Source organism: Rhinoderma darwinii, chromosome 7 (assembly GCF_050947455.1).
Source record: "Rhinoderma darwinii isolate aRhiDar2 chromosome 7, aRhiDar2.hap1, whole genome shotgun sequence".
Lineage (NCBI taxonomy): Eukaryota > Metazoa > Chordata > Amphibia > Anura > Rhinodermatidae > Rhinoderma > Rhinoderma darwinii.
Window position 1 is genome coordinate 106,863,000 of NC_134693.1, and position 144,179 is coordinate 107,007,178.

Sequence of the window (144,179 nt, forward strand, 5' to 3'; positions counted from 1 at the left end):
GAAGAGGGCTGTACACTGGAGATGCCCTCGCAATATGACAGATTTGGAGCATGGGAGAGTGGGCAACAATTGCCAAGTCAAGATGTGCCATGCTGATAGACTTCTACCCAAAAAGACTGAACGCTGTCATAAAGTCTAAGGGTAATTCAAGAAAGTATTAGTTAAAAGGGTGTACATATTTATGTAACCACATTATTTTTGTTCTTTATTTTAATTTTTCCACCCTAACAGATTTCAGCTTATTTTTCAATGACATTGTACAGATTATGGGCCACATTTAAGTTGGAAAAGGTGCTGAAATGATTAATCTTGTACTGACTTTGTAACATGACAAAAAGCTGACATTTTAACAGGGGTGGGTAGACTTTTTATATCCACTGTATATATATATATATATATATATATATATATATATATATATATATATATATATATAAATTTATATATATATATATATTTATATATGTATATATACATATAGATATTTATCTATATATATATCTCAATATAGATATATATATATATATATATATATATATATATATATATATATATATATATATATATAGATAGATATAGATAGATAGATAGATAGATAGATAGATAGAACTCCCTTAAAGCGGTTGTCCGGGATTAGAAAAAAGGGTCAGTTTGTTTCTAGAAACAGCACCCCTCTTGCTTAAGGGCTGTGTCTGGAATTGCAGCTTATCACCATTCACTTGACAACTTCTTCAAAATGTCGTCAATGGTGCGATGTTCAGGTTTTTTGCACTTATTTACTTTCCAAAAGTATTGAAAAGAGGAATTGCCACTTGTAGGTGTATTACGGTTTAGGCAAATAGATGAAAATTTATACAATTTTCGAATATACTTGATCAATTTCTCATGATTTTCAAGATCTCTGCCTTATTTCAAGGGGATACAAATCTGTCCTAGTCTTGTGACGGACACACAGATGTACGGCTCATTGCAAGACACAGCTCTGATAACTGTACTGACCTGTAATCTGTCCTGCACCAGTGTGTCCAACACATGGAAGTGAACAATGAATGTTCCTATTGAATGACAACAATCAGAGATCTTGAAAACTGTGAGGAATTGAAATAGAAAGTATATTGGAAAATGGTATTACTTTTCATTATACAATGTGTAACCTTTATTTGCTGAAACCATTTTGCTGTCCTGCCCACTAGTACTAATTTAGCAGTACATCCCAAAAGAGTTTTGTGACTTGAGCTTTTCATGACATGTCAGTCAGACAAGTACTGAAAATACAGAAGTGAAGGCAAGAAATGGAAACTTACAAGTGAGAGCACTCAAAGGTTTCAGTAACTTCCATCAACTTTAATAAAGAATGACTTAATGGGTGGCCCCCTCTGTAAAAGGGGCCCCTATCTACCATGTGCCATTTATAATACTGGTATCTTCTTATGTGGCAGAGTAGCGCCTGGCCCTCTCTAGAACCTCGGCACCCCCTATAGTTACCACCCTGCTTGAATGTGTAACTCTCCTTTACAAGTTAGGCTCTGTTCATATCTCGTCCTGGTTTCTCTTTAAAATGATAACCTGCACGTACTGCCAGATTCGTCGCACGACGGATACCACCAATACCTGACGAACCTCATTGACATACAACAGGGTCTGCTAGGTTGCGTCGTGGTGTTCATGATTTTAATGGGCTTAATAGCACTGTATGCATTGCTATTTGCCCTGCCAAATATAATGGAGGCTTCAAGCTTTTGACACAGATGTGAACAGGGCCTTGCGTGGGAGTCATATCTGGTGACAGGTGATCACTGATGTTTCACATAGGTCACAGGGGTGGGCTCTACATCATCTCTTTAACTCCTTAATGACAGGGACAATTTTGGGCATGAGGACAGAAATTATTTTCTTTTCCTCTTTGCATCCCGGCGCTCATAACTTTTTTATTTTTTCTTCAACGTAGCTGTATGAGAGGAGTTGTACTTTATGTAGGTCCTATTTGTTGGTATATTTACATTATCATTTCATTTATATCAATTTTCATTTGGGCAAAAATGCAGAAAAAAATCAGTTTTGCTACAGTTTTGGTTTATCTATTTTTACTGCATACACCAATATATTTTGTAAAGTTTTTTAATTGTAAAATATATGCATTTGGGTGTGGTTTTTTTTCTTCTAATTTTATTTCTTATTTATAGGATATATAGTCGGACAGCTCTGGAGTCCTTCAATGGTACCTGGGCTGTCTGGCCATATAAGGTATGTCTCAGCTTTGATCGCGGCATTCAAGGGGTTAACGGCGGAGATAAGAGGTTTCTATTATCGCCGCAGTTAGAGCGGGGCTGCGTCGGAGTATTACAGCTGTTGCCACACTCCTGATCAGCATGACATCTATGCTCGTCATGATATGGCAACATCCAGCCGCTCGTGACGACCATAGACGTCATGTGTCGGCAACAGGTTATAGTCTCAAGTTCAATTGTTCAAAACAGTTATCAAAGGATATGTGTAGACACAGTAAACAATTCTGTATATTAAGTGTGAATCCACATATATATATATTTAAAAAAAATGCACAATTCTCAATCACTTTCATTGGTCAGAAGCATCTGGTACCAGTTGAGCTATTTCGAATGTGTCGTCTTCATGAGTGCAGCTTTAGGGGGTGCAGAGGTAACAGTCGCACCCAGGCTCTAGGAACCTCTTGGAGATCAAAGGCCTCTCTGCCACATAAGAAGATGCCAGTATTGTAAATGACACATGGTAGGTGGCGGGACCCTGTTACAGATTTTGCATTGGGGCCAAGGAGCTTCAGGTTACGTCTCTGGTCATCTTTATATTATCAGACATCATGTACAAAATGTCTTATACTTTATATCATTTTAAAATTTATTTCAAAAAGAGATATTGAAGTTAAAGATTCACAATGCTACATACCACTAGTAGTTTGTGCCAATGTAAAGTTTGAGCCTGACAATATTTATTTGTGTTTATCTGCGAGAAAGTCCTAATTGTTATTTATAATTGATTTACACACTCATTTATAAATGGACAGTTTATTCCATTAGAAACATGAAGTCTTGACATTTCAGGATATTCAGATCACCAATGTTTTATTATTAATTCTTAATTCTTCTGGTGTAGCTGCTTAAATGAGTAATGAATGGATGTCATAAGAACGGATGGGGCTAACAGGCATCTAATTAGAGCCAGCATATACATTCATTACTCTCTTGCCTCGAGTTTCCTCTTATACCGATTTTAGACAGGAAAGGTCAGTGGTAAGCTATCACATTGCTGCCCTGCTTGCTGGACAGATGTAACCTTAAGGCTGTGCCTAAGGTTATGGTTGTCCAATTAGTAATATACATGTTTCTTATTTATAACAGGCAATTCCATAGCATGTCTTCTATTTAACAATGAGTTTGACCCTGTTCTGTAACAGTTAATTTATTCATCTATAAAATGCTGATCATATATATATATATATATATATATATATATATATATATATAGAATCCAAAAATCAGGCAGCACTCCAAGGTATAAGCAAGGTAGAAAAAGGTGCTTTATTGGTCCATATACACACGACGTTTCAGCTCAACACAGGAGCCTTTCTCAAGTGAGAAAGGCTTCTGTGTTGAGCTGAAACGTCGTGTGTATATGGACCAATAAAGCACCTTTTTCTACCTTGCTTATACCTTGGAGTGCTGCCTGATTTTTGGATTCTACCACAGCAGGTCTGTTAGCCCTGACCTGGGCAGGTCGGCACCCACCTACGATTTACAAGGCTGTGCGGCTGACATTGTATTTGGACTTTATATATATATATATATATATATATATATATATATATATATATATATATATGTATTTCTATATATATATATATATATATATATATATATATATATATATATATATATATATAAAAACATAGAATGTAGTAACGGCACCAGGACTTCAGGGTAGATGAAAGCAAGGTGGATTTATTCACCTCAACACAGCAACGTTTCGGTTCAACAGGAACCTTTCTCAAGCCATGAAGTCCTGGTGCCGTTACTGTGTTCTATGTTTTTCTCTATTCTGAATTGGGGAATTGATTCATCCCTTGGTGATGAGCACATGGCCTGATTTTTTGGAAGTACTGGAGTGCTGTGTTCATCTATCTTTGTACTGTATATATATATATATATATATATATATATATATATATATATATATATATTGATAGGTAGATTGGTTTTTAGTAATTGCTGATTTGTTATAATATCTCATTATAGATAATGTCAGTAGAAACGAAAAAATCATGTGAATTGGCTTGACATCCCAATAACATGATAATGAATCAAGAAATTTATTTTTATATCAAGAACTTTTCATGGTTCATCCTTACTCTACACTGTAAAATGGAAGACATGATTACTTTTTGCATTTAGGAAAACACAAAAAGTTTCACTTGGTCATATCTCGGCACTTTGCCATATATCCAGTGCCCAGGGCAGGATCGGAGAAATTTTTATGGGATCAGGAAAGCAATTACTTTTTGAATCTTTACAAGATTTAACAGGACGAGATTCAAACCCATCCAAAGCATAAGTCTAATCAACGGACACAAATTTATTAATTTAACCTTTATTTTTGGATGTTCTCCAGTGATTTGATGATCTGGAGTTCTTTTGTCAGAATATTGTTGAGAATTGGACAATGCATGACAAGGAGTGGTAATTTATTCTAAGCGCCACTAGAAATTGAGAACTATGCCTCGTCATAAGTAGTGGATCAGAAGTTATCGCAGCCACCTCAGAGCATATAGAAGAATTAAGACCTTTGTCTAGAAGTACTGGCACCTTTCTGTAAAATTAAGATATTCCTCTAAATTGTTTTACTAAAGGTAAACCTGTTGTGGTTAACAAAATACAGGTTTATGTATCTAGCAACAATCTTAAAGGAAAATCCCTCGTGAGGCAAGCTTTTAAGAAACAGATTTTCATTATTTTTGCTTCTACTATTTATATCGTAGTTTCTAATGGAATAAAACCAAAAATGTTATCCAAAAAAATACTCACATAGCGTCCCAGGTTTAAGCGAAGTAGCAAAATGTGTTGTATATGACTAGTCTCGGCCCTATCACTTCTGCTACTGCTACTGACAGTGTTTTCGTGGTGGCCAATACACAGAATAAAAAGACCATAGCAGCACGCGTCAGGTGAGTGTTCCATATATTTAGCGGATGTGACCTTCATTCAGCCTGCAAATCATCAAACATGGGTCAAAGAAAGTAAATCATGGAGTTTGTGAATGACATTGGGAGATTTATCATATCATGTGGTGGTGTCGGCTGGTAAAATAATCTTTTGTGATCAGTTCTGGGCCAGTGTCAGATGTAAAAATTAATCTCAAAGAACGTTTGTACCAAACCTTGGTGGAATCCAATATCCGACCACATCAAACTTACCTGATAGAATAGATGAAATTGAATTAGGCTACGGACATCGCCACAGTTTCCAGCAATTGAGATGGCCCCAGATCGCTCTTGACGTATTGGTCATAATGTGATATGCATGTTCTTATCCACCTCTACTATGCATGTGTTCGTGATTATTTTCAAAGAGCCATTTTAGCTAGATGCCTTGTAGTATTTTATTTCCTTTTCAGTTACCATTCATTTCACTTACTTGTCAAACTACATATTGGAAAAGCAAGAAGATGAAGGACCAAGAATCTGCTAAACAGACCTATGTTTCTTGTTGTATCATGTTACAAAACCCATTGTCTTGAAACTCAAGGTACTGTTCTTACCAGAGTTGACAAGATAAGGCATCAAGCCCATGGCAAACCTATCGGGACCTGTTTTCTGTTTCACTCCACAAATCATGACCATTACTATGCCGAATGCTGTACTTTTAGAAGCCAGGTTGACAATGGGAAGACAATAAACTAATGAGAATATGACTGAATACTATAGGAAGATTTGTTAGTGTGTATTTACTTAGTAAATTGAGTAAGTTTGGAGTCCATATTATATTGTTATTTTTTTCTCATTAGATAATGCAATATATGGAAATTTAAAGACACTGTGAGGTGGATTGTAAATTATTTAATTAGTTCCTTCTAGGGCCCATTAGATACCAGTCAATCCTCGCAGGCAGGATATCTCCATCTGTCACTGCTGGATTTTTTTTAAAAGTGAAATGTGCCGAGTGCTTTTATTTTTCTTTTCTTCTTCATCTTATGAGTTTTTTGTTCTTTTTTTTCTTTTTTTTTTTTACACTAATGCATGCAAAAAATACAGTTCCCATCTCTTCTCTTGAAAATCATTGGCCAAAAGTCTTGTGTACATTCCCCTCCATCCCTTTTTCCAAACCCTCCCATACCCCCAATTCCAACAAAAAAATTGCAACAGAAAACAAAAAGCCAAAACAGCTTATGTCTCTGAAACCACAAAAGTAAACCTAAAATAATACCTGCAGCTTACTCACAATACGGGACACCCATTTTGAAGGCCGAAATAATTAATTAGAATATCAGTTGTCAGAAACGAATGCTATCACTGAGAAACCATATATTTTATCCAGGTGAATTAATACTTTAAATTAGCCACAAAATGGCTGCCTCCAATGTATGTGAGCATTTTGTGTTCTTTAACATAAAAATTAACCTAAAAACGCCATCACGGCAGTTAGCTAGTCAAGAAACACAGGGAAATGTAGAAGTGACAAAGTTAAAACCATGCACTGATAAACTAGAGAAAGAGATGTTGCAAGCTGACATCATAAAAAAAAAACATAGATAGAGTAACGGGACAATATGGTGCAAAATATAGCTCGAATTTTAATTCATGTAATCTTTGATTTTGAAGATGCATTTGAACAAAAACCATTGAAGACTAGATAGTCCTTAGATTACAACAAGACTTTAAGTTAGGAAGGACTAAAGCTTCTATATTCTCCTGGGTTTCTTATTTAACTCATATGGACTATCCATACATATGACATAGCATTTTTTTATAATCTATTCTCTGTTCTTCTATATTAGTATTATATTTCATTAATAAATACTTTGGAAACTTTGATGAATAATAATATCTATGTTGATTTAAAGGAACACTAAACCTAGAAATTAATTTAAAAAAAGTAAACACAAGAAAAACACGCCCATGGCGTTTCTCAGTCTGCAGGATTTTCTCCTGAAACAAACAATCTTGTAGAAACCTTGCAGAGATCAAGGATTTGCTTCTGTTAATTTTTTTTTTTTTGGCTAGTACATTATCTGGGTGGGGCTTATCTAAGGGGTGTGGTTTTGAGTTTATGGTCTCCTTTTGCAGACAAAAAACAGTAAGGGGGGCGGTTCTTCTGTAGTCGGCAGTAGCATTACAGCTAGACACCGAGTTGTGAGAAGAGACTGGCAAATCCCTTGGTACACATTTAGAAGAATACTTTATATATTTCTCATGGTTTTGAGTGCAATATGAGACAAAGTATGATTATAGGGGAGAGGGGTATTAAGGGAGGAATTTCGGAGATTTGTTTTTATCTCTAGTCTATATTTATTTATTTTCTGTATTTAGTGTTCCATTAAAATGTAAAAATTCTCATTTTAACTTAGCAAACAGATTTTAACTTAGTAAACAGAAGCATACACATACATTAGCAAGTATTGATAGAGTGCCGTAGGTACCTTGTAAGGCTAAATGTGCTTTACGGCCTACTAGAGACAATGCTTACGCATATTCAGTAGATTTTATGTTATTATGCAACTACAGGTTGAGAATGATTTGAATTTACAATAATTTGACATATATTTACTATAACTGTCTTTAAGAGTGCAAGATAAGTCAAAGACATTTAGCGCCTTCCCTTTGGCTAGCTAAGAAGATTGAGAACTATGGTATTTCAGAAGAAGAGGTAATGTTATAAGTTAGTCTTCAAACATTAATAAGTGATGAAATGAGGTCACTATGAAATTCCAAATAAAACTAAATGAACTAATTAATTAGTTTTGGATAGAAGCAAGGTTTTTGAGTCCATATTAAATTCAGGTCTAATGGAATTTATTATGCTGACTCAAACTTCTTTAGTATTCATGGTCAACATACCTGTACATCACAAAGCATTTAAATAAACTTTGGAGAAGCTATTTTTAGCTTACGATGGCAAATTCCATTTAAGGTCACTATTTCATTAGTGTAAGCAGGACAGACTTTTCTCCAGAGGTCTGATGGAAAATTCACCATATCGTTAGATTGCTGCTTTATTGCCAGCTTTGTGTCACAACTCATTGCTATCAATTTAGACAAGTACTGAAGAAACTGGAGAAGAAGATTATCATTTAAAATTATTAAGGAAATGGTGTTCTCTGGGCTAGGTAGTGCATGAGATCAGCTTGCAACATTTAGAGCAATATATATACTTTTTTTTAACAAAATGCTAAAAATGAATGAAAATATTCAGCAACAAAAATATGTAAATGGGAAAAAGAGTCACCAATACAGCATGTGGAGACGTGGAGGGGGAGTGTTAAAAAGGGGAGGAGGTCTGTGCCAGAAAATTCCCTGTGCAGAACTCACAAATCTCTTTGTCTCCCCTCTGTGAGGATACATCCCCACCTCTAATGTAAACTTTAATTGCAAACTGTAGTGCTTCAGCACCACAATTCTCAGCAGAGACATGTCCACAGCCCTAGCCGGCCCTTAGCACCTTGATAGGTGTAATTTACAGTTTCTGTTGAGCAGATACTCCCTTCCAGTAATCCAAGATATCGTGCAAGTCCTCCCCTTTGGCAAACTGGACCTTTTTGCGCAAAGCATGTCCAGCTGCTATGTAGACCTCCTCCCGGGTGTGTTTTTTATAAGGACGGAAGCGCTCCCAAATCTTGTGGGTGTTTTCAGTGGAGTACTCTGGACTGGAGGAGTATCCAGAGAAATGGTGTCTCGGTGACAGTTGGGAGTAGCTAGAGTCCCTCTTGGAGCGGGAAAGTGGCTTCAGAAAGCTGACTCTCTGGCTTAATGTATCGGCACTTTCCTCATAATACAGAGCAGGAAAGGAGTGACGGTGTTCACTACAATGATAGGAAGGCTTGACATCTAAATGGTGGACTCCAGAAGAAGATACTAGTGGAAGGCGATCCATATGGCTATTCAGAGGGCTGCTCTTCTCAATATACTTGGAGTCACACTTTAGAGGCTGATCAGGTACATCCAAGCTAAATACTCTGGCACTTTTAATGGAGCCACTAGACGAAATGCTGCAACGTTTCTTCGCAACTGTGGCAGCGTCTGCACTCAGCTGCCGCTGAAGAGGGTGAACACCGTCTTTGTATGGAGGAGAGAGGAAGCTCAACCGTTCCAGGTGACCCGAAGAACTGGCTGGGATTGACTGGCAATCGTAGCCCAGCTCCGGGTCCCCCCCGCCTAAAAAAGAAGCCGTGTCTAGTTTTAGGGCATCAATGCAATTATTGATAATTTGGTTCACTTTATCTACCTCCTTAGCAATTGTTGATATTTCAGATGCTGAGCCCTCACCATTGTCTAGTTCACGAAAATCTTCTTCATCTTCATCCCCTCCTGAAATCCCTCTTTGACCTCTTTCTAATCCTTCGCCACTTCGTACTTCCATGTAGTTTGTTCCCTTTGGACCTTTGGGTGTTCCCATTTGAGAATTCATAGTTTTGGAACAAATGCCTTTATCTCCACTTCCAAGGCCAGAAACTGAAGTAGGCAGTGAAGAAATGCGAGATATAGGGATAGGATGTTCTGACATCTTCTGTGATGAATGAGGCCCAAGACATGGGTCAACATCTGAACCATAACGCATTTCAAGAATAGTCTTTTTAACATTGAGGGATTTTTTCTTTTCTTCTTGCATTCTCTTCTTTCTTAAGCAGTAATATACAACTCCCAGTATGATAACCATGCCAAAGAGGCAGCCCAATATGGTCATGATATAGTGTGTAGTGGTAGAAGTGTTGGGAGAAAATTCTTCCTTATCCTTAGAACGAGTGAATACAAAGAGGCAGGTATGGTTGTAGCGTTTAGAGTTGCGAATGGAAGCCACACAGAAAGTGTAATTGACATGAGCTTTCAACTTGTCCAAGGTGATATATTCCTTCTTGTGCTTCAAAGTTGTTACATCATATACAAAACTATTATTATACTGCACCAAAATATACATCTTTTTATAAGGATATGGAATAGTGACAATCAAAGTGGCTGAACTTCCAGTTACATGATGAATTTCAATGGTGGGCAAAATGGAAGAGTCAGTAGTAGATGGAGGCGTTGACTCAGGGTAAAGAATGTCGCCAGGATTATAGCCAGAATTTTCATCTGGATCATGTAAGGAATCTGGTATAAGTGGAGTTGGCCTTTCGCGTGCAACAGAAAAGATTCCACCATTTTTGCATCGAGCTTGAAGAACCGTTATAGCATTTCGGCTGTGGTGAGGCCTGGGGCTTAAGAGTGGGAAACCCGCAAACTCTCGAGGACTTTCACACTGTAAGCGATCATAATTTCGAGTGAAATTGTTAAACATGACAAGCCAATCAAGAAAGCTATAGAGTTCACAACCACAATGAAAAGGATTCCCAGCCAGTTCACATGCCATAAGTGCTTGAAGACCAACAAAGGTAGAACTATCCAGCCTTTGGAGTCGATTAGAGGATAAGTCAATGCTTATAAGGCTCAAACATTCAGAGAAAGCTCCTGGGGTCACCACCTCTATCAGGTTATGCTGAACAAAGAGGAACTGTAACCTGGGCATACCCCTAAGCATTCCCTCAGACAAATTGGTTAACTTGTTATAACCAAGCTGAAGAATCTGTAAATTGGATTGTCCAAGGAAGGCTCCATCTTCAATGTAGGAAATCTCATTCTTGGTAAGGTTCAAATCTGTTAGGTTTCCAAAGCGAGATAGAGAAGCATAGCCAATTATCTTTAACTTATTTTCATTAAGCCTGAGATCATGAACTGTACTGTTGATATGCTGAGGAATGGTCTCATAAGGTGGTTGATTCTGACTACATATAGCCAACCAAACATAACCCTTGTCCCCCTCAATTAGCCAGCAATCACTATGTGCTCCTGGTGGGAGGTATGAGAAAAAAAAAGTTATTGTCACAAAGACCCACCAGCATAACATGATGCCCATATCAAGAATGAAGGGCCAAGGCAAGAGATGATGTCCAACTCCGGAGATTTGTGCCTAAGTTAAAAAATTCTTTGTTCCACAGTCCTTCTGAAGATTCTGTGCATCATGTTCTACAGGACAGGATATGAGAGCAGGTCTCCTTTAAATAAAACAATCTAATCGACTGGGTTGCTCCACGTTAGCGACAGTTACTCATTTGTATCTTCACATCTTCTATCGAGCCTTGGTAACTTAGGATGGACCGAAAGAATAATTGGAGACAGAGGACAGAGAATGTGTATGTGTGTGCCAGCCGCCTCAGTGCCCTTGAATGTAGATTTTAAGAGATGAATCCGTCTCTGTGTCTGTCCATCTCCAGCTGCCACCAGAATCTGAAAAAACGAGAAACAAGACTACATCAGCAGAGGAGGAAATAGGAGGGAGAGAGGAAAAAAGGCAGATGCTTTTAGGTGGAGAAGAGATGGATATAGAGAGGAAGGGAAATCATGGTTCATAGATGGGACTAAAAGTAATAGAAGAAATTCTTGATAATGAATAAAGGAAAAGATACCATCCAAGAGAGAGGGGAAAAAAATGAGACTTAGGCAAGTGGAAGTAGGTGATAAATATGTAAATGATCCTCACGCTACACAGAAGGGGGAGTCAGAGGGAGATCAGAAGATATAGCAGCTATCAAAGCCAGTGGGTTGAAAGATAAAGATAGAAAGAGTGAAAGAATGAGGATTGAAGAAGTTGATGTCAATTAAAGCAGACAAGAACCAGCACAAAATCAACTCAACTTCTACCATCATGGGGCACTTTCTGGGCATTAATAAACTCTACATAAAGATGCTGTTTGTCAGATATTCTCTCTTTCCTTAGTGTTTATAGTAGAAAATATTCCCAAATGAATTAAAGACACATTGTTTCTACATCTGACATAGTCATAGAGAAGATAAATATAGGTCATCGCTTCACACAGAAACTACATTCCCTTTCATATTGATGTATGAGACGATTATTTGCTGTGTAAGAGAAACTATTATTCCCTAATTGCCGTATACTTAAAACAAACAACAGCAATTTAGTGGCTGCATAGTTGGCTGCTTGGGTTGGCATCACTTGGATCTGCCTTAAATAAGAGGAGAAAATCTTCCCAGATGTTTGCTTGTACGGCAGTATCAGCATAAATAAGCTGTTTGGCGGCAAAGAGAGGCGGGGGCAGGGCTAGCTTGGTGGAAAGCTTCCTATCCTCTTCACATGATACAAAGCTCATATTCCCTATTGACATTATGGACTATGGTACTATCAAACTGAGAACCAGGGACAGCTTGTGCTCATGTTTTTTAAAGAGGCTCTGTCACCAGATTTTGCAACCCCTATCTGCTATTGCAGCAGATAGGCGCTGCAATGTAGATTACAGTAACGCTTTTATTTTTAAAAAAACGAGCATTTTTGGCCAAGTTATGACCATTTTTGTATTTATGCAAATGAGGCTTGCAAAAGTCCAAGTGGGCGTGTTTAAAGTAAAAGTCCAACTGGGCATGTATTATGTGCGTACATCGGGGCGTTTTTACTACTTTTACTAGCTGGGCGTTATGACGAGAAGTATCATCCACTTCTCTTCAGAACGCCCAGCTTCTGGCAGTGCAGATCTGTGACGTTACTCACTTCCTGCCCCAGGTCCTGCATCGTGTCGGCCACATCGGCACCAGTTGATTCTGCAGCAGCATCAGCGTTTGCAGGTAAGTAGCTACATCGACTTACCTGCAAACGCTGATGCTGCTGCAGAATCAACTGTAGCCTCTGGTGCCGATGTGTCCTCGCTCGTCTGACACGATGCAGGACCTGTGAGTGACGTCACAGCGTGATCTCTCGAGAACACGCTGTGTGTCTGCACTGCCAGAAGCTGGGCGTTCTGAAGAGAAGTGGATGATACTTCTCGTCAGAATGCCCAGCTAGTAAAAGTAGTAAAAACGCCCCGATGTACGCACATAATACACGCCCAGTTGGACTTTTACTTTAAACACGCCCACTTGGACTTTTGCAAGCCTCATTTGCATAAATACAAAAATGGTCATAACTTGGCCAAAAATGCTTGTTTTTTAAAAATAAAAACGTTACTGTAATCTACATTGCAGCGCCTATCTGCTGCAATAGCAGATAGGGGTTGCAAAATCTGGTGACAGAGCCTCTTTAATATCTCGATATGGGAGGAGTCCGTCTATGGTAGCGTAGTGTAATTGTGATTAATTGCATTGAAGTGTGACCTCCTCATTGTATGTCTTCGATACAGACTTAGAGAGTGATGATCTTTATATAATGTTATAACTTGACGGCAGATTTTCAGGACAGCATCAGAGGGTGCATAGGTTCTATAAAAGTAGATTAAAAGGAGAGCAAATAATAGTTTAACGTTTAATATCTACTTATTGATAAATCTTTAATCAAACAATATATAAAGTCAAATATTGAATGCCATTGCTGGACATAAACTGGAGAAGGTCATGTAATTCTGCATTTTATAAGGGATAGTGATTTCTAGAATAAAGCAGGTTTAAAACCCAAAAATAAAAACCACATACAAATATTTTCAGGTAATGAATACAGTTGTAAATTGGTTATAACACACTCCATAAAGTGTAAATGGAGTCATAGCTAGGGCTCATGTACAAGGCCATATTACGTACGGCATCTATAGAAGTACATGGGGTCTCTACTAGTTCTCCTGATGAATCCAACAGAAAAAAAATTGAGTCTTTCAGACTCTTCAGATATTCTCCCGTAAACGCATTGATTATGGGGGAGAATATCTCCATACACACTGAGCTCAACGAAGCCTGTACAGTAGTTCAAGAGGGCCATGCAGAACCACACTAATAATATAATATTCCCAGGAATTATAAAGAGGAATAGAAGGGATTTGCTCCACTTTATATATGTATTTTCAGTGTGGTTATTTGCTGACATTGTCAATAATATTTACTAGTAGAAGTTGGTGTGATTTCTGCATCATCCATGCTACTTCATATAACATTGTGTCCTTGTATTACGACATGATCCCTACTTATTACTGTCTATGGAGATTTGGTCAGCCAGGACCCACGCCAAGTGGCAACATCAGCTCCATGCAGTCGCATCCTGACTCCAGATTACTCAGATTATGTTTCTATGTCACATAAATGACTCTGTACAACTCTACATAATACATATACAGGTAAGCCACAACATCGACATTGTGCCGTTTAGTATTTTGAAATGACTTTAAAGAGGACCTGTCAGTTCTTCGGATATTTCTATTTTAGTAAATATTGCATTCCCATAAAATAATAATCCTGGAGCATCTTTTCTTAGAACTTTAGACTGTATCATTCCTCTGTTATTCCTCCTACAAATTTATGAGTGGATGTTAGCAGTTGGGAGTGTGTCCCTACACAGACTGACATTGTCCAATCAGTGCTGACAGTTTCAGACACTGTAAGAACACACCCCTTTGAGAAGGGTAATGGTAACACGCAGTTGTCAATTTATTCATAAATATCTAGGATGGATAACAGAGGAACGGCACAATGCAGAGTTCTAAGAAAAGATGCACCAGAATTGTGGTTTTATGGGAAATACAAGTTTTCACTAGAAAATACATGTAAGGAGAGCTGACAGGTCCTCTTTTAGAAGATACTGCTCTGCTTTCCTAAATATTACAACTCCAGTTATTCTACAATATAGAATATACGGCAATAGAATATAATAAGCGCATTGTAAAACTTGGATTCATACTATACTACAACGTACATAGCATATGCCAAGTGTCCATGCAAAATGTTGTGTAAATGTTGACATCCATGTCACTTGGATGCAGAGCCAGATTATGGTTAAATGGAGCTCTTGGCAGGGTAACACTTTTTGGCTCCCGCCCTTTGTCTGTTATAACTATGTTAGCTGTCGATCATCCAGAATATTAGTCACAGATCCACTTAATGAAGTGTTCCTCTACATGACGTAGGAGCTTATGCTCCTATCACTGGCGTAGCTATAGCGGTCGCAGCGGTCGCAATTGCGACCGGGCCCCGAAGCCAGGGGGGCCCACAGCCCCCCGCACCACTATAGTAACAGACTTTACTTACCTTCCTGGCTCCGGATCGCAGCGGAGGTCCTGACGTCAAGCGCTGTGCGCAGCGCATGATGTCCCAGCGCTATGCGCCGCGCACAGCATCGAGACGACAGAACTACCGCCGTGGCTGAAGAGGAAGGTAAGATTAGCCCTGACTGGCGGGGTCCGACTCCCGGGTCCCGCCAGTCAGCTGTTTTGAAGGGGCTGCAGCACTCGTACGAGAGCTGCCTCCCCTTCATTCCGGTCACTTCATTCCGGTCACACTGTGAATCGGTGTCGGCGATTCACAGTGTGAGCGAGTAGTGAAATGAAGGGAAGCAGCTCTCGTACGGGTGCTGCGGCCCCTTCAAAACAGCTGATTTGCGGGTCCCGGGAGACACATCAGCTATTGATGGCCTATCCTGTGGATAGGCCATCAATGTTTAGGGACTGCACAACCCCTAAGCCTACGATGTAACAGGCTTAGGGGGCCCATGAGACAGGATCACAGATTGTGTGATGCTGTCTGCTGGGCCCTGTATCTAAGCCAATCACATGGTAGGCTTAGATACATGGCCCATGCATGATCCTGTCTGCTGGGCCCTGTATCTAAGCCAATCACATGGTAGGCTTAGATACATGGCCCATGTGTGATCCTGTCTGATGGGCCCTGTATCTAAGCCAATCACATGGTAGGCTTAGATACATGGCCCATGTGTGATCCTCTCTGATGGGCCCTGTATATAAGCCTACTACACTATAGGTTTAGATACAGGGCCCCAGCACACAGTAATCTTATACTGTATAAGATTACTGTCTGCTGGACCCTGTATCTAAGCCTACGTTGTGGTAGGCTTAGATACAGGGTCCCACAGACAGTATCACACATGGGCCCTGTAACTAAGCCTAACACATGTGTTACTAATCGTTTTTCTTGTGTGTTTTCTTACAGGTTCGGTCGTTGGACTACGTCGGATTCCAGGACTACTTCGATGACGGCTTTTTTTTATTATCAATAAAATGGTTAATGAGGGTTGTGTGTTTTTTTTTTTATTTCAATAAAATATTTTTTCTATGTCTTTGTGTTTTTTTTTAAACTATATTACTACCGCCTTAATAATGGCCGCCAGCTGATTGACAGTATCCATTGCTAAGGCGGGGCTTAGTGTTAGCTGGTGCAGAGGCCAACACTAACCCCCTTTATTACCCCGGTACCCACCGCCACCAGGGGTGCTGGGAAGAGCCGGGTACCATCCAGTACTTGACCATCTGTAGTGATGGTCGGCCACTGGGGTGGCCGCAGGCTGGTATTATCAGGAGTGGAAAGGCCAGATACAGTGGCCCTTCCCACCCTGGTAATGCTAGGCTGCTGCTGCTTTATTGTATCTGGCTGGTTATGAAAAATGGGGGGACCCCACGTCATTTAAAAAAATAAAAATATAATAATAATTGGAAAGAACGATGTCGGGTTCCCCCCCAATTTTCATAACCAGCTGGATACAACACAGCAGCAGCAGGCAGCATTACCAGGGTGGGAAGGGCCACGGTTTTTGGCCTTCCCCAGCCTAATACTACCAGCCTGCGGCCACCCCAGTGCCTGCTCGTCACTACAGATGGTCGGGTACTGGTTCGTACCCGGCTCTTCCCAGTACTCCTGGTGGCGGTGGGTACCGGGGTAATAATGGGGGTTAGTGTTAGCCTCTGCACCGGCTAACATTAAGCCCCGCCTTAGTAATGGAGGTTGTCAATCAGCCGGCGGCCATTACTAAGGCGGTGATAATAAAGTTTAAAAAGATACAAGCACATAGAAAAAATATTTTATTGAAATAAAAAAACACAACCCTCATTAACCATTTTATTGAGAATAAAAAAAACGCCGTCATTGAAGTCCTCGAATCCGAAGTCCAACAACCGAACCTGTAAAAAAACACAAACACACAAAAATAATCAGTAACACATAAAGAAGCAAAACAATTATTATTCTTACCTTTCCTGGGTCCAGCGCTGGAGCCGCAAAGTCAGCGAGCTGAGCCCTGTATCTAATCCAATCATGTGTGATACTGTCTGCTGGGTCCTGTATCTAATCCTATCATGTGTTATACTGTCTGCTGAGCCACTGTATCTAATCCTATCATGTGTGATACTGTCTGCTAGGCCCTATATCTAATCCAATCATGTGTGATACTGTCTGCTGAGCCACTGTATCTAATCGTATCATGTGTGATACTGTCTGCTGGGCCACTGTATCTAATCTTATCATGTGTGATACTGTCTGCTAGGCCCTATATCTAATCCAATCATGTGTGATACTGTCTGCTGAGCCACTGTATCTAATCCTATCATGTGTGATACTGTCTGCTGGGCCCTATATCTAATCCAATCATGTGTGATACTGTCTGCTGGGCCGTATCTCTAATCCTATCATGTGTGATACTGTCTGCTGAGCCGCTGTATCTAATCCTATCATGTTTGATACTGTCTGCTGGGCCCTATATCTAATCCTATCATGTGTGATACTGTCTGCTGAGCCACTGTATCTAATCCTATCATGTGTGATACTGTCTGCTGGGCCCTATCTCTAATCCTATCATATGTAATACTGTCTGCTCAGCCACTGTATCTAATCCTATCATGTGTGATACTGTCTGCTGAGCCAATGTATCTAATCATATCCATAGTTTATAGGGTCGTAGTGCTATAGATATGCTATGCTGTGTCCTATACACAATTTTTTTTGGGGCGGACACATATGTATTGGGGCTATTTCCCCTGACATTTTAAGCCCTGAGTGTATGGTCACACGGCAGCGTCCGTTACGGCTGAAATTAAGTGGATGTAAATGTGCTGTACTCACTTATATCGTCTGCAGAGCTCCTGTGTATAAGTGGCATCTACCACTATATGGTCGCTATATGGTGGTAATATTGGTCTTTGTATAGTGGTTTTTATTCAGTAACTGTATGGAGGTATTATTCAGTCACTATGTGGTTATGGTTTGGCAGTATTATCCAGTAACAGTAGGGGGGTATTATTCAGTCACTACAGATGTAACCATCTTTAACTTGACTCTGATAACCTGCTGCTGCGTGATATCACACAACAAAAGCCATTATAAAGTCATTGAAAAAGTCAACATAAGAGATCTAGCCATTGTTTATTTAATGCGTTAAAAGTCAAGATAAAGACGACTATATCTGTATGTGGTTATGATGTGGCAGTATTATAATGTGTTATTATTGGCAATATTGGTCTTTCTATTGTGTTTTTTATTCAGTAACAGTATGGGAGTATTATTTAGTCACTATCTGGTTATGGTGTGGCAGTATTATTCAGTAACAGTATAGGGGTATTATTCAGTTACTATGTGGTTATGGTGTGGCGGTATTATTTGGACCTTATATTGTGTTATTATTGGTAATATTGGTCTTATAATAGTGAGTTGTCTTCAGTAACATTATGCATGTAATATTTCTTCTGGTATAGTTGTATGATATAATAACTGTATATGTATATAGATAATTTTTTGTGTGAGAGGGGGGACATATGCTTTGGGGCTTGGAACACTCCTCGAGGTAATAGAAATCAGTGATGCAATTCTCTGCAAACCGCCTTCTGAATTGACTGCATTGACTGGGGCCGAAGCAGAGAAGGAGTGCAGAGTGGTGAGTGGAAACCAACCATCGCTCGCTCCCCAGACCTTTAAGGCATTATTTATACTTTGTGGGGACACTTGGGGGACATTATACTGTGTGTTGGCACTAAAGGGGACATTATACGGTGGAGGAGGGCAATAAGGGGCATTATACTGTGTGAGGGCATTAAAGGGGGCATAATACTGCATGGTGGGCACTAAAGAGGGCAATATACTGTGTGGGGGGCTCTAAAGGGGGCATTATAATGTGTGTGGGGCATAACTGGGTATTATATTGGGTGGGAGCAGTAAAGGTGGCGTTATACTGTGTGTGGGGCAGTAAAGGGGGTATTATACTGAGGGGGCAGCTATGGGGGCATTATACTGTATGGGTCAGCTATGGGGGCATTATACTGTGTGAAGGCACTAAAGATGGCATTATACTGTGTGTGGGCATAACGAGCCATTATACTGTGTGGAGCAGTAAAGTTGGCATTATGCTGTGTGTGGGGCACTACGGGGCATTATACTCTGAGGGGCAGCTATGGGGCATTATACTGTATGGAGAAGCTATGGTGCAATATACTGTATGGGGGCACTAAAGGGGCATTATACTGTGGGGGAGGGCACTAAAGGGGCAATATACTGTGTGAGGGCACTAAAAAGGGCAGTATACTTTGTGGGGCATTAGACTCTTATGGGGCATTTTTTTTATGATGAGGTGGGGCGCTAAATGAAAATTTCGCACAGGGCGCCATCTATCCTAAGGCCAACCCTGCCTGCACTCATGATCTTGTACTTAATGTGTTAAGGCTCTAGAAATAAGTATGGACTTGACTAATTTTAAAAAACACATCAGTAGATAATGAACCGATTAGATAATAAAATAAACTGAATTTGAATATTTAAGTGCCCAATACTGTCATGTATAAGAATATTACAGATCGCTGAGGAGTGCCATGACATATACCTTTTATACAGGTCACAGAATTTATTTCCAACTTCTAATATTCCTAATAATATATATTACATAGTTACATAGTTACATAGTTAGTACGGCTGAAAAAAGACACATGTCCATCAAGTTCAACCAAGGGAAGGGAAAAGGGAAGGAAAAATTTCTACACATAGGAGCTAATATTTTTTTGTTCTAGGAAATGATCTAACCCTTTTTTAAAGCCATCTACTGTCCCTGCTGTGACCAGCTCCTGCGGTAGGCTATTCCATAAATTCACAGTTCTCACTGTAAAGAAGCCTTGTCGCCTCTGCAGCTTGAACCTTTTTTTCTCCAGACGGAGGGAGTGCCCCCTTGTTTTTTGAGGGGGTTTTACAAGGAACAGGATTTCACCATATTTTTTGTATGTGCCATTAATATATTTATATAAGTTAATCATGTCCCCCCTTAGTCGTCTTTTTTCAAGGCTAAATAGGTTTAATTCTTTCAATCTTTCCTCATAACTTAAATTCTCCATGCCCCTTATTAGCTTCGTTGCTCCTCTTTGTATTTTTTCCAACTCCAGGGCATCCTTTCTATGAACTGGAGCCCAGAACTGAACTGCATATTCTAGATGAGGCCTCACTAATGCTTTGTAAAGTGGCATTATTACATCCCTGTCCCGCGAGTCCATGCCTCTTTTAATACACGACAATATCCTGCTGGCCTTTGAAGCAGCTGATTGACACTGCATGCTGTTATTGAGTTTATGATTTACAAGTACACCCAGATCCTTCTCAACAAGTGAATCCGCCAGTGTAGCGCCGCCTAGGACATATGATGCATGCAGGTTGTTGGTACCAAGATGCATAACTTTACATTTATCTACATTAAACTTCATTTGCCAAGTGGACGCCCAAACACTTAGTTTGTTTAAATCTGCCTGTAATTCATGAACATCTTCCATAGTCTGAACTATATTACATAGCTTGGTGTCATCTGCAAAAATAGAAATAGTGCTATTAATCCCTTCCTCTATATCATTAATAAATAAGTTGAATAATAGTGGTCCCAGCACTGAACCCTGGGGTACACCACTTATAACCGGGGACCATTCAGAGAAGGAATCATTGACCACAACCCTCTGGATACGGTCCTTGAGCCAATTCTCAATCCAATTACAAACTATATTTTATAAACCTATAGTCCTTAATTTACCCATTAGGCGTCTATGGGGGACAGTGTCAAATGCCTTTGCAAAGTCCAAAAACACTAAATCCACAGCGGCCCCTCTGTCTAGACTTCTGCTCACCTCTTCATAAAAACAGATTAGGTTAGTTTGACAACTTCTGTCCTTAGTAAAACCGTGCTGGCTGTCACTTATAATGCTATTTATTGTCACATAATCCTGTATATAGTCCCTCAATATTAGGTATCAATATCTGTTATTATACACCTCAGCTGCTGCAGAACCAGTTTTTGAGGAGGAAATGTGTGTCAATCACAGATTGAACAAATAGGGGGTCTGAAGTCTAAGGTGTATATTACAGTGTGACCCCCTATAGTGTGACTCCAGAAGGGGCTGGACGGAGCCTGCAGGGCTGAAGGGAAGCCTCCATGACCTCCCTGGTAGGGAAAGTGTTAACTTGTGAGGGAGAGTTGGAGGGAGTTGGAGGGGGTCAGGGAGGAGTCAGGGGGCCGTTGCTGCTCTTCCCGCTGTTTTCGGCATTGAGCCGGAAGCAGCGGAGGGAGTAACACAGTAAGGACAAGCTCCCTGTTGCCCGCGCTCGTACAGCATGTCAGAGGCATTTTTGTTAGAGCAGCTGCGAGCTGCTGCTGTGCACCACGGTCCCGGATGGCTGGAGGAGACCGTGGCTGCATTAGCGAGGATCCCGGACGCCGTGTTGCCATGTCAGGCCCGGCGTTCGGGGTCTGTTGCAGGGGACAGGCTCCCCTCCCCCGGCCCCCTTCCTAGCATGGCGGCGGGGGGGGAGTCGGCAACAACTGCTCCTGTCCGGAGCAGGCAGAGAGCGTTGCCGGGGGTGACGGCGACGCAGGCCAGGTCGACCCGTCCCTCCCGGCGGTCTCGACCTCCAGAGCGCCTTAGTCCTCAGACAGTCCCGCGGACACGGCGTCGCAGAGGGAGCCCGATCTCGGACGCTGCAGGCCAGGCAGCTGGGGGGACCGCCCCTTCCCAGGCCCTGCGTCCTGGCAGGAATCCCAAGCCGCGACGGGGTCCGGCGGTGAGCAGGGAGTCGCAGGCCGGGCTCCCTGTCACCCCTCCACCATCGGATGGAAGATCTGGAAGACGAGGTACGGCCGCCCCGCCTGGTGATGTTCCGGCCAGGGGGCAGGCCTCTTCAGGATCAGCGAGACGGACGCCTAGATCTGCAGTGACGTTGAGGCAACAGGTCCAGTCGGAAGTCTGGGTTCCATCGGTCGGGCGGCAGGTTGCCGGCCCATCAGTCAGCGCTTCATCATCTCCGATCCGAAGATGTCGGTGGGATGGCCAGTCGTCTGCGAGAGAGGAGCTGGAGGAAGGTGAACTGGACGTGTATCGTCGAGGTCAGGATGGTCCGGCTGACGGGAACACAGCGCCTGTGCGGCCCGGTGAGTGTGTAACTCCATCATTGTCGTATCCAGCGATTTTTATGTCGGGTGTCAGCGGGGGGGCTGCTAGCGTCGCATCGGTGGCCGGTAGTGGCGCGGGCGGGCGCGATGGCGCGGGTCTGGCAGATTTAGTGGGTTGCTTGAGGGAGCTGGTCGGGCGCCTGGATAGGGCGGCGGCGCCGGTAGTTTCGGAAGTGTCCCCGGCGGTAGTGTGGGAGGGCCCCAGGGACGTGGGATTGGTACAGGCGCGGCCCGTGCTGGCAGTTAGGGAGGCGGTCGCGGTGTCGGTACAGACCGAGGCACAAAAGGATGGCGATCGGGTGCATATTGATGACCGTGCTCGGGGGGAGGTGTACGTTTGTTTCGAGGGTCCGTTGGGGGCGCATTTAAAGCAGGAGGTGCGCGAGCGGATCTGGAAGGACGAATATGTGGAGATTTTTTCTCTCTTGCCGCTCGCTAAATTTAATTTGGATAAGAGCAAGCGGGACGAGAGTAAAAAGGACGAGGAAGAACGGCGGCGGTATAGGCTTATCCCGCAAACGTTCGTTAATTGGTCGCAGGCGTTCGCCATATTGGCTAGTGTGATAGGGGAAAAGGCGCCGGAAAATTGTTCGGCGTTGTTTTGTTATTTTGATGCCATTGGGGAGGCTCATAGGGCGTATGGGGGTCAGGCGTGGCTGCGGTACGATGAGCAATTCCGTCAGCGAAAAGCGGTTCGGCCGGCGATTCGGTGGGACCAGAAGGATATTGCTCTCTGGTTACGGGTTACGGCTCCGGTTAGGCAGTCCTTTCCCGGGAGCGCCGGCCAGGGAGGCCAGTCTAGTCAGGTTGGACAAAGCGGCGGGGGAAAGGCGGGTTTTTGCTGGCAATTTAATGAAGGCCAGTGTAAGTTCGGGGCCACGTGCAAGTTCAAGCACGTGTGTTCCGAGTGTAATGGGGCTTCACACGGGGCGGCAAAATGTATGCGGAAAAAGAGGTCAGGAAACCAGCCCTCCGCGGCTGGTCAAGGGGGTGTCGCCGGTGAGGGTGGAAAAGATGGCCCCTTATCTAAATGAGTATCCGGATAGGGCGGCGGCTAAGTTGCTTTACGAAGGGTTTCGGGTTGGTTTTGTTATTCCTCCGCCTCCTTATGAGGTTCCGGTTACGCGGAGGAATTTAAAATCGGCTTACTTGCATGCAAAAGTCGTGTCGGAAAAGTTGTTAAAAGAAGTTTCGTTGGGCCGCATGTCGGGGCCGTTTGTTGAGTCGCCGGTAAAAGATTTAGTTGTGTCCCCGTTGGGTATTGTCCCTAAACGCGAGCCCGGAAAATTTCGTTTGATTCAACATTTATCGTATCCCAAGGGTTCGTCGGTAAATGACGGGATTGATCACGAGTTGTGCTCCGTAGTTGATACCTCATTCGATAAGGCGGTGGGGTTAGTGCGGGCTGCGGGTCCAGGTGCGCTGCTAGCAAAAACCGACATCGAGGCGGCGTTCAGGTTGTTGCCGGTTCATCCAGAAAGCCAACGGCTGTTGGGTTGTTTTTGGAATGGGGCTTTTTACGTGGATCGGTGCCTTCCGATGGGGTGTTCCCTTTCTTGTGCATACTTCGAGGCGTTTAGTAGCTTCGTGGAGTGGGTAACGAGGGGAGTATCCGGGGTCGACTCGTTGATCCATTACTTAGATGATTTTTTGTGCGTTGGCCCGGGCGGTTCGCCGGTTTGCGGTAATTTGCTTCATGCACTGCAGAAGGTGGCGAGGGATTTTGGGATTCCTTTGGCGCCAGAAAAAACGGAGGGCCCGGTAGCGACGATTTGTTTTTTGGGAATCGAAATAGACTCGGTGGCAATGGAGTGTCGTCTCCCTGCGGATAAGTTGGGTGCTTTGAGGCTGGAGGTTCGGCGGGCTTGTAGAATGAAGAAAATGACGCTGCGGGAGCTTCAGTCGCTGCTGGGGAAGTTGAATTTCGCCTGCCGGATTATGCCGATGGGGAGGGTGTTTGGTAGGAGGTTGGCGGCGGCAACGGCGGGAGTGCGTGCGCCGCATCATTTTGTGCGGCTCAAGGAGGAGCACCGAGCTGATCTTCAGGTTTGGGATGACTTCTTGGGCCAGTACAATGGTCGCTCGCTATGGATGGCCCCAGCGCAGGATACGAGTGATTTGAATATTTTTACGGATGCGGCTGGGGCGGGCGGTTTTGGAGCTTACGGGGGAGGTCCGTGGTGCGCAGGTCAATGGCCGGCTAGCTGGGTGTCCAGTGGACTCACGCGGAATCTGGCCCTGCTCGAGCTGTTTCCCATCGTGGTGGCGGCTACCATTTGGGGGGACAGGCTCAGGGATAAGAAGGTCCGTTTTTACTGCGACAACATGGGGGTGGTGCTTGCCATTAATAACATCACGGCGTCCTCTCCTCCGGTAGTTCAATTGTTGCGACATTTAGTGTTGGTGTGTTTGTCGTTGAACGCGTGGGTGGTGGCGGTGCATGTCCCGGGTGTACGGAATTGTATCGCTGATGCTCTTTCTCGCTCGCAGTGGGACCGGTTTCGGCAATTGGCACCGGGAGCGGAACGTTTTGGTTTGGCTTGTCCGGAGCATCTTTGGGATCTGGTATCGGTCCCGTAGAACAACTGTTACAAAGGTCTTTGGCGCGCACGACGTGGAGTGCTTATGCTGCTTGTTGGAGGCAGTGGGAGGAGTGGGTAAGAGAGTTGGGTGACGTCAATACGGATAGAGACAGGTTGGTGGCACTTTTGTACTGGTTAGGGGACGCCTGGGAGGCGGGGTTTTCAGTGGCGAAGGTGAACCGGTTCATATCTGCGGTGGCGTTTGGGTTTAAGTTGCGGGGCTTTCAGGATGTATCGAAGGAATTTCTGGTATCGCAGGCTTTGAAGGGGTTGCGCCGAGGTAGGGTGGAGGCGGATAGTAGAAGGCCTGTGTCGTTTGCTTTGCTTAGCTCGTTGGGCGGTTCATTAGCATCGGTCTGTCGTTCTTCAGACGAAATGGATTTGTTTCGGTTGGCTTTTTCGTTAGCGTTCTTTGGGGCATTTGGAATAGGTGAGTTGGTGTCGCCAAGTACCAAACAGGCAGGGGGGCTGAGATCTGGGGAGGTGAGCCTATTCGCAGATCGGCTGGAGGTATGGTTGCGTCGGTCAAAAACTGACCAAGTAGGGAAGGGAAAACTGATAGTTTTGTTCGCCCTCCCGGGGTCGGTTATGTGCCCAGTAGAGTGCATGCGGGGTTTTACGCCAAACAGGGGGTCTCCAGATTTGCCTTTGTTACGTCATGTGGACGGGTCGTTTTTGTCCAGGTTTCAGTTTGGAGCTGTATTTAAAAAATGTTTGACGGCGGTTGGTGTCGCGGCAGGCTCATATTCATCTCATTCCTTCAGGATTGGCGCAGCAACAGAAGCGGGGCGCTGGGGGTTGGATGATGAGGGGGTGAGGCGTATTGGTCGTTGGGAGTCCAACAGGTTTAAGTCCTATGTCCGCCCCCATATGTTATGAATTTTGTTGTTAACGCTTTAAAAATGTTATATGGTGGTGCCTAATTGTTTTTCCGTTTCAGATTCGCCTCCGTGTTTGGTGTGGTTGATGGGTCATTCTTACGTGCACTGGGGGGCTTTGAGGGCGGACGTCCGCCCGGATGGTCGCCAGTTGCGCATTCCGCGACAGGATGCGGTTGTGCATTGGCTGGGTTTTAGAGGTATGTCGTGGAGCAGGGTGTTGGCGGAATTCCAGACATATGCTCGGCTTGATAGGGTTCCGGAGGTCTTAGTGTTGCACGTGGGTGGGAATGACTTAGGAGTCCGCCCCTTTCGTGAGTTGGTGCGGGATATCAAACATGATATGTTGTGTTTGTGGGTATCTTATCCCAAGTTGGTGATAGTGTGGTCGGACATAGTCCCAAGAAAGCACTGGCGGTTAGCTAGATCTGTGGAGAGAGTCAATAAGGCTCGCATTAAAGTTAATCGGGCGGTGTCCCGTTTTGTGGCAAAAAACGGGGGCATTTGCCTGAGGCATAGGGATTTGGAGTCAGGAGTGGGGAATTTCTGGAGGAGTGACGGGGTTCATCTGACCGAGGTTGGCATTGATCTTTGGAGCTTGGCGATAGCAGAAGGCATAGAAAGGGCGGTGGTGGTGTGGAGGAACTCACAGGCTTAAGGTGGTCAAGGCCTGTTTCGCTGTGGCGGGGGGAGTCCTTGAGGCCAGTCAGTACAAAATGGTGGGGGGGTCGCATCGGGGGTATGCGTCCCCCAAAAAAGGTACATGGTTGAAGACTTCATCGGGTGTTATCCCTTTGAAGTGGTCTTCTGGTAGAAGGTATATCACTTGAAGGCTTCATCGGGTGTTATCCCTTTGAAGTGGACTTCTAGTGGTCGGTATATCACTTGAGGGCTTCATCGGGTGTTATCCCCTTGAAGTGGACTTCTAGTGGTTGGAGCCATCTGCAGAGGTGAACGGTGCTTCCGAGCTGGTTTACGGCTGGAGGTAATTAGTGGTTTGCAGATGGCTAACTCGGTGTGTTCTTAAAAAAGGAATATCTGAAAGGGCTTCAAGGACTTCCTCTGCTCGGGTTAATGTTAACGTTAAATTGTTATTTACGTTTCTGACCCATGTTGGGTCATGTGAATTATTAGGAGGAATTCTCTGGTGGATTCCTAACTAGTTATCCGAAGGTTTCGGATTTAAATTGTTTTTATAAAACTGTAAAATTAATAAACGGCTGCTGTGGCCATTTCACATCCAACCTCGGTGTCACGTGTCTTTCCTAAAGGTGGGGGTGGGGGGATAGGATGGGTTAAAGGAAGGTTCGTTAACACACGACTCTACTTAGGCAGGTCAAGAAGGGGCTGGACGGAGCCTGCAGGGCTGAAGGGAAGCCTCCATGACCTCCCTGGTAGGGAAAGGGTTAACTTGTGAGGGAGAGTTGGAGGGAGTTGGAGGGGGTCAGGGAGGAGTCAGGGGGCCGTTGCTGCTCTTCCCGCTGTTTTCGGCATTGAGCCGGAAGCAGCGGAGGGAGTAACACAGTAAGGACAAGCTCCCACCCTCCCGCCCTTGGTTTGTTACGTGGTGGGTCTTTGCGTACGTCCATATAGGAGTGTTGTTTTTTATTTGTGTGCTTATCTAACATGTTTTTCCTTTTTTCCTGAGTAGGTTCTGGTGTCATGGCAGCTGGCGGGGGGAGTCCTTGAGGCCAGTCAGTACAAAATGGTGGGGGGGTCGCATCGGGGGTATGCGTCCCCCAAAAAAGGTACATGGTTGAAGACTTCATCGGGTGTTATCCCTTTGAAGTGGTCTTCTGGTAGAAGGTATATCACTTGAAGGCTTCATCGGGTGTTATCCCTTTGAAGTGGACTTCTAGTGGTCGGTATATCACTTGAGGGCTTCATCGGGTGTTATCCCCTTGAAGTGGACTTCTAGTGGTTGGAGCCATCTGCAGAGGTGAACGGTGCTTCCGAGCTGGTTTACGGCTGGAGGTAATTAGTGGTTTGCAGATGGCTAACTCGGTGTGTTCTTAAAAAAGGAATATCTGAAAGGGCTTCAAGGACTTCCTCTGCTCGGGTTAATGTTAACGTTAAATTGTTATTTACGTTTCTGACCCATGTTGGGTCATGTGAATTATTAGGAGGAATTCTCTGGTGGATTCCTAACTAGTTATCCGAAGGTTTCGGATTTAAATTGTTTTTATAAAACTGTAAAATTAATAAACGGCTGCTGTGGCCATTTCACATCCAACCTCGGTGTCACGTGTCTTTCCTAAAGGTGGGGGTGGGGGGATAGGATGGGTTAAAGGAAGGTTCGTTAACACACGACTCTACTTAGGCAGGTCAAGAAGGGGCTGGACGGAGCCTGCAGGGCTGAAGGGAAGCCTCCATGACCTCCCTGGTAGGGAAAGGGTTAACTTGTGAGGGAGAGTTGGAGGGAGTTGGAGGGGGTCAGGGAGGAGTCAGGGGGCCGTTGCTGCTCTTCCCGCTGTTTTCGGCATTGAGCCGGAAGCAGCGGAGGGAGTAACACAGTAAGGACAAGCTCCCACCCTCCCGCCCTTGGTTTGTTACGTGGTGGGTCTTTGCGTACGTCCATATAGGAGTGTTGTTTTTTATTTGTGTGCTTATCTAACATGTTTTTCCTTTTTTCCTGAGTAGGTTCTGGTGTCATGGCAGCTGGCGGGGGGAGTCCTTGAGGCCAGTCAGTACAAAATGGTGGGGGGGTCGCATCGGGGGTATGCGTCCCCCAAAAAAGGTACATGGTTGAAGACTTCATCGGGTGTTATCCCTTTGAAGTGGTCTTCTGGTAGAAGGTATATCACTTGAAGGCTTCATCGGGTGTTATCCCTTTGAAGTGGACTTCTAGTGGTCGGTATATCACTTGAGGGCTTCATCGGGTGTTATCCCCTTGAAGTGGACTTCTAGTGGTTGGAGCCATCTGCAGAGGTGAACGGTGCTTCCGAGCTGGTTTACGGCTGGAGGTAATTAGTGGTTTGCAGATGGCTAACTCGGTGTGTTCTTAAAAAAGGAATATCTGAAAGGGCTTCAAGGACTTCCTCTGCTCGGGTTAATGTTAACGTTAAATTGTTATTTACGTTTCTGACCCATGTTGGGTCATGTGAATTATTAGGAGGAATTCTCTGGTGGATTCCTAACTAGTTATCCGAAGGTTTCGGATTTAAATTGTTTTTATAAAACTGTAAAATTAATAAACGGCTGCTGTGGCCATTTCACATCCAACCTCGGTGTCACGTGTCTTTCCTAAAGGTGGGGGTGGGGGGATAGGATGGGTTAAAGGAAGGTTCGTTAACACACGACTCTACTTAGGCAGGTCATGTATATTTTGAGCCTCAGCGTGTACCCAGGTGTCAGCCACAATGGTCCTCTAGTGTAAAGGCCCTTTTACACCAGCAAATTATCTGGCAAATGAGCGTTTACAAAACGCTCGTTCCTGATAATTGGCCTATGTAAACATGTAAACAGGGCAACGATCAGCCGATGAACGAGCAAACGCTTGTTCATCGGCTGATTGTATAGTTTACGCAGCCTAAAAAAATATCGTTGTCGGCAGCACATCTCCCTGCGCTGCCGACATGATAGAAATGTATTCGGATGAGCAACCGGAGTAACAAGCGCTCATCCCCATACATTACTGATAATAGCTTCTTGTAAAAGAAGCAAACGAGCGCCGATCAACGAGCTGTCTGCGATCGTCACCCGTTTACATAGCCCTCGTCGGGTCGTGTAATAGGACCTTTAGTCACAGCCACCGCCACCACTGCAAGCCAGAATGTCCCCCCTAGTTCAATCCACAGTCAGTTTTTCTTGGCATTGCTCTGCTCTCTTTTTTTTTGTATGAGAAGCACGTCTGACCAGAGGTCAGAACAAGAGGAAGAGATCACTTCAGCTGAGGGAGAAGCAAGCAGTGCCTATGTGGTGATAATCATCCCTACATAATTGGTGTGTGCTGACATCACAACATGGCGATTATGAAACTATTATATGCAGACTCGTCAATGGAAATTTTCCACTGATGTGTATTATAGTCTAATTATTAGAATTGCCTGGCAGAGGGAAGCAGAGTTTGGCTCTGGGGGCTGGGGATTTGCGACTCCCCAGTGCTGTCCTAAGTAGGTTGTAGACCACTTTTTCCAGCCATCTGTGGCTTGAAAATGGGGCACAAGCTACAGATTGGTACATAAGCTATATTATGTCATCGAATAACATATAGCCTGCTAACATCCTCATAGAATTCAATGCCCTTTAATCTGCTTGCTGCATTAACTCAATATTAGCAAGATTCTGGTAAAACAAATAATAAGTCTTACATTTTATCAATCAATGTGTGTTCAGTAAATAATATCTTTTGTGATTCGCACTACACACACTAATGAAACTAAAAGTTATTGATTTTATAATGTAATAATGGCCGAGGAAGGGAATCATGTTTAGAGTGTCGACTGTAGAGGCTTATGAGAGTCCTGATTTAGTCTGTCGTACTGGCCTCATTTATAAAGACACACATCTGTCAGAGGACTTAATTATTGTAGTGCATATTATAAGGAAAATCCCAGGCATGTCTGCCCTCACAGATTCCTTCCAGTGGATCGTGTAGGACAAGAGGATTAGATGGTACTAGATGTGCATTTAGTGCATACTTCTGCCTGCAGATTATGACACTAACGCCTCATGCACACGAACGTGTGTGCCGTCCGAATCCTGTCAGTGATCCGAGTAAAGATATGACATCTTCTATCTTTCCTCGGAATTGGAGACTCGGACCATTTTTCACTGACCCGATTCACCCGCTAAAGGTAATGGGTCCATGAAGACTATCGTCGGGTGCCACTCGGATCTCGGATGCTGTCAAAAATGGCTCGAGTGGCACAACTGTCGTGTGCAAGAGACCTAATAGTGGGTTCCCATGTAGCGCAATCACAAAGGAATTATGTGCGGAAAATCCACAGCATTTACTCTAGCAGCGTGTGGATGAGCTTTGAACAAATTTCATCCACACGCTGCGGGAAAAATACGCTGAGAAAACGTGTATAAATTGACCTGCGGTGCATTTTTTTAATCCATAGAATGTCAATTTATGCTGCGAAATCGTTGCACTTTTGTCGCGGGTTTACCCAATATAATTTAAAAGGGAGGTAAACGCCAACAAATAGCAAATGTAAACTTACCCCCCTGATGTTGTCATAGCGACGGTTCCTTTTCTCCCCGGCTGTTCCCCGTGCACCTCGGCCTCTGCCGCCAATCATAGGCTGTTGTGGTCACGTGGGCTGCAGCGTCATAACAGAAAGCCGGACTGCACGGAGACCAGAGGGTCAGCTCTGTTTCCACATTGGCGATTCCGGTCGGAAATCTGCACCACAATTTGGTGCAGTTGTTCAACTGGAATTCCCTGCGGGTTCTAGGTCGGGTGCGCTGCATACTTTTATGCAGCGCATATGACCTGTAGGAACATACCTTAAATGATATGGTGTGGCAAGACACCATTGGTGAATACTAATTATCTTTATAGATTTGCATTAGAAATTAATCAAGTAAAACCATCTCAGTATCTTTTACTGACACCATTGATTGGAAAGACATTGCTTGATTCTCAGATCTCTTGACATGTTAGTGGTTTCGAGGAACAATGGGTTTTTAATATGAGAAAAGGGAAAAATAACACAACTGCAAAAACATCTAAACATGTTGGAAACCAATATGTGATATTGGGCGCTTATAATCAATCGCGATTGATAGCTCATGACCCAAATCTAATATGGCGCCATGTTTGAAATTTATTGTCATAACCAACAAGTTGATGAGCCGTCTCTCTGATCTTAGACCTTCTACTTTGCAACATCAGAGAATTTGATCATATAGAGATCAAAATCGAGATACAAAATTGTATTGATGTTTTCTAACATAGCGAGGGCTCACACCAGCCAATTTTCCTTTATTAACTTATTGAAATATTACTTGTAAAATTGCAAAAATTGTAATAATGTAAAAAGCATTTATGTGCGTGTGTGAATGTCATGGTATATTTGTGTGCAGTCTTATCCACTACTTTATTATTTCCAGTTAATTGTTTCAGCCTCAGGCTATTGGACAGTGTTCCTGGAATTCTGCAATGTGATTTACAGAGGTTTCCAAGCTGCCGATAATAAAACGCAAGAACCCAAGATCCGGCAAGACTTCACATTGTGATGTCACTGGCAGCCCAAGAGCATCAGGCCAATAACATTATGGTATTTGTAAAAGCTGCAGAGCTTATCCTACTCAGCGATCTTCTCAATCTAGCACCATAACTGGACTGCAGAACATTACACCACGCTTTCTCTCCTAGATCACATCTGACATGAGATAGAAAACGAGAGGCTGCTGTGCGTAAGTCCCAGCTGAGAAGCAGTAGAGCATGATATTACTGTGCTAAGTGGACTCTGTTAGAAATTTATGTTTTAACCCCCACCATCCTAGGAGAGATGTCCTGAGACTAATGGGTTTGATATTTGTACTGACAGGTGAGAGCTTTTTCATAACCCTTTACCTACAAAAGGCAGTTTTGGATCTGTACATTCACACAGATAAAATAAGTGTATATTAAGTTTAAGATTAAAATTAAGATCATGTAGCAGCACGGTGGTTTTGCAACACTGGGCTCCTAGGTTCGAATCCAACCAAGGACAACATGTGTATGGAGTTTGTATGTTTGCCTGGGTTTCCTCCAATTGGCTTTCTAGGAAATTGCTTCTAGCGTGTGTCTGAGATGTGTCTACGGGTCACTCCACCCCCGTTTCGCCAGGTCCGGCAGTTGCTGTACACAGATTCCAGGCGGGAACTAGTTGATTGAGGGACCCGCATGCGTGCGTCTCTCCCGATTCTGTTCAACTTCCGTAACTCCCATAGAGTAGAATAAAAGTTTATAGCATTTCCATAGCATATCTATTATCAGAATTATTTTTGTGTCCATGAATTTTGTTAACCTGCAGCTTTCTGTATTGGTCTCATTCCTACGGTACTCAGTGAAAGAACCAACTAAGTCGGCAACGCAAGTCAGGCAGATACAGATGCGGTTTACGTAGTTGGGTAAGCCAAGTGTCATGTGTCAGTAGTCAAGCAGAACTGGGTATACTGTAACACAACGGTTATTTCAGTACGGTAGTTAGACGAGCCAAGGATTCAGGTACAGTATTCAAGCAGAGCTGGGTATGCATTACAGTTGGGAGCAAGGCAGAAGAGGAGTAAAAAAAGCTGGGTCAAATCAGGAGTCAAAACATAATAGCAGGAGATAGCAAAATAACACATGGCTCGCAGGGAAATCTACACCTACTGTATAACTGGCACTAAGGCCAGTGCATTGTCGTTTTACTTCTGAATTCCGGCGGCTGGAAGGACGAGACGGCACTGGTTCATGGTGGGGTAAGTATGTTACACTTCCCTTTTAATTTTCATAAATATGATGTCGCTGCCAGCATCATGTATTTGCCAATATTTGCTAATGTTGCCAATGGAGATGAGCAATTCTATGAAAATTCTTCTTGACAACGTATTGCCGGCAGGCAAATTTTCTATTACAGAGCGATATTTGCTGCATAAGACAAAGGAGGCAGCAATACAGATTCACGGGCCAGCATTTCAACCTACATTGACTTATATGCGGCACATATTGCTCCGTAATGGGAAATTCACCCATTGCAGAGAAGGCTAGTTGTCAAAAATCAACCATGTGAAGCCAGCAGCAATGTTTTTCACATTATATGGGAACAATGAACTGTACTATGCTGGGGTTTTGGGCTTTGTAGAAGTGCTGCCATAGGGAAGGCGTAGTTTAGAGGAGGTGAAGCGCTATCAGAGAGAATGGGATATGCTGTCACATGGAATAAGTAGAAATGAGATGCACTGTATTATGTGGGCACTGTACGACATTGTAGTGGTATAGTTTGAACATTGCACATTATATATTTATTTGGGATTTTTCCATCAACCATTAAATTATCCCCTCGTGTATATTTTCAATTCAATATACAGACAGAATTGTTGGAGAGTGTCTCCTGCTTTAATGGATATATCAATGTATATTAAAGATAACCGTCACCTGCCCACAAAACTGCAGCTGACATCTCAGATTGCAAGCACCTTACAGATTCTGGCGCTTTTTTTTTTTTTAACTTCTAGACCCCGCCATTCCTGAGTTATGGGTGCCGCTAGTTTTGGTGCCCTATATGCAAATGTAGCCTTTGACTGTCAAGTGGGCGGTTACCCCTTGGCAAGAAAACGGTGTTAACTCCCCACTATTCCATCAAAGAACTTATCGGGAATCAAAACAAATGGCACCGATATCTCAGGAATGGTGGGGCCTAAATAATAATTTTAAAAAAAATCGCCAGAATCTGTGAGGCGTCTGTAATCTGAGGTGTCAGCTGCAGTTTTTTGGGCAGGTATAAGGTCCTCTTTAAATATGTGACCACAAGTACTTTGCCAATCCAGGCAAGTTTTGTTTTGCTTTTATCTCTATCTTTTATCTCTATCTTTAGCTCCTCATATAGCTCCTCAAATACATGCACAGTATATATATATATATATATATATATATATATATATATATATATATATATATATTTATATATATATATATATTTATTTTGTATCACAGGATGTTTCACAAATACAAGTTAGTATGTACAAACAGCAATATAACAAAGTAGATGTGGACGGTTATTTGCTGCTAGATTACCTAAAAGTTTGGCAAGTTTTACTGTTGTCTTCTGGCCAGTTAGAGTAGCACTGAACTAAGAAGTAGAATGTGTTCATCTCCAGTGTGTACATGTAGAATAGGATGACTTCGTTTAATATGGTTGAAGTGGACACGATCAATGAAATGTGTCATTGACATCTTTTTGCTAGTGAGGGCTGATTAAAACATGCAATAGTTATGTTTTTAATTTACGTGACTGATCTACATACGATTCTCATGTGAAGTACTACTTGTGATATCAGGGGTTTAGACAGAAAGGAGTGGACTTAAAGGAGTCGAGGAGCCGTCTTGGCATTTGTGACTGACAAAGAGGGCTGTAAGAGCAACACAAACCATTTACATATAGAAAACATTCGATTTTAGTTCCCCAATTGACACTTGCTAGCTACCCACATGTGAACATAGCCTAAAGAGGTTCTATTATGGGGGAACAATCGTATCTGCTGAAGCTCTTATATGACTCTGGTGTACAAACTGACACCTGTGCAAGCTGCACTCTAGTACAAAAAAATGTGTAGACTTTTTGAAGGAGTAATACAAAAAAACTCTCTGACCACTGTATGGAACGGTTACTGTAACCTCGGTACGCTAAGATTCATTATTCATTGTTTTTCCCTAATTAAAGTGGTTCTCTACTGAAATGTATTTTTAGAAAAATCATATGATGAATACAGGCTTACAAAGGGAATGACATGGCCTGCTTTTCACCTTTTCTACTGTCAGCATGAGGCCAATCCAGCTGTGGGCTGAAGATCTGAGTCATTTGAGATAGACTGGTTAGTATTGACATGCTATCTAAGGCTCAGTTCACATCAGGGTTGAGCACTACGTTTATTTTGCAAATGCTAGTGGTGTGTACATCCAAAGTGCCAATAGACTTCTATTTGCCAGACATATGCCAAAAAATGTCCCTTTGTTATATATTTGGCTGGTATATTTGGCTTATCTTTTTTTTTTTTCAAGTGTATAAATGCATACAAATGGTTTCCACAAAAAAACAAACCATACAATAAATATACTAAATAGTATATTTAAAAAAAAGAAAGAGGAAACAATGTAAGTCGTATGCAACTTTATACGTATACAGCCTCCATTTGGCAGCACTCTACAAATGTTGTGCCCAAATGAACTTAGTGCCTTGCAGCCTGAGGCCTTTAAATAGTGTTGTCTGGTGGTTCAACCCTAGGAGCCAGTCTTTGATTACTAAAGTCTTCAGGTCAGGGTTGAATTGGCAATACCTGAAATATTAATTATGTTTTTGTAGATATAAATTTAGATGAAGGCCCTTAACAAGTTTCCACCAAAGCTGTCAAAATTTGACTAAAATTGTGAGTTAAGAATTTTTAAAATGCAAGAAAACTGAAATACACTAAATTCAACTGTTTCTATTTGATATATTCTTCTAAAATATGAGATTATTTTTTTCTTGTCCTGTTTTTGTTTTCACCTAATAAAGTACAGGTAACTGATGACATTGGGCTCATGTGTGTTCTAGGTGACATCCTTCTAAATATCCTTGAATATTCTTACAAATCAATGGAAACATTAAAGGGGTTTTCCAGTATTAAAAAAAACCATGATTGCTTTCTTACAGAAACAGCGCCACATCTGTCAATAGGTTGTGTCTGGTATTACAGTTAAGTTCTATTGAAGTGAGGTTAGGCAGTGTTGTTGAAAGAAAGCATCCATGTTTCTTTAATTAGTGTACAACCCTTTTATTATCCAACTTTCGATGCAATTGGTCCTCCAACCATTTACCAACAACTCTCTCTACCTAGGGATCCCTCAATTTCCAAAATCAGCAGAGGAACAGTGGTTAACAAAGACATTGCATACTGTGTAGGATTGAGGTTAGGGTAACGCTACTCAACCACAACACCTACATATTATATATAATGTATGTCAATCAAACCGATTATGGAGAGATAGTGCAAAAAGGGAGGATCCTATAAGGCGCTGCCACGCAGCAGCGCCTTATAGGATCCTCCCTTTTCCCACTATCTCTCCATATTCTAACAAGCGGTGACCTTTTGGTTTACCGGTTTGGATCCCGGCAGCAGCATTTGTGGATTTTCTTATCACCTTATCCAAGCACTACCTGGGTGAGCATAACAGTCTATGATCAACATCTCACCCTAACTCAATTGACCTGTACTATGTGGCGCCGTGCTTTTTGCTTTTCTGTTTAATCAAACCGATTGTATTGCAATACTTTGTCAGTAGAGTTGTTCTATAGCGTTTTTCATAAAATAGAAATAATGAGATGGAAAATTAATCCCAACCAGGCCTTCTGCATCCATGTTCCATGGTATTATACTTTCTTGTTATTTGTTCTTATATCTGAGGTGTAATAATAGGAGCCTAACACTCTAATATTATGACATTTCCTTGTAAATGCTTCTTCTTCATCCATTTATGATTCATTTTTAATCTTATTCTGCATCAAGCAAGGGACCAACTTTATTTATCTATTTCCTTCCAGTATTATGCCCCTGCAGACTGTTATCTTGGAACCCAAATAGTAAAGTAAGACAAACTAATTAAAAGTATGCTCAACCATATTGTACATTTTTGGTGCTCTTTTTGCAATACCTTTTCATGGGATTAGGGCATGACCACACATGGCGGAATTCCTCCGCAACTGTCCGCATCAATGCCGCACAGAATCTGCGTTGCAGATTCTGCAGCGGATCTGCACAAAATGTGCAGAAAATTGATGCGGACTGGCCGCTGCGGACTGCAGGAAAAGTGCTTCTCTTCTCCCTATTCAGTGCAGGATAGAGAGAAGGGACAGCACTTTCCCTAGTGAAAGTCAAAGAAATTCATACTTACCGCCCGTTGTCTTGGTGACGCGTCCCTCTTTCGGCATCCGGCCCGACCTCCCTGGATGACGCTCCAGTCCATGTGACCGCTGCAGCCTGTGCTTGGCCTGTGATTGGCTGCAGCCGTCACTTACACTGAAACGTCATCCTGGGAGGCCGGACTGGAGACAGACGCAGGGAGTTCTCGGTAAGTATGAACTTATATGTTTTTTTACAGATACATGTATATTGAGATCGGTAGTCACTGTCCCGGGTGCAGAAACAGTTACTGCCGATCGCGTAACTCTTTCAGCACCCTGGACAGTGACTATTTACAGACGTCTCCTAGCAACGCTCCCGTCATTACGGGAGCCCCATTGACTTCCTCAGTCTGGCTGTAGACCTAGAAATACATAGGTCCAGCCAGAATGAAGAAATGTCATGGTAGTAAAAACAATACGCTCCGCAGCACACATAAGATCTGCGGACTTCATTGCGGAATTTTGACTCTCCATTGAAGTCAATGGAGAAATTCCGCCATGAGTCCGCAACCAGTCCGCCACTGCTCCGCAACAGACAGAGCATGCTGCGGACACCAAATTCCGCTCCGCAGCCTATGCTCCGCAGCGGAATTGTACGCATCGTGTAAACGAACACTGCTAAATTAAAGTGAAAGTCAATGGAGAAACGGCTCCGCTGCGGATTAACGCTGCGGAGTGTCCGCAGCGGAATTTAAGTGAAATTCCGCTATGTGTGAACCCGCCCTTACTGTTCCGATTAATCAAAATATATCAGCATTGGTATACTATTGTGACTTAAAGCATCTACCACTACAGTTGCAGATCATCAAAACCCAATAAAGATTTACGCATACAAATCCCTGTACTGATCTAATAGCCATTCTCATACCCTCTGCTCAAGTTACTGAACGGGAAACATGCCTTATCTGATTCTAAAATAATGGATCCTAATAAATCTTCTTATATCTTTCCCCATAAGGAGCCCCTATCAAGTCTTCGTTAAGTGGTCATGATAACTTTTCAATTACCCTGTCTTTCATGCGCCACAGTGGTTCATTCTATAACGGTGTCCATAATTTCTCGCTATAACTTTTCATTTCCACTGTAATAAATCCTTTCTTATATAAACCATAATTCTGTTTTCTTTGAACTTACAAAAAAAGCTTTCTCCCATTATATTTGCTCTTAAATGTTTCCACTAACGTGTTCTGTCATCTTCAGAACTGTAACAAAACCGCTCCTTGCAGAGTCTGATCTCTTGATAATTCCTTATCCCATTAGTTGCAGTTTCTACAAAAACGGTTCAGAGTGCAAACTCTGGAGCAAGCCTAGAAGAAGAAGTGTCGTGGTGCTTCCATTGTCAGGTTGCCAATTCGTTTTAGATGGGGGCAGCGTTGGACTGTGGTCCCTTGGACCCACCAGAGGAGATGATTCTGAGGGCCCACCCTCCATCTATATAGTACATGTCCACTTTTAATTTCATCATAGTCCTTGTTGTTATCATTGTACACACAGGACATATCTTCAATAAGGTCTAACAGGTAATTTATGAATTATCTCATAAGAAATGTCTTCTGCTGGACCTTTAAGGCCCATTATTGTGTCAGAACCTGGGCCCACCGGAGGATCCTCTGGGTCTCTGATGAGCCAGTATGACCCTGAGTGCGGGTCACAGTGGATGGTCCCTGTTTTAGACTAGTGATAGGCTATCAATGACTGTCCTGAGACCACCCCTTCAAGGAATTTCATAACTGACAATTCCTTAGTATAGTCTTATCAGAATTACTCCCTTTCCAAAAGAAATTCCCGTGTAGAATACATCCTAAGGTTACCCAGTTTGTTGCTTCCATAATTAATAATATAAAATCCCTTCAAAAGACAACTTTGAATTTCCATCTTTTACAGGTTGACCACATTATCACAATGCATCTATAGCTGTAAAGTGGAAATGGGTTTTGGTCACCCTTTGACAGTCCACTAAATATAAAGTTAAAAATAATACAAGTGAAAGGTGTTATTTTATTTCTTGAAACACTTTTGCAATGATGTCACCTATTTAATTCACAGCATGATGTTTTATAGAAGTTTTACAAGCTTGCAAAGACATTTATGCATATTATAAAGTAAATAATACACGTGGTTCCATATGGTCAAAAATATTTCTTATCACACATATGTCATCCTGTTTCTTTGTCACAACCCTGTGTATTTTTACAATTCTATGCTTATATGGTATATGAACATACAATAACTAAACAAAAAGAAAGGCATGAACTTATAAAGAGGGAACTACAAAAAGGTGCTTCTTCCCTTATCACATCACATTTTTGCCCAACGTTAAGTGTGTAAGACAGGAAAGCTAAATGTTAGCCCAAACGGAAGCCAAAAGAGTGTCTCCTCCGTCTGGCTGCTATACGACGGTTTGACTTTTTTTTTAATGTATGGAATAACGTAGTAGACCAAGCTATTCCATACAATGGGATCCCGAAACAAACATATGTTTTTCAACATGGCAGCATTTGAGGGACATATGCCCCTCTATGGCATATGTCACAAGCATCTGCTAAATGTATACTTCATGAGCTTTTCATTAGCTTTTAATGGCATATATGTTAAAAGGGTCCCATAAAAGTCAATGGGTGACAGATGCCACAGTTAGGCATCTAACTGTCACAGTCTACGTTTAGCATATACGTAGGCAATTTGCAGCGTAGACATTAAACATAGGCCAAAAAACATGATGTGAACAGGGCTTTAAGATGAAAACTGAAAGGAGTTGTGTGGCTCACAAAACCTATTTTTAAATACCCTTTTAAAAAATTCTGAGCGAATACAGGTTGCTCCTAATACTTTGGAGGACCTGGCATGTTTATGTGTTGATTTCAATAAGAACTGTACAATGCTTTTCCCTGTAGTGGTGCTGCAGGCAGTGGCGAATCCCCATAGGTCCATTGTGGGCGGCCGCCCGGGGCACGAAGCTCCCGGGGGGCCCATGGCCGAGCAAAAACCACATCTTAGTTTTGTCACTTCGTTTTGTCAAGTTTTTGCTGCGAATCGCGGCAAAAAACGCAACAATACTGAAGGCCCCTAGAATCAATTGTATCCGCATTCAAAGGATGCAGATAAAATTCACATCACTGGCAAGTCAAGGGAACTTTCCCTTCCCCGCCATTCGGCTGTGTGTGGCACTATCTACAGCGGGTTGTACAAGGGGGGGGCCGCTGTGTAGCTCTATATACAAGGGGGTGCTGTGTAGCACTATATATAAGGGGGGGGGGGGCGCTGTTTAGCACTATATACAAGGGGGCGCTGTGTAGCACTATATACAAGGGGGAGTGCTATGTAGCACTATATACAAGGCGGGAGTGCTGTGTAGCACTGTATACAAGCGTGGGCTCTGTATATACAAGGGAGGGGGCTGTGTAGCACTATATACAAGGTAGGGGAACTGTGTGGAACTTTATACAAGGGGGGCTGTGTGGCACTATATATACAAGGGAGTAGCACTATATAGAAGGGAGGGGGCTGTGTGGCACTATATACAAGAGGGACTGTGTGGCACTATCTACTAAGAGGGGGTTGTGTGGCACTATCTACTAAGGGGGGTGGTGTGGAACTATGTATAAGTGGGAGGACTGTGTTGCTCTCTACAGGGGGTTGTGTGTGGCGCTATCCACAGGGGGTGCGTGTGGCGCTATCTATAGGAGGTGTGTGTGGCTCTATGTACATGGGCTGTGTTTGCAGCTATCTACAGGGGATGTGTGTGGCACTATCTACAGGGGCCTGTGTGTGGCATTATCTACAGGGGCCTGTGTGTGGCGCTATCTACAGGGGGCTGTGTGTGGTGCTAATTATAGGGGGGTGTGGCACTATCTACAGGGGGCTGTGTGTGGAGCTATCTACAGGGGGCTATGTGTGGAGCTATCTACTGTGTGTGGTGCTTTACTTTACAGTGTTTGACACAATTATATTCAGGGGCACAGTGTTTGGTACTATTTTATTCAGGGGCACAGTGTATGGTGCTATTATATTTAGGGGCACAGTGTGTAGTATCATGAGAATTTTATCGTCGTTTATAGGTGTAGATATGTTGGAAAAGTGAGGAGCCGAAGACATCTGAGTGGCAAATTCTGTAGAAATGGGTCATGACCGGGAGAAGTCGTTATGAAGTCTGGACCGTCACCTAATTATTATGTGGGTCGTGCTCCCATATAAAGTATGGGAGCACGGTCCGTAAAAAGAAAAAACAGGACATGTCCTATCTTTTGAGGAGCCTTTCTACGGCACGGACACTTTCCTGTAAATATACAGGAAGGTGTCCATGGGCAATAGAAGTGAATGGGTTCGTAATTACGGACAAATCCTACGGTCGTTTGCATGGGGCCTTACAACACATAATTGGGTATTTAAATAGTGAGTTTTTACTCTATCTATACCGTAAGTCAACCTCCCGAGCAACGCCGAGTATAAAAGCTAGTACTCAATAATGTCCTACCAAATCTCATATGGCCACAGGGCCGGCATTAGGGGGGGCAAACTGGGCAATTGCCCAGTGCCCCCATCCTCTTAGGTCCCCCTGCCCACGGCTGCTACGAAGCCCGCGCCGCCCTGCCCATAAAATTTTTATGGGCAGGGCGCCTCTGCAGAGGCTGGCGTAATGATGTAACTGCATCAACGCTAGTCTACTCGTGTGTCCCGCCCGGAGGATGTGCAGTGCTCTGTGCGTTGCGGGAACGGGGCAAAGTGAGTACAATTTTTTTTTCGGTGGCTGTCTGACAATATAGGGGGGAGGGGCGGCTATGTGGCAATATATGGGGGCGGCGGCGCTGTGTAGCACTCTATACAAAGGGGGGGTGGCGCTGTGTAGCACTATATAAAAGTGAGGGCAGTGCTGTGTAGCACTATATACAAGTGGGGCGGTGCGGTGTAGCACTATATATAAGTGGCCGCTGTGTAACACTATATATAAGGGGGGCGCTGTGTAGCACTATATACAAGGGTGGCACTGTGTAGCACTATATACAATGGGAAGAGCACTATGTAGCACTATATTCAAGGGGGCGGCGCTGTGTAGCACTATATACAAGGGGGTGGTAGCGCTGTGTAGCACTATATATAAGGGGGTGCTGTGTAGCACTATATACAAGGGGGCTGCTGTGTAGCACTATATACAAGGGTGGGAGGCGCTGTGTAGCACTATATACAAGGGAGTGACGGCGCTGTGTAGCACTAACGGGGCAAGGTAAGTACAATTTTTTTATTTTTTTTGGTGGCTGTCTGGCAATATACGGAGGTTGGGGCGGCTATGTGTCAATATACGGGGGGGGCGGCACTGTTTAACACTCTATACAAAAGGGGGCGGTGCTGTATAGCACTATATACAAGGGGGGCCAGCGCAGTGTAGCACTATATAAGGGGGGCAATGTGTAGCACTATATACAAGTGGGGTGGTGTGGTGTAGCACTATATATAAGCGGCTGCTGTGTAACACTATATATAAGGGGGGTGCTGTGTAGCACTATATACAAGGGGGGGCGCTGTGTAGCACTATATACAACGGGAAGAGCACTGTGTAGCACTATATACAAGGGGGCGGCGCTGTGTAGCACTATATACAAGGGGGTGGTAGCGCAATGTAGCACTATATATAAGGGGGTGCTGTGTAGCACTATATACAAGGGTGGGAGGCACTGTGTAGCACTATATATAAGGGGTGCGCTGTGTAGAACTATATACAAGGAGAGGGTGCTGTGTAGCACTATGTACAAGTGGGGCGCTGCGTAGCACTATACACAAGGGGGCGCTGTGTAGCACTATATACAAGGGAGTGGCGGTGCTGTGTAGCACTAACGGGGCAAGGTAAGTACAATTTTTTTATTTTTTTTGGGTGGCTGTCTGGCAATATACGGAGGTTGGGGCGGCTATGTGGCAATATACGGGGGGCGGCGCTGTTTAACACTCTATACAAAGGGGGGCGGTGCTGTATAGCACTATATATGAGGGGGGGCGCAGTGTAGCACTATATAAGGGGGGCACTGTGTAGCACTATATACAATGGGAGGCGCTGTTTAGCACTATATCAAAGGAGGGAGCGCTGTGTAGTACTATTTACAAGGGGGTGGCTGTGCTGTGTAGCACTATATATAAGGGGGGCGCTGAGTAGCACTATTTACAAGGAGGAGACTCTGTGTAGCACTGTATACCATGGGACGCTGGGTAGCACTATATACAAGGGGGGTGGCGCTGTGTAGCACTATATATAAGGGGGCGCTGTGTAGAACTATAAACAAGGGGGGCTGTGTAGCACTATATGCAAGGGGGGCACTGTGTAGCACTATATACAAGGGGGTGCTGTGTAGCACTATATAAAAGGGGGATCGCTGTATAACTCTATTTACAAGGGGGGGCTGTGTAGCACTATATACAAAGGGGGGCACTGAGTATTACTATTTACAAGGGGGGATGCTCTGTAGCACTGTATACAAGGGGACGCTGGGTAGCACTATATACAAGGGGGGCGGCGCTGTGTAGCACTATATATAAGGGGGTGCTGTGTAGAACTATATACAAGGGGGCTGTGTAGCACTATATGCAACGGGGGCACTTTGTAGCACTATATACAAGGGGGCGCGCTGTGTAGCACTATATACAAGGGGGTGCTGTGTAGCACTATATAAAAGGGGGATCGCTGTATAGCTCTATAAACATTGGGGGACGCTGTGTAGCACTATATATAAGGGGGCGCTGTGTAAAACTATATACAAGGGGGGCTGTGTAGCACTATATACAAGGGGGGTGCTGTGTAGCACTATATACAAGGGGGGTGTTGTGTAGCACTATATACAAGGGGGTGCTGTGTAGCACTATATACAAGTGGGAGCGCTGTGTAGCACTTTATAAAAGGGGGAGTGCTGTGTAGCACTATATACAAGCGTGGGTGCTGTGTAGCACTATATAGAAGGGGGTGCTGTGTGGGACTATATACAAGGGAAGGGGCTGTGTAGCACTATATACAAGGAGGGTTCTGTGTGGCACTATCTACAACGCGGGGGCGCTCTGTGGCACTATATGCAAGGAGGGGGCTGTGTGGCACTATATACAAGGGGGCTGTGTGGAACTATATACAAGGGGAGCTGTGTGGCACTATATATACAAGGGAGTGGCACTATCTACTAAGGGGGGTGGTGTGGCACTATCTACTAAGGTGGTGGTGTGGCATTATCTACAGGGGGCTGTGTGTGACACTATCTATAGGGGGCTGTGTGACGCTATCTACAGGGGGCACAAAGGGGGCTTTACTGCTGTGGGGGCACAAAGGGGACATGCTTACTGATGGGGCACTTTTGTTGTGTCGAGCACTGAGGGATCATTATTATCATCTGGGGCACTGTAGATTATGAGTTTGTTTAGAGGATGGGGTATAGGTGTGGTGGTGCTTGAAAATCGAGAAACCAACATGTCTGTGTGTCAAATCCTGGAGAAACGAGTCGTGGCTGGAATAAGTCGTCACAGTGGTCTGGCCCGATTGGAAAAAAAAGGGAAAGTAAACGACTCCCTTTTATCGTCTGCAGAGCTCCTGTGTATAACTGGCATCTACCACTATATGGTCACTACATGGTGGTAATATTGGTCTAAGTATAGTGGTTTTTATTCAGTAACAGTATGGGGGTATTATACAGTCACTATGTGGTTATGTTGTGGAGGTATTATTCAGTAAAATTATGCAGATAATATTTCATCTGGTATAGTGGTATGATATAATAACTGTATATGTATATAGATATTTTTTTTTGTGTGAGAGGGGTGACATATGCTTTGTGGCTTACAATACTCCTGGAGGCACTAGAAATCAGCAATGCAGTCCTCTGCACATCGCCTTCTCAATTCTTGATTGCATTACTGTATTGATACAGTAAGGGGGTGTTCACATCTGCATCAGGGTTCTGTTAATGGCTTTTGTCAGACCTTTCCATCAGGGGAACCCATGAACGCCCACCAAACGTAAACCATAGCCTCTGTTTGCATTACAATTGATTTCAATGGTAATGCTTCCGTTGAAAACGGTTTCCGTTTGTCTCTGTTCCGTAAGGTTTCCATTTTTTTATGAAATCAATAGCACAGTCGACTGCTTCTGCCAAAAAAAAAACAGAAACCTTACGGAACGGACACAAAAGGAAAACATTTTCAATGGAAGCATTACCATTGCGTTCATGGGTTCCTCTGATGGAAAGGTCTGACAGAAGCCATCAATGGAACCCCAACGAAGATGTGAACAGGCACTATTTCAGCATTTGGGGCCCCACATTAAACCTTGCCCAGGGCCACACTTTGTCTAAATCCAGCCCTGTATGGCCCCAATAGGACCATCAAGACTCACAACATGCAGAAATTATTATCACTTATGTATCTTCCATTTGCTTTACAAGACTTACAACTAGAACAACCAGATGACAAGTAACTGACAGAGCTTCCCTGCAAGTGATGTTGCCATCTGCTCAGTGAGAGGAAACACCTTGGTGTACCATGAACATGGTGGAGTTACGATACTGACTGTGGCTGTGGATGAATATGGGGCTGTCGTTGCCATTTTATAGTGTCTGTGGCTAAGTATGGGGGCTGTAGCTGTCACCATATAGGAGCTATTGCTGTCACTAGATGGGGATTAGTCTTGACACTATATGAAGGATATAAGATCTGAAAGTACACAATGACATACAGTAGCACAGTATTTGATAGATAGATATGCAGGGCAGTTTAGTTCAGCAGGAGCATCATCAAGGCAGAAAGTGTCGGACTAATTGACAGCACTTTGTACTGCTATAAGAAATTATTAGAGTTTTAGACTTTTTGTACACAATTGTTCATTTCAGTCAACCATACAGTGTACATAATTGAAGCATACTGTACATCGCATTGGTGGCTGCATCAACTAATTAACTGAGATTTTGGGGACAATACCTGTACTGAAAATAATAACTCTATGCTGGGGGTACCCAACTGGTGGAGCACGGACGTCAGATGTTTGAACCCCTGCTTTCCAGCCCATGAGTGGAGCAATGTTCAATTTCAGCTGCATGGCCGCAGATCTTCCAAATTCTCCCCGCCCAGGCGACAGCACAGCGCAGCCACAGACTGAGGGTGAATTTACACGAACGTGTAATATGTCCGTGAAACGTGCATGTTTTTCACGCGCGTCGGACGGACCTATGCTAGTCTATAGGGGCAGTGCAGACTGTCAGTGATTTTTGTGCATCATGAGTCCGCTGCGTAAAACTCACGACAGGTCCTATATTTCGGCGTTTTTCGTGCATCACGCAACCATTGAAGTCAATGGGTGCGTGAAAATCACGCGCACCACACGGAAGCACTTCCGTGGGACGCGCGTAATTCGCGCAACAGCAGTCAAAAGTATGTTTGCAAACAGAAAAGCACCACGTGCTTTTCTGTTTACAAACATCCAAACGGAGTGCCATAATGATGGCGGCTGCGCGAAAATCACGCAGCCGCACATCCTATGTGATGCCACACGGAGCTGATAAGTGCCTTTTGCGCACGCAAAACGCCACATTTTTTGCGTGCGCAAAACGCACATGCTTGTGTAAATCCCCCCTGACAGTGAAGGAGGAACGTAAGCATGCTTTGAGTTCCAAAGCACGCTTAGTTATTGCTGCAGCAGATGAAGGACATTTCTCCTCGAGTGAGTGAGTGAGTGAGTGAGTGCGTGAGTGAGTGAGTGAGTGAGTGAGTTAGTGACCACATAATCAATTGAATAAAAGTTCAGGTAGGGATCCAGGATGGAGACAGAAAGGGAGGGGGAAGTGGAGGTATTAAAACAGTTGTCCTGAGGCACAAAAAATATGACCATTGCTCTTGTATATGTATAGTACATGACTGTTATTTTATTGTCATGGCGGTTTTTACAAAAATGGCGTGGTTTTGCCGCAATTATGAAAATTCTATCAAAAACCACAAAAAAATTACTAATGTACATATTTAATATAATGAAAAAATAAGGAAATCTGGGCGCTGCTGGATGAAGGACGTAGACTGGAATCAGTTTAAAAGAGGTTTCTTTATTTCATAGGGCTACGCATTTCAACACTATGCAGGTGTCTTCCTCAAACAAGTGCCATGACAGTTGCCTGAGGCAGACACCTGTTCGGTGTTGAAACGCATAGCCCAATGAAGTAAAGAAACTCCATTAATCCAGAAGCGCCCAGATATCCTTGTTTTTTTCACTTTATTTATGATACTTATTGCGGATGCTTTTATGCACAACCGGCAAGGAGGAGCTGCAGCTGGCACTTATCTGCTCATAACTTCTGTACAGAGTTGTGTTTATTAGCACATCTCGCCCAGGTGAGCAGTTATATCTTCCTCTGTCTATTGTCAATATACCAAAAGGTTTCTTCACTATGGAGAGCCATGTTTTTATTTCTTAAACAGGTTTGCTAATCTAAATATATAGCACTTACAAACTGGTTTCCACTTACTAGTTAGTTTCCATTAACAAAGATGCCCTGATCGTCCGAGCGGAGGAGCGGTGGCGTGATCTCGGAAGTTTAGCAGTTTTTCAGGAAGCTGTCTCCCCCTCCCATATGTGCGTCATTGGTCCCGGTATCCTCCTCTATCTCCTCCAGTTCTGTTTTACCAGCCCTCCTACTGACTCTGATAAGCTGTCCAGCCTCTTTTACCCACATGACCATCGATGTGCCGAAACACCAAGCCCCTTACTCCCGCTTGACCAGCGAGAGGCGGAGGCAAATCTCTTTGACAACACATAAATTTTCTGAAAAAACACTAACCTTCCGGGATCACGAGACCGCTCCTCCGGTTGGGCGATCAGGGCATCTTTGATAATGGAAACTAATTAGTAAGTAGTTTTATATTATAAGATCAATGGTCATGGTTTTTGTGACCCTGGATAACCCCTTTAACAGACAAAGAGGAGCACAGGCACAGTGGGAACGACAAGGAAAGGACAGCATATCATAGTGCCAGTGGCGCGTTCCCGCCTTGTATGTGCCCCTCTCTCTGCTGTGCATTATACTGGCTGTGTGGCTGCTGTCCTATAGCTCTGCCTATATGTTCTGCCTCAACAGCCAACAAGGAACAAGGAATTTTAAGGTAACATTATTAAATGAAATAGTAAAGTACTAACGTTAGGAACATTATTTGCGGTCCGTTTTACCCATTCTAGTGTATGGGTCCGCAAAAAAAATGGACTGCACATAAAAGCCACTAGGATCCGTGTTTTGTGGTCTGCAAAGCAGGAACGGTCGTGTGCATGATGCCTTATTGTGAAACACATATGGTTATGAGTGAGGGTGCCCGTACAAGATGCGGCCGAGTAAGTAATTGCAGTAATTGCCACGCGATTTCAAGGCAACCATGTGCTTCACCAATACTTGCCACAAGACTGCGGAAATTTGCATTAAACCTCATGCAGTTACCGCGGCTCAGCCGCATCATTTACTGGCACCCTTATGATATCTTTACTGTTGGTGTTCAATACGGACCTTCACCTGCCAGCAGACCCATGGGCCTTTACTAAAAGAAGTTGAGTACCCCTGCTCTACACAGTGTTCATATAAATTAAGGTTTGACGGTTTAAAATTGACAACTAATAAAGCAGAGACCATAATGCTTGAATTTTTTTCTCAAGCTTGTTAGACAAGCGATAAAACCCAAGGCATGCAATTACTGAGATTAGAACCCTCGTTTTACTTTCCCACATGGACACTTATCTCCTATTTGTCTGTTTACCCCAATTATACGTATCCCTAATTATAAGCATGAAGAAGCAAGTCAGGATCACATCATCATACACTATAATGTAGAAGATAATGAGAAAGTCAAAATTTGACTAGCTATATTTTGTTTCTAATCTACAAGAAAGGTATAAATTACATTGTAGAAAAAAAAGCATTAATACCGTAAAAAAAAAAAAGGTTTAGAAACGTCCAAAATTTCAAAATATCGGGCACTTATTTTGGCATTCATTAATATGCGAAAGCAATGCACACTCTTTTACTGGTTTGTTAAATGAAGCGTTATTCCCCTCCTCCACTCTTTCATATTTGGACGCAATGAGGGTTAATTACAAACTATATTCAAACTAAGCATTGGATTCATTGTTTTCATTGTTCTCAACTTGCAGTGGAACTATTTAAATGTGACAGCTGATTAGTTGCTATGGTTTTAAAGTTTTTTATTTAACAGATCAGTACACAACACTTGACTCCTGTTATCGCACATGAAATTGCTTCTGTTTCTAACGGTATCTTTAAATTGCCCGATACTGCCTGGGACAAACAGCACTGATCAATGAGCAAGGATCATTAACGTATAGGGACGAACGATCAGTAATACAATCATTCCTTCCCGTGCATTTGCATTATATCGGCAGCACATACCCCTGTTTACACAGGAAGATGTGCTGCCGACTAGCGACCCCTTTTTTAGCCACATAAAAGAGCTGATGATCGAGAGTTTACTTGTTCATCGGCTGATCGCTACCCTGTTTAGATAGCACAATTATCATAAACGAGCGTTCATATAATCGTATTTTTGCCCGATCATTGGCCCACGTAAAAGGGCCTTTAGTTTCAGGCATTATCACTACCTGATAGCATATCTAGCCCTGATAGCATATAGCGACAGTTAGGCACCAAACCACACATCTTCCTAGTGCAAATGTCAGATATTGAAATTGGCCCTTCGTCGCACCCTATCTATTGCAGAGTTTGTGCAAAATTTTTAACCAAGATAGGAGGACACTTTTTGCCACAATTAGTTGTTTGCAACAGGGAAGACAATGTTAAAGGAGTTGTCCAGTTAGGGTCAGTTCACACGGTGGATTTTGCTTGGCGGGTCCACCACGGAATTATTCCTGCTGTCGGCAGGAAGATTCCTCCTCCCATTGACTTCAATGGGCGGTTCGGGCTGAACCCACCTAAAGATCGGGCAGGACGAAGTGTCTGACTTCCATTGAAATTAATTTCAAGGCAGAATTTTGAGGCGGGTTCCGCCACAAAATTCCGCCGTGTGAACAGGACCTTATAGAGAACCTGTCAAATAAATTATTTGTTTCACAGCTTCTAATTGGCTAAGTGGGATCATGTGACACATGAGACACTTTTCAATCCCTCTGATTTGTCACTTTGAAACATGAAGTTATTTAGAAAGTCGCTCAACTATTTATTTTACAAAGAAAAGGCTTTATTTACATAAGTCTGGATGACCCTCTGTAAAGATAGCCCCCAAGCGATGAAATGATTGCTATAATTCTTGGTCTTGGAACCCTTAGTAATACATGGACAGGCCAGTTCTGCCAAAGCAGAAGCTACTCTCACTAAGCGAATCCTTGCTCCGGATCTTAGAGAGGGTTCCTAATAGGGCATATGAACTTGGTTTGTCAAGATGAGACAACCCATTTAATTATTTGTTTTGAGCCCATTGCCAGCTCGTAAGATTGAGTGTTTCCTAAAGAACTACACCTGCTAGCATTACTGCACTAAGGGACTACTTTTCTCTTCCCTTCGATGATGGCTCTGGTTGTTGTTATTACCTATAAGATGGAGAAAAAAAATATGTGAGGATCTTTTTCTATAATGTAAATATGTCCTAATAGGGTACAAGAAAAAATACTTGGTTGTTTAAAAGGGATATTCTGATTATATCTTTTATTGACATGTCAATCAGGGTCTTGTGGGTTTCCGTTCATCCCGGAGCTAGGAACTATACTGATGCCTTTGGGTCTCAGACCTGATTTTCACAGTGAGGACATCTCATGCATGGCCATGTCTGCACTGAAATCAGTTGGAACTAGAGAAGTGCCCTGTATCATTAGCTTATTCATATAGAAATAAGATTTATTTGAATCGTCTTTTGAAATCAGAGCAGTTCGCAGAGTCAAAGCCCTAAGCTATAATGGCTCAATTTTGATTCTACATATTCTAAAGAGTTTACACAGTTTTACCTAATTTGATACAATAACTACAAATATTTAGTCTAAAAACCACATTTACAATACTTGTATTCTCAACCAATGTGCTGCCATGTTACCTATAATAGATTATGAATGTGCTCTCTAAGGGCATGCCCACACGTGGTGGATTTCCTCCGCAACTGTCCGCATCAATGCCGCACAGAATCTGCGTTGCAATGGGCATGAACAATATTCCTAAAATAGGTTCTATTAAGGTGTTATAGGGTCCTAGCCATAATAGCAATTTGTCCCTCAGGCCGCCTCACTATGTTTTTGGGGATCAAGGCTGGTTGACACAATGTTCCATGAATAGTCGGTTTTATCCAGAAGAATCCAGATTCTGGAATGAGAGATTTCAAGTATTCAGTCACCTATGGTAATCTCCTTTTTAGGCCCATGTGAATACCCCATAAGGTAAGATTCCTAGAATATTAACACTCCTGACTTCTTTCATCTTACTTTCAGCTTGTTTCGCTATGGCTAAATCCAATAATTTATCCAATACTAATATCCAACTAGCTAAGGATGAACTTACTCAGATCATGATAAACAACAAAATGTATGGTATTTTAGAAGACAAGGAACACTTCTTGGACACGTTGGATGGCCTACCTTAAACCTCCCCTTTCTCCTGATACATTTCTTTCTTTTTCTCTTTCCTTTTTTTTTCTATAGCCATTACACTTTATGAAACTGGGATATTTGCAGTGGCGTACACAGAAGAGAAGAGCGCCCCATAGCAAAGATTAATCCGAGCCCCTCATCATGGTGCCGCAGCCGGGTTTTGCCACCACAAAAAGGGACTGCTGTTTATTTCCCCTTCCACCCCATTTTCAAGACCCTCATGTAAATTTCTCACTCCCTTTTTTTCTAACAATGCAGTCCCTCTGAAGAAATGTCTTCCATAGATTGTCACCACCTAATTGCAAAGTGGATAAGATCAACCAGGACCCTATCTCCTTGTTTCATATACATTTGCAGTGTTGAGTCTTTGCCTTTTTATTCTTTTGAGCTGTCTAGTATTACATATGCACAAAACAACATACAAACAACAACAATAACAACAACAACAACAACAATAACAAAATAAAGCATGGATAGCTGGAGGTGGATAATTGTTAACAATGTGGATAGGCAATTTTGTATATATGGGTTTTAAAAGATTGCGTAAACAGTTTCAAAGTAGGACAGATATTACCGGGCAAGAAAGAGAAGAAGGGGCAGCTCGAGAGAAGTCCTACAATTAAGCATGAGGGATTAGGCAAAAGGCAGACAATAGTTGATCAGAAGAGGAGTAGTGAAGTCAGTAAAATTGGTTTATTTGTGTTATGTTTAATAATTATAGCATTCCATCTCATTGTTTTGGTGTTTTTATGCATATGGTTTTTAGGCATCCCGAAATAAAACTGGAAACTATTTTTAGCATAACATCCTGTAAAATATTATTGTTGCAAAAATTGCTCAGCTGGTAACATTCAGGAAAATACAGCACTGACTACCAATTCACCATTTCACCTGTGAACTGAATATTAAACTGCAACCTCTCGAGAAGAATAACAGAAGTATTCACCTCTTCAGTGGCCGTCAGACATGTACTTAGACATTTAAGTATATGAATGTTTAAGGGGAAACAGGAATGAGCAGTTGGCATAAATGGGGCTAAGTAGTCCGTGTGGCATGGTGTGGCACAGAATGGCATTTCTTCACGCTTCCTTTCTCTCCTCAAGTTTGCTCACACAATGCCGATTTAATTAGTCTGTTATCTCACAGTGCCAGCTGCTGCCTCTAACATTGTACATCCACCAGAGAGAAGGTACAAGGTGCCCAGCAGTAAGAATGAGGCAGAGAAATAATGAATGAGTTTGGAAAACATAGGGAAAATTATGGAGAAGAAAGGAGGGAGGGAAAGACAAATAGCTGAAGAAAGTGGGACAGAGTTACACATAAAAAAAGACATGGAAGAGTGACATGTCCATATTGTTTACTTTGATTCAAAGGAATGTTTTTTTTGGGCTAAAATCACAACCATGTATTGACATAAATAAGGAAATAAACTAATTCAGCTCTGCTACATCTGAATGCATCAAATATGAAACCTTCAAAAATGTCTATTTCACTTTCTATAACAGATTAGCTTATAGGAGAAAACATATTTTCGAAATAGTTTGTGGTATTATGACTCATATTCCTGGAGGCTTCAGTTCTATTGAATTGCTGCAAGTCAACACCTGCAACTATAATAAATCTCCATAGCAAAGCTAGATAATAAACAGCGAGAAAATAGCTCATAATTAAATTATTTCGAAATCACAGCTCACTATTTATTCCAATTCTTATGAAGTTTCCATTTTTTTCCACCAGGTATATTCTTTGATTTTAAAGGGGTTCTCCCAGTCCTAAGAAATTGATGGACTATCTTCAGGAGCGCTGCTACCCTCTTATTTCTACTGCTCACACTGTGAATCGCCGACACACTTATAGCGGCGGTTCACAGTTTTACAGCCTTCTCCCATTGAAGTGATAAGGAGAAGGCTGTAATACTGAAAACCACCGCTACAAGTGTGTCGGCGATTCACTGCATGATAGTGGAAATGAAAGGGAAGCATCGCTCGTATGAGCGCTGTGGCCCCTTTAAAACAGCTGATCGGCAGGGGTGCCGGGAGTCGGACCCCGACCGATTACATATTGATGGCCTATCCTGAGAATAGGCCATCAATTTTATGGGACTGAAAAAACCCATTTAACCCCTTAACGCATTATCACATAACTGTAAATGTAAGGGTTTAGGGGAAGTATGGAACGCGCTCACAGGCTGAGTGCGCTCCATACTCGGCAGGTGACAGCTGTGTTACACAGCCGACAACCTCACTGCAACGGGCGGAATTAAAGTTCACTTTGATTCTGCTCGTTTGACACCATAAATGCTGCGGTCAATCGCGACCGCGGCATTTAAATTGTTAGAATCACGGGTGCGCCCCTCAAACGCATCAGAATCACGATGTACTGCAATACATTAGTATTGCAGTATATGATGCAAGCGATCCAATGATCGCTGCTTCAAGTCCCTTAGGACTAATAAAAAAAGTAAAAAAGTTAAATAAAGGTTTTTTTATGTTCCAAAAAAAAGTATTAAAAGTTCAAAAAAACACTCTTTTAAATGTTTTTCCCTAAATCAATGTTAAAAAAGATAAAAGTTAACATAACTGGTATCGCTGCATCCGTAAAAGTCAGAACTATCACAATACAGCGTTGTTTAACTGGCTCGGCGAATGGCGTAAAAAAAATATTTATAAAACACGTAAATTGCTGTCTTTTCGTCACCTTACCGCTCTAATAAAATGGAATAAAAAGTCATCAAAAAGTCGCACGTACCCCAAAATGGTATTGGTGAAAACTACCACTCGTCCTGCAAAATTTAAACCCTAACACTGCTAAATTGATGGAAAAATTAAAAACTTATAGCTATTAGAATATAGCCACACAAAAGATTTACTTTATTTAGCAAATAGTTATATTTTTTTTAAAGTAGTAAAACATAAAACAAAACCTAAATTTGGTATCACCGTAATCTTTTCAACTTGTAGATTAAGGTGAATATGTAGTTTTGGATGGATGCCATAAAAACAAAACCCCCCAAAACATGGCGTAATCACAGTTTTTTGCCCATTTCACCCCATAAATAATTTGTTTTCAGCTTCCCAATACATTATGAGGTACAATAAATGGCGCCATGCAAAACTACATCTTGTCCCGCAAAAAACAAGCCCTCATATGGCTATATAGACGGAAAAAGAAAAAATTATAGCTTTAGGAACGTGGGGAGGAAAAAACAAAAGTGAAAGGAGGGAAGGGGTTAATGTAATATTTCCATCTTCTTGTAGTGTAACATCACAATGACCAGAGCAGTTTATTCCTCAGATGCTATCTTCTTAATGAGATATTTAGGGTCTAGGGGCATGTGCTGATTTTGGGTGGCACTGCAAAGAGCCAGCTGAAAACCACATGGCAAAAAACTTATTGAAAGGGCATTCTGTTTTTCCAAAAAAGAGATCAATTTTACCGCTCAGATGATTCTTAGGGTATGTGCACACGAGAACTGTCGTTTACGTCTGAAAAGACAGACTGTTTTCAGGAGAAAACAGCTGCGTCGTTTCAGATGTAAAAGCTCCTCCTCGCATTATGCGAGGCGTCTTTGACGCCCGTAATCTTGAGCTGCTCTTCATTGAATGCAATGAAGAACGGCTCAAATTACGTTGCAAAGAAGTGTCCTGCACTTCTTTGCCGAGGCAGTCAATTTACGGGTCGTCGTTTGACAGCTGTCAAACGACGACGCGTAAATGACAGGTCGTCGGCACAGTACGTCGGCAAACCCATTCAAATGAATGGGCAGATGTTTGCCGACGTATTGTAGCCCTATTTTCAGACGTAAAGCGAGGCATAATACGCCTCGTTTACGTCTGAAAATAGGTCGTGTGAACCCAGCCTTAGCATCAGTCTAAATGACTTTTCAGAGGGTGAACACTTCCCCAACCCATATACAGTAGACAATCAATGATCCCACACGAGTACACTCAGCTCTCCTCGATCCTGTAGTTCCACAGAAGGAATATCGGATTCCCGACACGAATTCTCCGCACAGAATAGAAGCATATATCTTAAAGATGTAAAAAAGATATGATGCAACACCTTTGGGATAAGTTTCAGTCCACGTTACTTTATTATTGCATACTACTACATACCACTGGCCGCCCGGGATAGCGAGACACTGCCCCGAATCCAGGACTGTCCCACTGAATCCGGGACGGTTAGGAGCAATGGCGGATTATAATATGGGCGTTTCGGGCGGTCGTCCGGGGCCCGAGGCTGCCAGGGGGCCCATCGGGGCCCGAGGCTGCCAGGAGGCCCATCGCGGCCCAAACCGCCCATCGCGGCCCGAACCGCCCATCGCGGCCCGAACCGCGCTGCCCGCTTCCAACTGAATCTGCATCCGCAGGACGCAGATTCAGTTGGGTTGAATGCTGGAGCCTCGCCCCAGCATTCACTCTGTCGTGAGCGGCTCGGTGCAGGCAGGCGCGATGTAGTGACGTCATCGCGCCTGTCTGCACGGAGTCACTCACAGCACAGTGCAGAGGAGGAGAAGCATCGCATCCCCCACCGTCGTGGGAACCGGGATAGGTAAGTAATTATGTTTTCTTTTTTATTAGGTACGCACATATGGGGCATTATGCTGTGTCAGCTATGGGGCATTATGCTGTGTCAGATATGGGGCATTATACTGTGTCACCTCTATGGGGCATTATACTGTGTCAGCTATGGGGCATTATGCTGTGTCTTCTATGGGGCATTATACTGTGTCAGCTATGGGGCATTATACTGTGTCAGCTATGGGGCATTATACTGTGTCAGCTATGGTGCATTATACTGTGTCACCTCTATGGGGCATTATACTGTGTCAGCTATGGGGCATTATACTGTGTCACCTCTATGGGGCATTATACTGTGTCAGCTATGGGGCATTATGCTGTGTCAGCTATGGGGCATTATACTGTGTCAGCTATGGGGCATTATACTGTGTCGCAGCTATAGGGGCATTATACTGTGTCACAGCTATAGGGGCATTATACTGTGTCACAGCTATAGGGGCATTATACTGTGTCGCAGCTATGGGGGCATTATACTGTGTCGCAGCTATGGAGGCATTATACTGTGTCGCAGCTATGGGGCATTATACTGTGTCGCAGCTATGGAGGCATTATACTGTGTCGCAGCTATGGGGGAATTATACTGTGTCGCAGCTATGGAGGCATTATACTGTGTCGCAGCTATGGGGCATTATACTGTGTCGCAGCTATAGGGGCATTATACTGTGTCAGCTATGGGGCATTATACTGTGTTGCAGCTATGGAGGCATTATACTGTGTCGCAGCTATGGGGCATTATACTGTGTCGCAGCTATGGAGGCATTATACTGTGTCACAGCTATGGGGCATTATACTGTGTCGCAGCTATGGGGCATTATACTGTGTCACAGCTATGGAGGCATTATACTGTGTCATAGCTATGGAGGCATTATACTGTGTCGCAGCTATGGGGGCATTATACTGTGTCGCAGCTATGGGGGCATTATACTGTGTCACATCTATGGGGCATTATACTGTGTAGAGGCAGCTATGAAGGGCATTATACTGTGGGGGCAGCTATGGGTGGCAATATACTGTGGGGGCAGCTACGGGGGACATTATACTGAGCAATTACAAGAGCTGCAGGTCCAAGGGGGGAGACGCTGTGTAGCACAATATACAAGGAGGGATTGTTGTATAGCACTATATAGAAGGGAGCGCTGTGTATCACTATATCTAAGGGGGATTGCTGTGTAGCACTATATACAAGAGGGGGAGGGCTATGTGACGCTATTTACAGAGGGGGAGGACTGTGTAGCACTATTTACAGGGGGCTGTGTGTGGTGCTATCTACAGTGTTTGACACAATTATATTCAGGGGCGCAGTCTATGGTGCTATAATATTTAGGGGCACAGTGTTTGTACTATTTTATTCAGGGGCGCAGTGTTTGGTGCTATTATATTTAGGGGCACAGTGTGTGGCACCATGATAATATTATCTTTGTTTATAGGTGTGGAAATGTTGGAAAAGTGAGGAGCCAAAGATATCTGAGTGGCAAATGAAATGGGTCATGGCCGGGAAAAGTCGTCATGAAGTCTGGACTGGATGGAGAAGAGGAAAAAAACTACGTCGTCACCTGTGAGTCACTAGATTTATAGAGAATCTGTCATCTCTCCTGACATGTTTATTATAGGAAATCCTTGTATTTCACAAAAAGTCTTTCTGCAGTCCAGGACTGATAGACAATTCCCCTTGTCAGGAGGATGTGTCCCTGCACAGTGTGATACTGTCAGTATGTGGGGACACAGCCCTGTGACAAGGGGAATCGTAACACTGTTAATGCTTGCCCAAAAAAGTAGTGTTAAAAATAGTTACGGTGCGGCAGGGCGGCTGTGAGGAAGGGGGGCCCAAGTTTGGGTAACAGCCCAGGGCCCATGGTCTACTTAATCCGCCACTGGTTAGGAGGTATGGGTATACATCCAACAGAAGTAAAAAAACGTGATGTGAACCAGGCCTAAGGCTTCCCCTGACAAAATCAGCTGTTTGCCGCAGCGGCTACAACATGAAAAGGGTTTTCTCCGATGAAACAACCCCTTTAATAAATTGATAAGCAGGTTTTTGGATGCCTCTTGGCCACACAACACAAAACCTGCACCTGGGTATAAACTTATATTCAAGTGGACTCTTGTGTCCTGAGAAGCACACAGGTTTGATCAATTTCATGATTTACATGTACACAACACAAATATCTATCAACCTTATATGTCATTCTATTTTTCCTAGGACAATGCCAAAAGCTCTAACCTTCTATAAGCCACTAGCAGATGTTGTTTCTATCTAGTCCAGTTGATAATCAGTTTTTGCCTTTTTTTATTATGTTATGATTTAGTATACTGCATGGTCTAGATTTGTTGTGACCAATTTAATATAAATATGGCTTGCACTGTTTTGGCAAATACATGCTATAACACTAAGGTTGTGTTCACACGTCGCAGTCTTATTGCGTGATTTATCATTGGAACACCACGACAAAACTATGATGTGAACACAGTCTAACAACACATTCTGTTATCATCCAGGGCCGCACAACCTCCGTAAGTCTGTCACTCCTGCTATAGAAGACTCCACTGACGACATTTACAGAAGATACTGTATAGGTAGACGCTCTGTGAGTGTGTGACGTCCTTTCTTGTACCACTGGACAAAGCAATATTTTCTTGACTTTTGTCACCAGACCTGCTTGTTCGACCCAGTCTAGTCCTGTTAGAATAGATGTGGCTCTTTATATTTCTCAAGTTGACAACTAACATTTAACCTTCTGCCAAGAGGCTGGAGGGCTATTTGGAGTCACGACACTGCAGGTTTCACATCAGGGTAATATAAGGATCTGATTTATACACTGTATGCCAGTTATTAGACAAGATAAAATATTACTGGTCTTGTTACCATGTGTACGGCGCACGTCTCCAAGGGGGAATGTATTAAAAGCTTTACGCCAGCAATCTGGCATTAAAAAGTCACAGATCTTGCCGCACGCCATATTTGGGCTAAAATTTGCAACATTTTACTTCTCTCTCCACCTTTCATAACTGTCCAGAAAACTATATGGGGTTTAGCGAAAGGGTGAGGGAACTCCCACCGAATTACAGATTTATCAGAAACTGGCGTAAATTTTGGCGCAAATCTGCACCTGCTCATAGCAGGCATCGATTTGCATTCTTGTAGCACAGACAGCCAAAGATATGCTAAAATGATCTAGAGGTGTGTTTGTTAATAAATTTGGCGCATTTCCCGCAGACGTAGATTAGTTTATGATTGATACACTAGTCTTAATATATTCCTTCCAAAGTTTCCAACTATTTTAGCAGATGTGGAGGCAAAAATGATACAAATGATATGTAGTTAGCAATATAGTATATCGAGAAAATTTCCACATAAAACTTCCACAGACATATTTGGGCAGATTTAGTAATAGAATTTAGATTTAGACAGCGTAAACTTAGAAAAGTTAGCCAGAAAATGCCCCAAATTTATCACAGTGGTGCATGCTGTATGATCAATTTGGCTCCTTATACAAGTTCCGGCACAAAAAGTGTCTAAAACAGTTAATAAATGTGGCGCACAAGTATACACATCAGAATTCTGGCTCAATTTAAGTCAAAATTCTGGCGCATTTTGAATATGAAATTTTCCCCGGCGTATAACATTTACTGAATTTAGTTATTTTTAAATGTGTTTGATAAGTGAGATGTAAAACAAGGATAATTTCGAGGTGCGTGAACAGAGTTTTCTCTATTGTTATTAAACTTTACATTTGACATTAAAGAATTGTTCATCCTTGATTCATTGGAATGATAATCTATCCATCATCTATTATTAATCTTTACTGTCATGCAATGTGTAGGCACAACAAAGGTGTGTAGAGTGCGATGCTGATCCACCTGCAGCAGAGGATCAATGTCCTGGCAGCTGAGCATCTGAGATATGTTTGTGAAAAACCAGGCATGGTCTGCGGGCACTACCATAGTTTGCATTTGTTTCTGGCTTCTCTTCAGGAGATTCAGCTCCTGGCCTCCATTCTTCTCTTGTGGTCAAGTGAGCATAGCAGCAAGCTTAGCCCCAGAGAGAAGGATTCAGCAGGTACATTGTTGGGCTCGGATCCACACCAAAGATGGAGGTGGAGGCCTCTAGATAAGAAATTTGATGAGGGGTCCTCTTCTAATGTAATATAATGTGTGACTAGCTTAAAGAACACCCGGCACCTTTCCTGACATGTCTATTTTAGTAAATACTTAAAATAATATTTCTTGAACATATTTTTCTAAAACTCTGCATTGTGCTATTCCTCTGTTATAACTCCCAGAAATGTAAGAATAAATTGCCAACTGGGTGCTACCATTCCCATTGTTATAGAGGTGTGTCCCTACACAGTCTTCCTGTGAGCACTGATTGGCCAGTGTTCGTCTGTCAGTCTTCCTGTGAGCACTGATTGGACAGTGTTAGTCTGTCAGTCTTCCTGTGAGCACTGATTGGACAGTGTAAGTCTGTCAGTTTCCTGTGAGCACTGATTGGGTAGTGTTATTCTGTCAGTCTTCCTGTGAGCACTGATTGGACAGTGTTAGTCTGTCAGTCTTCCTGTGAGCACTGATTGGACAGTGTTAGTCTGTCAGTCTTCCTGTGAGCACTGATTGGGTAGTGTTAGTCTGTCAGTCTTCCTGTGAGCACTGATTGGACAGTTTTAGTCTGTCAGTCTTCCTGTGAGCACTGATTGGACAGTGTTAGTCTGTCAGTCTTCCTGTGAGCACTGATTGGGTAGTGTTAGTCTGTCAGTCTTCCTGTGAGCACTGATTGGACAGTTTTAGTCTGTCAGTCTTCCTGTGAGCACTGATTGGACAGTGTTAGTCTGTCAGTCTTCCTGTGAGCACTGATTGGACAGTGTTAGTCTGTCAGTCTTCCTGTGAGCACTGATTGGACAGTGTTAGTCTCTCAGTCTTCCCGTGAGCACTGATTGGACAGTGTAAGTCTGTAAGTCTTCCTGTGAGCACTGATTGGGCAGTGTTAGTCTGTGTAGGGACACCCACTACTGGTAAAACCCAGTTGTAAATGTATTCATAAACTTCTAAGACGAATAACAGAGGAACGGCACAAACTAGAGTTCCTTGGAAATCCGAGCAGTTGGTTTACGAGCTCATATACATTCTATCAAGTCAGTACACCACTTGCTCGGCATTCCGAGAAAAGGCAATCAGAAACAAAGAAACACAGCGCTCACCCCAGCGCTTCTGCCACTTAATTTTAGCGATCGGTTGGGGTCTCCGTGCTCGGACCCTCACCGACTTAAACTTATGACATGTCAAAAGAATTGGAAAGAATAGTTAGCCTTTAACATTTTCCTATTTATTTGCCTAACACATACCACCATGCCTCACAACCGTCCCGGATCCAGCGGGACAGTCCTGAATTTAGAGTGGTGTCCCGCTGTAACAGGCAGCCGGCGGCATGTCCAGGTTTCAACTATGTCGACCTGCTCAGGATGCAGATACTGTCTAACCCAATGGTAAAGCAGGGAGCCATTAGCTCCTTTCTTCACCATTGACACTGTGACACCTGTCGTGGACGACTTGGCGCAGACAGGCACAATGCAGTGATGTAATTACGCCTTTCTGTGCCAAGCCACACACAGCACAGACCAGAGGGATCTCATCCATTATATGCAGGAAAAGCCACTAGTTGAGTACTTATTTTATAATTTTTAGGATGCACTATGGGGGCATTATACAGTGTGGGGGTACTATAGGGGCATTATACTGTGTGTGGGGGCACTGGGCATTTTACTGTGTGTGGGGTGGCACCATGTGGGCATTATACTTTACGGGGAGGCACTAAGGGACATTATACGGTGTGATGTGGCACTTTGAGGGCATAATTATATGTGGAGAGGCGCTATGGGGGCATTGTACTGTGTGTGAGGCACTATAGAGGCATTATACTGTTTTGGGATGTACTATGAGGCATTATACTTTGTGTGGGAAGACACCATGGGGGCATTTGTGTGGGGCAGCACTGTGGGGCGTTATACTGTGTGCGGAGGAACTATGAGGCATTTTACTATGTGGGAAAGCACTATGGGGGCATGATAATGTGTGAGGGGCACTAGAGTAGCATGATATTATGTGGGACACTATGAAGGCAGGATTCCGTATTGGTGCACTATGGGGCATGATACTGTGTGGGGGCACAAAGGGAACTGGGTGTGTATGGACAGTGATTTTGTGAGGATTGGGCAGGGTTCGAGGCATGGTTTAACGTTAAAAAATGTTCCGCTTCACTTGTCCCTCTTTACAAGACTTGAAAGTTGTGAGGTATGCTTACCACTATATTCCCCAGCTTCTGTACCCCTCTTAATCATCTCCTCTGCCACATAACGCAAAGTTTACATTGTTGACGGTACACTTTTACACCTGCCATATTCTGTCTAGGAATCTCTGGAGGGAACTAGAAACTCCAAGGTGGAAAAGGCCCATTTGGCCCTTACTGTAATATGACCCTGATTTGACTAGAGATAACAGAAGGTCTGAGACCCTCACACGCAGGGTGTACGTAATGACCCCCAGCTCCAATATACCTTGCTTGTTTCTCTGTAAACATATGACAGACTTTTATATAGAAAGCTTATTTCTACTTCACATCGATTTCCAGTTCTCTGAATGCAGCTTGCAATTTAAACAAAGGTTGTTTTCCTTCTGGTAAGATCTTTTATGGGAATAAAGGGGGGACACACAACATTTTCTACGCTTTACAAATGCTATGCCGTTTATATGTATTTTAGTATACTGTAGTACTATAGACAAGAGGAGAAATGCAAATACATGCAAACACACAATATATACATGTTCCAGGACGTAACCATGACAGCCGGAATGTCAGTATTGTTTAGGTTGCTGGCTACATTCAGAGAACTTAAAAATGATGCACTATAGAAATAAACTTTATATCATATATGTATAGATGATCTGTATAACATTTTTTTTTTAACATAATGCAAATCACTCTGTAAATATTAAACCAATTAATAAAAAAAGACAACTGTATTTCCATAATTTTGCCACCTTACTACCTGCCTTTGTGTACAAGTATACAAGATGATGTAGCAGAGCTGAGTCACTGTAATATAACAAGGTGTTATCTGTAATTTTTCATAGCCGCAAGGCTGAGTTTACCTAAAGGCATAGTACAAGCTTGGGGGAAGGGCACCTACTAGAGGGAAAATTTACATATGAATAAATATCTAAGAATTATATATTCATATGTTAATTTCTCTGATACACATCACAATGGGGACAGTCTGAGACTTTAATATACTTGATGTGAAGTTCAAGATAGGAGCATAAATCTAAAAATAAGAACAGCAGCAGCCACAGAAGCCCCTGGCTTTTTATTGGTGTCAGAAATAAAGGAATGGCCTATTGAAGGTTTTCCTGATGTAGATCAGAAGCTGTACCATCTTCTTCAATAGACATGTGATGTCTTGACGATTGTAACAGTGACCTATTTTGGTGAATAGGTGTATATAGCTATATACATTTGAGAGGGATATTTGGTACAAGAGTGTCGCTGTTGTATATAGTGTGTAGTAGATCATAGATCAGGTAAGTATATAGAAGACTATGGAATCTCATTAAAAAAATACCATTTTGTTTTTAGGTCAAAAAATTTGTTCTGATATATCTTTATAGCGGACAGAGCACATCCTGATACAGAGCACCAAATCCCCTGCTAAGATAAAGATTTAAAACATAATGTCTTCGTTGCCTGCTGCTACCACTAGAGGGAGATTAGGATCTTACTGCATACTGTCTTGCCATTGACTTCCATATATAAACTGTACATGGAAGCTACAGCCAGACAGTTATGTTTTCGAATCTATGTCTATGTAGGGGATTTGGAGCTTGGTTTCAAAAAAATTCAGACTAATTCAGAACAACATTTTAACCTGTTTAGATACAAAACAAGATGGTGTTCAAGGGTGTGCATTAACTTTAAGGTGGGACCTACTTGATGGTTGGGGGCCAAGACACCGGGAATGAAAATTAAACACTGTATAGGACTCGAGGGAAACATTTGCAGCAAATGTGTAATTTTCCGATCTAATTTCTATTCCTAAATTCCATTATATGTGCGCTTTTATGTTTGCAGATATATGTACCTTTTGTAATAAAATGTAGCATTTCCTCCATGAGCCAATAAACCATAGAGTGTGGCACACTTGATGAAGAAGAGAATAAAAGGAATGAGAGAAAAGAGAGGTTGGAGGAGGAGGAGGAGAGTGCGAAAGGAACAAAAAGAGGCAGATGTGTGTGTGTGGGAGGTAAGGAGAAGCTCAGAGACATGGGGAGAAGGTGTAGAGGGAGTGGTATTCTGTGATAGGAATACAAGATGTTAAAACATGAAGTGAACATGGAGTAGAAAGAGGCAGAAGAATGAGTGTGCTGGAAAATAAAAGGGAATGGTGACAGCAGCGGAGGTGTGTGGTGGCGAGAGGGAGAAGGTGTTAAGAACGGCAGAAGCAGAGAATCAGCAGTATGTTGATATAAATAGGGAAAGAATAAGAGCCATAGGGACAAAACCTGGAGGGAGACACATGTGCCAGGCGTGCGGAGGAGAGAAAATTCTCTACTGTATTGAGCCATTTAAAAAGGGATTTGCAAACACATTAATGGTATCACAATGGGCGAGCTGAAGAAACGACCTTTGAAGATATGACATCATAATGTCTGTTATTCTGCCTGTTTCTTAAAACATGTATGTGTTACCAAAAAAAATGAATAGCGGGTCACTATGGCAGCAAAAAAGTTAAGGGTCTCCCCGAAACACATGGCCGCCCCCTCCTCAGACAAGCATACTCCCTCCCTCGCACCCACACAGACTAAAACAAACAGTGCATGGTATTTTCATATGGTAATGCTTCTCCATCTCCTAACGAGGCTGTTAATTAGAGCTGTGTGCAGCACCGCAGGAGGAGGGGTTGTGAGGATGGGATTAGAACGTGTTGCTGTGGGTTTATTCCAATTCCAATGCAGAGGCACATGCAGAGCATTGCACCACACCGAAAAGTGGATTATACTGGTAGAAGGGAGGTGGGAGTCCATGTCTATGAATGCGATGGAGGGAGTGGGAAAAGATGTGTCATTTTTATACGTGACAGCTTCCCGCTATTCTACTGCCTTATACCAGTAGGTAAAAAAGAGCAGAGAGGGGGTGCCTAATGAGGAAAAGAAAGAGAGAGAGCGAAAGGAATATGGCTAGGAAAGTGAAAGGCCAAGGAGAGGCAAAAAACATCAATTAAAAGACATGGGAGACGGAATATGACAGATTCACACAAATCTGTGCTAATAAATGAAATAATACAGAACATAAATATGATAACATATATCAGAATTCTACAAAATAGGAATTATTTATTATTATTTCCACATAATACAGGGAGTAGAACTCTGATTAAATGTTATACAGGAGATGTGTAATCTAATTCGGATATGTTCATGTAACCAGTGTAATGGACTAAATCCAGAAATGGAGGGATTACAAGCGTAGAGGCTAAATAGAAAAGACCGGGATAGTGGAGCAAATCCAGAGACGATGCACATGACTGCAGCGGGAGGTCAACATTAAAAATGTCTTAGGCAGCTAAATAAGAGATCTAAATAATACAAGAAATAAGCAATGAAGTAGACGATCCCTCCTGATATACGAACATTTAATTAGAAGAACAGAGATACAAACACTTTTATAGCACAATGCCAAAATACACAAGTTCTGCATAATCACAAGAATATTCCAAAAATTACACTGACGATGTCGGTAAATACCAGAGTAATAGACTACGTTGCATAAATTGCGTAAAAATGATGTTCTAAGGCAACAGCGTACATAGAGCAAAGGAGTATGCTTAGCAAAACCCAAAATAGGGCCCCCTGTTGGTGCTGCTTTGTGCTATCCCACCCCACTCCTGGGACAGCTGGTTACCCCTCAACCCCTTTTAAAGCTGGCCATACATATTAGTTAACACCCCATGCACTTGACCGTACTTTTCATCCATCCGTAAATACTGTCCGTAAATACGGATCCGTAGTCCTTTAGTCATCCGTAAATCATCCGCATATACGGAACGGTGTCCGTAAATACGGTCCATATTGCATCCGTAATGCATCCGTATTTACGGATCCACAAAAAAACAGGGAGGAATCTTGGCTAATCTCCTGGCGTCGCATAAGCACACTTTCATACTTACGGACGGCTACGGATGCACATTTGTAGCCGTCCGTAATTACGGAAGCGACCATAGACTTCTATGGGGAGTCCGTGCCGTAATTCCGAAAGTGTTTCTATCATTTCTATGACACGGACACCCATCTGTAAAAATATAGAAATGAATGGGTCCGTAATTGCGGTTTATAATTATGGATGAAAAATACGGTCGTGTGCATGGGGCCTAACTACCGCATGGGGGAACATACAGTAACTGCCCCTGTTATCTGCAATGGAGGCAGACAAGGATTGGGTATATTGGATTTTGACATGACCCATCCTTTATTCCCCGTTTCTGGCAGCTTCTTATCCCCTCTTCTCATGGCAATAACCATACATACTTGACTGATCCAAGCATGTATGTTTAAGGTGGAGTCATAGAAAATAGTTGTGGCCTAATGAGTCCTCAGCCGAGTCCGACAGCTATTAGTTGTATGGCCAGCTTGAAAGAGAAGGGCAGCCTGAACCTCGAGCTGTTTCCATCTTACTTGTTTGCTAACATTACTGGGAATGTTTCGATTTGCCTGAGCTGGGCCCTCAGTTCACAGGGGCCCCATAGCTCTTACATGGGCTCTTTCTATTGCCCTGTCCAAAGTACCGATCCTGGGGCCATTACTTGTTTACATAGATGCTTAGAAGGCTATGGACATATTTGAAAATCCCCTGTAGCGCAGGCCATTTGATTATATTATATATTATATATTAATAATATTATATTAGAGAATTTGGATGTCTAATATCCCTTACGTTGATGGTAGAAAATAAGTCAGTCCATCTAGTCTGTCCGTACTGCCAAACTCTGCAGACCTGTCTACAGATGGATCAATAGTATTTACAATATGGATACAGTTCAGAACACCTTAAATTGTTTTATATACATTTTTACCTTATTAATTTAGTAGAAGTTTTATATACAGGGTATAAATTACAATGTATGCCTTCAAAATGACTAGGCCAACATAGTCCTGATTACAGGGACATCGAGCAATATCCATTTGGATCCTTTTAGGTTTATAACCTCCTTGTGGGATAACTACATATAGCTTTGTGGCGCAGTCTAATAAATAAAAGGAAATGTATTCTGTGCTGCCTATTTCTTCCGCTACTATACAGATAAACTGAAATACTGATAACTCCAGGTGCTATGAGAGCGCTCAACATAAAACAGACCAAACAGCTAGAAGAGTGTCAAAATGGGAGTGCATGAAAGTAGTACTCATATCGAGTGTAGAGAATCTGTCATATTAGAGCACCAGAGGAATGCTTGACATAGAGAAAAACAAAAGTACTAGATTAATGCTTAAAATCCAGAACTATCAAAGTAGCAGAAGAATGCTTAACATACAGAAACATTACAGGAGCAACGTTATGCATATAATGGAAAATACAGACATATTAAAGGAAAAGAAATGCTGGAAACGGCTTGTCCACAACCGATAAGAAAGGAAGACACTTGTATACAGCCGTCATGTTAGGCCTCATGTACATGGCCGTATTATGGCTCCGTACAATAATATAATATAATATGATGCCCATGGAGCAGTGGTTCCCAACCGGGTGGCGCGAGAACCATCCAGGGGTGACGCGACACTCCACTCATCCACTGCAAAAAAAGAAATAATAATATATTTTTTAGTTTTTGCTACAAGCTCCGCCCCTGACGCTTACTCTAACTATGCTTGTAGCAGACGTGACGCGCACACATCTGTTACGAGTACCGCCCACCACTTCCCACTATAAGAGCCCGACGGAGGGAGAGGAGCCATTAACGCTGGGCAGGGTAAGTATTTCTTATATAGTCTGTTAACAATTGTGTGAGAACTGGAGCCAGGGGAATGCTGTGAGTTGTACTCCTCTCCTCTTATACCTCCTCCCTGTAAATGTCCTCTGATATCACATAACAGTCTGGACATGCTGGGAGTTGTAGTTCTCTCCTCTTATACCTCCTCCCTGTAATGTCCTCTGATATCACATAACAACAGCCTGGACATGCTGGGAGTTTTAGTCCTCTCCTCTTATACTTCCTCCCTGTAATGTCCTCTGATATCCCATAATAACAGCCTGGACATGCTGGAAGCTCTAGTTCTCTCCTCTTATACCTCCTCTCTGTAATGTCCTCTGATATCACATACTAACAGTCTGGACATGCTGGAAGTTGTAGTTACCTCCTCTTATACCTCCTCCCTGTAATGTCCTCTGACGCATTACACGTTCGCTCTAAATAAGCCTTAAGACTGGTGTATAAAACGCCAGTCTTAAAGAGTAACTGCACTTTCATCAAACTTTTGACATGTCATAGAGACATAACAAACGTTTAAATCGGTGGGAGTCTGGGTGATGAGACCACCACCGTTGCAGAAACGAAGGTGCAAAAGCGCTCAGCTGAGGGTCCTGCATCGTTGGCTGTGATCGGTGCTTCTCATCAGCCGTTAGACGTTCTATGAGGGACATCTTCAGCCTGACAGGGAGTGTCGATCACAGCAGAAGGTGCAAAGTGCTCAGATGAACACCTTCATTTCTGCGACGGTGGAGGTCTCAGCACTCGGACCCCCATCGATCAAAGCTTTTGCTATGTCTCTATGACATATGAAATGTTTGATGAAAGTGCAGTTACTCTTTAAAGAAAAAAAAATGGTGAAAGGAATTTATTAAGTAAAATCTGTCATGGAAACTGACCTCTCTATATTATGACATCTTTTAAATGACCTAAAAAACTAAGTTTATGGGTGTCGATGTCCTCAGACCTAATGCAGAAACTAAAAAAAAAAAGTCTTGGAGCGGCCAACCGATCAGCAAAAGTGCTTATTAGTATAAAGCACGCTCTTTTACCAGCCCATGAATTGGAGTTCAGTGGGTGCAGTAGTTTTGGAGAAAGGGCCTTTCATTGGGCATGTTAACATTATTAGTTTAGAAGCCCTACTATAAGGAGGTCTGTCCCCATAGATCCTCCTTAACAACTGATTATCATATTTGAAGAATTTTAGAACTACTATTGCTGAATGTTATACAGGCATTACTACTAGCGATAGAGAGGTGCCCCACCTTTTTATTTATCATCTTCTCCTTCCACAGCTCAGTGCTTTCCAATTCGGCAGTGAGCCACAGATTTTACTAATCTAGGACAGGCCGGTTGCGAGGGGTGACCTGTCTGAGAGCTCCATTTAAAAACCTGCAGCTGTTAGGAAGTATATCCGTAATAACAAGTCTGCCTCACATTGCTCGAGTCTTCAACCCCAGGCAGAATTGCCACTTGGCTGCTGACATTATTAGTCAGATTCCTCTAAGAATAAGTTTAAGTATAGAAACTCTTAAATACATATCATTACTGATAAACATTTTGATGGACTAATGTTAGTGTATATGTTTGTTACTGATAGACATATTAGTGGGATCATTGCTCCTGGGTCTAACAATGGCAAACAGCCATTTGTATTGTTTTGTTGCCAATTTTTGCTTATCAGAGGGATGTTATAACTATTTGTTTTTTTCAACAGTATAAAAAAAGCAACAATTTGCTGTGAACAACACAGTGATAAATAGTAAATAGTTCCAATGAGATTCGACTGGAAGTATAGCACTACATGCAGTTATTCTTCCAATCCAAACAACGGAACCATAACTGAACCCGACGGACCACATAATAAGTCAATGGGGTACGTACAGCAAACATGATATGCGTCGTATGATGGAACCTACACTGTGTCATTACCTCTGTTGCATACAGAAGCCACAATGCAGATGTGAACAGAGCCTAACAATATTTTGAATTTAGCTTTAGATTTGAACGTAGAAAAAAATATCATGTTACTTAAAGGGCATGACCACACATGGCGGAATTCCTCCGCAACTGTCCGCATCAATGCCGCACCTAATCCGGGTTGCGGATTACGGCTGCGGATCTGCACAAAATGTGCAGAAAATTGATGCGGACTAGCTGCTGCGGACTGCGGGAAAAGTGCTTCCCTTCTCCCTATCAGTGCAGGATAGAGAGAAGGGACAGCACTTTCCCTAGTGAAAGTAAAAGAAATTCATACTTACCGCCCGTTGTCTTTATGACGCGTCCCTCCTTCGGCATCCAGCCCGACCTCCCTGGATGACGCGCCAGTCCATGTGACCGCTGCAGCCTGTGCTTGGCCTGTGATTGGCTGCAGCCGTCACTTACACTGAAACGTCATCCTGGGAGGCCGGACTGGAGACAGAAACAGGGAGTTCTCGGTAAGTACGAACTTCATTTTTTTTTACAGATACATGTATATTGGGATCGGTAGTCACTGTCCCGGGTGCAGAAACAGTTACTGCCGATCGCTTAACTCTTTCAGCACCCTGGACAGTGACTATTTACTGACGTCTCCTAGCAACGCTCCCGTCATTACGGGAGCCCCATTGACTTCCTCAGTCTGGCTGTAGACCTAGAAATACATAGGTCCAGCCAGAATGAAGAAATGTCAAGTAAAAAAAGCAAGACGCATCCGCAGCACACATGACATGTGCATGACAGCTGCGGACTTCATTGCGGAACTTTGAATCTCCATTGAAGTCAATGGAGAAATTCCGCCATGAGTCCGCCACTGCTCCGCAACAGACAGAGCATGCTGCGGACACCAAATTCCGCTCCGCAGCCTATGCTCCGCAGCGGAATTGTACGCATCGTGTAAACGAACACTGCTAAATTAAAGTGAAAGTCAATGTAGAAACGGCTCCGCTGCGGATTAACGCTGCGGAGTGTCCGCAGCGGAATTTAAGTGCAATTCCGCCATGTGTGAACCCGCCCAAAGGGAACCTGTCAGCAGTTTTGAGGCCTTAAAGGCTAGATAGACCTTTGAAAGCAATTGTTTTAATAAAAAGGTAAACCGGTATGTTTTGTGCAACTTTATAATTAGTTTTTATTAAATGAATTTTCACTACTATATAATATGTGCAATAATGGTATACATGTTCAGAGACGCTGTTGTCATGGGACATCTTGTTGAGTCTTTGTTTGTCACGTTTGCAAAAATAAAAAATACATAAATTAAAAATCACTTTTTGAGATACAACTGCTCTGTATTCTGTATACAGAGCAGATGTATCATACGCTGAATCCTGTACCCAAGGATGGACTTAGGTTGGATGGCGCTCTGTGCGGGACTCTCTATTGTTGCCCTCGACAAACCAAAAATGAGTCACATATATAGACACGTACATACATAAAGGCAGATATTTAGACAAACAGGAACATATATACACACACACACACACACACACACACACACACACACACGGCACATAAATACACAGACAGGACCATATACAAATACATAGAATGCACATATACACAGTACAAGCACAAAGACACATTCACAAACAGACCCATATATACCCACACAGGCAGTGGCGTAGCTAGGGGGGGCAGACGGGGCATGTGCCAGCGCCACCCCCTCCTTCGCTATAATTGTACTTGCGTCTATAGGACATAGGTACAATTAGAAGCAATGAATGGCCGGCTACGTTCCGTGCCCGGCCATTCAACATCTTTCCACGAGTCAAGCGGCGCGATAATTTGCGCCACTTGCGTAGTTAAAAGGCGCTGATTGACAGGGAAAGTCAGTCCCAGTTCAACCCCAGGAGACCTGCGCAGAAGAGAGCAGGTCTCCATTGCTGCCGGACGGCGCGGGAACGGGATTAAGGGGAGTTTAAATAGTTGGTTATTTTATCGTAATAAAAAAGTGTGTGGCATTATCTATGGGTGATGTTTTCTGCAGTCCTATGTAACACCACAGATAACAAACAGTGATAACTCCCTGAGTTAGGGTTTGTCCACATGTAATGGAATTGCTGCCTATTTTCCATCCGGAATTGCGGAAAATATGCAGCAGAATACAGTAGCAGCATAGTGGGTGAGATTTCGCAAATCTCATCCACATGCTGCGGAAAATTTAGATGCCAAAATTCACCTGTGGTGCGTTTTTTCGTTCCGCAGCATGTTAATTCCTGCTTGGGAAAGTGGACTGAATTGCTGCATTTTTCAGAGGATATGTCACTATCTCACAGACTTGAAAAAAACTCAGCAAAATCCGCACCATTTTCTGCAGTAAAAAATGCAGGAAATTAGTGTGTTTTTTTCTGCAGTTGAATGTCTGCTAGTTTTAGCGGAAATGCTGCAGACATTTTCTGCAGTAATTCCGTTACGTGTGGACAAGCCCTAAGGCTAGATTCTCATCTGAGGTGCATCCGTGCTCTGCGGAACGCAACTAGAGTCTATGGAGGGATGCGTGAAGCGTTAAAAATAGGAAATGTCCTATTTTGTCTCGAACCCTTAACGTGGTCCGTTGAAGCAACATTATATAGTTCCGTGTGACGGCCGTTGTTTCAACGGCCATCACATGGACGTTCAACACGTTCATGTGAAAAAGGCCTAAAGATAATGTAGTAGATGTTACATGCAATCCTATGTAACACCACAGATAACAAAGCGATAACTCTACCTACAGATAATGTAGTGAATGTTATCTGCAGTCCCTTTGTAACATCACAGATAACACTGTGATAACTCTCTGAGTACAGATAATTTAGTAGATGTTACCTGCAGTCCTATGTAACCCCACTCTGATAACTATACCCACAGGCACACACACACACACATATATATATATATATATATATATATATATATATATATATATATATATATATATATATATATATATATATATATCGTGTAGTGCACCTCCGAACTGAGGATACACTTTAAAAAAGATTATTTCCGGGAATTAATTGCCATGAATTGGTTAAAGTTTTATAGATTACCATGTGTGAAAATGTGGTGTTTCCCTTAAGGGGCAAAAGAGTATATAAGGGGCAGCATAGTATATAGGGGCAGCATAGTATATAGGGTCAGCATGGTATATAGGGGCAGCATAGCAGTTAAGGGGCAACATAGTATATAGGGTCAGCATGGTATATAGGGGCAGCATAGCATTTAAGGGGCAACATAGTATATAAGGGGCAGCATAGTATATAGGGTCAGCATGGTATATAGGGGCAGTATAATATATAAGGGGCAGCATAGTATATAAGGGGCAGCATAGTATATAGGGTCAGCATGGTATATAGGGGCAGCATAGTATATAAGGGGCAGCATAGTATGTAAGGGGCAGCATAGTATATAAGGGCAGCACAGATATCTTCATTTTATCTGTTCTACTTTAATATTGAACACACACACTTACAAAGCGACATAAACACATGCAGACACATATATAGACACACGCACATGCTGTAACATATACACATACAAACACAGAGACTTATATATACACACATACACATTTACACACAGAGACATATAGGCATACATAGGCACTTACCATCTGTCCTCGCTGACAGGATCACAGGTTTCTTGCAGGATGGGCTGTGGGCAGAGCTTCCTGTTCAGCTCTTGCCACTCGGCTCTTGTTTACTCCATGTGTGTAACTAAGAGCAGAGAACAGAGAAGAGGCAGAGCCCAGTCGCACCCCATATATGCTGGGAGGGTGCCGCGCCCTGTGCACTCGCACAGGTTGCACACGTCTAAGGCCGGTCCTGCCTGTACCCGTCATGTTCGCAGAACTGACGTGTTCAGTGTCAGTGGGTCCTGCCTGTCTCTACCTTTTATCCATCACATCAAGTTTATAACTTACATTGCGATCAATTACAGGTGGATCCTGTGTGTCAGAGACACGCAGGCCCTTTTGACACTGAACCCGTCAGTCCCGCGGACCTGACGGATTCAGGTCTTAGTGCACAATACAGTTGTCCTGTATATCAGGAGACCGCTAAAGTCACTCATAGCAGACTTGCAGCGAGCAGTGCAGGAGCACTTGCACATCAAGTCCTGCCTCAATGGCACTTGCAACCATCGCATCAGTGGAATAAAACATCACATAAAGAAAAAAGGTACGTTTAAAATGCCCTCCCCCTTCCCTATATCGCCCTGCCAGCAGTTTTGAGACCTTAAAAGCAGTACAGTACAGCAAAGTATTGAAAAAAGTAATGGAACATTTTATAGAAGATATGCCCCAACCAATTAATGCCTTCGACACGAGAGAAACACTACACTCTGTGTACCTCTGTGTATCCTTATATTAAGCTCTGTGTTGAATTGTATATGTGGAAATCTATATTAGTGTGTCAGTTTTAAAAACACGTATAAACTACCCAGTCCCAGGTGTACTATAAAGATATACTTCTCAATTTCATAAACCTGTTCCCACCTGGTAACACTAATGAAGAAAAGTGGTGTATCCACATACCCCAATTCAGCAGATACACGGGTGTTTGAAGTCTATAATAATGTCATTTTACTTTGTTACTTTTGGCTATGTCCAAGTTTAGAGGTTGCTTTTTTAAAAAACACATAATGTTTATTATCAGTATATGATAAAATATAGCAAAATACATCCAATGAACCCCTCCCAACCTCGCTGTTTAATCATACCTCCCAACTTTCAAGAATCACAGAGGGACAATCTTTTTTCTTTTAAGCCATGCCTTTAATCCCACCCAATCTCCGCCCATACACACCCGATTCAGCCCACACAGTATAATACCAAATAGCTGCCCCCACACAGTATAATGCCCCCATAGCTGCCACCATACAGTATAATGCCCCCATAGCTGCCACCATACAGTATAATGCCCCCATAGCTGCCACCATACAGTATAATGCCCCCATAGCTGCCACCATACAGTATAAAGCCAACACATATGCCCCCATACAGACAACAATGAGGGTCCATAGAAAAGGACCCCTATCAAATCTCACTAGATTTCTGATGGAGACAAATAATGATTGTTTGTAATTTGAAAATAAATCTTTCACCACTTATTCCCCTTTGAAATACAAATATGGGGTTATTACTATAAACAGTGTAAAGGGTTAATACTTTATTTTATTAAAGCTCTATAGGGGATGTTAAACAGATTAATGCAGCTGATATTTTTTAAAATACAGATGTAGCAGATCTGAGTGGGAAAGATAACAAGGCTGAATTTCTAATTTGGTACAATTTATTGTCATAGTAAGATGTGTTTACTGTGGTTTTCCATATAATTACATTTACTGTCTATTTATCTAAAGCAAGTTACTTATCTGGGCGCACAAAATAATAATATATGTAGGATATGCCATCACTTCATAACCTCTGGAATCCGGGTTGATCATCTGAACTAAGCGACAACAGTCCTATCAGCTTTTGGAATTCCACCGTTAAGGAAGTGATGGATTATCCTAGCTTTATGCCATCACTTCAAATGGTAGAAAAACCCCTTTACGTTTTATGGAGTCAATAAGAAATATGATAAACTTCAAGATTAGAAGTGGTTTCAGTGGCGAACAGATCCACAAGTATAATCACTGTCCAATTAAATGAGTGGTAGCAGTCATAGGTTTTCATAACTCCGAAATATTTCAATGCAGTCGTCCCCTGAACCCAAGTACTGGGATCAGACCTGATTAATTCTGGGAGTGCAGCTCTTCTACATCTGTTAAACTGAATTTCTGCCTTCTGCCCATTGATATATCTATAAATTAGAAATATCATTCAGTGTCCAAAATAGTCTGATATAGATGAATTATATCCACACATGTTCTGAGCAATGTAACCGGTAATAACAATTATAACAACCTCTACAAAAGTACTCTCGTGTTACATCTGTGCAGACAGTTGTCTGATATCATTGACCCAGGTTATGATACTACTGTTTTTGTATCTTAATACCAGTTTTAAGAGGACCTTTAAGCTCTCATGATGTGTTTGTTTTAGTCTATTCCCCATGGAATAACAATTCTGGAGCATCTTTTCATAGAACTCTGCTTTGTGCCGTTTCTTTGTAATTCCTCCTGGAAAAGTATGAATAAAATGAAAACTGGGCTTCTTATCAATGGGGCGCATGTCTACACAGTCTGACACTGACCAATTAGTGCTGATAGTATCATACCCTGTAGGCACACACCCTATTGACAAGGGGAATGATAACACAAGGTTGTCAATTTATTCAAAACTTTCAAGGAGGAATAACAGAGTAATAGCACAATGCAAAGTTCTAAGAAACGGTTGTTCCTGGAGAATGCAATTACCATATCAGACATGACAAGAGAGCTGATAGGTTCACGTTGGAAAGAATATTTTAAGTCTTCTACGGTGCTTATAGATTATGGCAAAAATTTGGGGCTGACATTTTCTGTTAGATAATATCTCTGTATACAATGTGAAGTCCATATAAATGATTTCTTTTGGATTGAATAACCTGACTGGTCACACATAGCCCTGACCTTCCTTTGGAGTGAGCTAGGATACTAAATGTGTCAGGGCACCAAAAATGAGTGCCCAACCTCACTACTGCTTAGTGACTTTATGGATTTGAATTCCGCAGACATATTATAAAACCTAGTGGAAAGCTGGGGCTGGTACTGGAGCCAATGAGGACTGGTACTGAAGCCAATGAGGGCTGGTACTGGAGCCAATGAGGGCTGGTACTGGAGCCAAGGAGGGCTTGTACTGGAGCCAATGAGGGCTGGTTCTGGAGCCAATGAGGGCTGGTACTGGAGCCAATGAGGGCTGGTACTGGAGCCAATGAGATCTGGTACTGGAGCCAATGAGGGCTGGTACTGGAGCCAATGAGGGCTTGTACTGGAGCCAATGAGGGCTGGTACTGGAGACAATGAGGGCTGGTACTGGAGCCAATGAGGACTGGTACTGGAGCCAACGAGGTCTGGTACTGGAGCCAAGGGCTGGTACTGGAGCCAATGAGGGCTGGTGCTGGAGCCAATGAGGGCTGGTGCTGGAGCCAATGAGGGCTGGTACTGGAGCCAATGGTGAACAAGCTCTATATCTACACCAATGCTTTTGAAATGAGATGTACAGAAACAAATGGTTGTGCAATTTGTGTGTTCACATAGTTTTTTTTGTTTTTTTTTCATTCACCTTATGTATTTGTGCTTCAGTTGTGACCCCTAATGAGGAAGGAGTTGGTGAACAGCGTTCAGAGGCAACTGGCTACTATTTGTAATTCTTGCCTATACTTTTCTATGTTTTGTGGTTATGATACAGTTGAATGAAATTACCCATATTGCTTTATATCAATGGTTTTTCAATTTGGAATTCATGGTATTAAATTGGACAAACTGTTCAAGCATGGGGAACTTGAATTCATTTTTCCTTATTGATTCTCTCATCTCCATCTGTGACATCGGTGCACTCTCAGCATTACACCCCTCAACTATATTAACTTTATAGATTCTATTTTTTCTAAGTACTGGCTTCAGTTGTAGAACCTTTCATTTTGAGAAAAATGATAAATTGTGTCTATTTTTTATTTCATATAGATTGATACCTCTCATAGTAGCCAAGCCATTGCAGTTAGGGTAAAAAGTGCATATTACAGACATTTATCTATCTTTCTGCTACACATACAATCATGTGATGGTAAAGTGCAGACTTCTCATATTCGTCTACACTAAGAACCCTACCGTCTGTAAGAACACTAAATGCCGTCTCTTATGTGAGTCATTGTACTGTAAACCAAACCCCTTCTTGTACATATCTGTGTACCTTCTAGTTAGCTGCACAAGTGTTATTAATGGTTCAGTGCCTTTTTGACTTTTATTTAAGAGGGTTTTTATAAGATTAGATAAACATGGCGGCTTTCATCAAGAAACAGTGCCACTCTTGTTCATGGGATGTGTCTGGTATTGCAGCTCGGTCCTATTCATTTGAATAGCTCTAAGCTGCAAAATCAGACACTGCCCTGGAACAAAAGTGGAGTTTATTTTTGAAGGAAGCATTTTCTTGTCTCATACATTGCCTTAAAGGGGTTTATTTTTATCCAGCTCTTTAATTCTAATCATCTAGTTTTTCGATTATATGTTTTTTTAAAAAAATATGCCCTCCCTCTGGTACCCACTGACCTGAGCACATCTGCTTGCAAACATTACAGCAACGCTCAGTTCCATACCTGGGCCCCATCCTCTCACTCTCAGGGAGGGCATATTTTTTATAACATGTAATGGAAAGCCTACTTATTCTTCATGAAAAGGAGGACTAGTTAATAAAAAAACACAAAAAGATAGAAAACCTCTTTAGAGCCTAACTCCATTGCCACTATAGTTCTTGAACATATATAATTTTAAGTATCAAAACACTATGTTTATTCATTTACTTACAGACCCTTACCCCCGTAATTTATTCTGCAGGATGTAGCACTGTACTTTAGGTTGCCTAGAAATCACCTGCCTTCCTGTATGGATGACCACTTGTTGAGTACTTGCAGTAGTTGAATCTACTGAATATATCAGAGGAAATTGTGTCCGCTATATAATACACTCTTTCTATTTCTTCTCAGGCTTACTTTAAAACCATCCCACTCCTAATACTCAGGAAGCATGAGAAAATTGAAAAACACATCTTACAGCCTCTGAACAAAAAAAATAAATAATTGTGAGAAAAGGAGTGAAGAACGATGATAAGTTCCGTGCTAAGGGGGCTTGAAAGAAACAATGCGTTGGAAATAGAGATACTGTAGATTTAAAGATTACCTCCCATAAACAATTAAAGTGAAATACTGGCCAAATTCTCATAAGTAGTAAAATGGACCTAACTAGGGTCATGTAACATACCAGAGTTTCTGATTCTTTCGCTCTCTCAAATATTAGTTTTCAAGGTGTCCGCAGATGTGTAGTAATGTCAGCATATTTCCCAACTGTCCTGGATTTAGCGGGACAGTCCTGGATTCCGAGTAGTGTCCCGGTGTCACGGGCAGGCCAGGGGTATGTCCTGGTGTCAACTGTATCTGAATCATCAGGACGCAGATACAGTTTAACCCAATGCTGAAGCAGGGAACAATCATCTCCCCACCTCAGCATTAGTACAGAGTGGAGGAGCAAAGGGAGCTCCTCCGCTCGTCGAGGACACCACGGTGAAGCCCTTGATGTCACTGTCTATATATGGACAGTGACATCAGTAGCTCCAGAAGCGGATTCCCCTGCCAAAGCATTGCAGACGCACTGGCTGGGGATTCCGCTCCTAGAGGGAACCCCTGACGTCACTGTCCATATATGGACAGTGACATCAGGGGCTACTCCTGGAGCGGAATCCCCGGCCAGAGCGTTGCCGGTGCTTTGTCCGGGGAATCCACTCCTAGAGGGAACTCCTGAAGTCACTGTCCATACATGGACAGTGGTGTCAGGGGCAACTACTAGAGCGGAATCCCCTGCCAGATGGTAGAGCTACTTTAAGTGCTGAGCCCGGAGAAGCCCTTGACATCACTGTCCATATATGAACAGTGACGTCAGTAGCTCCAGAAGTGGATTCCCCTGCTGGAGCGTTGCCGACGCTCTGGCTAGAGATTCCGCTCTTAGAGGAAACCCCTGACATTACTGTCAATATATGGACAGTGATGTCAGGGGCTAACCCTGGAGCGGAATCCTCTGCCAGAGCATCTGGCCGTGGATTCTGCTCCTAGAGAGAACTCCTGACGTCACTGTCCATATATGGACAGTGGCGTCAGGGGCTACTACTAAAGCAGAATCCCCTGCCAGAGTGTTGCCAACGCTCTGGCTGTGGATTCTGCCCCTAAAGGGAACCCCTGACATCACTGTCCATACATGGACAGTGACGTCAGAGGCTCCAACTGGAGCAGAATCCCCGGCCGCAACATGGCCAATGCTCTGCCTGTGGATTCCGCTCCTAGAGGGAGTCCCAATGGCGCTATATACAGGGGTAGCGCTATTTACAGGGGAGGAAGTATCTACATGGGCACTTTGGCACTATATTGGGGCACTATCTACAGGGGACACTGTGGCGCTAACTACATGGGCACTGTGGCACTATCTATGTGGTCACTGGCTTTTTATACATCAGCACTGGCACTAGGGTAAGCTAAGGGCGCATTATACTGTATGGGGGCATCTGTGTGGTCATTATACTGTATGGGGACATCTGTGTGGGAATTATACTGTATGGGGGCATTACGCTGTATGGGGCAGCTATGGGGGCATTATGCTGTATGGGGGAATTTTTTTGGCCATTATACTGCGTGAGGGCATATGTGTGGGCATTATACTGCATGGGGACATCTGTCTGGGCCTTATATTTCATGGGGGCATCTATGTTGACTTTATATTGTATGGGTGAATCTATGGGGGCATTATACTGTATGGTGGCAGCTAAAGGGCATTATACTGTGTCAGGGCAGCTATTTGGCATTTTACTGTGTGGAAGGTATTTTAGAAGCATGATACTGTGTCGGCTGAATCGGGTGTGTATGGATGGGGTTTGGGCAGGATTAGAGGTGTGGCTTAAAAGGAAAAAAAATTGCCTTCTTTGTCCCTCCTTGCGATACTTGAAAGTTGGGAGGTATGATGTCAGGATTGTTACAATGTTGGGGTCCCCAGCCAGAGCATCAGAAGGGCTCTGGTCCTGGGGAAGCTCCTGGCATCACTGTCCAGTAATAACAATTATTTAATTGCTGTCAGCATAAGATGTTTTTAAGGCCTTATTTACACGAACGTGTGCGTTTTGCGCTCGTAAAAAACGCCGCGTTTTGCGCGCATTGCAGTTCCGTGTGTCATCAGTGTTTGGTGCGTGTCTGCGCTATTTTCGCGCTAATGCCATACTTATGTCACGCAGTTTTGACGTTTACAATATGAAATGAAGGAGGTGGTTTTCTTTTTCCCATAATTTCTTGAGCAACAGTTGCGCGAATCACGCACAGCGCACGGATGTGCGTCCGTGTGCTGTCCGTGATTTTCATGCACCCATTGACTTCAATGGGTGTGTGATGCACTAAAAACGCTTAAGTATGCAGTGAGTTTCACGCAGCGGACACACGCTGCGTAAAAAACACGGAATGTCTGAATGGCCCATTGACTTGCATAGGTCCATGCGATGTGCGTGATTTTCACGCGCGTATCACGGACGTGAAATACGCTCGTGTAAATAAGGCCTAAGAGTTTGTCTTCCCAACTTGAAAAGTGAAATAAAAATGTTTTATATTTCTCAATATTGAATGTTAGTGACTACAGATGGGCATTTACTTTAAAGGGTTATTCGGAAAAAATCATAAATTATCGCCAATCCGAATAGGTAATAATTTTCTGATCGCTGGGGACCCCACTGCTGAGCTCTACACCAATTTTGAGAACGGGGGTCCCGAACCCCCATATCCTCCTCACTGCTCGACTGCAGTGAGGAGGAGCTTAAATGGCGCATGCGCCCACCGCTCCAATCACTGTCCATGAGAATGACGGAAACAGCCAAGCACTGTACTCGGCTGTTTCTGTCATTCCTATAGACTTTAAATAGAGTGGCAGCGCACATGATCGACCGCTGCTCCATTCAATGACCTCCTCACTGCGGTCGAGCAGTGAGGAGGATCTGGGGGTTCGGTACCCCTGTTCTCATGATTGGTCGGGGTCCCAGCAACCAGAAAATTGTCACTTATCCTTTGGATTGGTTATAATTTATGATTCTACGAATAGCTTTTTAGGGCCAGGAGCTCGTATAAAGTTTTTATGCAGTTTCTGGTGTCGTTTTTGGCTTAGTTCTTTTGAGCCAAAGCCAAAAGTGGATCCAAAAGAGAGGAAATGTATAAAGAAAAGACCGATGTATCTTCTTTCTTTTGTGTCCTCAAAAACGGAGCCAAAACTGCAACAAAAACTGCATCAAAACTGTGTGCGTGATATAGTTTGCCAACCCTTTTACTGAGATGACCAGCTGTTGCAAAAAAAAGGGGGGGGGGAATTATGTTCAGGTAAGGACAAGATTTAGTTCAAGACAAGTCTTCCATACCAATACAAGTGATTTGCATGGTTTGTTATGAAGTCGACATTTGCATATCTACAGAACTCAAGAATATCACAAGATGAAGAGAACTAAAAAAAGATACAGTATGTAAAAATTCTAAAGAATATTTTGGATATAAATGTACATAAACGTTACTGTAGTTGACTGCGATGTAGCAGCCCCCAGGCAAACCTGCTGTAGGATTCCTGTCGAGAGTGTTATCAATGTGTTTCTAGTAGAGTTATAAGAACATATATGTTGATGTGACGTCAACATTCAAAAAATGCTAAACACCTGGAAACATGGCTCTGTATCTTAAAAAAAAAAAAAAAGGAGGGCCCTGAGGAATACATATACATATAACCATGTTTCTATAGCAACAGCGAAAATCCACTACCCCGGCAAACAGTCCCCTTAAATCTCACATCCATGAGTAGCTTGGGTCTTGTTGCATGGAAACCAATTCAATTGACCTTCCTTATTCTACATACAAGCAGTGATAAAGAGTTAATGCAGCGATCTTAATGCAGTGCTGGGAAGTTAATGCAGTTCTAGGACCTGGAGTGCAGCACCTGCTGTGTAATACAACTGTGCAAATATAATCCCGCGCTACAGCAGTAGATCAAAGCCATTAAATGGACTGGAAATGGCTTGTAATGCCATTGTGTTAATGTGCAATCTCTGAAGCAGTATAGTTGTGTGACAGTCAGTTAATGTGCAATGTTTTAATGCAGTGCAGCAAAATAATGCAAAGAGACCTAACTGAGAGGAATAGTGGCGATGAAGTGCAAGCAATCTGCAGATCCAGAGGAGTAAATATTCCCATCTCTTGATGTAAATGAATAGATAGCTGCAATAAAAGACCATTGCGGTGGACTGTGCAGATCTGGTGTTAATGTGCTACATAAGCAACCTTCGTGGTTAAATGACTGTCTATGACATTGATGAAAACATCAACCAGTTAATTCAAAGCAGTGTCACTTTGTTAATGTGTAGTGACCTTAATGCAGTAGCGGTAGGTTAAGAAAAGCAATGATCTTATTTTAAGATGCAGTAGGAGAAAATTGATTGGTTAAGCCCTTAATGCATTTCCAGAAGGATGATGTGCTATGGGCCTCTGTTCATGCTCTGTGTATAATTAAATGGGACCTGGAGCCTGTTAGCACCATACAAGTAGCATCAGGGCATCACTATCTCTATACCAGATAGCTATGTCTATATCTTCTGTCTCTGTGCTCATTCTTGCTATCTGCCTTCCCTGTCCTTACTGCAGGGGCAATGTACTAACTGAGAGCAGTGCCAGAATTACTTAATAACCGATTTGAATATTTCACCCGCTTGGGGATAGGCATTAAAGGAGATGCGGCTCGTTAGCAAGTAACGTGCATGGCATCGCTTAGCAAGTGTGCTCTACTGAAGCATACTGTATATCTTCATTAAAGCTTTTATGTTTATATTGTATGGTTTTGACCCTAACTTTCCGAGCTATTCTTTGATCTTTACAAATATGTTCTTGCCTCACATGGTTTATCTCAGAAGTCTTTCTTTTTCCAATAAGCTAAAAGTCCCGTTATAACCTTTTTATTCAATACTTTTATAAGGTAATTCTAAAATGTATGAAACATGCAAATAAAATGATTTATCTTAATTATTTTGTATTTTTTTTATGTTTGCACGTAGGTCTGTGTGTAGTAAGAAATGTTAATGGGGTTTTTGGGTTTAGAAAACCCATTTAGGGTATTCTATGGAAACAGATAGGAGACTTTTGTTCAGCGCCCCCATCAATTAGCCAGTGCAGAGCGGAAATGGATTATAATGCGTCTACAAAAAACAGGTGTCTTTCTGGAGGACCCAGCATGTCTTTGCACTACGTTAGTGGCCCATTAATTTTAACAGGCAGCATGTGGCGGTGCTGTAAGAGGATGGAGCAGCCTCTCCTTAGTGGAGAGGCCACTGTTGCTTTAAGTGCATTATATGTATTTTGGTTGTATTAAAAAAAAAAATCACAGAAAATAATAAAATATCTACTCTCAATCACAAAAAAAGGCCATACTTACTAATACAAGGGCAGGTTAAAAACCAATTCCCAGTAGCATGCAAACAAGCCACAATTCTATATGGGGGAGGTCGCACGGGTTACTGACGAGCAGGGCTGGCTCCAGGTAATGTGGGCCCTTAGGCAAAACAGAATTAGTAGGCCCATTTGCGTGAGAACTCACGGCGGCAGTAAAATGGCAGAAAACGTTACTTTGTGCCCCCATATAGACGTTAGGCCCTGTTTATGCCCCCATATAGATGTTAGCCCTGTTTATGCCCCCAGTTTGTACCCCCATAAATTGTGTGCCCTCTATAGATAATGTCACACAGCCCACCCTCTCAGGTAGTGCCACAAGGCCACGCTCCTCTCAGGTAGTGCCACACAGCCCCCTTCCCTCAAAGGTAGTGCCACACAGCCCCCCCTCTCAGGTAGTGCCACACAGCCCCCTTCCCAGGTAGTGCCACACAGCCCCCCTTCTTAGTAGTGCCACACAGCCTGCCTTCTTGGTAGTGCCACACAGCCCCCCTCCTTGGTAGTGCCACACAGCCCCCTCCCTGTAGGTAGCGCCTTTGGGGCTCCCTCTAGGAGTTGAATCCTCAGCCAGAGCATTGCCGACGCTCTGGCTGGGGATTCCGCTTCAGTAGAAGCCCCTGACGTCACTGTCTATATATGTGTTGTCAGGGGCAACCCCAGACCAAAAATCCGGGACAGAGTGCTACTAGCACTCTGCCTGGGACACTGCTCTGCTACTGACATCACTGTCCATATATGGACAGTGATGTCAGGGGCTTCCCCAGAGACGGAGTCCCGGAGCAGACCGGCTTCTAGCACTCTGCCTGGCACTCCTCTCCAACTGACATCACTGTCCAAATATGGACAGTGATGTCTGAGGCTTTCCCAGAGCCAGAGTCCCGGGCAGAGCGCTACTAGCACTCTGCCTGGCAGTCTGTAGCGTAGTAAATGGCAGAGCGGGGAGATACCTCCCTGCTCTGCCATAGCGTTCAATAGTATCTGCATCTTAAGGTCGCTGATACTATTGAATGTGGCATTGCCACTGCTATAGCAGCTACTAGCTATTCCACTGGGTATGGAGGGGGCGTGACGGCAGGTGGCACGGGCCCCCTCATGCTGTGGGCCCTGTGGCAGCAGCTATGGCTGCTACAGCGGTAGTTACCCCCTAGACAGGGGCTCCCTCTAGAAGCAGAATCCCCAGCAAGACTCTGGCCGGGGATTCCACTCCTGGAGGAGCCATGATGGCAGCGTCAGCACCTAGAGGCCGAGTGGGCCCCCACAAGGGGAGTGGACCCCTGCACTTGCCTGGATTCGCCAGATGCTGACGCCGGCCCTGCTGACGAGCATCCACTCACACACCTATCATCCAGTCACACACCTATCATCCAGGCTGCTTAGTATAACAATACACACAGATAAGGGTTCTATAAGGTGCCAGTCACATGGTTACATGTAGTGGACCATGCTGTCTAGAAGCCTATTAGTTACGCCCAGCAAGTGTACCACACAAAGGACTGACACCACATTCTCCCACAACATCACAAGGCCAGATTGCATCCTCTTGTAGTGCTGGCAAGCAGATCAGGATGGAGATACCATGGACATAGTGGGTCTAGTAATGTCGGGTCAAGTTCCCAGGGAACCTCGCTGAAAGTAGCAAAATTTATATGGTGGGTGGGGATGCCAGGGTGTCACTATGCAAAGAAAAAAGGGCCGAAGAGAGAGAGAGGGGCTGAAGATATGTATCAGGGAGGAGATGAAAGCTCTGTCTGGAAGTTAAGTGGTGAGCCACTATTGCCCGCATTGCCACCATTATGTGTAATTTTGCAAGAAACTGTGTGTGTCATCTGTGAGAAGTGTTTGCACCCCTTGAGGGCATTTCTGTAATACTACTTGTGACTATAATGGACTGCTTATTTGTACCATATCTTGGCTACTGTCATCATCTATGACAAAAACCTGTCTGCAGGAGAATTGAACATTTGCTGCCATGTTCTCCTGGAGATTACAGCTGATCGTTGAGAGTCGCAGCAGCAGGACAACTTGTGACTATTTGATCTGTAAACTCATCTATAGAAAAGAGGCAGCCTGTATTCTGTCACAGAACTCAAGACTACAGGCTGCTGCAAAACAGCGGTGTCTGCTGACAGATTCACAGGTGTTATATGCATGTGTTTCTGAGTGCTGGCTGAATTATGATATTTGTCTCTAGCAACTCTCCGATTGCACCCCTGTGTTTGCGGCTAGTTCTGCGGATGCCAGATATCAATCATTGCCCAAATTAGCAGTCAGGTGATATTAACCTAATAGTACCCTGTATTCTATCTAGTAGTTGTTAATAATAGCTCTTCAGGTAAATTCAGAAACTTGTAGTCAATGCTAGGATTGAGGCTTATAATGAGTCATATATTGTATGGGGACTTCAATATTGCTCTGTACATTTAAAGAGGCTCTGTCACCACATTATAAGTGTCCTATCTCCTACATAATCTGATCGGCGCTGGAATGTAGATAACAGCAGTGGTTTTTATTTTGAAAAACTATCATTTTTGAGCAAGTTATGAGCAATTTTAGATTTAGTTTCTTAATGCCCAACTTGGCGTGTTTTTACTTTTGACCAAGTGGGTGTTGTAAAGAAGTGTAAGAGGCTGAACAATCAGTGACCAATCAGTGACTAATCAGTGTCCTACACTTCTCATTGTTCCAGCCCAGCATGATCCACAGCACAGTGTGATTGTGCAGTGAAAGAAGCTGGGATGGAACAATGAGACGTGTGTGACACTGATTGTTCAGCCTCTTACACTTCTTTACAACACCCACTTGGTCAAAATTAAAAACACGCCCAGTTGGGCATTAAGAAACTAAATCTAAAATTGCTCATAACTTGCTCAAAAATGATAGTTTTTCAAAATAAAAACCACTGCTGTTATCTACATTCCAGCGCCGATCAGATTATGTAGGAGATAGGGCACTTATAATCTGGTGACAGAGCCTCTTTAAGTGCTATAACACATTCTACAAGCGCTGTATTACATTTTATAAGTAAACTGAAATGAGATATGGAAAATGAGAAGTGAGTTATGGTATTACTAAGTGGGAGGTTCGTAGGGGCAGTCTGTATTATTAACCATATGGGATTGTTTGGATGACTTAGAATAAATCTGTATTGCTGGTAATGGGGGGCACTATTATCAGACCTAAATGGTAGTTTGTACTACAGACTGCAACGTATGTTCAGTAATGGACATTTTGGAAATTGATGATACTGTCTGTGTCAGTGGACCTGTGGCAAGCAGTGTTACTGTGAGAAGTACTATGCAGTATATATAATTTTACATTTTATGAATAGGTATTTAAAGAGTTTTCTTGCTTAGAAAACCTATTTTTAAATACTTTATTAGGAAATTCTGAGTTAAAAGATGATGGTGCCCTGTTCAGACCAGAGAACGGCTACGAAGGAGGACCCGGCACATCTGTGCATTACACTTACAGTCCATTGATTTTAGTGGATGCTGTTAAATGCAGCTTTTCCCCTGTGGTGTTGCTGCAAGGAAATTGAACACTTGCCACAGATTATGGCTGATCGCTGTGGTCCTAGCATCAGGACATCTTGCCATGTTTATCTTGGAAGAGGTTGTACAATGTGCATACCCCCTATAGAATTTTTCCATTCATCTACAACAAGCATTTGATCAGTCTATGTTTGCGTAAGAAAAAAATCACTGGAAAAAATATGTTGTAAAACACCACAAAAACCTGACCAAATCTGTGTGTGTGTGAATCCCGCCTTATACTGGATCTCTGCTAAGCTCTTTATAGAGTGCCTGTCATGTTTGGTATCATGACAGAAATCATTAGAAAATAATCTGTGTTATCTATGTTGACTATATGATTCATTAACTGATACAGACTTGTTGCTTCATTATTAGGACAGTGCTTTTTATTAATATGCAAAGAAGAGAACAATTGTCAACCCATCTGCAGCATCCCAAGCACTGCAGTTTAGATTCTCGTGAGGTCATGCTTTGCAAGCATAATCCCTGGCTAAGCATTGGTTTGGCTGGGAGAGTGATCTGCTCTTGGAAGTGGAAATTTTATAATATGCACATGGATGGGATGAACTGCGGAGTTAATGTTCAGCATATTATATAGGAGCTTCCCTGCTTCAATATGTTCCAGACACCGTTCATTATTGTCAATAACCAATATGCCATTTCTCAATCTTGGGAAATGTTGATCCATGTTTATCTCTGCAATACCCAACTAAAAGGAGCTGCAATCTGATTTGTATAAGGTTTGCTTTACCCAGGGGCGTAGCTAGGGGGGCAGGCGGGGCATGTGCCCCGGACGCAACTAGGTGGTAGGGAAGGGGGGCGCCGTGGCAGAGCAGCTGATCGCTGCTGATAGGCACCCTGTATGTCGGACACCAGCAGCAGCAGCGATCAGCATTAGGAAGAGCCAGGAGTTCATGCAGCGGTGTTCTGACTGGGGTCTGTGATGATTGGACCAGTCTAGTCACCTGACCTGTCACCTGACCTCACTGGTCCACTCCTGGGCTGTCACCGACCCTAGTCAGGAGGAACTCTGCCGCTACCTGCGCCGCATGACCTCCCCGCCTCCTCTGGTGAGTCACGTCAGGCAGAGCGGAGAGTGGTAGAGGTAGGCTACCGCTCTCCGCTCTGTTTACAGTGTGGCGCTATTTACAAGGGGTGGGAAGTATGGCGCTGTTTACAAGGAGGTGGCGGGCTGTGTGTCGCAGTATCTACAAGGGGGGAGTGTGGCGCTATCTACAAGGGGGCAGCGGGCTGTGTGTGGCACTATCTACAAGGAGGGCTGTGTTGGTGCTGTTTACAAGGGGGGCTGTGTGTGGCGCTATCTACAAGGGGGGTTATGTTTGGCACTATTTGCAAGGGGGGCTGTGTAGCACTGTTTACAAAGGGGGGCAGTCTGTCGCTATTTTACAATGGGGGTCAGTGTGGCGCTATTTACAAGGGGGTCAGTGTCGCGCTATTTACAAGGAGGGGCTGTGTGACGCTATATGCAAGCGGGCTGTGTGGCATTATCTACAAGGGAGTGCTGTGTGGCACTATCTACAAGTGGGGGCTGTGTGTGGCACTATCTACGAGGGGGGGCTGTGTGTGGCACTATCTACAAGGGGCTGTGTGTGGCGCTATTTACAAGGGGGGCTGTGTGGCGTTATCTACAACAGGGTGGCTGTGTGGCGCTATCTACAACAGGGGTGCTGTGTGGCATTAACTACAAGGGGGGGCTGTGTGTGGGGCCATCTACAGGTGGCTGTGTGGCGTTATATACAAGAGGGGGCTGTGTGTGGCGCTATCTACAGGTGGCTGTGTGTGGTGCTATCTACAAGGGGTCTGTGTATGGCACTATCTACAGGCAGCTGTGTGTGGCATTATCTACAAGGGTGTGCTGTGTGTGGCCTCTTTATTTTCTTTTAATTTATTGTTATGGTAACTCCCTTATAGAACTATGTCGCTTGTAAAATGTACAAATAGTTTAATGCTCGAGTTACATTTAAAAAAATGGTTAAAATAAATTACACCTCATTGATTGGTAGAGCAAGCAAACACGGCGAGGGGAAAGGAGATGTCTGGAAAGAAGTTGGGGGGTCGGCGCCAATCTGAATCTTTGCCCCGGGTGCAGGAGAACCTAGCTACGCCTCTGAAGGCTTTACCACTAAGGACAGGATCACACACAAAGTTTTGTTGCAGTTTGCTGCATCAAAACTGTGTACGTGTGATCCTGGCCTTAAGGGTTTTTCAATTTTAGACAAACAGGTTAACATCCAGAATCCATGTGGTTCTACTTAACCGAATGTTTTGCACCATAGTTCCCTATGGTGCTGTAAGTTAGGTTCAGCCCAATGATAAAGCATTAGGGTGCTACATTCAGAATACAGACTGTTACAAATGGATACAATACATCTGTAACATGTATAGACCCTGCCGGCGCTGTCTCTCCCTGCCGGCTGCCACAATGAGTGTCTTAATGGGGCTGGCATGCATAAAGAGATTGGCTGTCCGACCAGTCAGTGTGGTAGCCACCTTATTAAAACCATTTGTTGACAGACATTTTTTGTTTTAAAATTTTGTTTCCCTCTCTGCCTTCTAAAACACATAACTTTTTTTTCCTGTCGTCATAGCTATATAAGGCCTCAACACACGGCTGTGCCTGTAATCACGGCCCGCGATTGCGGGCACGGCCGGCCGCCGTCGACCACGGACTGCAGCCCACATTCTCGGCCCGTGCTCCCATACAAAGTATGGGAGCACGGCCCGTAAAACGCAAAATATAGGACATGTTCTATCTTTTGCCGTACAGTTCTATGGCACGGACACCTATCCATAACGATACGGAAAGGTGTCCGCGGCCAATAGAACTGAATGGGTCCGTAATTGCGGACCATATTACGGTCCGCAATTAAGGAGATTTCTTATGGTCGTGTGCATGGGGCCTGAGGGATTGTTTTTTGCAGGGTGATAAGCGGTTTTTAACGGCATTAATTATTTGAATATTATTTTAGGTGGGAAATGGGAAAATTTGTGTTTTTTAAACTTTTTATTAACTCTTTGTTTTTATACATTTGAAAAAACTTTAACTATTTGTTAAGCATTTTATTTTGTACCCATAGGGCACTTGAGCAAGCGATCATTTTATCGCTGGTACAATACACCGCAATACTTATGTATTGCAGTATATTGGGATTTTTACTGGCTCCTCTGGGAAGGCTTAATAGGGGCACAAAGATGACAGATCTGGGGGCCTTCATTAGACCTCAGGCAGGTTCGAAAACATCGACATCCATCGGTCGTGTCACGGGGGTCGATGGAGAGACAGAAGGGTCCCCTTCCTCTCTCCATTGGCTTAGATGCCGCAGTTGCTATTGACCACAGCATTTAATCAGTTAAATAGCCTGGATCTGAGTTAGAGATGGGTGTCAGCTGAACTATACAACTGACACCAGTGGCGTATGGAGGAGGCTCGGCCCATGAGCCCGCTCAATAATCCCCGATGGACAATGACGTACGGTTATGTCAAATATCGGTAAGGGTTTAGAGCTTCAGCATGTTGGCCTCAGTGGGAGATATAGTTGCTTGTTTCCCTCCCTAGTTTTGATAGTATCCATCTGTGTCTTCTGTTTTTACCTGATTTTTGTCCCTGACTGCTCTTTTGGACTATCCTCTGTACCGCATACCCAACTACTACATCGCTATTGCCGGACCCTGGATTATCTGACTACCCTCCAGAACTGTACCACGCACAAAACTTTGCTATATCAGCGTTGCTGATTAATTTTTATGTGAGTCCTTTATCTCCTTCCTACTACTTGTTAATTGACTTTTGACTGTTACCCTTAGCAATCGTATCTCCAATTTTCCAATCATTTATCTGGCTCCCATTCAGCTGGTGGTATCCAGAGAATCAACCACCGGGCTAGCTAGAGGCACCTAAGACCAGGAGCCAGCCAGGTACTTTGACCCTAACCAAAGTCATAGGAATGGCGGGTGCTATAGATGAATTGTGACACCTGGTTGGTTCTTTATCTGGGTATCGTAGGAATCAGACCATAACAACACCAATCTGAATAAGGCCTATCGCAGGATAAATCACAGAAGGTTTTAGGATGTAAGGGGTAAGTTATAGCTATGCTCTGCTGCTAAGGCCTAATTCACATGAGCGTGTTCGGTCCGTGATATATGGTCTGCATGTCGGTAGTATTTCCTAGACCGAACACAGGGAGGAACGCTACTAGCATCATAGTTATGTACGATGCCACGATTTACTGCCTTGCTGCGGGAAAACTGTCCTGTACTGTAATCATGCTTTTAGCATGGGACAGTAGTTCAGCGGGGAGGCAGGGATACCTAGGGTCATACATAACTATGATGCTAGGAGCCCGGCTCCCTGCACTGTGTTCGGTCCAGGAAATGCGGCCGACATGCAGACCGTATATCACAGACCGAACACGCTCGTGTGAATAAGGCTTAAGACTTTAGGAAGCAGATGGCTCTGACCACTGTATAGCGGCTGTTCTGCAGAGTGGCAGCTCTGCTCCTATTCAAGTGAATAGAAGAAGTTCTGCAGAATGGCCGCTATGCAGTCAGTTGTTGGAGCCATCTGCTTGTGGCTCCAACTATTTCATACCGTTTAAAACATCTGGCGCCCTGCGGCAATTGGAACAGCTGATCGGTACCTAGTCTGGGTGTCGGACCCGCACCGATCACCTACTGATGACTTATCCTCTGCATAGGTCATCAGTTGTCCGGTAGTGGACAACCCTTTAAATAAAAAAATTACCATTAATTACTTCCTATACTTCACATATACTTCACATATGTATATCTAGCACAAATTGGATGAAAATAAATAGTCCATGTACTGTACATAGCCGTGGCAACCAGAATGCAAACTTTACTTTTGCATTTATAGAACTAGAACACTGTACAAAAAAGAAACAAGGTTTATTTTCCAAAATGATTTATTTTCTCATTTCGTGACTAAACAGCATTATTCATAAAAGAGTACACCTATGAAGTAAAGCTCCACTGCAAATCAGCTATAAGCAAATGTAAAACATAGCAGCTTTGTAGTATATAATCATAAATGATTTTGCTGTTTTCACAAATTTTTCTGTTTGTTTTTACACTGTACAATGTAGCCAAAAATCAGTTGCTACCTAGAAAGCATCAGCAAGCCGCCTAGATGCTGTTGACAGATCTTACTATGGCTTTATGTTTATTATAATCGTGGCATGTATGACTACTGTGGACAGCTCGGCTTACTGAGCTATGAGGACCTGATGTTTATTAGCAGAAGAACATCCAAATAGTCTGATCACATAAGTACCAAAAACTTGAATTGGGTATACGTGTGTTAATGAATACGGCTGCAGGGGGTATTCAGGTGAAATTTAACCATATCCACAGCCAATTCACAGCAGTACAAAATGTCAGCATTTATTAGGCGAAATTCAGACGACCGCAACAGCCGTCACACGAACGCATGTATTTCAACGAAGCCGTTCACACAGCCTTTGTTTTAACGTGTCCAATTTTATTCCGTTTTCACGGATCCCTCGATAGACTCAAGTCTATGGGGATCCGTGAAAACAGGACCCGAACACAGGTGCAACTCAGACGTGAGAAATGGCCATTTTTCACGTACGAGTTTGCACTCGTTCGTGTGAATCTGGCCTTACACTAAATACTAAATAAAGGCACATAATAAGAAAAAAATCGATTTTTGTTTCTACAATTCATACAGTAAAGACTGTCTGAAAAATAACTAAAAATAGCAAAAGATATAGAGACATATGACAAAAAAGCTGTATTTTGCATTGAATGACTACTTTATATAGCCATGGTCAATCAAAGGTTGTAAAGTTCCAGAAGCAACAGGAAAATTGGTTTGGTCACAGATTAAAGTTTATAATATTTTATATTTATACAGAGCAGTGTTCCTGTTAAAAGGAAGGCAAGGCAGTAGTCTTTAAGTTTTCCAGTATAAATACATTGAAAAATATGTTGTTTAGTCCAAACGCCATTTTTATGAAACTTTGTGGGTTGGAATAGAAAAAAAAACCTGCGATTCCGCCTTTGTTTTTTGGGGTTAGTTTTTTTACGTCGTTCGCCATGCAGTAAAAACAAAATGTTAACTTTATTCTGCTGGTCAATACGGTTATAGAGAAACTAAATATATACAGTTTTTTTTATGATTTACTACGCTCCCAGTTTTCCAACATGTTTGAATGGTTCGGAAAAAAGCGGGCAGGGCATCATAGTTGCAATCCATGCAAAACATTTATCAAGTTTTTCCTCCACTTTACTGATTAACAAAGTGGCGAACACCAGGACATTCGCCACATTCTGCTCTAGGGGAGAGACTGGCGCATCACTTATATTGTGTGGCAGTATTAGCAATTCTTCCCAATAGATTACAAAACCTTTATTTTAACTCAGTGCTGTGTAAAACAAATCTACTCTTAATGGAGACTACAAGAACTGACCAGATGCACTCTAAATATTGCGCTATTTTGTGCATTATTTTGGCAACATTATTTATTTTGTCCACGTTATGTTGCGTTGGCAGGATTTACATGACTGATCACCCATTATACACATGCAGGCTTGTCCATGTTCCACTGTTTTACTGACAAAACACACTGATTTAGAATCGGCTCATCTAATGAATGTATATATATATATGTATAGTTATTGATTGGCCAGCTATGATATATAATGAACTTGCAGATTACATTGTTTTTCTCACATTGTCTATATAACGAAGATTTCACGTTATAAGAAAAGATGCTACCAAATTAGTAATGGCACCTGCTATAAGCTTCACTGGTGAAATAAGATAATGTACCCTCTGTAAGTCAGTACAGTTTGGCCCTTTAAGTTTTCCAACCCTTTCTCTTTAATATTGAGACGGTTTATAGGAAATGTCCTGGTGTGGTCATGTATCAGTGTCTGAGTATTAACCTTTTACATAAAGACTACATGGGGCAGATAACAGTATTGAAATGCACAACAGGTATTGCAGCGACGTGACCAATGGATGCTACATTTACATCCAACAGTCATGTCCGAAAACACCAGTTGATTTAACACTCTTAATAGGGCTAAAACCTGCAAAAGACCACCATATAGCCCTGCTTCAAAACCGTATTATATGCTCTATTGGGGCTGTTGATCTAATAGAGGAGATTCCCCTACTCGGGACTTTATTTATTAAGCTTCTTTTTTCTTTTAGTTAATCTTAATCTTTCGCAGCTCTTGACTGTAGACGATCACTGGGTGTCATTGAAAAATGGACATTATGGATGCCCATCGATTTTACTGAGCACCCTGTAATGCTTTATTTTCCCTGCAATGCTGCAAAAAAACTGAACAACGTTGCCACTGCTGCTGATCCCAAGAGGTCCCTATAGTAAGAACCTCACAATCAGCTTTGGGGGACCCAAAATCTTAAATAGACTAGTTCAAAATAAGACAACCTCTTTAAGCCATGATATAATGTAGGGGGTGCTACTAAAAATGGGAGAATCAAATTGCAGGACTATGATTGTATTATCTGGCCACCAATTGACATAAGAATCATATTCAATGTAAGATTTGCTCCATTGCCAAACATCCCCCAAAGTGGAAAATAGTGATTCAATTATATAAAACTGTATTTCATAAACATTCATTTTTTCCCCCACTATTTGCCAAGTCATAGAGCTTCCAGTAGGTCACCATACTAATGTTTTTGGCACAGTGGAAATTAGATCCTGCTTTACAAAGGTTGCCATAGAAGTTGAAAGTAGCAGTTTGGATACAGATACACCACAATCTCTTAAGTTTGTCTATTTTTTGAAGAACTCAACCAATGTGAATGTGAGGGCCATTTACACTTTATAGAAAATGTTTACAGTGGAACGTTGGGTGTAAAACATTGTCTGAATTCATTACCTGTTTATTTTAGGAGGTTCTTCAGGTACTATATACAGTATGTCACAGTTATTTAACCTACAAAATGTTAGCATTTGGTAAAATATCTTGCTGACTATTCAGTCCATGGTTAGGAGTTCACACATCATAGAGCATTGTATATGAACAGTCTGTTTGCATTGATCTGTATGTACAGTGTTTCCATAGAGACTGGTGTATGGTTGTGCATATATAAACAAATATGTAGCGTCCGCTCGTCCATACACCTCATCCTCAAGATCTCAATTTGAGACCTGATTTGCCAACGGGGGTATATAACACACTTTTATTTTTCAGTTTAATGTAAATTTATGGAAACCGAAGAACCCCTTTAAGAGTTTGGATCTATTACTGTAAAGGTAAGCAACATTTTAAGTTGTGTCTGTGTGAAATCCAATAACATATCACATTTAAGACCAAAGTATAGAAGATTCAAAATTAGGGTCTTAATAAAAGGGATTAAAAAAACTGAAAACTTATATTCCAACACTTGGGAAAGCCCTCTGGAAAAATGATGGTGCTACCCACATAGTAATCATGACTGGATATGCATGGGAGTTGGAAAATTTCTAGCCATTATCGCACTCTGGAAATGATGCTTCTGTCCGGGTATAAACACTGACTAAAGGAATGCACAGTATCTGGTTTTGATCCAAGTCATAGGAAGGTGGCTACCCTCAGAGACCAATGAACATACGAACTATCTAGATCCTAAGTGGGACTTCTGCGAACATAATAGACCAGATCCAAGCAAAAAATTGTACTGTAAATCTATTCCACTATTATTTTTTACGGTCATATTATATCTAGAGCTTGCACGAACATGTATAAGACAAAAAACACATCTACACACAGATGCACATTACAGTAGGCTTGAATGAATACCAATCAGACATATAAATGTCCATAAACAGCAATAAACAGTTCACTTGACCTACACATACTGTATACCATCATAAACTTCAATATCAGAAACTCATACAATAAGACGCTACACTGAGGTACAGGCAAGCAGATGTCTTGAAACATAATTATCATATGCAAATATCATAAAAAAACAAAGCAGCATGGATGAGAGTATATAACAGAATGGATACTACTGCACACATGCTACATAGACACCGATCTGCACACACTGGCATTTAACTGGCGTAGATACAGTATATCTGCATATCTAGTCAGATGCAGTGATTAACACAACCAGACACATTTAATGGGTTACACATGCAATATCCCAGAGAAATGAACCCATTTTAAATCGGAACACACCCAAAATGATCACATAAACCAGCACCTTCACGTGTTTCACATGATATTAGGATTACGGCTCCATCACATGGGTTTTCATACTCATACATTTTGTTATATACACAGGCACCGTTGCTGTATAATACATAGCAAAATGATCACACCTAACAGAAGAAATGCATATGTAAAATGCAGCAAGTAGCCAAGGCATAACACCATCAATCCACTGTAAGCTCAAGGCATGCATGTACTCATATACATATATGTTAACTCATGAACGTACATACACATACGTAGATATATACAAACACAAAATATCTATGGGACCACTCACGCAGTTTACCAATGTCTCTGTATTATCGGTCCCTGCTTCCCATCTCTATGGCATTAGGGATCTGCTCATCCGCTTAGCAACCGGTGTCCCTGTCACTTTTCTTGCTCTTCTTGTCACTGATGCTCCCCCCTATACGGTGTCACCAGCAGAGCTGTGTCCCTCGCGGCGCCAGAGACAGGCACCCAGACAGAAATCTTTCCAGATCTCCCCAGCTGTCTTACTCCAACAGATAGGCACCCACACAGCAAGCGAGAGGGAGAGAGAAGGAAGGAGGGAGGGGAGCGAAAATAGGAGGAGGATAGAAAGGGGAAAGAATACAGCAAACAGAATACAGTGATGGAGCAAAGAGGATGGATGGAAGAAGCAGGATGAAAAGAAAAATAGGTGTATTATACAAATTCTGAACAGCAACGATCTATAAGGAACAGGGTGGAAAAAAGGCAGCATAAATGAGGTATTAGACACTGCATAAGAGATGAGAGACATCTAGCAAATAAAAGGCAGTAGCATGATGGACGATAGGCGCACATTGAGCGAGGGAGAGAGAGAGAGAGAGCATAAAATCAAAGTGCTGGGGACAGAAGCCTTGAAAAACATGATCAGACTGAGCCAGTGCAGCACCAGACTAAGAGAGACAAGAGATTATCGTGGGTCAAACCTGATTGAAAAGCCAGAGAGAAAGAAATAAAGATGAAGGGAGAGATTGTGTGAATCAATGTGTGTAAAGAAACCAGGGAAGGATGAGACAGAAAAAATAAATGAAGAAAAAGGGAGAAAAGGAGGAAGGAAACACAGATAAAGGAGGAATTGGAAGCAACGCAGATTGTGTGTACGGTATACTGTATGTGTTAGAAGAGGAGGGGGCGCGCAGCATTACAGGAGGGTGAAAAGATATTACAGATAAAATATACACACACCTGGTTACAAAATGACAGAACAAATGGGACAAGCAGCCACAATGCACAGTGACGTGAAGTGAGGGTCAGTATGGCTTTGCAATATTTTATATTTTATGTGCCAATTTTGAATACTGTTCTATTTCATCTGTATAATTCATCCGATCATCCAGCCTATAGAGACATCCAATTGTTAATGGTAGTCTATGATAGACTCCACTGACCGTCCTGAACATCATTTATGTGCTAGAACATCTCCTAATATAACAAGATGCCCTTTGTGTCATTGACAGCGCCGTTATCCCAGGAACCCCTGGAGAAGGTACCACGGAGTCAAGTATGGACTACAGCCAAGAATTGCATCAATAGGAACCATTCGGCTTATATATATATATATATATATATATATATATACCTCCTGTCCTGCAGTGTGGGGAACCTCCTTCCCATAGTCTGAATCACCCCCTACGTAATGAGAAGTGTCAGGGAGATTATGGCCTCCTCAACATGTCTCTGTGACCTGCAGATCAATCAATCAAAATTAAATGTGACTCAAATAAGAGAAAGGAAGATGTGTAATACAGGAATTATCCTGCAATGGCAAGCCAGGTCCAGAGCGGCGAGATCGAATATGCCATGTTACACTGAGCTAGATCCATGGCATTAAGAAAGCAATATTCTATATTAGCCTGAGCCAGCTCTGAAATAAAAATACTATGTTATCCTGAAACTTGTATTAGAAAACTATACATCAGTTGAATTATATTCCATTCACCTAGCGGTATTACCAGCTTGCTTGAAATCTCAATGATAGATTTTTAAATTAATGAAAAACGGGAAAATATTTTTCTCAAAAGCAAATCTGTTTTAAAGGGATAGTCCTAAAAAAAAAATGAATTGCCCAAAACACATGTAAAGTCCATTTAGCATCCCCCCAGTACAATTCTTTAGAAGCAGTGTATTATTTATTTACCTATTCATCCCCGATATTACGCCTGTGCTTCTACTTCCTGGTTTTGAGACGGAACTACGGATGTAGCCATCTTTAACTTGACTCTGATAACTTGCTGCAGCGTGATATCACACAACAAATGCGTTAAAAGTCAAGGTACAGACGGCTACATCTGTAAGTCTTGTAGCGCGATGAAAGACTCAAAATCCAAGTGCTCTCCTCTTTTCTCTCCGCCCTCCCACCCACCTCTTTGGTATCTCTAGTATTTCAGTCAATCACATATCACTGTTCTAGCCCCTTGTGGTTATGTAATCGATGACGAGCCGACACAGACTGGAGGGAGAAATATCCTGCGGTCACGTGATTCTGTGTCGAGGCCTCACAGCAGAGGAAGAAATTACAGTACCTGTACAGTTCCTGTACCACGTGACTGTGAAGAAGAACGGGGGATCGTCGAGTCTTTCATAAAAATAAATAATTTAGTAAGTAGTCCATTTTTTTAGTTCAAATAGAATCCTGAATAATTTTATACCGGATAATCCCTTTAACCCCTCAACAACCGGCGTATAGTGTTTTTACTTCGGCCGTTCAGGGTAGATCTTCTGAAGCGTCGCCTTTTCATGTCGGCACTTTAGAAGAACTTTCCCCGCATCGTGAAGCCCATGGTGTTGCTAACAGCCTCGGGCTTCAGGGCAACGATCGGAGACCACTAGCAGCGTTCTCCGATCATATTTAACCCCTCAGATGCGGCACTCAATAGCAAGCGCCGCATCTGAGTGATTTTAGAGGGAGGGAGCTCCCTCTCTCATCCCACTGGCATCCCCACATGTCACGGGGTGCCGATGGGTTCTATAGCAGCCTGGGGGCCTAACAAAGTCCCCTAGGTCTGCCTTTAGTGATTGCCTGTTCGGCTATGCCAGAGGCATGACCTAACAGGTGCCTGTCAGTTTTTACACTGACCGGCAATAATACATTGCAATACAGAAGTATTGCAGTGTATTATAATAGCGATCAAAAGTTTGGACAGTAAAGTCCCCCAGTGGGACTAAAAATAAAGTTAAAAAAAAAGTTAAATAAAGTTTGAAAAAAATAAATGTCCCAAGTAAAAAAAAATAAAACCCCCCACTTTTTCCCCTTACAAAATACTTTATTATGAAAATAAAAGTAAAAAGTTACTCATATTTGGTATTGCCACGTCCGTAACAAACCCAACTATAAAACGATTACATTAACCCGCACGGTGAAAGGCGTAAAAAAAATAATAAAAATCAACTTCTTAGAGTCAAAAGAATTGTCTCAGATGATAATATTGTGGAGTATAGACTTAATAATATGTGCAACAAATTTCTTAGTCCAGGTTATCCTAGACTTGTGATCGAAAGAGCAACTAATGAGGTTAAAAAACGCAAACGTAGTGATCTTCTTGAGAAAAATCCAAATAAGAAAATACTTAAGAGAATTCCATTTGTATCAACATTTTCTCCTGTGAGTAGAAAAATTTCCAAAATCCTTAGGGATTATTGGCCTATTCTCAATGATAATTTCCCTAAGAATATTGAATTTCAGGACCCTCCTATTATGTCTTTTCGTAGACCCCCTAATCTTGGAGACCGCCTTATACGTGCAGACATTGGTTCGCTGACCAGGATTAAGCCCCAAAAGAAGGGATGTTTTCCCTGCCTTGGATGTTGCAATTGCAACAGTATGATGCGGGGCAACACCATGGTACATCCAAAAACAGGGAAAATATATGGGATTAAACAATTCTTCACATGTCTTTCCAGTTTTATCATATATATCATTCAATGTCCATGTGGACTCTTATATGTGGGAGAAACCACTCAGGAATGTAGAACACGAATTAACCAGCATAAGTATACCATTAGGAGTAAGAAGGTAGACTTACCGATTCCAGAACATTTCATAAAATTTGGACATAATATTTCACAATTGCGATTTAGAATAATTGATGGGGTAGCTCCAATGAGAAGAGGAGGTGATAGGGAAAAGAAAGTTAAAAAACTTGAATTAAAATGGATTTATGAACTGGACACCCTGGAACCCAAAGGGTTAAACAGGGAGTTCAGGACAACGGGCATTTGTTAGGACTGTGTCTTTGGACATGGTTCTGGCCACATCGTCATCGGTAATAGATATAAGATAGAGTGCCTGACCCGGAGTCATGTGATTGTAATATTATTGGATATTCCTTTTAATGTTACTTGTTTGTTCTTGTTTATATTTTTAGGCCACTTACACTTTATGGGAAATCACTTTTTGAATTATTCGTGAAGAAAGCTCTGAAGAAACCTTATCAGTCTTTTGGATTGTGGTCTGCTTTGGGATTTTCTGCCTGTCTTATCGAAAAATAAAAATTATAGGTGCAGGAGTGTCATAGGCATTTTTGTCCACTTTCTATTGAAATAGTTAATAATGATTCCATTTCTGGACATCTGTCAAACATATTGTGAAATAAATGTACTTTGATCACCATTCCTCTGATGAGACATGCAGAATCCCTCTCTTTGCGACACATCTAAGTTATGTTAGCGTCTTGTTGTTACTATAAGGGTATGTTCACACGGCCTATTTACGGACGTAATTCGGGCGTTTTAACCTCCGAATTACGGCTTGAAAGCGTTGACAAACATCTGCCCATTGAAAGCAATGGGCTGACGTTTGTCTGTTCACACGAGCCGTATATTTACGCGTCGCTGTCAAAAGACGGCGCGTAAATAGACGCCCGCGCCAAAGAAGTGTCATGTCACTTCTACAGACGTAAATGGAGCCGTTTTCCATGGACTCCAAGGAAAACCAGCTCCAGTTACGTCCGTAATGGACGCGGCGTTCAAGCGCCTGCACATGCTGTTACGGCTGAAATGACGGGGCTGATTTCTGAAAACAGCCCCGTAATTTCAGCCGTTACGGACGCTGCCGTGTGAACATACCCTAACAACGGGTTTCGTGGTTATTATGTTATTATTGGGTAACCTATTTTAATGCGCATGCGTGGTCCTGAGTGAGATCGCGATGCGAAACCATAGTAACAGCAGACGCCGGACGTTCAGGTTACCAGAATTTCCTGTCATGCGCAATGGAGAACCATGGACGCTGACATAATAAGATGTATCTTAATCGACTGATATACAGGTACTAGACTGGCGATCTATTCATGTTTTATAACTGTATTTCACTTTGATGATGTGGGGGATATTTAAAGCCATGATGATGTATTTTTTAAAGGTTATTTAACTATTGTTGACACCTAATACGTTCAGGAAGTGATGTCATTCAACATGTGTTATATAAAGAGTGCACTGATTTACTATCACTATGCTTTACAAAGACCCAACAGGGGTTGAAACGTTGTAGTTTTTACTGCTTGGTGAATAAAGACCAACACTTTTTGGATATCTGAGTGCTGCAGTTTTTCTTCAATCTACTAAGCGCCGCATCTGAGTGATTTTAGAGGGAGTGAGCTCCCTCTCTCATCCCACTGGCATCCCCACATGCATCACGGGGTGCCGATGGGTTCTATGGCAGCCTAGGGGCCTAACAAAGGCCCCTAGGTCTGCCTTTAGTGATTGCCTGTTCGGCTATGCCAGAGGCATGACCTAACAGGTGCCTGTCAGTTTTTACACTGACCGGCAATAATATACTGCAATACAGAAGTATTGCAGTGTATTATAATAGCGATCAAAAGTTTGCACAGTAAAGTCCCCCAGCGGGACTAAAAATAAAGTTAAAAAAAAGTTAAATAAAGTTTGGAAAAAATAAATAAATGTCCCAAGTAAAAAAAATAAAACCCCCCACTTTTTCCCCTTACAAAATACTTTATTATGAAAAAAAAAAAGTAAAAAGTTACTCATATTTGGTATCGCCGCGTCCGTAACGAACCCAACTATTAACCTGCACGGTGAAAGGCATAAAAAATATAATAAAAATAACGCATTTGATAAAAAGTGATCAAACCATCGCATCTACTTCAAAATGGTACCAATAAAAACTACAAGTCGTCCCACAAAAAAAAAGCCCTCATACAGCTGCATCGGTCAAAAAATAACCCGTTATGGCTCTTAAAATATGGCGACACAAAAGTAAATAATTTTGAAAAAAATGTGTTTTTACTGTGTAAAAGTAGGAAAACATAAACAAATCCATCTAAATTTAGTATCGCCGTATCGTAACAACCCGCTAAATAAAGTTATTATGCTATTTATACCACATGGTAAACGGCGTAAAATTAAGTCGCAAAAAAAATGGCAAAATTTCTGTTTTTTTCCAGTACCCCACTAAAAAAGTTATTAAAAAGTTAATCAATAAATTATATGTACGCCAAAATGGTGCTATTATAAAATACAACTTGTCCCGCAAAAAAAAAATCCTTATACAGCTATGTCGACACAAAAATAAAAAAGTTATAGATTTTAGAATGCGACAATGGAAAAACTTACCAAATTGCTCGGTCATTAATGTTTAAAATACCTTCGCTATTAAGGGGTTAATATGGATAAATTCTAAATAATAGCTTTTTGGGGTTCAACATCTTACTTAGGTCTAGCTGTGTGCAAGGAGCCTGAACTGTCTAAAACAGAGTGTTTATGGGTCTTTATTATGGAGCCATAGGTACTCAGTGTGCCTCTGTAGGGTACATCCATGTGTCACTGTATTCCCACCTTAGAAGCAATGCCTAAATGCAGAATACCTCTGTAATATAGCATGTGATGTTAAATGGCACCATTTTTTTTTCTCATGGATTCCATATGAATACAGTACATGAGAGGAAACCTGTGTGTCTCTGTATGAAATCGGACACATACAGAGGGACAGTGCGGGTTCTCAGATTTGCCCACAGATCCGTCATCTTTATGTGGTCTTATCCTAAAATGAACAACTAGGGGAATTGTGGTGTTCCTGGGTAAGTCAATCTTTTGCACATAAATCTATCTGGCCATTTAAGGGTATGTTCACACGGCCAAATTTCAGACGTATACGAGGCGTATTATGCCTCGTTTTACGTCTGAAAATATGGCTACAATACGTCGGCAAACATCTGCCCATTCATTTGAATGGGTTTGCCGACGTACTGTGCAGACGACCTGTTATTTACGCGTCGTCGTTTGACAGCTGTCAAACGACGACTCGTAAAAATACAGCCTCGTCAAAAGAAGTGCAGGACACTTCTTTCAGACGTTTTTGGAGCTGTTTTCTCATAGACTCCAATGAAAACAGCTCCAAAAACGAGTTGGTAAAAAAATGAGTTGGTAAAAATGCGAGTTGGTAAAAAACGTCTGAAAAGCAGGGTCTGTTTTCCCTTGAAAACAGCTCTGGATTTTCAGACGTTTTGGTTGACTACGTGTGAACATACCCTAACAATCACTAAAAAAGATCTTCCTATAAGGCTAGGGCTACACGGTGCCTTAGGCTGCGACCGGATCGCAGTGTCAGGCTGCCAGCATCGTAGTGATGAAAATTAATGTGGCCGCGTTGCAAAACGCAAGATGCTGCGACCACTTCACATCAGTTGCAAGAAATCCAAACCTGCTAAACGTTTTGCAACTGTTGCGTCGTGGTCGAGGCAAACTTTACTTCATTGCTGCGATGCAAGCAGCGCGACACCTGTGTCGCAGCCAATGTCACCATGTACTTCTAGCCTTACTCTAAGAAGATGTCTATTTTATTTAGTACAAATAGATGGATTTAGCTTATCTTATGAAAATGTTAACATCAATCATCCATATCTACCTGTAATGGAATGCTTATAAGATTCTCTAACAATTGCCTTTAAATAACTGAGCGCCAGAGGTCCCATAACTTTATAATATACTCACTGTATAAAATGTCTCCCTTCTTAGGATCTCAGGGACCTCAACTGATGGATGGATGATTTTATTCAAACAACTGTGATTCTCGAGAACAGTGCTCTTAGAGAAAATTTCAGTGTGTTTATAAGCTTTGACCTATATATTAACTGTGACAAGTTGTAATATGGAAGTTCAGGCCTAACAAATCTAATCTCAATGGTGCAGATATGACCTTGGTACAAGATAAAGTTGATGTATGAATTGACCCTCAAAACAAATTTAGTTCTTTGGGCAGCACAGAATGTAAATACAGTCTTGCTTTCAGGCCTGGTTTACACGAGCGTGTGCGTTTTGCGCGCGCAAAAGACGCTGCGTTTTGCGCACGTTGCACATGCGTTTGCCATGCGTATATGCTGCGTTGCTGCGTTTTTTTCGTCAAAAAAGGAGGGAGGCATTCATGAGAGGCCAGCCTACAAAAAGGCTGGGTGAACAGGTTGTGAGCCTTATTTCCTCCTCAGCAAAAAGACTTGTCTTGCAATCCACATTTATGCCTTCTCCGTCGCTGGCCCGTGTGCTGCTCGCGTGGATGATTTTGCGCAGGTTTGGCGAACGGCGTCCCATGCTACAGCACCACCCGCGTACAAGAAGTAGGATTTGGGTTCATCCACTTGTGGCCCAACGTACCTCTAAAGGGCACATTCATACCCTCTATGAGGACCTACGGCGTCACCCTGAGAAATTTCGAGCCTTTTGCGGCGCTGCATTTCCCCTGAGGAACGACTGCTTGTGACCTTGAGGTATGTGTGTTTCTGAAATTAGTGCTTACAGGATGCTGTATGGATTTCATCTCACACATAACATGTGTTCTTTGTTGTTTCTGTTTTTCACGTCATGTAGTTTTCTGGCCACAGGCAATAGTTACCATTCTTTACATTTTGAATTTCTTCTGGGAGTGACCACCATTTCATTCATTGTGACATCCACCTGTGTAGTGCTGTGGCAGAGATTAAAGGCCACGGCCATGCCTCAGCCCACGGCAGAACAGTGGCTTAGTATTTCGGACGCATTTCTTACCGCAACACAATTTCCTCATTGTATTGGTGCCCTAGACGGGAAGCACATTCATGTGAAGAAGCCCCCACGCATTGGCTCAAGATACTATAACTACAAGCAGTTTTTTTTTCAATCGTCTTGTTGGCCTTGGCGGACAGTAATTATTGTTTTACCATAGTAGACATTGGGTCGTATGGAAGCTCTGCTGAAGCCCGCATATTTAGTTCGTCCAGAATGGGTAAACGTCTTAGGAATAATCAACTTGCTGTGCCAGAACCTACAATCGTCCCTGGCTCCAGCAGCCCACCAATCCCATATGTCATTGTTGCAGATGAGGGTTTTGCCCTGACAAGGCAAGTAATGCGTCCATTTGCAAGAAGAGCTTGGATGAGCGTAGACGCATGTTCAATTACCGCCTATGCAGAGTGCGAAGATGTGTCGAATGTGCCTTTGGCATTATGTCTAACAGGTGGCGGGTGTTTCTGACATCAATGCAAATGTCACCGCAGAATGTGACACGTATCATCCAAGCGTGTGTAGTTCTGCATAACTTCAACCGCATCCATGACGCTAGTTTTGATGCGGAATATATACAAACAAATGCACCCATCATCAACACAGTGCCGCCAATTCCACTAGGGAGATCTGTAACATCTGGACTCCGAGTGCGGGAAAGTTTTGCAGCATATTTTGAGAGCCCTGCAGGAGCCGTACCATGGGAGCTCGATGCCATATAAAGGGTGGCATAGTTATTATTATTGTGTCCAAAGGTCCTAAGTGCCCCGTGTTTTGTGTTTTATGTTAGGGGCTTTTAGTGTTAGGGACTCGCAATACATGAGGACCCTTGACGTGGGTTGCGAGCTTAAATCTGTTTGGGTTTGAACTTGGCATTTAACAGGCAAACAAGTGATTGCATGAGAAACAAATTTGATTTGACATTGATTTCTCATACAATCCCAACTGTCCTTTGTGTGGCAAATGTGAAAGCACTTCACCGCAACATTGAAATCTCTTTGGAATAATGCCAAACCCCAACAGATGAACTAATACCTCAATGAACGCATGCCACTCTGTTGAGCCCTGGTAAACAGTGTGTTAATGTACAGTAACATCAAGTTTGCGAAACATTGTGAAAATGAGGAGGAATAAATAATGTCCACATGCAATTGCAAATCGAAACAGAGTTTTTATGTTGTCAGCGCAGAAAAACACAAGTGCAAAAATATTCACATGCAACTGGTAACTTGGCACCAACATGATGCAACACAAACATGAACCCAACACTGAAGGCATAAAACAAAAAACATTATTTTACATCATCCCACACGCAGTTCTACAACTCCTGGTACTGATGAGGCGGGGAATTGTAGGCGCTCATTTCAGCACCACTATGCTGTCCACGGACCTGCAGTGGATGTTCCTCTACAGCATAGTGGTGCTGATGCTGCGTCTGGTAGCTGTGGCATGGGAAAGGCGGTGCATATGTTTCTGCTGCTCTGCTGTACAGTGCAAAATGATGGTCATGGGCAGGCAGAGGACCAGGGGAAAAGCAGGCAGGCACTGGCCGATACTGCTGTTGGCGTGCACTGGGGGTGGCTGGTTGGGATGGGCCTGGGAAATTTGAGCCGACAAAAGGCTCGGGTAATCCTCGCCAATGCTCGAGAGAAACACTGGCGAGGATTGTTGGGTGGTGTTGCGCAGTCAATGAGGGAGATGATTGCTGACTGGAGGCGCGGCAGCCTATTGTCCGGCACCTTGCGCAGCAGTGGCACGATGCTGCGGGCAAAGTAGTCGTAGCCGTCTTCATCGGCCGCACGACGCAGGTATTCCAGTACCCTTCCGTCCACTTGCGCACCAGCGGATGCCATCTGACTGCGTCTGCGTCTGGCTGGTGCACGATGGAGTGGAATGTCATCCGGGGGACTTCTGGTGGGCCGGACTCTAGTGGTGCAGGGTCCTGTGGTGTAGGCTCCGGGGTTAGGGGCAGCAGGCGACTGCTGTGACGGTGCGGCTGCGACTCCGCATGGTCAGTCTCCTCTTCAGAGTGGTTCAGATTGTCTGAGGTTCTAGAGTATAAAAGCATAATGAGAAACCACTTGTCAACAACGAACAAACAGGCTGTTTTGAGGACATGACATGTGCAAACAAATATTTTGACAGGCAAGAGTAAATGTACTTACGCTCGCATCTCCATTATATCTTTGAGGAACATTAGTTGGTCGGTGTACAGGTACCTCCTTTTCTTAGAGGCACCATCGCCACTTGGGCCTCTGTCGCCGTACTCCCGATGGAACTGATCCCTGCAGCTCCTCCACCGGGTCTTAACATCATGGACTGTAGGATGAACCAAAAAAACATGGTCACTCATTGTGTTCCAGCACAAACAACTCGACTGGCAAAAACATTACGGTCCTTACACAGAAAAGTACATTTCACAAGGTGATGCTGCAGCGACACAAAAGCAACGTTGCCCATTTTGGAAAAATATTACACAGGGACACACTACTAAATAGGGAGGACATTTCATCTAGAAATACATGTACTCACCAATTCTCTGGCGGTCTCATGTGCTGCTTTTTGCCCATTCGCTGCTGAATAGCGCCGTGGCTATGTGGTCCCATGCCACTTCTTTGGCCGACCGGTCATGGTAGGACTCCGCGCGGGTGTCCCACAACTCGGGCCTCTCCTGTACAAGGCAGATTCGTTTTTAAACATCAAGAGCACGCGGCATGACTGCACTCCTCTCTCTGTAGGTAGCTATGGCCGAAACACGTTATGGAATCTAAAACACTTCCTGGTTTGTGCTTGTTTGGACAAGTTTTCAAAGTCATTTACATGTACTTAACAAATGATGTGTGAAAAACGCACGTTTTAATTAATTATCTTTTTTTTTCACTCAAACCTACAACTATACTAAAATCATAGATGCAACTCATCATGGCCACTTCACCAATACTAGTGAAGAAATGTTTACTTCACCTTGTTTATTACCTGTTAGACTAGGTTCATACCATGTAGAGTATGAAATCGTCAACCAAACATATGCCACAGACTTATGCAATTGTATGCCTTTCTACTGTGGACTCCCATTAAAAGAAAAAGAACATACCTTTTTTTTGCTCACAATTGAATTCAAAAGCATAGTCAACTTGTAAGAGGGTGAACATCTTGCCATTTGATATGTTATAATCAGGGGCGTAACTAGGAAAGACTGGGACCCATAGCAAACATTTGACTGGGCCCCCCCCTCCCCTGGGTGTCACACAACCCCCCCTTGTAGATAGTGCCTTTTTTACAGTCCCCCCTGTAGATAACGCCACACAGTCCCCCCTGTAGATCACCCCATACAGCGCCCCCCTGTAGATAACGCCATACAGCCCCCCCTGTAGATTGTATGGCGTTATCTACAGGGGGACTGTATGGCGTTATCTACAGAGGGGGACTGTATGGTGTTATCTACAGAGGGGGACTGTATGGCGTTATCTACAGAGGGGGACTGTATGGCGTTATCTACAGAGGGGGACTGTATGGCGTTATCTACAGGGGGGACTGTGTGGCGTTATCTACAGGGGGGACTGTGTGGCGTTATTTACAGGGGGGACTGTGTGGCGTTATCTACAGAGGGGGACTGTATGGCGTTATCTACAGGGGGGACTGTGTGGCGTTATCTACAGGGGGGACTGTATGGCGTTATCTACAGGGGGGACTGTGTGGCGTTATCTACAGGGGGGACTGTATGGCGTTATCTACAGGGGGACTGTATGGCATTATCTACAGAGGGGGCTGTATGGTGCTAATGCCATACTGCCCCCACTGTAGAGTACGCCATACAGCCCCCCTGTAGGGAACGCCATACAGCCCCCCCCCTGCAGGGAACGCCATACAGCGCCTCCACCTGCAGGGAACGCCATACAGCGACCCCCCTGCAGGGAACGCCATACAGCACCCCCCCCTGTAGGGAACGCCATACAGCCTCCCCCTGCAGGGAACGCCATACAGCGTTAGGGGGGATAGGGGATACATGTGTGATCGCTGGCAGCGATAGGGAGAACGGGAGACTGAAAGTCCCCTGAAGTTCTCCATCACAAACCTCTGACTTCCGGCGTCTGTGTTGGCAGCTCCGTAGAAATGAATGGAGCGCTGGTCACGCATGCGCACAAGCGCGACCGGCGCTCCATTCATTTCTACGGAGCTGCCGACACAGACCCCTAAAGTCCGAGGTTTGTGATGGAGAACTTCAGGGGACTTTCAGTCCCCGTTCTCCCTATCGCTGCCAGCGGGCCCCGTAGCAGTCACTATGGCTGCTACGGCGGTAGTTACGCCACTGGTTATAATCATGTGTGGTATCTGGTCGGCAACAGCAGCAGGTTGTACCTGGCGAGGGAGTCACGCTCCCGAGCCATGTAGTAGGGACAGGGTTGCTATGACGATGGCCAAGGCTGGCTGCAGGTTTATGTGGGTGCTTGGGCGACACAGACTTAGTGGACCCCTTTGCGGACGAACTCACGGCGGCAGTAAAACGTCAGAAAACTTCACTTTGTGACCCCATATACAAGTTAGGCCCTGTTTATGCCCCCATATAGAAGTTAGGCCCCCAGTTTGTACCCCCATAAATGTAATGCCCTCTATATATAGTGCTACAGTGCCCCCTGTAGATTGTGCCACACAGCCCCGCTCATAGGTAGTGCCACACAGCCCCCTCGTAGATACTGCCACACAGCCCCCCGCATAGGTATTGCCACACAGCGCCCTTCATAAGTACTGCCACACAGCCCCCTCGTAGATACTGCCACACAGCCCCCCCTCGTAGGTACTGCCACACAGCCCCCCTCGTAGGTACTGACACACAGCCCCCCTCCCAGGTAGTGCCACACAGCCCCCCATTCCAGGTAGTTCCACACAGTCCCCATTTGAGGTAGTGCCACATAGCCCCCCTACCAGGTAATGCCACACAGCCCCTATGCCGGGTAGTGCCACAAAGCCCCTCTCCCTGGTAGTGCCACATAGCCCCCCTCCCTGGTAGTGCCACACAGACAGGTGCTCTATTATATGTGAATTGCACTGTTAAATTTACTATTGAAAGTTGTGGAAGAGTTGTATAACCATTAAAAGGGTGCTGCATGGAGAGAATGGTCTTAAGGGACAGGTGCTATCAATTGAAATTCCGAAGGACTAACCCATCTGGGCGGAGATGTGGGTAATGCCTCATTGGAAGTGGCTAGCCGCCATTATGACCTGCAGAGGCACAAGTGGAGATTCGGAACCCGACCCTACGTCCCAGCCAAAGGTTGAGGGGCATAGCTTCCGCCTTTGGGGATTCTGCAAAAGGTAACGGGTAGCTCCTACCGTGACCCGTGAAAATAACCCGTGTAGACCTGTCATGCCCGGTTGTTTGGGAGAGTCAGGTGCAACCACCTCTAGTGAGGGACTACCGGGTGATCGACGACCCCCTTCCCTCAGTTTAGACCGCCCTGCAGCACTGAATTGCTTTTTGTATGAATCTGCCTTTGTCAATATACCGGTAGAAGAATCAAGTTGACTAAAAGTGAAGTTTTGTCAGTTTGTCCTTAGTCCCTAAATCAAACTGTGATTTTCAATACAGTTGAGGCAACGGTATACCGACATATACATGTTTGCCAAGAGAACTCCCTTTTGGCATATGCTTGGCTTTTGAAGTCTATGAGCATGCTAGATATATACAGTGGATATACAAAGTCTACATACCCCTGTTAAAATGCCAGGTTTTTGTCATGTCAAAAAATCAGTACAAGATTAATCATTTCAAAAATTTTCCACCTAAATTTGACCCATAATCTGTACAATTCCATTGAAAAACAAACTGAAATAATTTGGAGGGTAAAAATAAAAAAATACCAAAACTACAATAATGTGGTTGAAGTGTGAACACCCTCTTATAATAAAAGGCGTCGTCTATGTGTCGCCCCACTTCTCAAATGTATTGAGGTGGTGGAGATACATAGACGAAGTCTTCGTTATCTGGACTGGTTCTCAATTAGAGTTAGAACAATTTTTTCTCTTTCTGAATGCTGTTGACAATGACATTAAATTTACTATGGAGTCCTCCATTGATTCTTTACAGTTTCTGGACACAAGGGTGTTCAGAAAAAATAATAAATTATATACTGATTTATATCATAAACCAACAGACCGCAATAATGTATTGCGGTTTGAAAGTTGCCACCCTAATCCCATGCTTTCCTCTCTTCCTTTCAGCCAAATGCTGAGAGTAAAAAGAATTGTCCAGGATCCATCCACACTTGAGCGTAGATTGAACGATATGACGAATAAATTCGAACATCGTGGTTACCCTAAAGGTATGTTCACACGAGGTCATTTCGGCCCAAGTACCGGACTGAACACAGTGCAGGGAGCCGGGCTCCTAGCATCATATTTATGCACGACGCTAGGAGTCCCTGCCTCGCTGCCGGACAACTGTCTCGTACTGAAAACATGATTACAGTACGGTACAGTTATCCTGCAGCGAGGCAGGGACTCCTAGCGTCGTACATAACTATAATGCTAGGAGCCCGGCTCCCTGCACTGTGTTCCGTCCGGTACTTGCGGCCGAAATACGTCCGGCAATTACGAACATAATGACCTCGTGTGAACATACCCTAAAAGACTTTTAGACTCAAAAAGATTGAAGGTTTGGGAATTCTCCAGAGATAGCCTTTTGGAACCAAAGATTAAGTCCAGAGCACATAGACTAGCATTAGTCTCAACATATTCCCATATGAGCAATGAGATTGCAAAAATAATCAGAAAAGAATGGGGGATTCTAAAGAGTACCTATAATGATATCCTAGAATTTTCAATGCCTCCACGTATGGCCTACCGTAGATCTCAAAATCTTAGAGACCGTCTAGTTCATGCGGTCATTGGTCCCATGATTAACCCCTTAAGGACGCAGCCTTGTTTTGGCCTTAAGGCTCAGAGCCCATTTTTTAAATCTGACATATTTCACTTTATGTGGTAATAACGTCGGAATGCTTAAACCTATCCAAGCGATTCTGAGACTGTTTTCTTGTGACACATTGGGCTTCATGTTCGTCGTAAAATTTGGTCGATATATTCAGTGTTTATTGGTGAAAAATTGCAAAATTTATAGAAAATGTTGAAAAAATAGAATTTTTCAGAATTTAAATGCATCTGCTTGTAAAACAGACGGTTATACCACCCAAAATAGTTACTAGTTCACATTTCCCATATGTCTACTTTAGATTGGCATCGTTTTTTGAACATTCTTTTATTTTTCTTGGACGTTACAAAGCTTAGAACATAAACAGCAATTTCTCATATTTTTAAGAAAATTTCCAAAGCCTTTTTTTTAAGGTACCTCTTGAGTTATGAAGTGGCTTTGAGGGGCCTATGTATTAGAAACCCTGATAAAACACCCCATTTTAAAAACTAGACCCCTCAAAGTATTCAACACAGCATTTAGAAAGTTTTTTTTAACCCTTCAGGCATTTCACAGGAATTAAAGCACAGTGGAGGTGAAATTTGCAAATTTCATTTTTCTTGCTGAATTTCAATTTTATGAATTTTTTTTCTGTAACACAGAAGGTTTTACCAGAGAAACACTACTAAATATGTATTGTCCAGATTCTGCAGTTTTTAGAAATGTCCCACATGTGTCTCTAGTGCGCTCGTGGAATAAAACACAAGCCCTAGAAGCAAAGAAGTACTTAGTGCATTTTGAGTCCTCTTTTTTTATTAGAATATATTTTAGGCAGCATGCCAGGTTTGAAGGGGTGTTGAGGTGCCAAAACAGTAGGAATCCCCAAATAGTTTTGGAAACTACACCCCTCAAGGAATTTATTTATGGTTGTTGTTACCATTTTGACCCCACAGTTTTTTCACAGCACGTATTTGAATTGGGCTGTGAAATGAAAAAAAATTAATTTTTTCCAACAAAATGTCATTTGTGATCAAAATTTCTTATTTTCACAGGGAACAAAATACCCCATTTTGTTGCCCAATTTGTCCTTAGTGTGGCAATACCCCATTTGTGGTGATAAACTGCCGTTTGGGCCAATGGGAGGGCTCAGAAGGAAAGGAGCGCTATGTGTTTGTTGGAGTCCAGATTTTGCTGGATTGGTTTTCGGGTGCCATGTCGCATTTGCAGAGCCTCAGAGGTATCAAAGCAATGGAAACCCACCAGAAGTGACCCCATTTTGGAAACTACACCCCTCAAGGAATTCATTTATGGGTGTTGTGACCATTTTGATCCCATCGTTTTTTCACAGAAGTTATTTGAATTGGGCTGGGAATGAAAACAAAATTATTTTTTTCAAATAATATGTCGTTTTGGCTGAAAATTTCTTATTTTCACAAGAAACAAAATACCCCATTCTGTTGCCCAATTTGTCCTGAGTGCAGCAGTACCCCATTTGTGGTGATAAACTGCCGTTTGGGCCCATGGGAGGGCTCAGAAGGAAAGGATCACCATTTGGCCTACTGGGGATTTTCTAGTGCGAAGTCATGTATGCAGAAGCCCCTGAGGTACCAGTACAGTTGAAGCCCGCAAGAAGTGACCCCATTTTCAAAACTACACCATTAAGGCATTCATCTAGAGGTGTAGTGAGCATTTTGACCGGAGACCTACACCCCATAAACTGTAATGTGGGTTCTCCCGGGTATGGCAATACCCTCAATGTGGCTGTTATCAGCTGCCTGTGCACTCAGCAGGGCCCAGAGGGGAAAGACTAGGGGGGATAAGCTGTGCGGAGTGCATCAGGGTAAGTAAAATTGGGGTAAATTATAAACCAAGGGATGTATAATAAATTTTAATACACTCTTTCATACAGAGCTCTGGTTTTTCGGGACACGTGTCACATTGATATATTGTGTCATCCCTTATCGCCCTCTTATAGCAGACTTTGCACCTCTTTTGACTTTTTCCCTTCTTGCCAGTTTGGGGAACTTCTCCTGGAAAGTGTTGCCGCCCTGGTACGATGCGTGTGGCCCCGCTTCCAGAAGTACTGGGTGCCCCCCCCTTCTTGGTCCCTAAAGATTAGGTTCTTGATAATCACCTCTTGAAATTCCAGGAAAGTTCCCCTCTGGCCTGCAGATCGATGTAGCACGTACGCATTGTACAATGCCATCTGTATGATGTGCCCGGCCAGCTTCTTATAACACACCACATGGCGCTGTAGGGCTTCAGGATTTGATCTGATAAGTCCATCCCTCCCATGTACTTATTGTAGTCCAGGATGCAGTCTGGTTTTGGGGTGGTCTTTCCTTCATATATCCTAAACCTGTAGGTATACCCTGATGCACTCTCGCACAGCTTATACATCTTCACGCCATACCTTGCCCTCTTACCTGGCAGGTACTCGCGGAATTGAACCCTCCCTTTAAAATGTACCAGGGACTCATCAATAGAAATACACTTCTCGGGGGTGTATGCTTGGGAAAACCGGGCACTGAAACAGTCTAATAGGGGTCTCCATTTATACAAACGGTCAAAACTGGGGTCATCTCGGGGTGGGCACGGCTCATTATCAGTATAATGTAAGAAGCGAAGTATTGACTAATTTATTAATTTTTTTAGGTTACAGTTCAGATCTGAAGTTGCTTTGAGGGGCCCATATATTAGAAACCCCTATGAAACACCCCATTTTAGAAACTAGACCCCTCAAAGTATTCACAACAGCATTTGGAAAGTTTATGAACCCTTTAGGTGTTTCACAGAAATTTAGAGCAAAGTAGAGGTGAAATTTACATTTTTTTTTTTGTCAGAAAATCCTCTTTATACCATTTTTTTTATAACACAAAAGGTTTTATCAGAGAAACGCAACTTAATACGTATTACCCAGATTCTACAATTTTGAGAAATATCCCACATGTGGCCCTATTGCGGTAATGGACTGAAGCAGCGGCCTCCGAAGCAAAGGAGGACCTAGTGGATTTTGAAGCCTTTTTTTTTATTAGGCACCATGTCCGGTTTGAAGAGGTCTTGTGGTGCCAAAACAGTGGAAAACCCCCAAAAGTGACCCCAATTTGGAAACTAGACCCCTTGAGGAATCCATTGTAGTTTTCTTGGGGTGCATGCGGCTTTTTGATCAGTTTTTATTCTATTTTTAGGTGGCGTGGTGACTAAAAAACAGCAATTCTACTATTGGTTTTTTTTTCGTTTTTTTTTACAGCGTTCACCGTGCGCTATAAATGACATATTCACTTTATTCTGCGGGGCAATACGATTACGGCGATACCAGATGTTTATAGTTTTTTTTATGTCTTATGGCGTTTGCACAATAAAATACGTTTTGTAAACAATCATTCACTTTTTGTGTTACCTTATTCTAAGAGCCATAACGTTTTTATTTTTCAATCAATAAAGCTGTGCGAGGACTTATTTTTTGCGTAACGAACTGTAGTTTCGATCAGTACCATTTTTAGGTACATGCGACTTTTTGATCTCTGGCGATACCAATTATGTATAGTTTATTTGTTTATTTATATATTTTTATTAATAATAAATGACTGATAAGGGAAAAGGGGGGATTTTTACTTTTATTACTTTTAAATCTTTTATTTTCTTATTTTTACACATCTTTTTTTAACTTTTTTTTAACTTTATTACTTTGTCCCACTAGGGGACTTGAGGGCAGGAGGCCCTGATCGCTATTCTAATACACTGCACTACATGCGTAGTGCAGTGTATTAGAACTGTCAGCTACTCACTGACAGCAAGCATAGTGGGTCCTGACGTTGTCAGGACCCACTAGGCTTCCGTCTATGGCATAGCCGGACGCCATTGTTTGGTGTCCGGTTCCCATAGTCACCATCGCCGGCCGCTATCGTGTAGCAGGCCGGCGATGGCAGCTTAACCCCTAAAAAGCCGCGATCTCTATAGAACGCGGCTTTTAAGGGGTTAATCAGCGGGGGACACAGCGATCGGTCCCCGCTGTAGGAGCTGTGACAGCTGCTGAACAAGACAGCAGCTGTCACAGCTCCTGTATGTGTCGGGAGGACGGCCGAAACGTCCGTTACTCCCGAGACTTACTATTAGGTCATGGAGCGCGAACGATACAGCTGCCATGACCTAATAGTACGTCCAGGAGCGGGAAGGGGTTAAGAGCCATCAGTCTTATCTTGCCCTAGAAAACTAGGATGTTACCCATGTTTGGGGTGTAAAAACTGCAGTAATGTCAACAAGAGTGAGGTCTTTAGTCATCTGACGAAAGGCACTGTGCATAAAATCAAATATTATCTAACCTTCATGTCTGATCATGTTATTTATATTATACAATGCCCATGCAAGTTATTATACGTCGGTGAGACCTATTTAGAGTGCAGAACTCGTATTAATAATCCTAAATCTACAATATGGACAAAAAAAACCTGACTTGCCCTTGCTTAAACATTTTTTAGAGTTGGGCCATAGCGAAAATTATTTCAAAATGTTAATTGTTGACCAGGTTCCACGCCTGAGACGTGGTGGTGATAGAATTGCTAAATTAAAACGCTTGGAATTCGAGTGGATTTTCAAGTTGGACTCCTTGTCACCCCGATGGCTTAACCCCTTCCCTCTTTAGCCACTTTTGACCTTCCTGACCGAGCCTCATTTTTCAAATCTGACATCTGTCACTTTATGTGGTAATAACTCCGGAATGCTTTCACCTATCCAAGCGATTCTGAGATTGTTTTCTCGTGACACATTGGACTTTATGTTACTGGCAAAATTTGCTCGATATGTTCAGCATTTAATTGTGAAAAACACCAAAATTTAGCGAAAAATTGCAAAAATTAGCATTTTTCTCAATTTAAATGTATCTGCTTGTAAGACAGGCAGTTATACCACACAAAATTGTTTCTAATTAACATCACCCATATGTCTACTTTAGATTGGCATCGTTTTTTGAACATCCTTTTATTTTTCTATGACCTCACAAGGCTTAGAACTTTAGCAGCAATTTCTCACATTTTCAAGAAAATTTCAAAAGGCCATTTTTACAGGGGCCAGTTCAGTTGTGAAGTGGCTTTGAGGGCCTTATATATTAGAAACCCCCAAAAAGTCACCCCATTTTAAAAACTTCACCCCTCAAAGTATTCAAAACAGCATTTAGAAAATGTCTTAACCCTTTACACATGTCACAGGAATTAAAGCAATGTAGAGGTGAATTTTACAAATTTCATATTTTTTTGCAGAAATAAATTTTTAGTACAATTTTTTTTATAACACAGAAGGTTTTACCAGAGAAATGCAACTCAATATTTGTTGCCCAGTTTCTGCAGTTTTAGGAAATATCCCACATGTGGCCGTAGCGTGCTACTGGACTGAAGCACCGGCCTCAGAAGCAAAGGAGCACCTGGTGGATTTTGGGGCCTTATTTTTGTTAGAATAAATTTTAGGCACCATGTCAGGTTTGAAGGGCTCTTGCGGTGCCAAAACAGTCAAAATCCCCCAAAAGTGACCCCATCTGGGAAACTACACACCTCAAGGAAATTATCTAGGGGTACAGTGAGCATTTTGACCGCACAGCTTTTTTACAGAAATTATTAGAAGTAGGCCGTGAAAATTAAAATCAACATTTCTTCAAAGAAAATGTAGGTTTAGCGATTTTTTTTCTCATTTTCACAAAGACTAAAGGAGAAAAAGCACCGTAAAATTTGTAAACCAATCTCTCCCGAGTAAAACAATACCCCACATGTGGTAATAACCGGTTGTTTGGAGACACGGCGAGGCTGAGAAGGGAAAGAGCGCTATTTGGCTTTTGGAGCTCAAGTTTAGCAGGAATGGTTTGTGGAGGCCATGTCACATTTACAAAGCCCCTGAGGGGACAAAACAGTGGAAACCCCCCACAAGTGACCCCATTTCGGAAACTACGCCCATTGAGGAAATTATCTAGGGGTATAGTGAGCGTTTTGACCCAACAGGTTTTTTGCATAAATTATTGGAAATAGGCCCTGAAAATGACAATCTAAATTTTTTCAAAGAAAATGTAGGTTTAGCTAATTTTTTCTCATTTCCACAAGGACTGAAGGAGAAAAAGCACCGTAAAATTTGTAAACCAATCTCTCCCGAGTAAAACAATGCCCCACATGTGGTAATAAACGGTTGTTTGGAGACACGGCAGGGCTGAGAAGGGAAAGAGCGCTATTTGGCTTTTGGAGCTCAAGTTTAGCAGGAATGGTTTACGGAGGCCATGTCACATTTACGAAGTCCCTGAGGAGACAAAACAGTGGAAACCCCCCCACAAGTGACCCCATTTTGGAGACTACACCCATTGAGGAAATTATCTAGGGGTATAGTGAGCTTTTTGACCCCACATGTTTTTTGCAGAAATTATTGGAAGTAAGCCCTGAAAATAAAAATCAACATTTTTTCAAAGAAAATGTAGGTTTAGCTTATTTTTACTCATTTCCACAAGGACTGAAGGAGAAAAAGCACCACAAAATTTGTAAAGCAATTTCTCCCGAGTAAAACAATACCCCACGTGTGGTAATAAACGGCTGTTTGGAGACACGGCTTGGCTTAGAACGGAAAGAGCGCTATTTGGCTTTTGGAGATCACATTGAGCAGGAATGGTTTGCGGCGGCCATGTCACATTTGCAAAGCCCCTGAGGGGAAAAAACAATGAAAACGCCCAAAAAGTGACACCATTTAGGAAACTACACCTCTTGAGGAATTCATCTAGGGGCGTAGTGAGCATTTTGACCCCACAGATGTTTCATAGAATTTATTAGAATTGGGCAGTGAAAATAAAAACAATCCTTTTTCTTCAATAAGACGTAGCTTTAGCGCAAATTTTTTCATTTTCGCAACAAATAAAGGAAAAAAAAGAACCCAACATTTGTAAAGCAATTTCTACCGAGTACGGCAATACCCCATATGTGGTCATAAACTGCTGTTTGGGCACACGGCAGGGCTCAGAAGGGAAGGACCGCCATTTGGAGTGCAGATGTTTCTGGATTGGTTTCTGGGCGCCTGTGGGCCCAAAACAGTGGAAACCCCCCAGAAGTGACCCCATTTTGGAAACTACACCCCTCAATGCTTTTACCTAGGGGTGTAGTGAGCATGTTAACCCTGCAGGTGTTTTGTAGAAATTAGTGTGAACTCGATGTTGCAGAGTGAAAATGGGATTTTTTCCACAGATATGTGGACAATATGTGGTGCCCAGCTTGTGCCACCATAACGAGACAGCTCTCTAATTATTATGCTGGGTTTCCTGGTTTTAGAAACACCCTACATGTGGCCCTAATCTCTTGCCTGGACAGTCGACCAGGCTCAGGAGTGAAAGCGTACCATGTAAAATTGAGGCCTAATTTGGCGATTTACAAAGTATTGGTTCACAACTGCAGAGGCTCAGATGTGAAATAATAAAAATAAACCCCTGGGAAGTGACCCCACTATGGAAACTGCACCCCTCAAGGCATTTATTAAGGGGTGTAGTGAGCATTTTCACCCCACAGATCTTTTCCATAAATGAATGCGCTGTGGATGGTGCAAATTAAAAATTTATATTTTTCCCTAGATATGCCATTCAGTGGCAAATATGTCGTGCCCAGCATATGCCACTGGAGACACACACCCCAAAAATTGCTAAAAGGGTTCTCCCGGGTATGACGATGCCATATATGTGGAAGGAAACTGCTGTTTGGGCACGCTGTAGGGTTCAGATGGGAGGAAATGCCATTTGGCTTTTGGAGCGTGGATTTTGCTTGGTAGTAGTTTTGTTTGGAGTCTTACTGGTGTTTCCGTTTATAATGTAGGGCATATGTAAGCCGGGCGGAGTATATAAGGGGCATAGTCAGGTGGTATAATAACGGGGTAAAAAAAAACAATAAAATAATCCATAGATGTGTGTTACGCTGTGAAGCAATCCTTTCTGCACAGGCCGGTGTCGCACTGATAAATGGTGTCATTTCTTATCCCCCTTTTGGTCCACACTCCGCGCCTTTGTAGTTTGGGGAATTTTGCTGGGAAGTGTTGTCCTGGTATAATACGGGCACCGTCGCTTCCAGCGGATATGTTTGGGCCCTCCCTTTCCTGGTTCCCTAATTTTAGGTCCTTGAAAAATCGCCTCTTCAAACAGAAGAAATGTTCCCCTCGGGCACAACTGCATATTTTTTTATTTCCTGACTTATTGGAGCCATAACTAATTTTATTTTTCATAGACGTAGCGGTATGAGGGCTGGTTTGTTGCGGGATGAGCTGTAGTTATTATTGGTACCATTTTGGGGTACATGTGACTTTTTGATCACCTTTTATCCTATTTTTTGGGATGCCAGGTAAACAAAAAAACGCAATTCTGGCACAGCTTTTTTCGGGTTTTTTTTATACAGCGTTCACCATGCGTTATAAATTACATGTTAACTTTATTCTGCGGGTCAGTACGATTCCGGCGATACCTAATTTATAGAACTTTTTCATGTTTTACAACTTTTTTGCACAATAAAATTACTTTTGTAAAAAGAATGTATTTTTTCTGTCGCCAAGTTGTGAGAACCATAACTTTTTAATTTTTTTGTCGACGGAGGTGTATGAGGGCTTGTTTTTTGCGGGACGAGCTATAGTTTTTATAGGTACCATTTTTGGATACGTGCGACTTTTTGATCACTTTTTATTCTAATATTTGTAGGGCAAAGTGACCAAAAAACAGAAACTCTGGTAACGTTTTTTACGGTTTTTTTTACGCTGTTCACCGCGTGCAATAAATAATATAATATTTTGATACCTCCGGTCGTTACGGTCGTGGCGATACCAAATACATATGGTTTATTATTATTTTTCAATAATAAAGGACTTGATAAGAGTAAAAGGGGGATTGTGTTTTATTTGATTACTTGAAACTTTTACTGTTTTCAAACTTTTATTTTGTGCACTTTTTTTTACACTTTTTTATACTTTTTTTACACTTTTTCTCAAGTCCCACTAGGGGACTTGAAGTTCCAACGGTCAGATTTTTTTTTTTCTAATACATTGCACTACCTATGTAGTGCAATGTATTAGATCTGTCAGTCATTCACTGACAGCAAGCCGATTAGGCTTCGCCTCCCGGCGGGGCCTAAATCGGCTTCCGTAATGGCAGAGCAGGAGACCATTGTGTCTCCTGTTGCCATAACAGCAGTCGCCAGTCCCGATTGCCTGTCAGGGCTGGCGATCTGCTAGTAACCGCTACGATGCAGCAATCGCTTTCGATTGCTGCATCGAAGGGGTTAATGGCAGGGATCGGAGCTAGCTCCGGTTCCTGCCGTTACAGGTGGATGTCAGCTGTACAGTACAGCTGACTTCCACCGCTGATGACGCCGGATCAGCTCCTGACCCGGCGCCATCTTGCCGACAGCTATGGAAGCCGATCAGGCTCCGCCGCCGGGCGGATCTTGACCGGCTTCGGTGCTAGGCAGACCGGGAGGCCAGTATTAGGCCTCCGGTTGCCATTGCAGCCACCGGAACCCCGGCAATTTCATTACTGGGGTTCCGATGAGCTGCAAACACCTTAAGTGCAGCGATCGCGTTTGAGCGCTGCACTTAAGGGGTTAATGGCGGGGATCGAAGCTAATTTCGGTCCCCGCCGTTACAGTCGGATGTCAGCTGTAAGATACAGCTGAGATCCGGTGATGATGGGACCGGCTCAGCTTCTGAGCCGGTCCCAAACATTTGGCGTACATGTACGGCAAGATGCGGGAAGTCAGTACTTTCCATGACGTACATGTACGGCAAATGTCGGGAAGGGGTTAATGTCGATTTTAAAGGGGCAGCGCGCGCACCGGACATCTTGAACGACCTTTGACCCGTGAGTACCCTGGGCTATAAGAGGGGTCCAGCCTCCTAGTTCGATGCCTGAGCGTTGTTAGTTTTCCCAGTCTGTCTTGCAAATGGTCCCTTAGAGTTTCCCGTTCCTGTTGTTACCCGTACCTTGTTCCCCGTTCCTGTTTCCGTGCTTTGCCCTAGTATCTAGTCGTGCCACGTCCAGAGGAATCTGCCACGTCCTGTATCATCTGCCACGTCTGGAGGAATCCGCCACGTCCTGTGTCATCTGCCACGTCTAGAGGAATCTGCCACGTCTGGAGGAATCCGCCACGTCTAGAGGAATCCGCCACGTCAGGAGGAATCCGCCACGTCCTGTGTTATCTGCCACGTCCGGAGGAATCCACCATGTCTGGCGCAACTTGCGGCTCCTGTGTCATCCGCCACGTTTGGCGCCATCTGCTGCACCCATCTCATCTGTGCCAGAGCTGCGGCCACCATCTGGACTATTCAGGTACCCTTGTGCAGGACATTGTATTTCTGGGGTGTCCTGTTGTTTGGCCATCTGCCTCCCCGCTGCGGCGGTACGGCCTAGTGGGTCCACTAACCCGCTCCATGACAGTACGCTCAGGCCATGGACCCCGCAGGTCAACCTGCGACGTTGTCTACACAAGCCATGCTGGCTGAGATGGAGGATCTCCAGTCACGACAAGACCAGCTCCTCCTGCCGGTGAACGCCATAGCCCATCGGCTGCTTGCTCCGTCCACAGTCATCACCGCACCCGTTCCTGCGTTTCCGCCTGCTACACTTCCTGTCTGTACCAGTACCAACCCCCTGTGTTTCTTGCCGCTACCTCCACGCTATGACGGAGATCCGAGGTCCTGCAGGGGATTTTTGAATCAGTGCCTGATCCATTTCAGACTACATGCCAGGTCCTTCTGTTCGGATGACGTCAGGATCGCCTTTATCATCTCTCTCCTTACCGGCAAAGCCCTGGCATGGGCCAATCCTCTGTGGGAACATCAGGGACCAGAGACCCGGGACTTGCAGTGCTTCTTACAGACCTTCCGCTCAATCTTTGAGGAACCTGGGAGAGTTTCTTCGGCTGCTGCATCCTTGCTGACCCTACACCAGGGAGACCTCTCCGTGGGCGAGTATGCCATTCAGTTCCGTATCCTGGCTGCTGAATTGACCTGGAACAACGAGGCTTTGGTGGCTACATTCTGGCAGGGACTGTCTTCAGGGATCAAGGACGAGCTGGCTGCTCACGATCTGCCATCTACCCTGGACGATCTTATCCTACTCGCCTCCCGTGTCGACATGAGGATCCGGGAACGTTCCCAAGAGGTTCTCCGGGGAAGAGAACTTCCCAGGCTGGATTCTGCTGTCCCGCAATCCTCCTCAGTCGTCCCACCAGAGGACCCGATGCAGAGTAATTATGTTAAAATGTCTACCCAGGAGAGACAACGCAGACGCACTTCTGGACTTTGTTTGTATTGCGGCCATGGAGGCCATGTTGTGCGTCTGTGCCCCCAGAGGCCGGAGAGACCCCATTGCCTGGGATTGGTTGGAGAGACAACACTAGGTGGAACAGAATCTAACAGAGGATTCGCTTCCAAACTGACTATTCCTGTGACCCTGGTATCCAGCGACAGGACGCATCAAGTCTCTGCCTATTTTGACTCTGGCTCTGCTGCAAATTTCATCCAGAAAGAGCTTGTGGATCATCTTCAGCTGCCCACAGTTCCCCTGGAGACATCTTTGGCTGTTGCCTCAGTTAATGGACTGCCTCTGCCTGATCCCATTACCTCTAGAACCAAGCCGTTGAAGCTCCAGGTTGGAGTACTTCATTCTGAATTTATTTCGTTCCTTGTTTTGCCCAAAGCCATCAATCCTGTTCTGCTGGGCCTGCCTTGGCTTCGACTACATACCCCAGTCCTGGACTGGAATTCTGGAGAGGTTCTCCAATGGGGCTCCAAGTGCCATGGTCGTTGTCTGCTGCAGATCCATCCTGTCAAGCCTTCTCTGCCTCAGTCGCTGTCGGGACTGCCTCCCCATTTTGCTCAGTATGTGTTAGGGATCTGCCAGGTACTTCATCTAGCTATACTCCTGGGATTAATCAATCCACACCTGAGGCCAGACCTGCTCGACTGACACCATCTCCCACCAACCAGGGTGGCAGGCTCAGGAGTGGGAGAGCCTATCGCGGCCTGGTCTCTCGGAGTTAGCTCCGCCCCCTGCCCTTTATTACCTGCCCTGTGCTCTCCCTCAGTGCTTGTAATTCTTTTGGATTCCTGGCCCCACTGCTGCTTGCTCCAGCCTGCTTCTGCCGTGCTTCTGCCTTGCTGCAGTTCTGCTTGACCTGCTTGCTTGCCCTGGCTTGCTTCTGTCTCCGTGCCTGCTCGGGTGTACTCACTTCGTCCTGGTCCTGACTGTTCGTTCGCCGCCCCGTTTCCTCGTGGCGTTCCGTGGCTACTGCCCCTTCCCTTGTGTGTTCCCTGTTTGTCTTCCTGTGCACTTAGCCAGCGTAGGGACCGCCGCCCAGTTGTACCTCGTCGCCTAGGGCGGGTCGTTGCAAGTAGGCAGGGACAGGGCGGTGGGTAGATTAGGGCTCACTTTCCCTTCACCTCCTTCCTGCCATTACATAATTACAAGCCCTTACCTAGTCTACCATTTCTCCTACGCTGACGCTATCATGGACCCCCTTGAGACCCTGACCCAGCAGATGCAGGGCCTCTCCCTACAGGTCCAGGCCCTGGCCCAAAGGGTCAATCAGGGTGACGCTGCTTTAGTAGTACCCCTCACCTCACCTCTAGAACCCGACCTCAAGTTACCTGACCGGTTTTCAGGGGACCGTAAGACGTTTCTCTCCTTCCGGGAGAGTTGCAGACTGTATTTCCGCCTAAAGCCCCACTCCTCAGGTTCCGAGAACCAGCGGGTGGGTATCATCATATCCCGACTCCAGGAAGGGCCCCAAGAGTGGGCCTTCTCCTTGGCTCCTGACGCCCCTGAACTTTCCTCTGTTGATAGTTTTTTCTCTGCCCTCGGACTCATTTACGACGAGACTGACAGGACTGCTTTAGCCGAGAGTCAGCTGGTGACCTTACGTCAGGGTAGGAGACCGGTTGAGGAATACTGTTCTGATTTTAGGAAGTGGTGCGTAGCTTCTCAGTGGAACGATCCGGCCCTAAGGTGCCAGTTTAGGTTAGGATTATCTGACGCCCTAAAGGATCTGCTGGTTAGCTACCCCTCGCCTGACTCCCTTGACCAGGTTATGGCCCTAGCAGTACGACTTGACCGACGTCTCAGGGAACGTCAGCTAGAACGCTTCAGTGTGCTCCCCTCTGACTTTTCTGCGATTCCCCCCGAGGTCCCGTCTCCTCTCCCCTCCACGGAGGACTCGGAGGTACCTATGCAACTCGGGGCCTCCATGTCCCCTCGACAACGTAGAGAGTTTCGCAGAATGAATGGTCTCTGCTTCTACTGTGGGGACGACAAGCATCTACTGAACACCTGTCCCAGGCGCAAGAATAAGAAGCCGGAAAACTTCCGCGCCTAAGTGATCATCGGGGAGGTCACTTGGGCGCACAGGTATTTCCCGTTAATGTGAAACGCAATAAAATTTTGCTTCCCTTTCAGGTCTCGTTTGCTGGCCGGTCTGCCACGGGCAGTGCTTTCGTGGATTCTGGCTCATCTGCTAATATCATGTCTGTGGATTTTGCTATGTCTCTAAAGATGCCTTGTATTGATTTACCTTATCCCATCCCTGTAGTAGGTATCGACTCAACCCCCCTTGCTAATGGTTATTTTACTCAGCATACTCCTGTTTTTGAACTCCTGGTTGGCTCCATGCATTTGGAGCAGTGCTCTTTACTGGTGATGCAGGGATTATCGTCTGATCTGGTATTAGGTCTTCCCTGGTTGCAGTTGCATAATCCCACATTTGATTGGAATACTGGGGACCTCACCAAATGGGGTAATGAATGTCTTATGTCATGTCTTTCTGTTAACTCTATTTCTCGCCGGGAGGAGGTAAACACGCTTCCTGAGTTTGTTCAGGACTTCGCCGATGTGTTTTCTAAGGAGGCCTCCGAGGTGTTGCCCCCCCATAGAGATTACGATTGCGCTATCGATTTGGTGCCTGGTGCCAAGCTTCCTAAGGGTAGGATATTTAATCTTTCATGTCCTGAACGTGAAGCGATGAGGGTGTATATCCAAGAATGCCTGGCCAAGGGTTTCATTCGCCCCTCGACTTCTCCTGTAGGTGCTGGCTTCTTCTTCGTGGGGAAGAAGGATGGTGGTCTTAGGCCGTGCATTGATTATCGTAACCTGAATAAGGTCACCGTAAGGAACCAGTACCCACTTCCTTTGATTCCGGATCTTTTTAATCAGGTTCAGGGAGCCCAATGGTTTTCTAAGTTCGATCTACGGGGGGCATATAACCTTATCCGCATCAAAGAGGGGGATGAGTGGAAAACTGCGTTCAACACACCCGAGGGTCATTTCGAATACCTGGTCATGCCCTTTGGGTTGTGTAATGCCCCTGCTGTCTTCCAGAATTTTATTAATGAAATCCTGAGAGAGTACCTGGGTAATTTTCTTGTTGTGTACCTTGATGACATACTGGTCTTTTCCAAGGACTGGTCCTCCCACGTGGAGCATGTCAGGAAGGTGCTCCAGGTCCTTCGGGAGAATAATCTGTTTGCTAAGACTGAAAAATGTGTCTTTGGGGTACAGGAGATACCATTTTTAGGGCAAATCCTCACTCCTCATGAATTCCGCATGGACCCTGCCAAGGTTCAAGCTGTGGCGGAATGGGTCCAACCTGCCTCCCTTAAGGCGTTACAGTGTTTTTTAGGGTTCGCCAACTATTACAGGAGATTTATTGCCAACTTCTCGGTCGTCGCTAAGCCTCTTACGGACCTTACCCGCAAGGGTGCCGATGTCCTCCATTGGCCCCCTGAGGCCGTCCAGGCCTTTGAGACTCTCAAGAAGTGCTTTATCTCGGCCCCCGTGCTGATTCAGCCCAACCAAGAGGAGCCATTTATTGTGGAGGTTGACGCTTCCGAGGTGGGAGTGGGGGCCGTCTTGTCCCAGGGTACCAGCTCCCTCACCCATCTCCGCCCCTGTGCTTACTTCTCTAGGAAGTTTTCGCCCACGGAGAGTAACTATGATATTGGTAACCGCGAACTTCTAGCCATTAAATGGGCTTTTGAGGAGTGGCGGCACTTCCTGGAGGGGGCCAGACACCAGGTAACGGTCCTTACGGATCACAAGAATCTGGTTTTCCTTGAATCGGCCCGGAGGCTTAATCCTAGACAAGCTCGGTGGGCACTATTCTTTACCAGATTTAATTTCTTGGTTACCTATAGGGCTGGGTCCAAGAATATTAAGGCTGACGCTCTGTCACGTAGTTTCATGGCCAATCCTCCTTCCGAGAAGGATGCCGCTTGTATTTTACCCCCTGGTATAATCGTCTCTGCCACGGATTCTGATTTAGCTTCTGATATCGCGGCTGATCAGGGTGCAGCTCCCGGGAACGTCCCTGGGGACAAACTGTTTGTTCCCCTGCAATACCGGCTGAGGGTACTCAGGGAAAACCATGACTCCGCTCTATCTGGTCATCCTGGCATCTTGGGCACCAAACACCTCATTACCAGAAACTATTGGTGGCCTGGGTTGCCTAAAGATGTTAGGGCTTACGTCGCCGCTTGTGAGGTTTGCGCTAGGTCCAAAACCCCTAGGTCCCGACCTGCGGGCCTACTACGTTCCTTGCCCATTCCCCAGAGACCTTGGACCCATATCTCCATGGATTTTATCACCGATTTGCCTCCATCTCAGGGCAAGTCGGTGGTGTGGGTGGTAGTCGACCGCTTCAGCAAGATGTGCCACTTTGTGCCCCTTAAGAAGCTACCTAACGCCAAGACGTTAGCTTCTTTGTTTGTGAAACACATCCTGCGTCTCCATGGGGCCCCAGTCAATATCGTTTCTGACAGAGGGGTACAATTTGTTTCCTTATTTTGGAGAGCTTTTTGTAAAAAGTTGGAGATTGATCTGTCCTTCTCCTCCGCCTTCCATCCCGAAACTAATGGCCAAACGGAAAGGACCAACCAATCCCTGGAACAATATTTAAGGTGTTTCATCTCTGACTGTCAATTCGATTGGGTCTCATTCCTTCCCCTTGCTGAATTTTCCCTGAATAACCGGGTCAGTAACTCGTCAGGGGTCTCCCCGTTTTTCTGTAATTTCGGGTTTAACCCAAGGTTCTCCTCCGTCTCCCCTGGTTGTTCCAATAATCCTGAGGTAGAGGAGGTTCATCGGGAACTGTGCACCGTCTGGGCCCAGGTTCAGAAGAACCTAGAGGCGTCCCAGAGCGCACAAAAGATTCAGGCGGATAGTAGACGTTCTGCTAACCCCCGGTTTGTCGTCGGGGATTTGGTCTGGTTGTCGTCCAGGAACTTGCGCCTTAAGGTCCCGTCCAGGAAGTTTGCTCCCCGATTTATTGGACCTTATAAGATCATTGAAGTCCTCAACCCTGTATCCTTCCGTCTGGAGCTCCCCCCATCCTTTCGCATACATGACGTCTTCCATGCCTCCCTCCTTAAACGCTGCTCCCCGTCCTGGTCCCCCTCGAGGATACCTCCTGTTCCCGTTCTCACCCCTGAGGGGGTGGAATTCGAGGTGGCCAAGATTATGGACAGTAGGATGGTCCAGGGCTCCCTCCAGTACCTGGTCCATTGGAGAGGATACGGGCCGGAGGAGAGGACTTGGGTACCTGCCCGTGATGTTCACGCTGGGGTATTGATCAGGAGGTTCCACCTCCTCTTCCCCACTAAACCGGGTCCCCTTAGTAAGGGTCCGGTGGCCCCTCATAAAAGGGGGAGTACTGTTAGGGATCTGCCAGGTACTTCATCTAGCTATACTCCTGGGATTAATCAATCCACACCTGAGGCCAGACCTGCTCGACTGACACCATCTCCCACCAACCAGGGTGGCAGGCTCAGGAGTGGGAGAGCCTATCGCGGCCTGGTCTCTCGGAGTTAGCTCCGCCCCCTGCCCTTTATTACCTGCCCTGTGCTCTCCCTCAGTGCTTGTAATTCTTTTGGATTCCTGGCCCCACTGCTGCTTGCTCCAGCCTGCTTCTGCCGTGCTTCTGCCTTGCTGCAGTTCTGCTTGACCTGCTTGCTTGCCCTGGCTTGCTTCTGTCTCCGTGCCTGCTCGGGTGTACTCACTTCGTCCTGGTCCTGACTGTTCGTTCGCCGCCCCGTTTCCTCGTGGCGTTCCGTGGCTACTGCCCCTTCCCTTGTGTGTTCCCTGTTTGTCTTCCTGTGCACTTAGCCAGCGTAGGGACCGCCGCCCAGTTGTACCTCGTCGCCTAGGGCGGGTCGTTGCAAGTAGGCAGGGACAGGGCGGTGGGTAGATTAGGGCTCACTTTCCCTTCACCTCCTTCCTGCCATTACAGTATGCAGATGTTTTCAGCAAAAGGAGGCTGAGACGCTGCCTCCACATCGCACCTATGACTGCCCCATTGAACTGGTTCCTAATGCCTCTCTTCCCCGTGGACGGGTATATCCTCTCTTCCTGCCTGAGTCTCTATCCATGTCGGCCTATATAAAGGAGAATCTGGAGAGGGGTTTTATACGAAAATCTTCCTCCCCGGCCGGGGCTGGATTCTTCTTCGTTAAAAAGAAGGTTGGATCCCTTCGTCCCTGCATTGACTATAGGGGCCTCAACCTGATCACAGTCAAGAACAAATACCCGTTGCCACTCATCTCTGAGCTATTTGATCGCATACGAGGGGCCAAAAATTTTTCTAAGCTAGACCTGCGTGGGGCTTAAAATCTAGTCCGGATTCCCCGGGGTGATGAATGGAAGACGGCATTTAACACCCGGGACGGGCACTACGAATACCTGGTGATGCCCTTCGGACTGTGTAACGCTCCCGCAGTGTTTCAGGAGTTCGTTAACGACATCTTCTGAGATCTACTCTATGTCTGTGTTGTTGTTTATCTCGATGATATTTTAATTTTCTCCCCAGATCAGACGACTCATCGGAGGCATGTTCGTCAGGTTCTACTACGATTGAGGGAGAATCATTTATACGCCAAGCTGGAGAAGTGCGTCATTGAGAAGAGTTCTCTGCCCTTCCTGAGCTACATCATCTCGGATCAAGGCCTCAAGATGGATCCTGAGAAAGTGAAGGCTGTCCTGGAGTGGCCACGTCCCCAAGGCTTAAGGGCCATACAGCGGTTCCTGGGATTCGCCAATTTCTACCGGCAGTTTATTCCTAACTTCTCTTCTTTGACGTCTCCCATCTCGACCCTTACCAAGAAGGGTGTGAACGCCAAAGTGTGGACTCCAGAGGCAGAGTCTGCATTTAATAGCCTGAAGAGTGCCTTCACTTCAGCCTCGATCCTCCATCATCCTGACGTATCTCGGCAGTTCTCACTGGAAGTGGACGCTTCCTCTGTCGGTGCAGGTGAACTCCTGTTCCAGAGGAGCTCCAAAGGAAAGGCAGTAGTATGTGGCTACTACTCTAGACTGTTTTCTTCTGCTGAGCGCAATTACTCCATTGGAGATCGGGAGCTGCTGGCCATCAAATTGGCTCTGGAGGAGTGGAGACATCTTCTGGAGGGCGCTGCTCTCCCCATCCTGATCTTCACCGACCACAAGAACCTCACTTACCTTCAGTCCGCTCAAAGACTTAATCCTCGTCAAGCCAGGTGGTCGCTGTTCTTCACCCGTTTTCTGTTTGCGCTCCACTACCGTCCCGCAGACAAGAATGTGAGGGCCGATGCCCTGTCCAGATCGTTTGAGACGGAAGACACGGTGGAGTCCCTCCAGACCATCATAGACCCGTCCTGCATCGTCACTGCTAATCGTCTGCAGGTTAGAGACATCCCTCCTGGGAGGACTTTTGTTCGGTTGGCGGACAGGAGTAGAATTATCCGCTGGGGACATAGTTCTAAACTTGCTGGGCACGCCGGTGTCCGTAAAACCCGAGACCTAATTGCTCGTCACTTTTGGTGGTCCACGCTACCTAAGGATGTTCTGGACTTTGTCTCTGCTTGCACGGTGTGTGCCTCTAACAAAGTGACTCACTCCAAGCCTGCCGGCCTGCTTCAACCTCTGCCTGTACCCAATGCCCCCTGGCAGCACATTGCGATGGACTTCGTCACAGACCTTCCCCCCTCAGCAGGATGTAACACTGTCTGGGTGGTGGTGGACCGGTTCTCTAAGATGGCTCATTTTATCCCGCTGACCGGCCTACCTTCTGCTCCTCATCTGGCAAGTCTCTTCATTCAGCACATCTTCCGCTTGCATGGCTTGCCTCTTCACATTGTGTCCGACCGGGGGGTTCAGTTTACCTCTAAGTTCTGGAGGGCCCTCTGTAAACTCCTGGATGTGAGATTGGACTTTTCCTCTGCCTATCACCCCCAGTCCAATGGGCAAGTTGAGAGGATCAACCAGATCATGGAAAATTATCTCCGCCATTTCATCTCTTCACAGCACGATAACTGGGTACAGCTTCTACCATGGGCCGAATTTTCTTACAACAACCACACAAGTGAGTCCACCACTTCCACTCCGTTTCACATCGTGTACAGTAAACATCCCAGAGTTCCTCTCCCTGTATCGACTTCATCTCAGGTTCCCGCTGCTGACTCTGCATATGGGGACTTCCTACAAATCTGGCAACAGACCCGGTCCTCTATTTTGCTGGCAGTAGATCGCATGAAGCGAAAGGCAGATACTAAGAGAAAAGAGCCGCCTCAGTATCTTCCGGGGACTAAAGTCTGGCTGTCCTCTCGGAACATTCGCTTGAAGGTGCCTTCATACAAGTTCGCTCCCAGGTTCCTTGGACCATTCGAGGTCCTGCAGCAGATCAACTACAAGCTTCGGCTGCCTCCTACCCTCAGGATTCCCAACTCCTTCCACGTCTCCCTCCTGAAGCCTGTGATCCTAAACCGCTATTCCAAGACTCCCAGTCCTGCGGTTGCTCCCAGCGGCTCCTCGGACATCTTTGAGGTTAAGGAGATCTTGGACACCAAGAGAGTGAGAGGAAAGACCTTGTATTTGGTTGATTGGAGGGGGTTTGGTCCCGAAGAGAGGTCCTGGGAGCCAGAGGAGAACCTCAATGCCCCTACTGTTCTAAAGAAGTTTCTCTCTCGCTCCGGTCCCAAGAAGAGGGGGCGTAAGAGGGGGGATACTGTAACGTCCGTGGCTGCGGGCTGTCAGCTCCAGCCTCCCGCTGACAGCCGCAGCCACGAGTCGGCAAGCGCTGGCCCCAGCCTCCTCCTCAGGAGACGCCAGCGCTTGCATCCACTCACCTTCGCCGGAGCCCGCAGTTAGTTTTCCCAGTCTGTCTTGCAAATGGTCCCTTAGTGTTTCCCGTTCCTGTTGTTACCCGTACCTTGTTCCCCGTTCCTGTTTCCGTGCTTTGCCCTAGTATCTAGTCGTGCCACGTCCAGAGGAATCTGCCACGTCCTGTATCATCTGCCACGTCTGGAAGAATCTGCCACGTCTGGAGGAATCCGCCATGTCCTGTGTCATCTGCCACGTCTAGAGGAATCTGACACGTCTGGAGGAATCCGCCACGTCTAGAGGAATCCGCCACGTCTGGAGGAATCCGCCACGTCCTGTGTTATCTGCCACGTCCGGAGGAATCCGCCATGTCTGGCGCAACTTGCGGCTCCTGTGTCATCCGCGACGTTTGGCGCCATCTGCTGCACCCATCTCATCTGTGCCAGAGCTGCGGCCACCATCTGGACTATTCAGGTACCCTTGTGCGGGACATTGTATTTCTGGGGTGTCCTGTTGTTTGGCCAGCTGCCTCCCCGCTGCGGTGGTACGGCCTAGTGGGTCCACTAACCCGCTCCGTGACACATACCACTTAAAAATAAAAAAAATGATGGCTCTCAGAATTTGGCGACAAAATAAATTTTATTTTTTACACTTAGTTTCTTACTTGTAAAAGTAGAAAAATATAGAAAAACTATATATATTTGGTATCACCGTAATCGTATTGACCCGCAGAATAAAGTTAACATGTTGTTTTAATTGCACAGTGAATTCCGTAAAAACGAAGTGCAAAAAACAATGGAGGAATCGCTGTTATTTTTCATTTTCTACCCCACAAATAATTTTTTCCCCGTTTCCTAGTACATTATATGGCACAATAAATGGTGATACGAAAAACTACAATTTGTCCCGCGAAAATCAAGCCCTCATAGGACTATATAGACGGAAAAATAAAAAAGTTATGGCTTTTGGAAGGTGGGGAGGAAAAAACGAAAATTAAAATCGGAAAGTTATTTACGACAGGAAGGGGTTAAAGATGGAAAAAGTTCTGAATTGATTAATCTTGGACTAATTTTGTAACATGACAAAAACCTGGCATTTTAACAGGGTTGTGTAGACTTTTTGTATCCACTGTATATGTCAGGAGTTTTTCCTGCCATATATGCCAAACGTTCATTACAAATTATGTTTAAACCTAGCCTTATTCTGACAAGAGGGCAGTGGCGATCTTCACCACCACGCAATGCTCCACAATTTTCCACTGTATCTCAAGACGCAGATACAGTTGTCGGCAATGGCGAAATATAGGGGGCAGTAATGAGTAAAGTGCCTCAATAAAAATAAATGAATAATGGGGTGCAAGTGTGTGAAACATAGAGGGATAGTGTGGGATTGTTTGTGTATCAGGAACATTTAGTTCCATTTAGGGAGATAGGGACTCGCAAGACTGGGGATCCTTGTCGTGGATTGCGAGCTTGCGTCCTTTTGGCCAAAATGATCACTAATACCCCAGGTATTTTTCATTCTTACTTATATTTGCTTCTTTTGGACACAGCCGGGTCTTTGATGCTGGGAGAGTATGGTGTGTTGTTGTTGTTTGGCATAGCAAGCAGGGTAGCCCGCACTATGAATTATCAAGGCGTCACAAATAGGCTTTTACCTGGCTATATACATTGCGCCTCATGACTTACACACTATCACTCCATGTTTCACACACTTGCACCCCATTATTCATTTTTTTTTATTGAGGCAATTTACTCATTACTGCCCCCTATATTTCACTTATATTATTATCACTTGCACATACTCTATCCATTTACTATTTTTTTTACTACACATCCCATGCACCACACACCACTCCCCTCAAGACTAGTGGGAGTGGCTATTATTATTTAAAGCACCTGCTCACTCTCCTTCATCAGTGTTTCTGACCTGTCTGTGTCCATTTGTAAGTATGGCCTTTTTCAGTGTTTTTGTGTTATATGTCCCCTTGTTTTTATCTGTTCGGTTTGTATCAGGGACATTTAGTTCCAGTTAGGGAGTTAGGGACTCGCAAGTCTGGGGATCCTTGTCGTGGATTGCGAGCTTGCGTCCTTTTGGCCAAAATGATCACTAATACCCCAGGTATTTTTCATTCTTACTTATATTTGCTTCTTTTGGACACAGCCGGATCTTTGATGCTGGGAGAGTATGGTGTGTTGTTGTTTGGCATAACAAGCAGGGTAGCCCACTCTATGAATTATCAAGGCGTTACAAATAGGCTTCTACCTGGCTATACACGCTTCGCCTCATGACTTACACACTATCCCTCCATGTTTCACACACTTGCACCCCATTATTCATTTATTTTTATTGAGGCACTTTACTCATTACTGCCCCCTATATTTCACTTATATTATTATCACTTGCACATACTCTATTCATTTACTATTTTTTACTACACATCCCATGCACCACACACCACTCCCCTCAAGACTAGTGGAAGTGGCTATTATTATTTAAAGCACCTGTTCACTCTCCTTTATCAGCGTTTCTGACCTGTCTGTGTCCATTTGTAAGTATGGCCTTTTTCGGTGTCTCTGCTTATAAATATTGAAGCAAGGGTTAAGAACTGGCGTAGTCTTCCATTATCTAAGGCAGAAAGAATCTGCTTATTGAAAACTTTTGTCTTTCCTTATTTGCTAATTTTGTTCAGCAACACACCCCTTTGGCAGGATCGGAAGATATTCAGATTGGCTAATAACATTTTTGCCTGTGTTGATTTGCAGAGAAAAAAGGCAGAGAATTAAATTATTTTATTTTACTGCACCTATGAAGGAGGGTGGATTCTTGATCCCTGACTTGAAGCATTACTTACTGGCCTGACAGCTTTCCCATTTTATCTTATCCCTATCTATGTGATATTACTTCTCTGTTTCAATGCCAAAATATATTTTAGGTTTTGGAGTGTGGAAGTTTGGGAGGAACGAAATGTAAAAATGATCCTTTATATACTATGTGCCAAAAAGTTTGGGAAGAAGTGAAGCATATATACTCAGTCACTCATTTTCTGTCCATTTCTCCTTTATTGGATAATTATAATCTTTCGAACTTTCAGGAAAGTGAGATTTCAGAATTCTGGAAAAAGAGAGATTGGTCTTTGTGTCTAAGTTCGGGCGGATTTTGGGCAGGCAAAAAACGCGGTGTTTTGCGTGCGCAAAAGGCACTTAACAGCTCCGTGTGTCATCACCATATGATGTGCGGCTGCGTGATTTTCGCGCAGCCGCCATCATTATGACACTCCGTTTGGATGTTTGTAAACAGAAAAGCACGTGGTGCTTTTCTGAATGCAAACATACTTTTGACTGCTGTTGTGCGAATCACGCGCGTCCCACGGAAGTTCTTTCGTGTGCTGCGCGTGATTCACGCAGAAATATAGGAGCTGTCATGAGTTTTACGCAGCGGACTCTCGCTGCGCAAAAATCACTGACAGTCTGCACTGCCCCATAGACTAGCATAGGTCCGTGCGACGCGCGTGAAAAACACGCGCGTTGCACGGACATATTACACGTTCGTGTAAATCCGCCCTTATTCAAGGGAGGTGTGATGCTTCCTTTTGAGAGTTTGTCAGCCTAGTTTTTCTTAGCTAACACAGATTCGTTTATATATTTGCAAATACGAAGCGTGGCTTCCGCCTTTATAGTTGATTATAATACACATCCTTCGCTCATCCTGAACATTCTAATTTCTTCTAACTTGCAAAAATGTGTTGCAAGGATATCGTATAAATTAATTAATTCCTATGTCATTTCTAAATTTTCTTTTAAATCTAGAATAGACTGCGAACACTATTTAGGGTTTTTTGTCGGATTATAGATTGCACAATATATTACAGTCTATTGACATGTCCTATCCTTCTGCTGACCACAAAATGCTTCAATTTATGTGGATACAAAAACTCTATTAGGGTAAGTTCACACGGAGATTTTTGACACGTTTTTTGACGCGGAAACCGCTCCAAAAAACTGCCGAAAATGCCGCTTCTTGATTTCAATGGAAGGCGGAGGTGTTTTTTTCCCACGAGCGGAAAAATCGTCTCGTGGAAAAAAGAAGCGACATGCCCTATTTTCGGGCGTTTAGGTCTCTGACCTCCCATTGACAATGGGAGGCAGAGAAAGCATATTTTGCGGCGTTTTTTGCCCGCGGCGCTCAATAGCCGCGGGTGAAAAACGCAGCGAAAATCAGCGTGCAGGCAGAGCAAAATCTGCCTCAAAATTCCAAACTGAATTTTGAGGCAGAATTTCTGCCTGCAAAAAACTGGGTGTGAACCCGGCCTTACTCTGAGGGTATGTGCACGCATAAAATGAAAAACATCTGAAAAATACGGAGCTGTTTTCGAGGGAAAACAGCTCCTGATTTTTAGACTTTTTTCTTTAAGCCGCTCGCGATTTTCGCTGCGTTTTTTACGGATGTTTTTGGAGCTGTTTTTCTATAGAGTCAATGAAAAACAGCTCCAAAAACTTCCCAAGAAGTGACATGCACTTTTTCGTAGGCGCCTTTTTACGTGGCGTTTTTAGAAAACGAGTCGTAAAAAAATGCAGCGAAATGCGCCTGAAAACACTCTGTGTGAACATACCCTTTTACCGTTTTGTATAGAATTGGGCTGCGTCAAACCTCTAATTTTATGAGGTTTAGCGTTGTGAATGCTGACTTCATGCATATGATCTTGGCATGTTTCAGAAATGAGGTATATTGGACAAAGATTTTGGCATATACTGTATACAGATTAAAATGAATACGGCAGTGCCATTTGATCCTTTTGTCTGTCTCTTAGGTGACATGTCAGAAGTATCCTTTTATTCTACACATGAAAATAATTTTTCCGCTGCAAATGTTGGTGCAGATTCGGGGCAATTACGCAAAGAATTTGCAGCAACATTTGCATATTTGACAGGTACTTCAGACGTTGCAGATATCACAGTGGACTTGCCACAGATTTCAGTTTTTGCATTGCAAAGGCAGAAATCCGCAGTGAAATTCCGCTTCTTCTCCGCAATCTAATAAGCATGCTGCGGAGGGAAAATTCTGCACCACAGCCTTATTTCCGCACAGTTATTTTCCGCAACGTCTGAACTAAGTTTCCTAAAAATGTATAGAAACAAATGTAAAAAAACCTCTGTTTCAGAATTCCACTACGGACTCTCCGCAGCGGAATTCAACAGAAATTGCGCCACGTCTGAATGTGGCCTTATAGCGAGAAAATGAATGTCCGACCATTTAATAACTTGTGAAGTTTGGCTTAAATTTGCGAAATAGATTTATAATTATAAGTGTTCTTTTAAAACTGAGGAGTCATTATAATTCTCAGATGCGCTACTTTTATTGTGGTTCAAATTATTTGTTTAGGTTTCTTTTGACCTTATCATAATAAATTTAAATGTAAGTAGTTAAAATTAATCTAAGTATGGGTTCAAAGGTAATTCATTAAATAGAAATATCAAAATCATTCGCTATTTACAGTAGATATTAAGGATAATGTAATGTATTGTCGTAATCCATTGTTATATAATCCTTTATAAAAGAGTAAAAACACATTATAGTAAAACCAAATGTCCTGACATAGCTCTGCTTACGTAATATGCAACATCTGAGACCTTGTTAACACACATTCTCATAAGAATGTATATTAACATACCAGTACATCAAAAACATTATTAGAATGCAACTGTAAAGACTTACCCTCTGACGGCCCCGGCCATGGACATTTGTGTTCTCAGCGACATCTCCCTCCAGGGAGACGCCTGCACTCACTTCCAGGTTCTGGGACTGTTTCCCGCAGGGCGCGCACGCCCGAGTATGCACGGCCTTAAAGGTCCAGTTTACGTCCATCTGTCATTAGTCAATAATTGGCCCAGAATGCTGCTGGACTATAAAAAGGGCTCTGCCCACTTGATCCTTGCCTGAGCATTGTTGTATACCTAAAGTTTATCTTGAAAATGGTCTCCTAGTGTTTTCCAGTTCCCAGTGTTACCCGTTCCTGCGGCCTGTATCCCGTGCTACCGTGTCTCTGTGCCATCTACAGTGAAAGCCAAGTCGTGTCTTCCGCTACATCTACTTTGCCATCTTCAGTGAAGGTCAAGTCGTGTCTTCCGCTGCATCTACTGTGCCATCTACAGTGAAAGTCAAGTTGTGTCCTCGCTACTGTCTACATTGCCTCAGGTACCCTTTCTGGACTATAGACATTGTTTTGTACCTAGTTGGCAAGCTGCTTGTAATGACGGGGTAGGGAGACAGACAGGTGAGCCCTAATCTACCCGCTACTCAGTCCCTGCCTTCTTGCAATGGCCCGTCCTAGGCGACGGCGTACAACTGGGCGACGGTCCCTACTCTCACTATGTGCACGACAGACAGACAAGGGTACAATGAAGCTGAGGGAAAGGGGGCAGATGCCCACGGCAACACCGTGAGCTACAAGAGTAGTGAACGAGCCGAGTCAAACCAGGAGTGTACGTGGTACCAAACGCAGAGCAAGAGAGTAGTCAGTAAAGCCAGGGTCAGTATGAAGCAGAGGACAAATAGTACAAGCAGCAGCAGCAGAGCCAGGAAACCAGCAGAATCACAGGCATAGGAGAAGCAGGAAATGAAGGTATAAATAGACAGAGGGCGGGAGCTAGCTCCGTCTGGCCAGGCTGTGATAGGCTCTCCCACTCCTCAGCCTCCCAGCCTGAGTGGTAGAAGACGGAGTCACTCCATCAGACTTAGGAGCAGGTGCAGACTGAGTAACCACGGGCATCGACACAGAAGCTGTGTCTGACAGATCCTTTACAGTACACCCCCTTTTATGAGGGGCCACTGGACCCTTCCTAGGTGGACCTGGCTTATTGGGGAACCAAAGATGGAACCTCCTGAGCAATACCCCAGCGAGAACATCCCGGGCGGGTACCCAAGTCCTCTCCTCAGGCCCGTATCCTCTCCAATGGACCAGTCCTTGGAAAACACCAGTATGTCATCAAGGTACACTACAAGAAATACCCCCAGGTAGTCTCTTAAAATCTCATTTATGAAATTCTGGAAGACCGCGGGAGCATTACACAACCCAAAGGGCATGACGAGGTATTCGAAATGACCTTCGGGCGTGTTAAATGCAGTCTTCCACTCATCCCCCTCTTTGATGCGGATAAGGTTTTAAGCCCCCCGTAGATCAAACTTAGAGAACCATTGGGCCCCCTGAACCTGATTGAAGAGATCAGGAATCAACGGAAGGGGATACTGGTTCCTTACAGTGACCTTATTCAAGTTTCGATAATCGATGCACGGCCTAAGACCACCATCCTTCTTCCCTACGAAGAAGAAGCCAGCACCTACCGGAGAAGTAGAGGGGCGAATGTAACCCTTGGCCAGGCATTCCTGGATATACTCTCTCATGGCTTCACGTTCGGGACAAGAGAAATTAAATATCCTACCCTTAGGGAGCTTAGCCCCTGGTACCAAATCGATTGCGCAATCGTACTCTCTATGAGGAGGTAACACTTCGGAGGCCTTTTTAGAAAAAAACATCAGCGAAGTCCTGAATAAACTCAGGTAGAGTGTTCACCTCCTCAGGGAGAGAAATAAAATTAACAGAAAAACATGACGTCATGCATTCATTACCCCATTTGGTAAGAACCCCAGTGTTCCAGTTAAACGTGGGATTATGCATCTGCAACCAGGGTAGGCCTAAAACCAAATCGGATGATAATCCCTGCATCACCAGTACAGAGCACTGCTCCATATGCATGGAGCCAACAAGGAGTTCAAAAACAGGGGTATGCTGCGTAAAATAACCATTAGCAAGAGGAGTGGAGTCGATACCCACTACCGGGACAGGTTTAGGCAATTCAATCAATGGCATAGGTAGAGACATAGCAAATTCCACAGACATAATATTAGCAGAAGACCCTGAATCCACGAAGGCATTGCCGGAAGCAGACCTACCACCAAAAGAGACCTGAAAGGGAAGCATGATCTTATTAGGTTTCATGTATACGGGAAATACCTGTGCGCCCAAGCGACCTCCCCGATGGTCACTTAGGCCCGGAAGTTTTCCGGCTGCTTATTTTTACGCCTAGGACAGTTGTTCACTTGATGCTTGTCATCCCCACAGTAGAAGCAGAGACCATTCTTCCTGGGGAACTCTCTACGTTGTTGGGGAGACACGGAGGCCCCGAGTTGCATAGGTTCATCCGAGTTTTAAGTGGAAGAACGAAGCAACGGCACCTCGGGAGCCATCATGGGGGAGCCAGAGGAGAAGGCACAAAAATGCTCAAGTCGTCGTTCCCTGAGACGTCGGTCAAGACGTATCGCTAAAGCCATTACCTGATCTAGAGAGTCAGAAGAGGGATAGCTAACTAACAGGTCCTTCAGGGCGTTCGACAGACCCAATCTAAACTGGCACCTCAAGGCAGGGTCATTCCACCGAGAAGCTACACACCACTTCCTAAAGTCCGAACAGTACTCCTCAACGGGTCTCTTACCCTGACGTAAGGTCACCAGCTGACTCTCGGCAAAGGCAGTCTTGTCAGTCTCGTCATATATGAGCCCGAGAGCAGAAAAAAAAAGGTCAACAGAGGAAAGCTCAGGGGCGTCGGGAGCCAAGGAGAAGGCCCATTCTTGGGGCTCGTCCTGGAGCCGGGACATAATTATACCCACTCGCTGGCTATCAGAACCTGAGGAGTGGGGCCGGGAAACCAGCAGAATCACAGGCAAAGGAGAAGCAGGAAACTAAGGTATAAATAGACAGAGGGCGGGAGCTAGCTCCGTCTGGCCAGGCTGTGATAGGCTCTCCCACTCCTCAGCCTCCCAGCCTGAGTGGTAGAAGAAGGAGTCACTCCATCAGACTTAGGAGCAGACTGCGTAACCACGGGCGTCGACACAGAAGCTGTGTCTGGCAGATCCTTCACACTGCTATCCCGCTACGCGGTACGGCCCAGTGTAGGGGCGTAACTAGGAAAGACTGGACCCTATAGCAAACTTTTGACTGGGGCCCCCCCTCTGCTGGGTATCACACAACCCCCCCCTGTAGATAGTGCCTCCCTATAGATTCCACCACACAGCGCCCCCTATAGATAGCACCATACACAGCCCCCTGTAGATAACGCCATAAAGACCCCCCTGTAGATAATGCCATACAGACCCCCCTGTAGATAACGCCATACAGACCCCCCTGTAGATAACTCCATAAAGCCCCCTGTAGTTAACGTCTTACAGCCCCAAATCCCCCTGTAGATAACGCCATTCAGCCCCCCCGTAGATAACGCCATTTAGCCCCCCCTGTAGAAAACGCCATTCAGCCCTCCCTGTAGATAACGCCATACAGACCCCCCCTGTAGATAATGCCATACAGACCCCCCCTGTAGATAATGCCATACAGACACCCCCTGTAGATAATGCCACACAGACACCCCCTGTAGATAATGCCATACAGACACCCCCTGTAGATAATGCCATACAGACCCCCCTGTAGATAATGCCATACAGAGTCCCCCCTGTAGATAACACCATACAGACCCCCCCTGTAGATAACGCCATACAGACCCCCCCTGTAGATAACGCCATACAGACCCCCCTGTAGATAATGCCATACAGACCCCCTGTAGATAACGCCATACAGACCCCCTGTAGACAATGCCATACAGACCCCCGTGTATATAACGCCATACAGACCCCCCCTGTAGATAAAGCAATATAGCCCCCCCCAAAAAAAAAAACGGCCTATAGCTTGTCCTACAAAAGAGATGTATCCCCGATAGGGGATACATGTGTGATCACTGGCAGCGATAAGGAGAACGGGGGACCGAAAGTCCCTCCAAGTTCTCCATCACAAACCTCAGACTTCCGGCGTCTGCGTAGTTCAATAAAAATGAATGGAGCGCTGGTCACGCAAGCGCACAAGCGCGACCGGTGTGCAAGTCATTTCTAAGGAGCTGCAGACAGACCCCGGAAGTCCGAGGAATGTCATGGAGAACTTCGGGGGACTTTCGGTCCCCCATTCTCCTTATTGCTGGGCATCCCAGCGATCACACATGTATCCCCGTGTAAATAGTTAGGCCACATGCACACAAAATATGTGTTCGCATTTTTGCGGCCAAACTGCAGACCCATTCATTTCTACAGCACCTTGCACACAACCGTGTTTTTCACGGATCTGTAGTGGGGCCGCAAATCCGGACCGCAAAAACACTACTGGCGAATTTTTTTAAAAAAAACATTTTTTTGTGCATCCGTAGATCTTGATGAGACATGGATAAACAAAAAAAAGGTTTTATGGCCCGCAAATCAACTACGGTCATGTACAGGGGGCCTTAATTTTGCTCTAAGGTGCCACAGCTACAAGTATTACAAGTATTGTTTTCCTTATTGGTGTAATTTTTTCCAACATTCCGTAGTTTAACCCGTTAAAGACCAGGCCTGTTTGGGCCAACCAATAATTTTTTGTAATTTTTTTTTTTATCCTTGCATAGCAAGAGGCAAAAAATTGATAAATGCCCATCATTGTAGCTGTACTAGGCCATTTTTTTTTTTTTGTGGGACGAGTTGTATTTTTTTAATGGTAGTTTTTTTCGGGTACATATAATGGATTAGATTTTATTCATTTTTAAGGGAGGGAATGAAAAAATAGCAATTTTGCCATTGTTTTGTTTTTTTGCCACTATTTACCTTTCGGTAAAAAAACCCTTAA

General features: G+C 43.7%; 1 protein-coding gene across 2 annotated transcripts; it reads right to left on the bottom strand.

Annotated features, from left to right (window-relative positions):
- Nucleotides 1–3,917: 3,917 nt before the first annotated feature.
- ELFN2 (extracellular leucine rich repeat and fibronectin type III domain containing 2) lies at nucleotides 3,918–98,582 on the bottom strand. 2 transcript variants are annotated; one of them, XM_075833770.1, is made up of 2 exons: nucleotides 97,768–98,582; nucleotides 3,918–11,503 (listed from the first exon to the last, which is right to left on the bottom strand). In XM_075833770.1, the coding sequence occupies exon 2, from the start codon at nucleotides 11,130–11,132 to the stop codon at nucleotides 8,700–8,702; it is 2,433 nt and encodes an 810-aa protein (XP_075689885.1). In that variant the 5' UTR covers nucleotides 11,133–11,503; nucleotides 97,768–98,582; the 3' UTR covers nucleotides 3,918–8,699. The 2 variants fall into 2 exon arrangements, with proteins under 2 accessions (XP_075689885.1, XP_075689886.1); XM_075833771.1 differs by having other exon boundaries at nucleotides 97,759–98,582.
- Between the last annotated feature and the right edge of the window lie 45,597 nt (nucleotides 98,583–144,179).

Bases quoted from the DNA above. Each gene is read 5' to 3' on its own strand.
- ELFN2 (XM_075833770.1), bottom strand. From the start codon at position 11,132: ATGGGCATCATGTTATGCTGGTGGGTCTTTGTGACAATAACTTTTTTT.